Source organism: Botryllus schlosseri, chromosome 11, assembly GCF_051294905.1.
Source record: "Botryllus schlosseri isolate E-star chromosome 11, Bs_hap1, whole genome shotgun sequence".
NCBI lineage: Eukaryota > Metazoa > Chordata > Ascidiacea > Stolidobranchia > Styelidae > Botryllus > Botryllus schlosseri.
The window spans coordinates 21,091,115-21,222,655 of record NC_137246.1 but is presented as its reverse complement, the minus strand read 5'-3'; the positions used below and the strand labels follow the sequence as shown (position 1 = coordinate 21,222,655).

General features: G+C 40.6%; 2 protein-coding genes across 3 annotated transcripts; both read right to left on the bottom strand.

Annotated features, from left to right (window-relative positions):
- Positions 1-11,184: 11,184 nt before the first annotated feature.
- On the bottom strand, positions 11,185-74,733 carry LOC145450187 (ovochymase-like). 2 transcript variants are annotated; one of them, XM_080328691.1, is made up of 64 exons: positions 74,607-74,733; positions 74,371-74,445; positions 72,710-72,831; positions 71,174-71,263; positions 70,979-71,099; positions 70,391-70,527; positions 69,754-69,864; positions 69,538-69,670; positions 67,301-67,425; positions 67,125-67,241; positions 66,153-66,288; positions 65,977-66,087; positions 65,861-65,919; positions 56,337-56,500; positions 56,170-56,274; positions 55,956-56,110; positions 55,723-55,889; positions 52,433-52,577; positions 52,342-52,374; positions 52,157-52,275; positions 49,150-49,263; positions 48,957-49,089; positions 48,779-48,889; positions 48,604-48,665; positions 48,028-48,191; positions 47,855-47,959; positions 47,536-47,693; positions 47,307-47,467; positions 46,957-47,095; positions 46,874-46,888; positions 44,168-44,313; positions 41,978-42,070; positions 41,787-41,916; positions 35,495-35,605; positions 35,231-35,286; positions 34,943-35,112; positions 34,559-34,654; positions 34,227-34,396; positions 33,509-33,663; positions 33,286-33,427; positions 33,182-33,211; positions 32,992-33,110; positions 32,813-32,926; positions 32,618-32,750; positions 31,817-31,927; positions 31,678-31,739; positions 31,417-31,571; positions 31,251-31,355; positions 30,731-30,885; positions 30,526-30,677; positions 30,318-30,456; positions 30,236-30,250; positions 29,895-30,034; positions 29,722-29,820; positions 28,229-28,358; positions 21,755-21,865; positions 21,101-21,156; positions 20,848-21,023; positions 20,443-20,538; positions 15,923-16,083; positions 15,713-15,861; positions 15,509-15,650; positions 12,082-12,195; positions 11,185-11,805 (listed from the first exon to the last, which is right to left on the bottom strand). In XM_080328691.1, exons 1-64 carry the CDS (start codon positions 74,689-74,691, stop codon positions 11,720-11,722), a joined length of 7,491 nt encoding a protein of 2,496 aa, XP_080184817.1. In that variant the 5' UTR covers positions 74,692-74,733; the 3' UTR covers positions 11,185-11,719. The 2 variants fall into 2 exon arrangements, with proteins under 2 accessions (XP_080184817.1, XP_080184818.1); XM_080328692.1 differs by lacking the exons at positions 11,185-11,805; positions 12,082-12,195; positions 15,509-15,650; ... (5 more) ...; positions 21,755-21,865; positions 28,229-28,358 and adding an exon at positions 28,441-29,050 and having other exon boundaries at positions 29,632-29,820.
- An 8,685-nt stretch (positions 74,734-83,418) lies between these two features.
- LOC145450192 (ovochymase-2-like) lies at positions 83,419-128,815 on the bottom strand. Its single transcript, XM_080328697.1, has 34 exons — positions 128,637-128,815; positions 128,451-128,571; positions 124,047-124,183; positions 121,707-121,814; positions 121,491-121,626; positions 117,314-117,438; positions 117,136-117,252; positions 111,833-111,968; positions 111,658-111,768; positions 111,539-111,597; positions 110,715-110,884; positions 110,551-110,655; positions 110,337-110,491; positions 110,114-110,268; positions 105,964-106,108; positions 105,326-105,358; positions 102,842-102,963; positions 98,454-98,543; positions 98,275-98,398; positions 96,420-96,556; positions 96,071-96,181; positions 95,860-95,992; positions 92,808-92,932; positions 92,639-92,752; positions 87,721-87,856; positions 87,546-87,656; positions 87,428-87,486; positions 86,435-86,598; positions 86,265-86,369; positions 86,052-86,206; positions 85,820-85,983; positions 83,959-84,103; positions 83,876-83,899; positions 83,419-83,733 (listed from the first exon to the last, which is right to left on the bottom strand). Exons 3-34 carry the CDS (start codon positions 124,047-124,049, stop codon positions 83,642-83,644), a joined length of 3,669 nt encoding a protein of 1,222 aa, XP_080184823.1. The 5' UTR covers positions 124,050-124,183; positions 128,451-128,571; positions 128,637-128,815; the 3' UTR covers positions 83,419-83,641.
- Positions 128,816-131,541: the final 2,726 nt, after the last annotated feature.

Below are 131,541 nucleotides of genomic sequence, written 5' to 3'. Positions count from 1 at the left end.
CAGCACTAGGAATCCAGCCCGATGTAAACAACGACCAACTAACACCACAGATATTTCTAAAAAAATAAAGATGTTCCGTAATGAAATACCTCAACTCTCTATTTGAAGTACTCAAGTAAATTGAATCAACAATCTGCACCCCATTCACATAATTCTCTTCTCGTTTCCATTTGCCGGAATAGAAGTAGCCCTTGATCAGAAAACCCGAGTAATTTGGGCTGTCTTCACGAAGTGTCGAATTTTTCGTGGTTACTTCTACTCCCATTTGAGTAATTACTTGGACCATCTCTGAAAACAAACACACCTGGTCCCAGCCCTAATGGATAGGCAGGCGTCTTTATGAGTCCGCCAATATTGTGTTTCTTAGAGGGATAGAGTTGGAAATAACATCTTCACATGGAGATCGTTGTGATTACAATTAGATGTCAACGTTCGTCGCCCATCCGATTCGTACAAAACTGCCTCGGAAGTTTTGTCGTGATGAACCCCTCCTTTTTTTAATTTTTATTATTTATAACATTACGTTGTACAATTTAAATAATATTGCAGCCAATTATAGGTGGCGACATCGCCCGCATACAGCGATGTCTCGAGTGGGACATTCTTTTATTACTTTTTATCTTAATGATCTCGTGCGCTTTCTTGAAAAGTATGATTGACATAATAGCGCACCCCATTTAAATTCCTGAAATTCATGTTATTTATTATTTTTTATTTTTATCATAACGATCTTCGCGCGTTCTCTTCATCAGCTCCATATAGTACCATCATGCAGTGTGCACCGTAGTAAATGCCGTCATTTTTATCAGATACTGTTCCATTCGGTCAATCACAAACTTATCTACTATTAGTACCATCATGCAGTGTGCACCGTAGTAAATGCCGTCATTTTTATCAGATACTGTTCCATTCGGTCAATCACAAACTTATCTACTATTTTCATCAATATCCCGTCCATTATAAAATTCCTTCGTATCATCAAAATGTCTTCCGAGTGTTCCCTATAGACATATAATGACGTCACGGGCGTTTATTACACTTGAACCGAAAATTCAAAAACGTATTACAAAGTGACCTTTCCTCGCGCGCCTGGCACATTATCCTTCAGGTTCGCAGTTCTGCCTAGAGATTGGATGCTTTGTATTCGGCCATACGCGTTTTATCAGCGCGAATATCTCGGTTGTACCGTGATGTGGTGATGAAGAACATCATATGGGGCGTAACAACACATCAACGGGGCAGCGGCACATATGTACTTTCATACCATAGCATATATTTCCAATATCCGTCACATTGCGAAATGATAATAATTTGCGACCCGAATATGAGATTATCATCTCTCTGTAAAGATGTTCGACCAGTGGTTCTCAAACTGTGGTAGATGCGTACCACTATAGTGGTTTTTAATTGATCGGCGGTTTTTAATTATATTTAATTTAAAATGTGCCTTCCGTTGCATTACTTAAGTCCACTGTAAATGCAGAATGTGACAATTACGTCATTTGTGCAACGTTTACTCGTTGGTGTTATTATCGCAGCAACTTCACAACAAAGATCGCCAATGTAACTGTATGGTGGGATCGGCAAACTAGGCTACTGGGGGATAACCATGTTGAAAGGAGCCCAGAAGACATGTAAGTATGGAGAATGTTTTCCACAGTGTGCGTTTTGAATGATGCATTCCAGCGCGACCATAAAACCCAGCCTGTTAACATGGCATTATGAGCGCTGGTGCTCACTCGGTCTCAATGCCCAGTAAGTCCAAGAGCCCGAACTGTTTTATTGTGCCTGAGCATAATCTCGGATGTGCTGTGAGTAATGTTAAATCTTCGATATACAATTATACAAGCTTGTGCAGAAGAAGCAGTTACGTCAATCACATTACATTTTGTTTTTTTTACCACGCACTACTGAGATAACATAGTAATAATGCTATAATACCTTATAAATATCGAAACATTTGAGTAATATAAATCATTCAGGATCCAGGTAGTAAAAAACAAATAGGTTGTACGCGGATGGAAAAAGTTTGAGAAACACTGTGTTAGAGTTCAGTGGTTCTCCAACTGGGGAAAATGTAGTTTTGGGATATGTTTGGATCATTTATATGAGTGAAATTGTTCATGAACGCTGGACGAAAAAAACCCTGTGCCACGACGACTGAATGTATTTTTCGGCAAATTGCTCTATTTGGAGCGTAATTTACCTTAGTCGCGAAAACGTCGCGATCAAATATGCTTTGTAAAGTGCTACTGCGTATTCTACTTGAAAGATGGTCTAGATTTACCGCGTTTCTTCTGCTACCAAAGCTGACTGTTTTGACGATCTCTGATTTAATTTCGTGCTTTGTACTCGACAAAGGTTCAATATTTACAAGTACGCTAACTGATTATTTCGATTGACCGAAGGGCTATGTAAATATATAAATGAAACATTGCACTTTACAGATCAAGTACGGTATCTTAATGTTAAACTTTAACATCCTCCTCGGCCTAAGACCCGATGTAACAGTGTTCGATCGTGATCTCCTGGACGCAGTTTTATACGATTTTTCGTGATGTCATGTCGTTGCTGAATTTGTTTCACACTTGAATTTTCACCCGGTTATGTCCGTCCTAAACAACGGTAAACTTTCGTTTAGGTTGTAGTAAAACGTGGGGGTGGTGCGAACCCTTGAAAGGTTCCGGTTCGTGTGAACGCGAACCTTTTTGAAAGGTTCTGTGTAAACGCAAACGTGAACCTTATGACGTCACGTGACGTCAGATTGCTAATTCCAACCCTTCATGTCAGTTAAGTGATATATTAATGTACACATTGTACCTAGCGACGACTCAGACCACATTTGCCACAATACTGAAGTACATGCTTACTTTTTAAACGTCACAAAATGTATCAACTGGAGTCATCAAATGCTTCAATGATCCCATTAAACCAATATCTTCCGTCGCTTTGCCAACAATTTCGACGAGGAATTGCAAGGGAATGTAAGCTTACGCCGTAGCGGTCGTGGCCAGACCGGACAATGTATTCGGCGTCCGACTATTGAGCAGATCGATCCTGAAAGCCTGCTTGATTTTTTTACATTAGACACGACCTATTTTTTATATCAAATTCAATGATTGCTTGAATAAGCATCATTTGCGGACCACCTACATGTAGTGAATTTTGTTCTTGATGTTCTGTGATTGCGGGTCAAGCTCACACCAGGGAGTAATTAAATATTCACAACCGGTTTGTACGCTCGTTTAATGTTGATTTTTTATGCTGCCAGCGCCTCGCATAAAGTGGTCTGAAGTTGATATGCAAGGAATTTAAGATAGATGTAATAATGACGTGATAAATTGTAATACATTAAAAAGGTTCACAGAGCAGAACCTACCAAGGTTCGTTTGTGAACGTGAACCTTTCAATTTCTGATGTTCACGCACGGAACGCCAACGTGGACCTCACGTTCACACCATCCTTAGTAAAACTTATATTGGTCTCTAGTATCTTACGATTTACTACATTGGTGCCGTCATTCATCAATCATCATTTCATTATTATAACCAACACAGGGTCTTACGCTTTGCAACAAAGCTGAACAATTGTGTCAGCTCTCGGCTCACGTGGCGCTTTTGTTGGCGTGACCCCGCTGGTAAAGGGGTTTTCCAATAGCATTCATATCAGTTCTGTTTTTGTTTTACTCCTATGTGTGACAGATTGCCAGTTCATCCTGACCTCACCTACTTTTGTGTATCGAGCGCAACAATTATGAAGTACGTGTGCTCGATACAAGAGTCAACAATAAGCTTGGAAATTAGCAATGGACATCATGCATGGAAATGATATATATATCAACATCAGCCTAGAAATATAAGTTGTCAAGATTTGTCGCTGTGACGTGAGTGAACAGACTCGAGCGCCGCACACGAGAACCACAGTAACTGGTTGCATGCACAAATTTGGTTGAAGAACTGAAAACCATCATAAGACTGATGAAATATTCGCGAGGCTCATATAAGCCGTGTGTGCCACTCTATACATAGCGACTATAATAGCAGACTGTTTTGCTTTGATTCATTTATGAGTGGCATTATAGCAGTGAAAAGAAACGGAATGAACAAATGGGTGAAAAATAAAATGTAAATATCATTTATTATTTTAATATTTATTTGTCTGTCGTTTGATATAATAAGGGCGTGTGGCCCATAAATCGGATAAACGACTGACTATCTATATTGCGTGCGGGCAGAGTCACACGCGTTTGACTTCGTGGAAAGAGAGAGGTACGAAGACCAAGACCTACGTTTGTCTTCGTGGAAAGACGATACGTACGCCTACGTCCGACATCGTACACAATACAATACAAATCTAGCCGTAATAATTATTGTTGCGAAATCATCGCAATGTATACATGTCAACAAGAGTCAGCTTTAATTAGTTATTTTGACAAGGATACACAATCACGATTATGGAAAATTCAAAACCGTCGTGTAATATTCATTATGCGTAAATGAACTTACTTCGCGACTGTCTTATGAACATTCTCGTTTTGGATTCCTAAGCAGTTCCAGTTATAGTTGGTATGATTTTTTCACGGTCATACACGTCTATCAGTATACGAATATCTCGATGGTATTGGCACGTCGTGTAAAAACATCGCAAGGGGCATAATAACAACACATTATTATAAGCGGGACAGGGCCTATATACACTTTGGAACGATAGCATATATTTTCATGTTACATCTAAATGATACTTTGCGACCCAAATGCGAGGTTACCATCCTCTCTATAAAGATTTAGGACGTTTCGAACCAGGCAACCAACCCGCTGGCGTGGCCTTATCCGAACGCTGAATTCTCTGAATTGAACTGAACGATATTCAGAGACGTGATCTCAGACGCAAGGTGGGATGCAAGAGTTATACTATAAATGCACATTTGCACAAGCCTCGTTGTTAATCATGGCATGTCGTAATTGATAATGGATAGAAGTGAATGGAAAGGTGTAAATCAGTGAATATTAACTCCCGGTCCGGGGAAACTTTCCTATTGTTGCCCACCACGAAATATAATATAATTTTATGTCTCAATTCAATAATACAAAAAGAGAAATGCGAGTTGAAACATCAACTTTAGTTGATTTAGAACCTTGGAAGATATTTTTCTGCATGATGTTAATATTATGTTGTGCATGATTCATTTTGGACTTATAGCAATGGTAGCAATAATACACGTGTGGTTTGAAACTGCTGGATAGTGGCCTATAATTAGTTTAAGACCAGTTATATATGAAAGTTCAGTAGAGGAAATTCGTTAATTTTCGACAGTACAGTTTATCTATATTTGGCTGTGTAAAAGAACGAAGCAAGCAACAGTTGAATTTCTTCCAAAAGAAACCTAACAATCAGAATCAATAATATGTTTTAAGATGACTTCGACTGGCAGAAACTTCAATAGAGCCACGTAGAGCACGTCTAATATCAACAGGCAGAAATAAATGAAGTCTCCAAATGACTTTTGAGTTGCACATGCGTTTTGCATAATTACATTTTAGGGTGATTTTGATTTTTGAATTTACCCGAGTCCTCGAGGTCACAAAAGTTGAGAATCACTGGTGTAAATAATAGTGTAGGTTAATTAAAAGAATTTCAACAGCTGAATAATGATAAATAATTATTGACCACAAAGATTACTTCTCGTTGACTCATTGTAACATGGTAATGTGATTTACTTAGGCCTACTGTATTTGCGATGTCCAAACGTACCATACTTTGCGAATTGTTAGAAGATTACTTCCACCGCCTTTGGAAATCTCTATTTATACATGTAATCCTACTTGAATACGAAGGCTGACTGCATTGACTACCTCTCGCTCATCTGAATCAGCAAGTCTGTGGTGAATCACAATATGGGGTCTAAAGAAAACCGTTTTGCGAGGCCAGCAATGTGCTGTTACAGCCCTGATTCTAAGCATTGGAATCGCAAATCGTTGTTTTAAGTTAAACTGGCAACTTTTTTGAATGCCATTGTCGCATCTGATGATTAGCATCAATCGTGTCACGGAAAAATTCGATAACATTAAGAGGTCTGTATTCACCCAAGTGTTCAAATGTCATAAATTCCATCTTCCATTTTAATATTATCATCGATGTCGCCATTTGGCTGAAGTTCTCGCCGATTAGTTGCGACCACAACTTATACCCTGAAAGGAGGTCCGGGGGGCGAAGCCCCCCCCCCCATAAGTTTGGTTTATCATCCTATATGGGGGGACCACAACCAACGTTTTGGGGGTGGGCTGACGAAGTGCTGTTTCGGTCCTGCTTGTAGCAGTAAAAAGTGATCGTTCTTTTACAAATAAATCGATTAGATAACTGACATAATCGATTACGATTACGATTACATTCGATTTTTTTTCGAATGTAATCGATTGTGATTACGATTATTTGAAAATGTTGTAATCGATTACGATGACTAATCTCGATTACCCCGTGTCTGCCGGCGACACGTAATTCAATTAGTATGTGTTGGCGGCCGTCGACATGCAAATTGGATTTACAAAGTGACCCCCGAGATTTTGAGAGATTTTCATTATTCTTGAATTTATTTTCGCGCTACGTGTAATTCAATGCGACTTCATTATTCGATTTTGATATGTTAGCGCCCTTTCCAATCTGAGCCTCACAGTACAGATGCGAACAGCGAGGGAAATGATGCTTCCCATATCGATATACCAACTCGGAATCGTGTGCCCCTCGCGAAATAAAATTGTGCTTCTGGTGCGTTTGGACGATTCCAATATATTTCCACTATACCGAAAAGCCTGATGGAAGGCCAAGAAATAACAGCATGCAACAAAGTGACTAATAACAATTGGCCGACCCAGAGATGCATCATCATTTACAACTCGCCCCAAATTTTCGAAGGCACCCCTCCATCAACTCTACCATAGTGAATCTGATCACATGGGATGAGAAAGGATTGATGTTTAAAAGTAACATATGAAACAACTAAAATTCATTTAAAAAAATTCGTACTTCGCGCGACAATGACCATTCACATTACGAGACCACTCGCGATTTCGGTATGTATTATTGTTGTCTAATTTCACTAAATTAGAGCGAAATTCCAGTAATATAATTCTAATCCAATTTGTGAAATGTTCCTTCCTATGCTCTAATTGTAATTCTTATCTAATTTGGTAAATGTTTCTATACTTTAATTTTAATTCTAATATAATTTAATGTTTGTCTGAAAATGCCTCTTTGCCCGCGGTATTTTGCAGCGAGTTAACAAAAATATCCCTCTCGCGCGAGAGAAATCCAGTGCTAAGCCGCCATCGCATTGCGTGCAGGAGAACAATACCGTGACGGGGTGGCAAAATCAAAACGCGCCGCGGCGCACTTTTCAAATTTCGTAGAGGCCGCGGGCTGCAAGAATGCAATATCGAGACAAAATAGGCCACACAGTTGAGCAATCACGTTTTTGTAACATACAATAAATATCCTGATCATAAACTTCATTTTATTTTGAACTATGAGCTGCGCACGATACCTGACAACACTTTTCAGCGACTAATGAAGCGATATTGGGGTTCGCCAGACATGTTACTAGCTGAAAGATTATCTCATCTTTAAGATTGATCTTGTGGGGAAGCCCCAGGGCCTAGGCAGGACATTAACAGCACTTCGTCGGTCCCGCGCCAAAAAAACGTTGGTTTTGGGCCCCCACAGGGTGATAAACCTAACTTTTGGGGGGCTTCGCCCCCAGACCCCCTTCAGTCTGTACATTGTTGCCACTACTTATCCCCTACATTTGATGTACTGTTTAGAGCAGGGGTGGGCAAACTACGGCCCGCGAGCCGCAAAGGCATCGAGAAATGTAACAGAAATCTTGATAAAATGCGCAGTACAAAACTAATTACTAGAGAGACTTGGTTAAACTTTTTCCTAAGATATTTCATCACGATATTGATTGAGTTATGATCCTAATATTCCATTTTCAGATTTTAGTGTTGGCGCAATAGCCGGATCTGGGGTCGGGACCCACGCATTTTGAAACGTTTCGTTTGCTAAACATCCAAGAAACGCAAAACGGTAATCGATTAGCTCGGATTGAACAATTGTGATTTTGGGTTAGAACTCCAACTTTCATTGTTGTAATTGGAAAAACCATTTCGCGCGTGTGTTAGGTGGATTCGTCCCCTCTATGCGCAGTTAGGTGCAAATTGTTCGTAACGTCGGCCTCAATTCATTCATTACGAGTTGTTCAAATCAATACAAAAAGCGAAAAGTGTGAGATGAATGCTTTGCAATCAATAGCAACTGATAGGTACTTCTGTTTCGGCGTCCGAGGTAGGGCAATATGTAGCCTATTACTTGTCATAATATGACATTATTGTAATGAGTTCGTAACTGCAATTGAAACATCACTTGAATCCGAATATCCTAGTTATAGGCCTAACGTATCAAATTATACAACCGAATTAATCAAATGTTTGAGACAACCGTTAATTATGTTGATATCGTCCTCACAAAAGAACGCGAAGAAGGCGAGTTTAACACGGTAAGCCTTTTGCCAAAACGTATTCAACGGTAACATGCTGGTTTTGATGTGTCAGTATTGTGCGTTATGAAGCTTAACCAAACCCAAAATCAGCACATCTATTTGAAACGATCGCTGCTCACATATTCAAATTTCCATCCTGTTCTAAGAATCGGCACAAAATAATTCCGTCCCTAATTTTTACGAATTGATAGAAGATGGCCAGCTGATAAAATCTCGTTAATGTTTCTGAGGCATGTGCGTTATCAACAAATCAATGTTTGAATTGTTCTAATTCATATCTATGTATTACTGTATCTCCATGTCTCCTTAGATGCAATATAATCAAATAAAAGTTGGCTTATGATCGTCCTGGCACACTTCTCGGAGTCGCATGTTACATGGCCTATAACTTCATATGTCTTGGTGCGTCATGGCGCAGTAATGGCCGACGCCGAAGTGTTTATTTCTATAAATTAAACGTATTTCTGTTGAAAGAAGGGCACCCAATATTCAAGATATTTTGCAATATTAATTCGCGTTTCCACATTACCAACGTTAACTCAGAGGCACAAGACTCGTCGTGACAAGTGTAGCCTATACTGTCAAAACGATCACATCGTTGAGCAGTATACTTACAACATTCAACGTCGCCATCGGTAAATATCGTACACCTGCCGTTGCCCATCTATATATCCACAAGAGCAGTGCTTTTCAACCTTTTAGAGCTTCATTCGCACTTTTTTTGTAAAATAAATTTCATTCGCACAAGCTAACCGAAAATTATTATACAAAAAGAAGATGTAAATACAACATTTATTTTCTCAGATGTGCAACAAATTGGCTACTATCTATCTTACGCTATCAAGTGTGTCATTGAGAACCATGCTACTTTCGCTCGTTTTCATTTCGACCATTTCACTAAAACCCTTCTCGGCCAAACAAGTTGTTGGGTTTTGTACAAGAACGTCTAATAGTGCTTGGACGGCCATGTCTTAAAATCTGTTCTGCACTCCTATCCAAAATACAACGCGTTTTCACCAGTGAAAAATGCTTGCTGGAATAAATCGATTTTGAGAGCTGACAAAAAGGTCTGGGATGAGGCTCCAGTATGTCGAAAGGGTGAGAAACCCACTTTTTTTGTTGAGGATTTTCCCTTATGTCTTGGTAAATACGGTCGAAACGATCAAGGAGAGTCGGAACATTAGAGCTCGCTACATTATGATACGATGCTCCAATTTTTTTCGATTACCCATTTTCTGTCTCGCGAGTATGTGGGAAGAGCTCTTTAGCTCAATCTAACTTGAGAATTCATAACAGTTTAATAACGTTAAACCAGATTTTTAGACTACACCACCAAATTCTGAGTTTTTGTGGCATCTCATGACCCGAGCCTCACCACTGAAAATGAATTCATTTTTAAAATTAGAGTAGTATATGCTATGATTTTACGGACATGCATGGCATACAGAACGCGCACACCACAATTCTATCCAACACAGCTCTACAAAATATATCGGACGCGCGCGATTTCAAATTAGGGTGAATTAAATTCCTCTGCGTGTCGCAGATGTTCTGCTGCCTACTCAGTTTTCAAGAACGGGACTATTCCGTGCCGACAACGGAGCATATCCATATCGAATGGTTTTGCCAGCCCGCATCGGTCATTATTTCACCACGGCTTTGTCGACGTTTATGTTTTGACACCGCTTTTTATCAGCCGTCTGTTGGCCAAAACATTACTTCTTCATGTGGCCCGAAGCAGAAGTGGTTGGCCTCGAAATGAATGAGTCTCATAGACCTGAACTCGACCGTTGCGCATCCCTTGTTCCTACAGTAGTTCATCCCAACGGTCTTCGATCATGTTTTCCAGTAGAAAAAAATAGTCGGACAAATCTTATCATGAATTCTCATGATAAAGCCAGATTTTCTGCGTGTCTCGCTTATTGGCTACAGTAGGCCTACCCAACACCTTGATCTTAGATTTGTTAAAACTATCACAGAGTTCAATAAATTCAACAAATATTACATACATATTAACAGATAGCTCTGGCACCGTGTCGACCCAAAATTATACCCTTTGCGGTCAATACTTTAAAAACCCTTGAAGGGGTAAAATTTGCGTTACAGTAACTTGCAAATGGGAGTCTGTAATGATAGTATTCACTACTATCCTCAAGCCTCGCACTAATCGAACAGGTATTACGAAAGTATGATGAATATTTAGCGAAAGTGAGCAGAATATCAATTTAAAGTCATTTTTCCAGTCTGTGAAAGGCTCAGACGGGCTGATATACTGCATGTCTGCTAATACACAAGCTTCCAAACCAGGCTTTTGGTGACGTAATATTTATAGTGCGAAAATATTAGGTCACTATGGCTTGTGAGAGTGGTGGGTTGTAAGTTAAATAAGTTTTACTATTGTGTCGCAGCAACAAATGCTACACTGCCTTCGAATTTCGTATTAGTTTTTTTTTTAAATTATTCCAGGTCAGAAAAATTAACAATAACTGTTCACAATGTTCATTCGCATTCATCCGGGATTTTCATTCGCACCGTTCGCACCATGTTCGTCATCGCACAGCATCACACAGGTTGAAAAGCACTGCACAAGAGTATATAGATACTCTTTTATATTGGGAATGTCTAGATCAGACTTCACTTCTAGGAATATTTATTGAAGTATAGCAACAAATGGTCACACAGACACGATACTGTACTTCAATATTTCAATGTTGCGGTATTTGCGAATACATTTCACCATAAGTGCATTGAACTCATCGATGCTTACGTAAGGTGGATTCTGGGCATGGATGATGTATGAAGTGACTGTATTACACATTGTATATGTAGGTTTTCTATAAGGTAAAAATCCAATTATGCATATTCGTAGACATGGCGTAGTTTATCTGCCACCATCTTAGCGTATTATTTGGATTCAACTGAACAGATACCATGATATACAATTATACATATATGAAAGATTGGCTAATTCGCGGCGGGAAATATATACATAAAATACAAGACACAAATAATGTATATAAGTCATGATGATATTCTATAAACGTTTTAATACATTCGAGTGATTTTACAGTGGATAATTAAAGTACCGATAAATGTGCATAAACGACTCCAATAATTTGCTATAGTCCGAGTTCCAAAATAGTGATCATTTTCTGCATATAACTTGGTCTACAGCAGCACAATGATCAAACATGGTAGTAAAAGACATCCAATTTGCAATGTCGATCTGGAAGCATCGCTTGAGGTGGTAGTCTCTGAAAAAAAATAGTATTTGCGCGTATATTGGATAGCATAATATCATAAATACGTTTTCGACATATAAGTGACAGGGCAGAAAAGAAAATAATAGGATGGACCTGATCTCGAACCCTGCAATTGTTTCAAAATTGTATCGGGATGTTGACGTACACATGATTGCGCGCTGCTTTTCATTATTATGGCAGCATAATTCCCCAGCCCATGCAGTCACGTCGACAAACTTCTGGCAGATTGCTAGCAGTGCTGTGCGGACCGGATATCAAAATACTTACCGGTTTCAGGTACAGTAGACCACGGTGACGATGTAGAAGTCGCAGTAGTTCCCATTCCCAGTCCCGACAAATCGGTCGTGTTGAATTGTGGGGCGGGAAGCGCACTTCCAGTGACTAAAAGGGAATTGGACAAAATAGCGTTACGTATTGAAACGAAACATTTTATATAATAATGAACAACATTCTAGTTTGGAAATGAACGCGAAACTTTGCCCATACCCGTGAATTACCTATATCTTTTGTGGGCCTTGGAAATCATATTTCACGGATAGTTATGGGGTGGGATGCCCAAAAGTACAGCTGGCTAGAAATCATATATTACACACGAAAACTATGATGTCAGGCGCACGCGTTTCGTATCAATTGTTATTTTCAAGTTCAGCGGCTTCTACGCTCTTGTGGATGTAGTAATAGCCTAACACAGGGATTTTAGGTAAATTAATCCACACATACGTTGACAAATTGTCAATCTGGTATTTCTTCGTGTTTTTTAATAATTGGAAGACGCTAGTCTCATTGTCAATTTGTTATATTGGGTGATTTTATATTGATAAAACATAAAAAAAAACGATCACAGAACCTAATTTGGAGGTCCATGGTCATAGTTGTAGCTTGAGCAAGTCGAAAATCCACGAAAATGTCTAAATTTCCACTTCCGGATGATGATTCTTGAACATGTAATTGACGGACCTGCGGGGCTCGTGCACTTTCGGACGAAACTCACTACAACCTTACGGAGAAAAGGGGTTTTTGGTCCGAAAGTGCATGAGCCCCGTCCTGTTCCGGGTTCGTCACAGTCAGATTTGAGACTTGGGCTTCGGCCTTGATGCGTGATTCGCAAAATACCACTTTTAAAATGTTAGACACCTTAATAGCTGTCATATAAAATGCAAAGATACCTCAAATATGTGACTGGCGGTACTGAATTGAATAGTGCTTTCAGAACTACATTAATTGCAGTAGAATTTATCACTTCGAAGACTTTTCGCGTTCCCGTTATCAAGAGTAAACGTTACAGCAGGGGTGGGCAAACTTTCGGGCTCGCGGGCGCATTCAACAACTAAATCCATTCGCGGCCGCACTATATTAAATTGAGATTATTAGCAAAAAGGCAATATTGTTATTTATTCATATAGCAGTGGTTCTTAAACTTTATTAGGAACGCCCCCCTTTATGACAGTGAAAAACTTCCCGCCCCCTTTATCGTGATATCACGAAATATCCAAGAGATAAATCAGTATGCTAGCAATCCCAACGGATAGTTTGATGGCATTGAAGGTTATGGCTGTAGACGAGAGAATTATCAAATATGAAATATGGACAATAGACAGAGCAATAACCATGAACCGGGGGCAAATGGCGCCAAGCGAGAATATTTTTTCAGTCTACCGCGGCTTCGCGCCTCCTTTCAGATGCTTCCACGCCCCCCAGTTTGAGAACCACTGTCATATATTGACCGAAGAAATATGAAGATAATATATCAGTGGATCGTCCTCATCAGTAACCCGTTTGTAAAAAAAAAACACTCGTGGACCGAGCATTCAACATCTAAATCCATTTGCCTGCCGCACTATATAAAATTGGGGTTATGAACCAAAACGCAATATTGGTATTTTATTATATAGTGAGGATGTGGGAATTAAACATTTTTTTATTTAAAACCAACCAACAATTGATTTGAGGATATGGCACACGCGTCAGAAACATTGGCAAGATTTCATAAGCTGCTGGTCAACCTCAATATAATCAATTTTTAAAACTAGGGATGAAAGTCGGTTGTCCCGATCCTTACAACAGGATGGAGATTTGAATCCGTGAGCAGTGATCCGTTTACAGATTCGCTGATTCTACCTTTGATTCAATTCCAGGACACACAATGCTGACAGCGTCATAACCATTTTAACTTCAAATATGCTATATATAGATTGTATAAATATAAATACGTCTGCACATACAAAGAACGAATCCACCAACCATACGCGCGAATAGGTTTTTCCAAGTAAAATTACACTCGCGATCCGGAAGTCATTCCCATTTTGACTTTCTGCAATGTTTAGCAATTGAAATCTTTAAAAATGCCTGTGCCTCGGGTCGGGTTATCGCACCAGCAATGAAATAAAAATACACTAGTCAGAATATAACTTATGGTGAAATGAAATGAGAAAAAGTTTAAATGAGTCCCTGCAGAAATTAGATTTTTAATGCGCATTTTTTAAATATTTTAAATACGATTCTCGAGCCTTTCGCGGGCCGCACAAAACGGTGTCGTGGGCCGTAGTTTGCCCACCCTTGCGTTACAGTAAGAGGGAGATATAGTTTCTATACAATCTTTAAATATTCCATTGATATATACTGCCGTCTGTGTAACATCTTCCGTGTATTGTATAGTTTGGTTTTCTCTTGTCCCTTTATTATGACTACCGGAGTACCGGTACAGCTGACTTTGGCTACTATATAGCGTTCCTTTTTATTATTGCATTGGTATGTCATATTTTGCCAATTTGATTTTCGTCTGAAACTCTTTACATATGCTTCCTATTGTGCCGTTAACTCTTGATAAGGAGCATACGGAATGCCTTCAAGCTAATAAATTATACTGCAATTATACTGAAATTTTACGTCGAGTATTCACATACCGAATATGCCAGGTATAAACCCCTATGGCAGCTCTTCATACACACGTACGCTCACGTTTTCGGCGCGATATACGCTAAGTATTATTACAGTTATTGAGACTTATAGTTCACTTGTAGACGTTATTTGGATACTGATAAAACGTAGGGACATGTGCTCATCACAGAAACAATCTATAGTTTTCTATATCAGTAGAACTCGAGTTATGGACTGCATTACTGAACAGTTGCATGAATTGCAAAGCAGACGGATGTGGAAAGACAAGTTTAATAAGGCTTCTTTGACTCAATTTTAGGCAAATGTGCAGTCGATAGGGGATAGTCTTTCAGATCTTTACGAGCAAGCTGCAACAGCTCATTTGCCATTTCCAACCATATACCTGTGTGAATCTGGCTTTTCAACTCTGACGATGATCAGAAGAAGCAATAGACTTCAACTGTAAGATGACATCAGATGTAGGCCTTGACAACCATACGGTAATACCGGAATTCAATAAACTTGTCAAGCAAGTTCAAGGACAAGGCACTCATTGAGTGTGTGTTGAGTGAAAAACAGTGCTTGCTTTTTTCGTTGATACCGTATTAAACTCTCTTGGATAGAAATCAAAAAACCTATTTTTCATTAATATATAGCTTGAGTCAGCGGATATATGGAATGCATGGAATGCAGCATTTCTGATAAATATGCGATTTACAGTCGCACTCCCCAGCAATAGCACACTTAGAGATTATGTCAAAATGATGTATCGATATCGTAATCCCTGCAATGCCAGATCAGGAGCAAATTCACTTACCATTTGCGATCCAATCCGCATAAAACGACACTTTCGTGAACACATTCACAGTCGTGCTGTATCCGCAACCTTGAACTTGCGAGACAATACCGAATTGCACCCACACTTTATCCCGGTAGCACATCAACGGCCCGTGGTCATTCTGAAGACACGAGTATCAGCAGTCGCTCGCAAACCTTTCGCAATGCCACAAGACGTATTTACGTAGCATGGCCCGCTACCGCCAGAGTTTGGATCGCCACTGCATATCATCCTGTCCTCCTTGAAATGTCCGTAATACACGCCACCGCACAAAGAGCTGTTTGTTATCGGAACGACACCCTGTCTCAGCTCTGTAGACGTATAGCTTCCATCTGTACGTTTTTTTGTAATTATGCACACGGCGCGTTCAATATTGTCGAATTTATAGGGTACCTGACTCTCCCCACCCCAACAGAACACACTTTTCGTTAATTCTCGCAGGCTCAGTAGATTCGGGCTGAGCCAGGCAGGCTGGTTGCACGGACGAAGAAAACTGAATTGCAGTCTGCAACTCCAGTAGGGCGATGTCATTTTCCAAGCCGTAACTCGAAAAACTGAAATACGAATAGTCTATTGCACATATAGTATAGTATACGAATAATATATAATAGATAACACTGGTCAACACATATTTTTAGGCAGACAAAGTAAGAGTGGTTTTTGCGGTTCTGAAGGGCACTGATTCCGAATATGACCTTAGTTTTTTCAAATTGGCTCTTGTTGTGGAGATAACCCATGGGGCTATTTTGACCAAAATCTCCCATTTTCGCGGTAATGACTAGATATAAAATCGGCTTAGTCGTACTATAAAGTTTAGAAATTCAATCTACTTGTTATTTGTATACACAGAAGACTATTTTAAATCAAAATACAGCAACAGCACTATATTTAGGGGTAATAGATTTATCATAGTTACAGACTTTCACGGATATCATGTACGTAAATAAACTCCAGCCATGTATATAAGTAGCCTATTTACTTAGATACTCAAATAACGTGGCATTAATTCAATCAGTTTTACGTCAGCCACCTACTGTAAATTTGAAATAATCAGTTGGAATACAATATTATTGATATATTTTAAATCGAATTTTTTTTTTGTACGATTTTCGCCTGTAAGCTAGTTAGTGCAGTTTCTCGAAAGGTTTCGGCAATGATCTGACATAATATGTCCAATGGTTCATCTCATTTGCCCTGGTATCTTTCTTTTGTTGTTCTGATGTCTTGGTAGAACCTCTCCCCTTGCTAATCAACAAGATTATCGAGAAATATATCAAGATGGCTGAACAGGAAGTGAACTTTTATGCTCATGTTTGTTCCAAGTTTTCGATATACAGATACGAATTTTCGGACCGACTGTTTGTAGTTGGGTGCTTTGTGATCATCTAAAAAGTTTTATTTACTACATCTTAGGAGAAATTACACGCTGTGAACTCCTCCTAATGTGAAATTGGAATCTTTCATCGGTATTCGAATATATATAATACCAGATTTAAGCTTCTCGTTGGATAGGATTACTTGGCATACCCACTTTGTTGTCTCAGTCAAAAGAAATGAGACACATATGAGTATTGTAGTTAGGCCTTTCAAGGACGGATTTTATAGTTTTATACTCCTCTTTAATCTTGCTAGAATGACCAATTGATACAGGAGAATATGAATTTCCGTAGTGCAAAAGTACAATTTCTAGGCTTGACAAACTGCTTTTTTGACTAGCAAATATTTCGCATCATGCCATGTTAATATTGATGGAATGGCTGGGAATGACATGACGGTTCTTCATGGTCAATTAGCCATTTAAGCACAGCATAAAATTAGAAAAAAACTACGATTCTCTTCCTACCAAGTGAAATATTTAAGGGTAAATACAGTAATTTTGGGCATTTTTAGGGGTATAAATATATTCTGACAGAGAGCCAATCTGACAAAACTAATGTGATATTCGTGATCAGCAACCTCAAAAACCCCAGAAACGGCTCTCAGATGTTCTGCCTAAAATTTTTTTTTTCATTTTGTTGACCAGTATAATCCATAATGTCACTCACCACGATGTAAATATTAGTTATTTTATCGTTTCACAAAGAAGACACCCGAATCATGATATAATTGGAAATGTCCTCTTTTTTGAGATTTTGTCCTCTTTTTTGAGAATTTTGGTTAAATATAGGCAAAATTCGACTAAGATACAGTAAATTATTACGGAAGTAACGCTCTGGCGGCTATTTCGGGAGCTGATCCGGAAAGTATACATTTTTTGTGTTTTAGTCAACCGACCACGACGTGGGAAAAATTTACCATTTTTCCTCCGGAATTACAAGTCTGAAAATTTTGAAAAAGTGTCCTCGTTTCAGATTTCCAAAATATGGTAACCCTATGATATAATAAATAAACCACATCCCAACGGTGGCGTTTGTAGTTCAATATTTTGTATTCCTCGCAACGCATATACAGGGATAAAGCGTGATTACGACTAAAGCTAAAGGAGCATAGAAATATGCCGACTTATATTGTCGTTACCGACATTGTTTTACTGGTTCATAACTGTATTCGTTACTACTTGATAGAATAAATCCCCTATGAATATATAGTATTATATGCAGTATAATAGTATATATTACATTGCATCAGTGTATCACTGCTCATAATTATAATTCCTGTTTATAGTTATAATTATCTATATAGGTTGCCTAAAAAAGCGATGCACACCAAATTGTAATTCATTTCAAACAGTAATTGTGGAGTTCTCACAGTTTGAAAATTTTGAATTTACTAAAAAATACCAAAAAACTTTTTCTCCAAATTTTTCTGTCAACCCTATGAAATTGTTGGATTGTCTTCAAAAACGATGCAAAACAAATTTGGCTCAATTTCAACCCGAGGCATTTGAGTTTTTCTTTCATGATTCTGGGATTATCCTTGATCAGTGGATAATCCAAAAATTATCATCGTTAAACTGTGCATCGTTTTTTAGGCAACCTAACGATTTAATCACCTAGTCGGCAAGATTTAGGAAAAATAGTTTTTTTTTAACAGCCCTAATATATATACTTGATAATAAACTATTCATTAGAAAAAAAACGCATGAAGTAACATTTTAGAATCAGTTGACTGGTGCCGCCCGCGAATGATTTGAACGTTTGGATCCAGCCCGCAACGTAATTTGAGTTCGACACCCCTGTTTAAATAAGACTATATCCACTAAGACTACTTAGCCTGCGTCTTACACATCGGATTGTAGAAAATGATTTTGGGATAGGTTTTCCCGCTTGCATGAGTGACGTTATCATAACAGAGCGAAGAAGCAGCCCTGTATCGTGATCACTAGGGCGATTTTTGGCATGTCAGAAAAAGTAAAAATTATGTCAAAATTGTTTACAAGTCAACATTTTTTTGCAACCAGCATTTCGTTTGTATCGTAGATGTCTGCACTGTCGGTGAACTTATCATTTGACATTTGACTTCTTGTAGCCTACTAAATTGGACCGTCATAGGTCCATTGTCTGGTCATTGTGGTGAATCATAAACGGTCAAATGATACAAATAGGTTGCCATATGGTGTTATCATAGTGTCCTATATGGTGTCGACACAGGCAAATCTCACGCCATTGTATCACGTCACAATTTCCATTTGGCTACAGGCAATTTGACGGTCATATTTGACGGTCATTTTTGACCGACTTGCCGAGCATTAAATTTGGTAAAACAGGTATCAATCGAAAGCTGAGTAGCTGACTCTGCATTGATTACGAAAATATAAATTTTATTCCGCTCGTGGCCCTGGAACTCCCACAATCAGCCTCGAATTTTTCATCGTTATGGAGATTGGCATTGCGACGCAACAATGCTGTCTTGCAAAACAAGAGAGTAGCTCAAGAGAAAAAGAGCCAGACAGCATTGTTCAGCATTGTTGCGTGGTATTATGCTCAACGTACCGCAATATCCTAACTGAAGCAAGACTGCGTGGGCTTTTATTCTTATATCAAGGAGCGCATGATGAAAAATTGTGATGAAGACAGCATTGTCAGAATGAAGCAACACGGTGTGTCACCACCAGTCTACGCACAACGTCAAGTGTTTTCTGTCAACAACTGCTGCTGTTGAACGTTCTATCTCCATTCTTGACAAGCTACTTAGTAAGGACAGACACTTCATACCCGAGAATTTACGAAAGTATCTTTCGTTTTAATACAACAAATTTTAATTATTTCTACCATAATGCGTGATGTAACTACTGGAATTCTTCATAGGTCCAGATTTCGTTAAAATAAAGTTTTTTCGTGTAAATATTTGTCAGTTTTATAACAGAAAAGTTTTATTCAGGCCAAGCTACTTCGCAAGGACAGACAGTTCCAAGCAGAAATGAAGATAAGTCGTACAATTTTAACATTACGTGCGAAAACACCTAATTTACATACACGAGGCAAAAATATCGTCAAAATTAAGTTTTCTAAGGTAAAAATATATAACAATTTTGATTTTTAGGTCAAATTCTTTCGTTTTTTAGGCCAAAAAAATCGCCTTTGTGATAACTGAATGTATGACAATAATTGCACCTATACGCAGTGGCATTAGTTATTTGCATGAGTCGCGAGGTGAATTTTACAATTCCAAGAGTACCCGCCTCCTTTTGAGACTATACATTTAAGTACTTTCAGACTTTAAAATATGCAAACATTGTCATTTATTTCCTGTTACTAACAACGGCCTGGTGCTTGACTTCTCATTTTTTAGAATGCGCACGTGATGGATAAGCCGTCGTTAATATAGTTTAATAGCTTATTGGGTCTCACGAAACCATGAATATTCTTATAACCTTAATTACTCCGATATTTCAGTGAAGTGGGACATCCTAGCCTACATATGTGACGCTCGTTGTTGCAATGTTACCCCACTTTTCCAAGCTAACGACTTACTTATGATGGACATGAATATTCGATACGTCGTACCCCTCGATTCCGTTCAAATCATCGGCGATGCTGTGATTCCCCACAACCACCTTCAGAAACCGTCTGAAATAATTGCAGAACTCCTCAAAACATGCAGACCAGTGTTTCAATGCATCTATTCTAGTCTACAATTGCCGATTAAACAGTTGAAATAATCCATGAATTGAAAACTTTGACTGTATAGCATCATGCGACCGAAACAATAGTAAAAAGAGACTCAGGCCTTGTCAAAATAGTCATACAGTAGCAACCAGCGCACTGAGCCCCTCACCAGCAGCCAATAGTTTCAAGAATTCGCACGTAGAAAAATGTCGACTATTTAATATAAGGAAGCAGCTGCAAGTGCACTAACCATTAAATATATATACTCACGCTGAACTGTAATGCACGCATCGAGCAGCAGTTAACACCCATCTATCATTTATGATAGTAGCTTCGCATTGGTAGTAAGAATATGTATAGTTCGACCAGGTGTATTGTTCGATAACGTAACCTTGAAAGGGCCAGGAGCCACTTCTGGCGACTGATCCTCCTACGATTCGTGTGTTCTGAGTCGGAAGAGAGGGACATAAATCGAAAGTATCGCTATATGTTCCTTAATTTCGATTCCAATGAATTAACCTACCCAGATAATCTCGGGTGCGATGTCTTGCCGGCCGCATTCAATATCTTCCGCCCGAGCTACAAATCAAGTGGCGGGTAATATGGTTTTTGGATTTGAGCGTATATACATATAATTAAAGCCTGATCAATATCTGTCTCCGTTATCAGGATTCAAACGTGTAACGAAGACCTCTGGATGCCGACCCGAGAAACATACCAATGGGCTAACTTATCGAACCGCGAACCTGTTAATACTCGTGATGATAAAAATTATTATCTGAAAAGGTTGATGCATCCGGGATTTGAACCCGGCACCTCTCGCTCCCGATGGGGCAACGGTTAGGGTAAATATAAAACGGACGCACCAAATTTTGCCTGATTTCGCGAGTTTATGACGTGAGACTCGATGATGTCTGCCATTAAACTTTCCTATACACTACTGAGCCAACCTCGTTTACAACTGTTCCAAGTGAGTGGATTTTCAGTATACCGTTGGACTTTTTGATGAGGACATTCTTAGTACATTTTCAAATTCTAGAAATTTGAATAGCAAGATCTACCTGAAAGATATCACATTTCGATATCACACATCGACAAAAATATCTTTTATTAGCGACATCGGCTCAAAATTTTGCAATCCGACTGGCTTTACTTGAAGGACTGATGTTCGACTTACCGCACTCTTTCTCGTCGCTCTCGTCCGCACAATCCGAATCGCCATCGCATCTCAAGGTCGACTCTATGCAGGAGCCATCCCAGCAACGAAACTCGGAGGAATTGCACGCCTCTGAGATGACGATCAAAAGATTTTATGTTATATAGCCAGTTGTCCTAATGTATTCTGCAGTATGCCAGCAACAAGGCTACTTGCAATAAACATAAATGGTGTTAGCGCGTGCGTACGGCATTACCTTGTTTCGTGTGTAATTTGTGTACTTCTATTCAACTACTGCTCGGTGTAATCATCATTATCAGTCGCGTTTTCTTTCTCTATATATTCAATTGGTAGACCTCTTTTTGTTGGTTACTTTGCTGTAAGGACGGTTGAAGATTTGCGGTCAAGCATTGTTGTAAATCAGGGGTGGGCAATATTTTTCTCCGCGGACCAAATAAGGAGCAGAAATATGTTGGCGGGCCGAGTCAGAAATTTTAGAATATCCAGCGTATTGATTTTATTTCTAAATTGGAAACAGCGTATTACACGAATTGGGGCTCAGATGGATGTGTTGATATTGAAGAATGACAAGTGACGGTTAATTACCCCAAAAAATATCTATTTGCCGTCATATTTTGAAACAATGTCAAACATGATACATTTTGAACTCTCTTTAAACCCCTATCCGCGTATTTCGATCAATATCAGCCCCCATCGAGATGCACGATGCACGAGATGTCTAGTATGCCCTAATCTCGCGAAGCGCGGAATTTTTTCATGATTCATGATTCAATCGGTCAATAATATTGGTAATTGCAAATATATTGCCATATTTTTTAACCTCTCTCCGCCCACGTAGTGGCCTACTCAGTTTTACCGATAGAACTGAGTGAGGTACTGTCTTGGAAATATTCGGGAGGGCCCGCTGGTATAATTACTTCGTTACATGTTGTTATTTCGTGACCTCATGTCTGCTATGTGAAAAGATATTGAAATCACCGAAGCGTACCAAACTCGAAAGACGACCCCGATTCCCGATTGGTATTTCTTCAATGGCAAATATTGCCTATGGACACTTAGACTGTGGTTTTCGGTCAACATAATTGCAGTCCTTTTCGGCCAAGGTTTTCTCGCTGTCGATCTTTATTCCCTTTAGTTAATTTGATTAGCAGCTGCAATTGCAGTGCCTTCTCGGAATCCTGTGTTGGCCTGAATTTCATTTATCTTGGTGCGTCGTGGCGCGGTAATGGCTAAAGCCGAAACGTCCATTCTAGAAACCATTGAATGAAGTTGAATAAATTTTCAAAAAAATACCTTATAATTTATGTTCACTCATGAAATAATTTTGGGCGGCCGTCGAGCTCGCCACGCAATTGGGGGGTTTGAGGTGCGGTAGTTACGGTCCTAAGGATAATATATAGCATTTATCTTGGTAGCTAGTTTCTGAGAAGTGTGCAGCTTGCCGAAATGGCCTTGTTGATTAGCGAAGGTTGCAGTTATTAACCATCTTTGAATTTCCACTTTCGGCTTTCTTTTTTTGACATCCTTTATGGGTGGTGATATATTCATAGAAATCGTGGCCTTTGATTCCCTTGTTTCGTGAATTATGGATTTGGAAACACATCACGTAACAATTTGAAACACGGACCGTGTAATGCGTAATGTGACAATGGTACCAAAGGAGGTTTGGTGACTTCTTGTGACTTTAATTCTAACGGCATAACTTGCTACATTGACTTTAGTGTTAATCCAGATTAGGCATGTGAGGTACGTATAGGGTGCGTAATCACGGTATGTTAATGAACAGGCTTGATAGTAAACGAATTTACGTCCAGTTTATACATCGTATGGTTTTAGTACACGCAGCAACACTAAAAATTAGTTTTGATATTTTAAATTTCAATCAGCCTTTCGCGGGCCGCACAGAATCGCACGGCGGGCCGCACTTTGCACAGGCCTGTTGTAAATCCTACGTTTACTCTGGCCTTGCCTACTTTGTGTCATCACATATTCAATCACTGTAGTAATGGACTGTGTTTGATATATACCGGCGTTACCGACCGTCAAGATTAGACAGGCTTCTGCGCCTATAGTCGCCACACGCTCATTTCGCGTGCCGCGCAGAAACAAATGGTCACGGTCAGGTCAGTGACAAAGTACTTCGACTTTTTCGGAGTAAGCCAGTAGGGATAGTGGCAATGTTTTGAACCAGATCCACTTGTACTTTCCATGGCAAACTTGCTTACTTATTACACTTTACTGTTACTCGCCGGAGGTATAAGAAAGCATGGAAGATGCATCAAATTTGGAATAGAAAGATTTATTAATAGAGTCAAGTATGGAATATGGGGATTTCTCATTCGTGGCCATACCATACTATTCCATGGTTGCAGCACTACGCTACTCGCCACCAACACATTGATGGATTTGGTGACTTCGAAAGTTATAACATGCTAATTCACACAATCGCGTCTGGAGGAAGCACCATAGCAGGAAAATGATAGCATTTATTTAGTCTAGGGCAGGGGTGTCAAAGTGGGTGGAGTGAAAAATGGAAAATTTTGAATTTTAAAACGGACACTTGATATGTGGCGCCAAATTGAAAAAAAATAATTTCTATAATAATTTTGGGCTCGTGCACCCTCTAGTGGTCGTGCAATTGCACCGAACGAGCCAAAAATAGCTAATTTCGCTATATATTGATGACCGCTTCCTCTAGAAAGCTGATTTTGGGCTCAAAAGATGCGGAAGCAACAAGTTTCTATCTCACTTCCACAGAACTTTGTCTTAAAAATGAACAGAAAAAAAGTTACGAGCAAATTATTGATTTTTAGACCATTTTTCGGTAAAATTAGGCACTGAAGCAGGGTAGGGGAGAGGAGGCCAAGATGAGACACTTTTCTGATAATTCAAGGCCACTCAAAGAGTAATGCCTTCTGAGGATTAATTTTGGTACCAATGGAAAGCCTGTGATCTCTACTTTCCATGACGATGGCTTGAGTTATATTGAACAACATACTGATGGATTTCTTGGCCCTCAAAAATCCTTGCTCAAATGTCTCAACTTACCCCCAGGTGAGGGTAAGATGAGACACGCTGTGTTTAAGATGAGACACCAAGCAATTCATGCTCATTACACCACCAATTCATCCCAAATGATGAATCAACCAGCAACATCGTGAATAAAATATAATAATCATGAATTAAGTCATTTTTAAAAAGAATTGGTACATCATATACACATATAAATGACATCGAAAACCAATTATCCATGAGATCCAGCAACAATAAGAGTTTCGTTATTATTTTGTCTTGTAATGTCACATCTGGTAAACTACTAGATAAATAATACATTTTGTATGCCTTCAACAGTAAATTTTTAATCTTCCGAGGCCTTCAATAGAAAAGTCCTCTGATACTCATGTCTCATCTTACCCCGATGATTTTGTCTCATCTTACCCCCACACCTAAATTAACATATAAATTCGAATAAAAACATTTTTATCCGTTACTTTTCAGAGGTAAGCGCATGATTACACTGCTAATATTGCACTCAACCAGCTCCAGTATTCTTGTTTTATAATATTAAGTACTATGATAGGTATGCCCTTACAAACATGAATTCACATAACTGACATAGGCTATGAAAATATAGTTTTTGGCATTTTTCTGCCCAATCTCAAATCTGTTTGCCTTGTTAATATGGTAGGACTATGGAATGATATTATGGGAACAACGTAGTTGAAGGAATCTGTCCATCAGAAAAATTTTCTGTGAAAAAATTGCATGTCTCATCTTGCCCCGTGTCTCATCTTGGCCTCCTCTCCCCTACGTGGTACGTACGGCCAAAAGCGTGTTGTGATCGATCTTATGACTGACAACTCCATATTGGAAACACATAAATTGCTAATTCATATTGAAAACACAAAACCATCAATTCCATATTGAAAAAAGATATATTTCGAAGATGATTTCACAACCAGAGTATTAGTCTGCACAAACTTTGAAATCTTGTTTTGTATTAAAAGATTTCATCTGTTTTTGAGACTTCAGTTTTTCTCTGATTAAGTCATCTCTACGTTTAAATCCCGTCACATGGGCAGATGCTGTGGTCACAACTTCAACGTATCTTTCCACTGCCTGGTTGTGCCAAGGATGTTTGAGGAGATGACCTTAGATTTTCCATCTCGAGATATGCTGAGTTTTTGATTGCTGGTGGCTGTTCCATATCTTTTAGATTCAATTTGACAATTTAGTGGTATGATTTGGCCTTGATGTTTATAATTGGGATTTTAAACAATCTGATTCTAGTGTCAACGTTGTTTTTAGGTTTCGTTTCATTAACATATCCTCCTGCAAAGTCATTAATTGGAATCTGGTATTCTGTTTGATCTGCTCATAGTTGTAATCTTGCAAGTCTTCCGAGGCCTTCATCATCATCACCGAGCATTCCCAGAAGACATTATCCGGATGTGCAAAATAGGCTTTTCCTTGTAGCAAAGGTAGTGCAAGGTTGCGAATTTGTGTATCAGAAAGCTTTTGTAACATAGGAAACTGTTGCAGAAGTTTTTAGCACCATCAACAATGGAATTGTGCCTTTTTATTTCAAACCATGACGGAAAATAAACCTCAATGCAGAATTGAGCAAGATAGCTCAGATTGCTTGATGGGTGACTCTGTCGCACATGTATGCTATGTATAGAACCTCAAAAAATCAGGAAATCTAAACTATATTACTCAATTCTGCATGGAGGTTTATTTTCCGTCATGGTTTGAAATAAAAAGGTACAATTATGGATGACTCAGTCCCACATAGAACATGCCGAATTTTGAGTTTCTATGAGCGACAAAGTCATCCATCAAGCAATCTGAGCTATCTTGCTCAATTCTGCATTGAGGTTTATTTTCCGTCATGGTTTGAAATAAAAAGGCACAATTCCATTGTTGATGGTGCTAAAAACTTCTGCAACAGTTTCCCATGTTACAAAAGCTTTCTAATACACAATTCGTAACCTTGCACTATCTTTGCTGTAGCAAACAAAAGGCATGTTTTGCACATCTGGGAATGCTCGGTGATGATGATGAAGGCCTCAGAAGACTTGCAAGTCTATACCTATGAGCAGATCAAACAGAATATCAGATTCCAATCGGCGACTTAGAAGGAGGATATGTTAATGAACCGAAACCTAAAAACAGCGTTGACACTAGAATCAGATTGTTCAAAATCCCAATTTTAAACATCAAGGCCAAGTCATACCACCAAATTGTCAACTTGCATCTAAAAGATGCGGAACATCCACCAGCAATCAAAACCTCTTCATATCTTGAGCTGGAAAATCTAAGGTCATCACCATTAAGGATCAATCATCCTTGGCACAACCAGGCAGTGGAAAGAGACGTTAAAGTGGTGACCGAAGCATATGCCCATTGCTCATGTGTCGGGATTTGAACGTAGCGATGGCCTCATCACACAAAGACTGAAATCTCGAAAGCAGATGAAATCCTTTATTACGAAACAAGATTTTAAAGTTTGTGCATACTAATACTCTGGTAGTGAATCCATATTCGAAATATATCTTTTTTCAATATAGAATTGATGTTTTTGTGTTTTCAATATGGATTTGCAATTTATGTGCTTCTAATATGGAGTTGTCAGTCATAAGATCAATCACTACAAGCTTTTGGCATTATAGCCACTGCTTCGGTGCCTAATTTTACCTAAAACAGCCTAAAAATCAATAATTTGCTTGTAACTTTTTTTCTGTTCATTTTTAAGACAAAAGTTCTGTGGAAGTGAGATAGAAACTTGTTGCTTCCGCATCTTTTAAGCCCAAAACCAGCTTTCTAGCATAAGCGGTAATCAATATATAGCGAAAATAGCTATTTTTGGCTCGTTCGGTGCAATTGCACGACCACTAGAGGGTGCACGAGCCCAAAATTATTATAGAAGTTATTTTTTTTCAATTTGGCACCACATATCAAGTGTCCGTTTTGAAATTCAAAATTTTCCATTTTTCACTCCACCCTAGCTGTCAAACTCAAATTACCTCCAATTATATTACACAAAAATCCCCCTTCTCTATGACTCTGTGGTCGCAGCAGTGCGGCGAGATCGCTTCGTGACCGTTGCCGGCGTACCGCACCGTGCATGCGACCATGGTATCTGACCGTGCTCAGCGAACCATACACATAATAAAACAAACTAACGACATCGCTGTACGGTGCGGTGGCAAGTTGCCGTGTAGAGAGGCCGGTAATATCGCACCTCGCAATGGTATAGTTATATCAGTAATTCAGGTTGAGTAAATATGCCTCCGAAAATCTAATTTATATTAATTTACGAAAAATTTGGGGGATGGAGGGGTGCGATCGCCCCTTTCGCTCCCTGGCTACGCCAATGTTCCATCGCGAGAAACAGCAGGTGCTTATGCACACTGTACAATATACGCTTCCTATACGGTTGCCGAATAGATGTGATTTAGCGAGAATACGAACCAACAGCTTCCCATGAAATCTTGAAGGACGCATAGCCGTAATACGAAACGAAGTTGATCAAAACTTGGCTCGAAGTAGATTCGAAAGCACGTATCGGTCGGTTACTCAATTGTATAGTGTCGTCGAATACCTAATCATTACAATAGGACATGAAATGAATGTTTTGCCGGCAGTTTTACATCTGCGCGTCACAAAGTCGTATTAAGGCAATTGTGGTTGCATTTAAAATAAAATTCAAATTCAAAATTTAAAATTTAAAAATCAATTTAAAACAAAAATGTTTACAACAAGGCCCTTGTTTAAATCATGCTTTTTTATTGTGTTTTTTAGCCATTACGTCACGAATTATTAATTGTGACATCACAGTGGAATGGCGTTGACAATTGAAAATACAGGGTAAATATGGCTCCTTCGACGAAAGGGGCTTCAGATCACTGTCATAAACAGATCAGAAATATCCTTAACCAGGACTACATCGTTATGCAGCATTTTTACGGTCGGTGGTCATCATCATCAGAACACCCATTCCGTACCAAGGATCTATATCTACGTGCAAAAACTGGTGAGCCGACGACGATTTCGAAAGTTCCAGCCACCCCACATCGTATACGTCGACTATTTTGGGTGCAAATCGTCCGTAGGCTCATACTACATTGTTTTTCGAACGTATTTACACAATTATGGCATAATTAGACAACGTTTGAAAAAAATAATTTTTGCTTTTTTCAAATATGCATTTGTTTAAAACATGTATTAAACAAAGTGTTTCAAAACACCGTTTGTTTTAAATGCAACCCCAAAGGCAACGCAATCGCGTCGACACTCAATGCAGATTTGCAGGGTTGTAACCAAGTCACAAGACTCCGAGTCACAAGTCAATCTCACTTTTATATTTTTGACTCGAGTCAAGTCGAGTCATTTTCAATTCCCACCGAGTCAAGTCCGAGTCCAAGTCAGCGAACAGAGGATCGAGTCCGAGTCATGGTATTATGACTCGAGTCCAAGTCCAAGTCATTGTGTTGACTGCTCAGTTTCCAGTTAAAGTCTTCCTAAACCCACTTTTTTAACTCTGTTTGGTGATATTGAATGGTTCGCATTTGTAATATAACAATTTTCCTCACTTTTAGCAGTTTCTGGTCGCATTTTCAAGCACCAGTACCAACAAACGAAATCCCAACAGTCTATTGGCTTTGAAATTACAATGAAATGTCGGTCTTGGCCGTCTGAATCTCGAGTCAATGACTTGCTTCGAGTCATGCGCAATGACTCGAGTCCAAGTCGAGTCAATACACAGATTGACTCGAGTCGAGTCGAGTCATTTCCGTATTTTGAGAAAATGACTCGAGTCGAGTCGAGTCATCCGAAAATCGTGACTCGAGTCGAGTCATGACTCGAGTCATTACAACCCTGCAGATTTGTAACAGTTCATTCTTTGCGATATCAGCAATCTGTAACATGAACGCCGAAAAGTCGAAATGAAGCAGCATTCTTACTTTTCTGTCGGAAGTTGAATTGCCGTCATATATTGTCAAATATCTACCGCCGTAGTAGTAGCCACTTGAATCGAGAACCTCAACCCGTATAATTAGAAGCTGTACACAAGCGATTGCAAAATTATCATATATGAGAACTATAGTGCCGAATTTGATAGCCGTTGGTCACTTACCGTATTTTCCGGTCCCTTGAACAGCCAAGAACAATTGTGACCGTCGTAATTACCGAAAACTTCGAAGTCCGATGCATTTGTCGGAAAGGCAATTGATCCCGAGGTCCCCTCTAAAATCTCCAACTCTGCGCACGCTTCATCTTTAGGAAAGAAGGCATGTTGAAAGAAGAAGCACTGGCGAAGATCAAAATGGTTCCTTCTCTGCTGATTTGAAATTCACTAACGTACAGCGGATATGGGGTTCTGCCTAGAGTCACAATGAATGCGCTAAGTATTGTGCATCAACCGCGTAAAATTTCAAAATCTATAGACGGGGTAGCCTACAACCAAAAAATACTTACCCTGGAAATCCAGAGCTGTAAAAATTGAAAATAACGTTATGAATGTCACATTTCCATGAATGGACTGTTTCGCGAATCTCACCAGCATGAATGCTATCCAAGTACAGTGAGATATTGGAATAGAAAGTTCTTTCTCCACAGGTACCAGTTCCGTAAGATGTAATTCCCTGCTGCACCCATTTCTCGCCGTCAAAGCACGCAAGCGGTCCTCCCGAATCACCCTGATAAAGTAGGTAGCGGAATAAAGTGAGCACTGGGAAACGAGAATATGAAATCATAGAGAATCTTACAAAGCACGCGTTTTCCCGATCGTTATAATGCCCAGCACATATGAAGTGACTGCCGTTCGTACGGGTGTCGTCGTATATTTCGTCGCATTTTGCGTCGTTCAATATCTTCAGGTGCGCTTGTTGTAAGATATCCGGACTGTGCGAACTTCCATCTGAAGCACGGAAAGCGTGACCAACACTCCGAATTTACTATTAGGCCTTTTACCTATTGCCCCCCAGCCCGTAATGACGCAGGTGCTGTTATTCGGAGGGCCCGTGTCTCCAGCTTGTGGTAGACAAATGGATTTGTGCCACTTTGATGTAAGGTCCACGGATTCGCTTAGTTTGAGAATAGCAATGTCATATTCGTACGCGTAGTTTCTGTGAAAACATCGACATACTCTATATAGCGGACACAATTCTCCTGAATTGAATGTCATAATAACAAATCGTTGCACACCAGTATATTCGGGATTGATGATCACTTGATCAGTGGAAGAAAAAGTTAGTGAGATTAATATAGCTCGTAAATTCATAGATCTGTTTTGCCTGTTCGTCTTTGCTTGTTAAGGATTGCCTGTATAATTCCGACATTGTCGCTTGAATAACATTCTATCCATGCTTGAAGCTTGGGTCAAATTCACAATATTGAACAGCTACAATTAGCGACGCAGCAAATCGGGCGTAGACAGCTAGACACCACAATACACGATTGATAGCATCTCCATATAGCATGATATTCTTACCGGTAAAATTGATGTACCATAATTGTTTCGACACTGATGTTCTTTTCATTAGGCGATACACGCGATTTGTCATAGTCTCCGACGACAATCAGATAATCATTGTACCTATAAAGTAGCGTTTAGGGTGATTTGAAATACATAAACGCATTTGATGCAACACGCAAACCTAGATATACAATGCGCTGCCGTGAGTACGTGTCTGTCAGTAATCAGAGTTCCGCCGCAGGTGAACCACCTTGAGTACCCGTAATCCACATATAGTCCAATCTGCCAAGGCCATGAGCCTTCTACGGAGTGATGACCACCGACAATTAGCGGAGTCTGTAAAACGGAGCGAAATTCATAAAACGCAGCAGCGAAAACTAAGCACATATAGCACGATGTTATAATTAAATTCTGGCTAAAATCGCCAATCACTCCTACTCACAAAAGGAAAGTCAGGAGCAACTTCTGCTTTGCCACATTCCGACGACCCGACAATTGCAGTTGCTGAACAGATGAAAATTTTACCGTTAATTTCACCCGCTCTCAATTCGATAATGCATGAGATATAGAATAATGCTTACAACATTGGAACTCGTCTTCGCCATCCGAGCAGTCGACCGTACCGTCACATTTGGAAGCAGAGGGAACGCACGTCTTATCCCAACACCTCATCTCGCCAGTTGCACAGCCGTCTGAAATTGTAGTTACTACTGGGTCAAATAGCCAATTTATAAATATAACATATTTTCGAAAATTGCACCTGCAGTGCCATTACTTGTGACTCATTTTACGTCACGACAAAGCACCCTCCAATTTCGAGAGAAGACATCACCGATTTCTGCTAAACGTATGCGAATCCCTCCATCTACTCTACCTTTTTAACCTACTTATTTGAGAAATTTTTGTGTACCTTCCCTTCTACCTGCAATTGAACTATTTTTGACACATCTTGGTAATCTCAACTTGTGATTGGGAGGAGCCTCACGGCTTTGCGTCTACGTCTACTTGAGAACGCACTCTGACTGGTTTGATCACCTTTGGTGGGAAGAAATTTGGCATCTTCACAAGTCTTCCTTTGCTGCATGTATCATGCATGCATTGTTTCACAATACCGAAAAATATGAATGGCAGGAATAGTACTATTGTCTGTAAATACATGTTTGAATGCGATCAAGCTTGTGCACGGCTTGATGAACAAAGTAAATTATACGTGCGAGCTAGAGTAATGCTGCGATACTGTGATGTCGACCAAGCGTGCATCTGAGACAGATATCAATGGGAAAACGTTCATTGCAATTCATCATTACGGACTGAGCATTAAGGTATAGGCATTCGACTTTCGTATTCTGGCCTAGATGGACTTTTCGTAACACAAAACTCACCAACTGCTTTCCATGATAACGAAAAACCAATATATTCAATGGTGATATCACTTTTGAACTCCACGGTGAGCAAATTTCCTTGCGTTTCGAAGTCAGGTGGCGCGAGGCCACCACAGAACCTTTTGTTGCCATACTGGGTAATAATATGCGATGAAGCGTATTCGTGAAAGAAGAAGTATAGATTGCTTGACATACCATCACGGGCACTCCGTTTTGCACATCATACACAGTCAAATAATCGTAAGCGCATAACTCATTACCGTTGGATTCTTCGATGTAAAAGAGCGGATTGAACTTGACTGCTATCACCTGTTAGATGCACAGAACTTGAATGAGTTTTCGTATCGAAACCATCAGTAGGTTAAGTGCCTTACCGAGCTTTCCTGGACGGTGACGTGCCAGCTGATGCTTGTGGAAGCTGGATATCGTCCAGTTGGGCTATAATTCGGGGATGAAATGGTCCCAGACGTTTGGTTAGTGATGTTGTAAATCGCTATAAAATGTACACAACAATGTTGATACCATGTACTGTTCTAAAATTGCGATCATTATATTCGAATGTACCTTCCACTGATTCCGACGTTCCGTTCATCACTGGTAAAACAAGTTGATAACAGATATCAGATTTAATGCGAGTGATACTTTTGTACTACGACTTTCTCAAATACCTTCCATAATCCATTGGGAATAAAACGAAAGTTTGGTGAAGACATCGACTCCTTCAAATCTTCCGCAGCTGGTCTGTCTCGAAACGATTCCGAATTGCATCCATGTATTATTTCGAAAGCACATAAGGGGTCCAAAATCGTTCTGCAGTGATATGGATTAATCATTATTGTGTGATGTCAGGGATACGTAGAAGGTACGGTACAACGATAACGAATATATTACGGAGCAGGCTCCTATTCCCCCGTTTCGCGGATCACCGGCGCATATCATATTCTCTTCGTTGAATACGTGATAGCTTAATTGTTCTTCGCAAACGGAACTATTCAGGATTGGCACTCGGCCCTGTCGTAGGCTTGTGGATCGATCACTTCCATCATCTAACAAAGCAAAAGTTGTAAAATAAGCTCATTTTGTGGCGATGTCGAGTGAGGAGCTATGACGGTCTTTCGATTTCTGTAAGACCATGTCTTCTACGCAATAAAGTGTCTTCAACTTGAAATAGATTTTACGACGAAAGACTCAAAGGAAGAATTTCTAGTTTCCCCTGGTCTGTAACCTACTGGCTTACAGGTTCAAACATTAACCCAACGAATTATATATAGAGAAAATGTTAAGATCTGGCTGCTATTGGGCATCTGGCGTATTAACAAGTCTACGAGCTTGTACAATGTACATACTTAATTGCATGTCCAATGCATCAGGTCCATGTACAATGGACGGACATGCTCTTATGCTTGAACGTCCAATAAAATGGTAATGGTCATTGATTTCCACCGAAGGAAGGAAAATGCATCTGATATTACGCCCGCAAACAAGAGATAACGCAACCACAATTATTGATGTAAATTCGAGTCAAAGACTATCAACAATTTGTATATATACCTTTTATCGAATGCGTATCAAACTATTTGAAACCTCGGATTGATATCAGAGCGTATACCTGTTCGCCCCCAGCCCAGTACCACGCATTGCTCGCCCACTTCTGGTTCGGTGAAATCGTCGCTTTGTGCGACACATACAGGCTGTGCGTATGACGAAAACTCGATCGACTTTTGCAATTCCAATAGGGCGATGTCGAACTCGTATGTACTATAGGACGAGGACGAATATCTGCAACAGGAATTTACGAATATTTGTATTAAGGGCACATTTAACGTGAATGCTTTTCGAGCGATGACTACTAAAATTGTTGTATACATGTATACATTGGGCTTGTGCGTATATTTTCGTTTTAAAATATGTTTATTTAAATGTCAAACACGCAATATTTACCTGGAGTGAACGTGTTTACTAGCAACACGGTACATTTCGTCTTCATTGTAACGAGTTATTACGTTGTGATTTCCCACTACGACGATGATATAATTCCTGAAATGAGAAACCTTGAATCGATTTTCTCGAACAAAGCGTGATCACTGATCAATCTGATCATACTCTAAAAAAAACTTTCGGGATGCCACCCGCACGAAATTCGCGCCGAACTGTTTTGTGTGGAAAAGAAACAAGAAACGACCCACAGACCAATGGTCATAACAGGCACAGATTGTGACTGATCAGTTGTGTTTCTTGGGAAGTTTCGAGGTACCTCAATATTTCAATATTATACATTGTTTACCAGAACACGACTTGGATATTTCGCAGAACACTCGGACTCACTCCGTCATATACTGCACGCATCGAGCCGCAGTAAGCACCCAGCGGTGATTAAGTATCGTCGCCTCGCACTGGTACGATAAATACGATGATCCTTTGTAATGTCGTCCGATATAAGCTTGACCGGGCCAAGATCCATGCACGGCAATAGATCCTCCGATCACCCTGGCATTCTGAAAGATACGACGCAATCAAGAGTCAAGACGTGTCGCATAATCCGAGATCTAATTTCTCAGGGATATCTAAAGTTTTAGATATCTCTGCTAATTTCTTTGTAATAGCCGCTCTTACCCAGTTGAATTCCGGAGCAATATCTTGTCGCCCACATTCGACTGGTTCTGGTCGAGCTGCAATGAGATCAATACTGTTGTACATCCTTCGCCTAGTGCTATCATCGACATCGATTAGACATGCACTTTATGGATTATTCGCACTGCGTACAAGCATGTATACGTAGAAAATAGACATATATGTACGATTGTAAATTTTGCAATTATTCTATATGTTTAAGCAGTAATACGCGGGTCAAACAAGCATTTCCTCTCGTGTACTCACAGCATATCTTCTCGTCACTTCCGTCGTCACAATCGCCACGATTGTCGCATTTCAAGGTTCCGTCAATGCACGAGCCATCCCAGCAGCGGAACTCATCGGCAGAACAGGCAACTTGAACAGAATAACATTATATACATTTCCATATGCGATTTAATACCAAACAACTGCGCCAGCTAATTGGGAAATTAAGACGCTCAGTTGACTGAACTTTCTTTAAACTTGCATCAACTCATAGGGTACTATCGCAGTGATTCTCAATCTGTGGTCAATCACTCTCGAGTAAAATGGTAAAATGTAGAATTTCTTGGGGGTTATTTGATCAAATTCATTCAACACGTGACAAAAACATTGCGCGCTTATGTAACAAGTTGACTCTGGAGTTTCATGAGGGTTACAGCCGAGATGGCAATTCCACTCGGCATCTCCGAGCGGACGGCGGTTCCACCCAGTTGTTGACAAATGGTCCGCTCATGATGAAGTTTCTACTCCCCTGCATTCCAGTCTACTCTGTGTATGAACTAAGTCAATGAAAAAGTCCCAGAAGAAACCAAGACGCATAAAAGGTTTTCTGAGATATGATTCTGTAAGTTGGTTAAAAACCGACCGCTATGTATAATTTACAGCAGTGCTTTTCAACCTTTTTGAGTCCCATACGCACTTCTTTGACTAAAAATCCGCACAAACCAATCGGAAATTTTAGTACAAAAACTAAATGAAGATACTTATAAATATTTTGTTCGGATGTTCAACAAGCAGGTTTACCTTGTTTAGGCCATCAAGTGTCTCTTTAAAAAGACAATTATATTTTATCCCTTTGATTTCAACTATAGTGCACTAAAATCCTTTTCGGCCAAATAAGTTGTTGGGTTTTGTACATGAACTTCTAGACCGTGGATGGCCAGGTCTTTATAAGAACCATCCAACACTCCTATCCAAAATACACCGTATTTTCTACGATATTTTCCACGAATGGCAAATGCTTTTGGCCAGATACAAAGGTTTTAGTGGCATCTCGCGACCCAAGCCTGACATATCAAAAAGAATGGATTTTTAACATTAGTAGCCTATGCTACGGTTTATGGGCATTAGGGTTGTTCAGATTTGAAAAATTGTCAGGAAACTTTGATGCTTGTGAACAAAATGATGGTTTAATACATAAAAACACTTTTATGAGCAATTTTGGTCATCTTCATCGTGATCTTCTATCCCCAAAAACCCCCCAAAGATCCACGGAGCAATTTTCCCTACTACTGGATATGTAATGTTGACCACACCACCGGTTTATAGCTTTTGTGACGTTATCAGTTGAAAACGGCCGTGTAGAGATAATATATTGCAATAAAATAGCCATGTTTTCAAAATTGTACTTGAATGCAGTCCTAAAAAGGCCACATGCATATCGATTTCACTCTGCACAACCTGTCCATCATGCTCATGGGAATCATGTATTGGTTGCACCATTGACACCGGCTTGTTTTGGATCATACATTGAAGAAGCGTCATTGGGTTGTAAATTCGTGAACAAACACCGATATTCCCAGCTAGTTTTCAGCCATAAGATATTATTCAAAGGTATGTAATGTCAGTAATACTTTACTCAACTTCAAATCATCTGTAAAATACCGAGTTATCTTATTTTATGGTAGACTGCAATTTAGTTGAAGAAGAATGTCTGAAACAAAGCGGATATGGGTTTTGCAGACCAACCACGAGCAAGATTCAGGTCTGCCCACTATTTCATCTGATATTCTGGTCACTATTCGGTCGGATATTTTTCTGAGTGTATTAGTCACTCCAAGTTACCGACTCTAGATGAGGTTCTACTACATCCGCATTATCTAAAAGAAAATTGCCCCGAAACTACCACAACGCAAGACTGTGTCATTCTAACTGTTGAAGAGGTTGCCAGCGTATGGAATATGACAAGAATACCTATAAGGCAAGCGCTGAACATTGTGTTGATGCATTGTTTCAGGCATTCTTCTTCAACTAAATTGCAGTCTACCATAAAATAAGATAACTCGATATTTTACAGATGATTTGAAGTTGAGAAAAGTATTACTGACATTACATACCTTTGAATGATACCTTATGGCTAAAAACTAGCTGGGAATATCAGTATTTGTTCACGAATTGCAACCCAACGACGCTTCTTCAATGTGCGATCCAAAACAAGACGATGTCAATGATGCTACCAATACATGATTCCCATGAGCATAACAGACAGGTTTTGCTGAGCAAAACGGAGATGCATGTGGCCTTTACAGGACTGCATTTAAATAAAATTATGAAACTATATCTATATTATTGCAATATCTCGTTCCTACATGGCCTTTTTCGAATGATAACGCCACAAAAGCTATAAACCGGTGACATGGTCAACACTACGGATCAAGGTGTAAGGAGAATTGCCCCGTGGATCTTTGGGGGCTTTTCGGGGATAGAAGATCACGACGAAGTTGACCAAAATTGCTCATAAAAGTGTTTTTATGTACTAAACGATCATTTGGGTCACAAGCATCGAAGTTTCCAGACAATTTTTCAAATCTGAACAACCCTAAAGGGCATGTAGGACATAGAGAACGCGCAGACCACAATTGTACGCAACATAGTTCTACGAAGCATGTTTGACGCACGCGATTTCAAATTGGGACACTCATCTTCCTCTGAGCGACGCATTACTACTAGTACTGTCTACTCAGATTGCGAGGACGGGGCTATTCGGTGACGACTGCCAATCATTTCAACGACCGAGCATATCAATATAGAAAGTTTTGGCCAATCAGCGACGGTCATGGCCACGGTTTTGTCGCCACCCATCTCTTTGGCACAGTAATTTCCCAGCGGTATGTTGGCCAAAGCTTCACGTCTCCATGTGTCCCTACACTGAATGGTGGGGGGTTGGCTTCGAAATGAATGTGTCACATAGGCCAGCACCCGTTAGTTGCACACCTCTACACCAAAGCATCCCAATGCTCTTCGCCGGTGGTTTCCAGAGAAACCAGTCGGACAAATCTTATCATGAAGACAAACGAATTTGTGTAATACAAAAGTCGGGACATTTACATGATCAAGCCATATTCTGGAAGTCTCGCTTATCTTATTGGTTATAGTACCCAACATCGTGACTTTGGATATGTAAACCCATCCCTGGAAAATTGCGCGAAGCGCGAATTATACTTTATTGGAAATTCAAGAAATATTACATACATATTAACTGTTCGCTCTGGGACCGTGGCGACTCATACTTTAGGACAGGGGCTGGTAAAGTATCGCTCGCGACCCGGGTATAAATTCGGGTCACGACCGCACTAGAGCGATCTTTTAAAGTCGCACTGAACTCTAAAAATGATCTGGTCTCAAATTGAAGGGCAAAACGAAAAAAATATTGGCCGCAGCCATTTTCTTCAGAACGCCACCGTAATGGAGCTGCATTTTATTGAAATTCTCACAGGACCTTCACGCTCCAGCTGTCGTGGCTGCGCGTCATTTCTCGAACCGTTACATGGCAAGATGTCTTCACCGTCGCACTTGCTCGACGAGATTAGGCAGTCACGCAGAGAACGAACTTTAGATAGTTATCAGCCGATGTTATGAAGGAAATATGTCTTTGCGCCAAGGTGGTTTAGATACGGCGTTCAACGGACAATCTTAAGTCACGAGATTTATGTCTAAATAGGGCCTAGTGTCTTCTATTTCTTTAGGAGAGAAATAGATCAGGTCCTACTCTAAACATTGTGCACTGTGCAGTCAGTAATACTCTGTAAAATCACAGCAGAAAAATTACAGCTGTATGAATAGCTTTGCATCAATATACAACTGTAATAGCATCTCAGTATCAGTCAACTGGCAAACGTTATAGAGTCATGACAAGCTTCAGACACAAATCCTCCTGACTTAACATCGTACGTTGTGCGCCGGTAACTTACGCCTATACTTAACGTAACGAAACTGCTCTGGCGTGTAAGTCATAATTCCTTCTTAATATCGGCTGGCCTATATCTAAAGTTCGTTCTCTAAATGATTGCCTAATCGCGTCGAACAAGTGCGACGGTGAAGATACGCGCCTTAATTTTTTTAAACGGGTTAAGAGGCGATGACACGCAGCCGCGCCATTTACGGTGGCGTTCTGAAGAAAATGGCTGCGGCCAATTTTTTTTACGTTTTGCCATTCAATTTGAGACCACATCATTTTTAGAGTGCAGTGTACCTTTAATATCCATGTAATATTTGTTGCATTTCTTGGATAGTTAATACGTGTCCAAGTTCACTGTGTTGAGTATTATAGCAAAAAAAGCTAGAGAAAAGTGATTACGATGATATGGCGTGATCATGAAAATGTGCGAAACCTTGTAGTATACAAATTTGTTTGATGTTATGATAAAATTTGTCCGACATTGGTTTCTCCGGAAAGCTCTAACTGGCGCGGGTATTATTCGGACAGGGTAGCGGGAGGGAAAGAGCGGGTCCTTAACTACCGCAACCGATTTATTTTGAACGTGTCTAATTTTCAGAAATAAATCTAACTGTAATCGAAAAAGAACGGTATACTCCTAGTATCGTCTATCACCGTTGGAGATCGTTGGCATGCTTTAGTCTATAGGGGCGTGCAACGAGCTGGTGGTGCACACCAATTTGAAATCGTGTTCGTCACACGGCATGCTTCATGGAATTGCGTTGCAAGTTCTGGGTTGTCTGCGCGTCCTCTATGTCATACATGCCCGAACTATCGAAGCATACTAACTTCAAAGATGCTCACCTTTCGAATTGTGATGCTTGGGTCGCAAGAAAAAGTAGCATTATACAGTAAGTTGGCAGGGTCGTAACCAAGTCACAAGGTTCCGAGTCACAAGACAGCCTCAATTTTATAGTTTTAACTCGAGTCATGTCATTTTCAATTCACGATCGAGTCAAGTCCGAGTCCAAGTCAGCTAGTAGAGGGTCGAGTCCGAGTCATTGTGTTTTGAATCGAGTTCGAGTCCATAAGTTATTATGTTTACTGTTCAGTTTTCAGTTCAATCCGGTTCAACCCACTTTTTTCAACTCTGCTCGAGTGATAGAATGGCTGCATTCATAATGTAGTAATTTTACTCAGTCTTAACAGTTTCTGGCCCTCTTTTCCAAGTATCAGGACTGATAGACTAAATACCAATGATATGGTCACTTTGCTATTCTTCGAAGTTACAATGAAAAGTCTGTCTTGGCCGTCCTAGTCTCGAGTCATATAGCTTGCTTTGAGTCATGCACAATGACTTGAGTCTAAGTCGAGTCAATACGAAAATTGACTCGAATCGAGTCATTTTACCCATTTGAAGAAATGACTCGAGTCATTTCAACCATGTAAGTTGCCAATGTGAGATTAAAATGATGGTGTTTACTTACTATATTCGTGTATCGCACTAATCGAACCGTTACTAAAAATATGATCATTGTCCAGAGAAAGGAAGCTGAACGTCAATTTGACGTCATTTTTCGCGCGTGTCGCCGGCTCAAACGTACTGAGGCACTGTATAGGCCTACCGGCCACTACACCGGCTTTTGAACCAGACTTTTGCATATGTAATAATTATTGTGCGCAAATATTAATTCACTACGACTGGTTCGAGACAAAGTTATTGTAAAAGCTACGATTAGTGGTGCGGCGTAAGCTAAATATTTTTACAATTGCGTCGCAACGGAAAAAATTAGGGAGCCACTACACTTGAATTTCCTATTACATTTATTTGAATTATTTCACGTCAAAAAAGTAACAATTATTTCCGATTTTCACCCGCCTCATTCGCACCACGTTCGTCATCCACACTGCAAATTTTCCTTCGCACAAGTGCGTACCACCCCCCAGGTTGAATAGGACTGATTTACAAGTGTTCAGTGGTTAATAAAGAATACATGAAATCAGAACCTAAAATAGGCAAATTCGCGAAGGAAGACATTGTATAAATACATCTACAATTATTTTCAGAAAATTCTTGAGATTTAACTCAGTATCCTTCATTATATTGTGGTGAAGTGTAGAATTATTGGCAATGGGATCCATGAAGATGAAACACCGCCAAACACTGGCAATGGACAATGGGACGAGACAACGTCTATCCAGTAGTCTTCCTAGATTTGACATTGCGACGGATATTTTTTTCATTGCTTATAGTAACTATACTGAGATATTTTTGAGATGGGGGTGATTGTAAAATGTAATCTTTTTATCGAAGTAATGATATCAGGAAGGTAAAAAACCACTGTTTGTGATATATATAACATGAGCCCTAACAAATATCGAACATGTAGAACACACCCACTGCTTCCCACGATATATTCAATGATAGCAGACTGTCGCCGGAATCGAGAATCAAAAGTAGTTGATTTGAAGTTGATTCGAATGCGCGAATCGACCGATCCTGGATTGCCACCGTTTCGTCGAATACCTGTGCGGGAATCAACAATAGCAGCGATGCCTATCTTACCAGAAATGAACAGGAAACTAACCAGACGATCAGATGTCGAGTTGCCGTCATGAATCGTGAGGTAACTGCTGGAAAAACTCTTGTCGCTTGGCACTTCGATGCGTATTATAAGCAGCTATGGGTGGAAATGTTATTTGTATAATTGGAGACATGAGAGAACAAGTCACTGATTCCATACCATAGCGGAATCATTGTCAATTTTCAACAAAGTAAAATTGGACAAATTAGAAGAAGATGAATTTTAAGAGTATCTATTCAGACTAGAAACATGGTCACGTCATATCCGTTCGTTGTATCACAATACAATGTAAAGACTCGGTGCAATGGATTTTTGATATGATGTCAATTTTCATTATATTTTCATTCAGTTAATGGAAATGAATGTGAGGCTAGTAGGGGAAGGTGGGGCACAATGGTATATCGTGAATATTTCTAAAACCCGACATGAAGAATATACATCACTTCGATGATTTAGTAGTGCAATATCAGCCGTAATCCTGATGTGGTTTGATTTTTCCAGGGTTGCTGTCTTTGTTAGAAAATGACGAGTCTTTTAATTTTGCTCACCTGCGTAAATTTACATCGCTACCTTTCGATCGTGTTTAGGTGGGTATATCTCGTTTGGTGTGCTTGAAATTGGTACACAGCTTAGTCAGAGCAGTTAAAAGTGGCTCTGTATACTATTTTAGGTGCAGAATTGCGATTTTGAAGTTTTGGTATTTTTTTTTGTTACTATGAAGGGTCACATTGGGACAATTTGACTGGAGCACGATGTTCCAATGATATCCAAACGCAGATTTTACAAAATATATGAAAATCTACATATGTGGGCGTAGAAGCAAGATCGTCACCAACAATTCCTTAAAAAAACCATCCCTTGCCGTGTCACACAATAAACGCTAAGAACGTTAAGGCCCTAAGGTGCAGCTAGACTCGCAAAATTTTCAAATTGCGATATTTTAGAAACAGTCGATCCTAGATTTTTAAAAATTGGTGTGTAAGCTATTCATACCCAACTTCATATACTGTATAAATTTCAGCATTTCACAATAATTCCTTGGGCCCAAATTGGGGGGGAGATTAGTGAATCGGACGGTCAGTACGAGGAAACGCCTGTCTCATCGATGGATGCTGAGAGATTCTAACCAATGCTTCATAAAGTGTCCTGAGGCCTCTAAGCACCTGCTGAACTGCTTGAAACTAACGAATTTTCGAAAAAATTAACAAAATATTTGTTTGGTACCAGTACCGAATTTTCGATTTTTTTCCATAAAATTCAGATCATAAGTAGCATAGCAATTAGCAAGTACACTAAAACTCCTATAGCAAAAACAATAAGTTCAGCAGGTAGAACAGTCTTACTACTTGTACTGAGCCAAGTTTGATAAGGATTGAAGGTCTTCTGATATTAAAATTTCCTCTCCCCGTGACATCATATTACCAAAAACTAGAAATGGGAGAAAATCAACTTTGAAAATTGAAAAATATATTGGTGAAAAAGTAAAGCAGGTATTTGAAATTTGTTGCTTTTAAATGTTGCAGGCATGCTTTAATCTGTACATAGCCAAATTTGAAGACAATTGAATGCACCTAAATGCAAAATAAGTCGTATAGAGTATGAGTGATTTGATCATTTTTTACTCAAAATTGCTATACCAGACTTAAAAAATTTGCAAAAAACCTTGAATTGGACATCAGTTAGTTGTGAAAATGAAACAACATATCAAGAATACTGCGACATTGTCAAAATACCCATTTCAGTTGGTATGAATCAAGATACTACACCCATATTTCATCCCCGAGATGCATCCCCGCAAGTTTCACAATTCGCTCGGGCACAATGTGACAAAGGAGGTACGTTTTTTAAACGGCTGTCATTTGGTTGTTTCTTCGTAATTACAAATCATTTTGATTTGGAAATATCCGCTTTATGTTCATTCATCGTTTTGATAAAGTTCATTGGCATTTCTGGATTTTAAGTATAATTATGGCTGAAAATGTATTTTTGGGCCCATGTGCCCCATCTCGCCCTGCTACATCAATGTTCTGATGAATGCACCTTATATATCGAAGAGGCGCTATTTATAGATTAGTCGAGCGGACGTATATTGAGCAATCGAATCCATTCGACCAACAGAATTCGCAGTGCTTGGTCGGTGACAACTATATATTGCATCAGAGTTGGCTTTTTCAACGATCGTGAATCACATACCGTGTCAGGCGGGCCTCTCAGTAGCCACGAACAGTTATTTCTCACATAACTGACGGTTTCGGCAAAGTCTGACGTTCGAGTAGGATACAGCACGGATCCCGTTTCTCCTTCACATACGCGTAATGTGTCGCAACTCTGATCTGAATCTGAAGAGCAAAAGTGAGACCAACGCCGCATTGTCCACATTAACGCAGAACTGCTGTCATATCGAGTGTGTTATACAATTATACCGACCTCACAATATTCTACAATTAGTCGCTTAATTAGTTACCCTTAAAGCGGTTTCAATGTTGAACAGATAGCCGCTACTTTATTTGCTTTTCAAGATTTTTAACGACACTCATAGGCGTATACCCAGGATGGTAATTTGAGAAGAGAGTTGGGATGGGAGTACAAATTTTAACAATGCCGTAACTTCTTGCTTGTGACATCTCGAACACGGATGGTATCGCAATGGCCGAATCAAAACTTTTTCGATCCACTAGTACCTTGCGCATCTTACCCCAATTTAATCACGAGGCACTTACAGTTGTGATCAGTAACCTAGTACTCACTGAAGTGGGTTTTGTCAACGTCAGTGGTTCTCAACCTTTTTTTAGACACGCCCCCCTTTTTGATAGCGAAAAATTTCGCGCCCCCCTTATCGTCATATCACAAAATCCAACCAGGATGTTAGCAACCCCAACTGATTGTTTGATGGCATGGAAGGTTATGAGTGTTGATGAGAGAATTGAAAATATGAAATGAGGTCTGTATATAGAGAGGAGGCAAATCGCGCGGAGCGCAAAAATTTTTTCCAGTTGACCGCTTCTTCGCGCCCCCCAGGTTGAGAACCACTGGCCCACGTGGACTACTTAACAGTGTTGGGATGACTCGAGTCATGACTGGACTCGAGTCAGACTCGAGTCAACTTTTTCGAATGACTTGACTTGACTCGAGTCACTTTGCAAAAATGACTTGACTTGACTTGACTCGGCGCTTCAAAAATGTGGATTGACTCGTGACTCGGAGCAAAATTTACGAGTCAATTTCGAGTCATCAAGTAAACGGTGTCGACTAAATCAATGTATTTTGTGCATGTTCGGATTATTTACGAGACGCCGTTGTAACTTTTGAGAGCAACCAGTCATTCACTGATTGTACGTTTCACTAATACTACATTGTTACATCACAAATACACTGACCGCATATGAAATGATCACAGCTTGCGTTGTCGTAGTAGCAGATTAATTTAACAGCAACGTATCGCTGTTTATTGGACGGCTCTGTCCTTACATTGCACGGCGCTCACCTTTACCAACCCTCTTGTATGATTTAAATCTAACAAATATATTTTATGCATTTATATCCTCACGGATGTGTATAGATGGCTAGTGTATTGTACGATATCAATTTCGTTCATCTTCTCGAGGCTTCGTATTCGATCCTCTATTTTGGCTGATAATAAGATAATATAGTATGTAGCTCAGAGTTGTCAAACTCGACTGACGTCGCGGGTCGAATTCAAATATACAGATCACTCGCGGGCCGCACCAGTCAAATGATTCCAAATATTACTAACTATTAACTCAATATATGCACTTTTTCGCATTCTCGAAATTGGGTGTTAATGTCAGCGATTTTCTCCTGACAATAACTATACAATCACAACTCCGCTGTCGGGTTGTTATATGTGGCCTATATGAACATACTCGACATTTGCTATCTTGAAGGAATATATTTATTAGTAGTATTTCTTACTACAAATTCGAGAAATGTGTTGGATAAAATCACGCAATTTTCAACATATACTCAGAATTTCTTCGCGGGTCGAATGAAATCATTTAGCGGGTCGTATGTTTGACACCTCTGATGTAGCTATAGAGTTACTTACGTATTTTATTAGCAGTTTTACGTGTGCGTGAGCGATACCACACATTTTTGCATGTATATTTAACTTTATATTCGTTATTTGATTCAAGATCAATGACCAATTGATCTCTTTAACACAGCTAGTAAAATAAAATGAATTTGAATGATCACTCATACTTCGAAAATTCAATTTGACTTGAATTGTGACTTGACTCGTGACTTGACTTGACTTGACTTGACTCGAGTCACCTCCAATTGACGACTGACTTGACTTGACTCGAGTCACCTTTGAAAATCGATTGACTTGATTTGACTAGAGTCAAAATGTGCGATGACTCGAGATGACTCGTGACTCGAAGGTAGTGACTTGATCCCAACACTGCTACTTAATCAAGTGGTTCGCTTTAGTCATAAAGATACAATTGCAATTATAAAAGTAGTCACATCCGACTATTGCAGAAAGCTTTCGACCCTTCAACCGAATGTACTTTTCGAAACTGCTTATACTTGATTACTTTAATACTGTAGTTTTTGACATGTCTCGTAAATCTTTAAATCTACTTGCAACGGAGTAGCAATTTAGGGCGTTACTCCTACATCTACTTGAGTACAGTCTCCAAATAGTTTGACCACCCCTGGATATTTATGACCGAGTTTCAATTTCGTGATCAGAATCAACGTATTAACCGGACAATTATTGATAGGCCGCCGTATTGTGGGTATTTGCATCGATTTTCGTTGATTTAAAACTTCAGGCTTGCAGAATTACGTATGTTTATATGGATTTTACCAATATAAAGATGAATAAATACATTTATCGAAATGTATGTGTTCTTTATATTGATAATAACTCACTTGTACCGTCGATCACTGAAAAAAGCAGAGAAGGTCGTGTGATTTCAAAAGGCCTTCCCGAGTAGAAAGTTTCAAATCCCTACCAGCTTGAATACTGTCCAGATACAAGGAAACGTTGGTAAAAAATGTTCTTTCCCCGCATCGACCAGTCCCGTGCGATGTAACGCCGTACTGTACCCATCCACCATCCTCGAAACACGAGAGAGGTCCTCCAGAGTCGCCCTGAATAGCAACAACGTATGATGTCACCATTCAGTTCAGTTGAATATTGAAATCTCATGAACTGAATACACCACAACATTTTGAAATAATGAAAAGACATAGGACGGTGTCGAAACGACTTGAAGTAGTCTTTGAAATCAGACACCCATCTGTGCCTATACAGTAATAAGAGACTACGCACAAAAGTAAATTTACAAATACGAAATTTTACCCAACACGCATTTTGCCTGTCGTGTTCGTGGTGGCCGGTGCAAATGAAGTGATCGCCATTGTTCCCGTTGCTAGCGGCGATCTCTGCGCATTCCGCGTCATCTAAAATACGCACGTTAGCTTGCTCCAAAATATCCGGCGAGTCGGAATTCCAGTTTCCATCTGAACGTTTTGAAAGCGGAAGAATTTCAGTATCAATCTATCACCAAACGAATTCATCACAAATTTACCGTTTATTCCCCAACCCGTGATTATACAGGTGCTATTGACTGGCGGGCCGGTTGCCCCAGGTCTGGGAAGGCAAATCGACTTGTGCCATTTGGATGAGAGATCAACTGATTCGGAGAGTTTCAGCAAGGCGATATCGTTCTTGTATCCATCTTGAGGACTGTATAATGGGTGCTCATAATTTTAGCATCTCAACCACCAAGACAATGCGAGAAACTCGACGGCAGAGCAGATTTCAATAATAATAAATCATAGTTATCGCTTGAAATTTGTTATACCAACGTAGCCGTATGAGTTATTCGAAAAAAAGCTGTTTCAGACCTGTAAGATCTGTGAATCATAACGTTGGAAACACTGATCGTTTTCTCGTGTGATGAATTGATCGATTTGTCATAATCGCCCACGACGACCTCGTACGAATCTGAACTAAATGACGATTTGAAAGTTTACTGGTTGGTTACAAACTATTTTTATATTTATAATTGAGACCTTACCTCGAAATGCAATGGGCAGCGGTTAGGACATATTTGTCGGAGACAAGGGTACCACCACAAGTGAATGAGCTAGAGCTTGAATGATGTATATACTTTCTGTACAAGCCGACTTGCCATGGCCAGGATCCGTCCCGGGCATGGTGCCCACCTACTATGAGCGGTACCTGTCAAAATATGTATGGCCGTTAGAAGCGCATTTCGAAGATTAGTTTATGAGTAAAGGTATGTTGTCATATTAGAGAACATTCATTCTGGAATAGGTAATGGGAACATTTTCAAAATCACTGCTCGGGTACGAACGCTTCGAACAATCATGGTTTTGAATCTTGTGTTAATATCGGAAAACTCACAACCCTCTTCCTTTACTGATAAATTGTATTTGACATAAAACAACATTTTAGCTTCACACTGCTGTGTTGTTGTGTTGAAGTTCTACAATTACTTAATCGTCGTATATTTCCATTATATGACTATATTTTATCAATATATAAATAATAATTCACGCGTTTTGTCACTGCACCCCGACCACAAAATACATAGCTGGTTTAAAGCGGGTTTTATATTGAAGGCACTCACAAATGGAAATTCAGGAGCAACTTCTGGCTTTCCGCAGGCTGCTGATCCTTCCGATGCAAGTGCTGTGAATTGAAATTCGAAATTAATTTCGAATGTGAAAAAGCATTGCACGAATTTAACATAAATTTCGAATTTCTATGAACAAATCAATGGTATACCGAATAAAAAGACTGACCGCACTGGAATTCGTCTTCATTATCTGGACAGTCCATCGCCCCGTCACATCTTGCGGACTCGGGAATGCAAGACTTATTCCAGCATCGCATTTCATCAGGCTCGCAACCCTCTATATACAATACAGGAACGATCCATTCATAGATTACAGTAACAACATATGAAACAAAATGACTCACGGACAGCTTCCCATGATATTGAGAATCCTCTGGCACCGACAGAATAATCACTTTTAAACTTCACAATGAAAGAATTCCCTTTCGTCTCAAAGTCCGGCGGAGGTAGATGACCACAAAATTTCTTGTTTCCATACTGCGGCGAATAGCAATTTATCAGTTTGATATAATTCAGTGTTAGCTTTGAATTACGTACCTTGGAAGCGGAGCTCTCTTCCCCATCATAGAGAACGAGATAATCATAACTGCATTTTTCGTCCGTATCCGAGTACTCGATATAAAACTCCGAGGAAAACCTCACAGAAACCACCTTCCGAAAACATAAATATCAATGGTAACCATAGGCGCCGACTTTTAATTTTTTACGAGGTGGCGAATTCTTGTGACGTCATAATTGTTCCATATCAATGACTTCATCGTCGCACGAAAACGCACTTTACTGCATGACGCTGGTGCACGTGCAGAGTTAAACCATTCGCGTGACATTTTAATATCGGCCCTGCCCTCATTAATATCAAACCATGCAGTCGAGTTATTAAATGGAATCTTAAAACGGTACGATCATTTGAAGTGTAACTGCGGCCTGCGCTACCAGTCCGTCCGACGGAATCTGCAGTTGCATCAATGTTATTCACGCGCAATGCCCCGTGTGAGTAACGAAATACACTACGCACTGGCCTTGCAAGTAACACACGGCAACTATCGAATACTTCCAGCAGACAATAATGATGATTACAAACGCGAAATCGCGCAGCCAATTAGTAATTGTCTCTTGCGGTTTCTTGCTTCGCGTTGACCAACTCGCATCGCGGCAATTGTTTTATGATTAAAACATTGGTGCATTTCCCGATTTAAGTTCGCGAAGCATTTCGGGAGTACATCGGTCAATTCGTAAATTCAATTTGCATGTCGACGGCCGCCAACGCATATACTACTAATTGAATTACGTGTTGGAGGCCGCTCAAATTTCCTCCTACGGCCACGGATTGGCCACCTGGGCTAGAATTAATTCCACTTCCGGCCGCATGCCGCGATCTTACCAATAGAAATCCACTGTCTATTTAATGCCTAATAGTTTAATATTCGATAATGTTGTTCTGGATACGAGTACATCCAGCAATCAAGTTTATCGGAATGTAGAAGGTTCCCTGTTCAAACGAATTCGAATAAAATCAGAATTTGTGCCACCCACAATCTTGTGATGCATCACGTTAATAATGAAAGGAACACTGAAAAATGACTTCGTGCGAATTTCGGAGTACGACTGTATCAAGCAGATAACAAGAAATAAGGATGATGGCAAATGAGAAAGCGTGTGTTTTAATCAGTATCGCCACGATTCGGTTTTGAGTCTGACACCGTATTGAGTAGCTTTCGTGGCGACTTTCTCATTATATCTGTGTTTTCTCATTATATCGGTGCTGTATTGCTGCATTTCCCGATTAATGCCACTGGCAAAGCCTTGTTATAGAAACGAATCTGCGCAGAAACGAAGTCCAATTTGCAGGCACACACCAACAGACCCTCCAATTTCCCGCTCCGAAGCTCACGAAGCTAGCTGGCTCATGGATGGTTTTGTAAACGAATATGGGCGCACATAATTTAGATTTCAGAAAACCAGAACGTATATTTGGGCGCCTGATCGGGAGAGGAGATCTAGGATGGTGCTTCTCAGCACACGCTAGGCGCGTAGCCAGTCGAAATATTAGGGTAATTTGAATTTTTTTTTCAAATTTACCAATATATCATCAATTCAATTCGGGTCAAGTACATGTGTAAATGGCGATCATATAATCTCTTGGTATCGACGCTTTTAGGCGCATATCAAGCTTGCCAAAGAGTCATTAGCGAGTCGCTGATCTCTGGTGAACAATTAAATACGCGCGCGTATTACGCAGTCTCGGCTACAGTTTTCGCATATCAAAATGTCCGAACTTGATGGCACCGATTTCAAACCTTTGTCGTATTTCAGAACTTGAGACATGATACACATCTTCTGATCGTTACGTTCAAGTATGAGCGGGAATCAATTTCGCACGTTAAAGTCTGCTTGCAGCGATTCGATGTTATGCAGTTTCGCGAATTCGCTTTTTAATCAATATGACATAAAACAATCACTAATTAGCGTAAACTCGACCGCATTGTCGCCAAACCAGCGAGCCAAAGCATGCTAGGCCCGAGACGCGATAGTCAGATTAGTCACACCATAGGCCAGCACCAGCATTCAGCAATGATCTTTTCCACTCCAGGCCTATTGCAGATGCTATTGTGTGAGCCAGCGATGATATCGTGCACACCAGGCCGAAGCCGCCAATGCAGATGCGATTGCGCAGTTAAGCGATGATATAGTGTGAAGGGTCCGTGGACATATGAGCAATTGAGCATTGAGCATGCGACATTACAGCATGCGAGACTTCGGCATGCGACAATTTGGCATGCGGCACATGAGCAATGAGCATGTGGGTTAAATTACGGGTTAGGGGTATGTTAGGGTTGGATTTATGGTTGGGTTAGGGTTAGGGTTTACGTTAGGTTAGGTTAGGTTAGGCGATGTTTCGGGTTTGGGTAAGTTTTTGGGTTATACAGTCACATGCTGAAGTGACGCATGCTGATGTGTTCCATGCTGAACTGTCGTTTTCCATTGTGTCGCATGCTCATATGTCGGGCAACCAGTGTGAAGTGGGCCTATCGCAGATGCGATTGTTGAAGCCTTCGGAACCATCAGGCTTGATCGAGACGTGATAAATCAGGCTAGCGACGATTGCCACGCACACGGGAATGAATGACCTAATTTCGCGACCATCTCAGCGGGAGATAATCACAGATTCTTCTCACTAATTGACAACGCGTTTCTCGCAAACCCGCCGCGCGGAACACTGATTACGCAATTATTGAATTGCAACTGAATATTAGAGTTAGAATTATGATTTCAAAATGACGGGGTTTCGCGTTTCAAATAGGGAAGTTCGACCCTCGAAACCCCCGTGGCTACTGGCTACGCGCCTGGCACACGCGCGTATCGAAATCGAAGACGTCTCTAACGAGGTCGCATCGATTCGCCTGATTACTAATTACTGGTCACAAATCACTTTGGCGTTTGAGCATTTTGTATGAGGTGGCCGCCACCTCGTAACCTCGTAAGTCGGCGCCTATGATGGTAACATTCGGTGATGATAGGTGGAAGGATTGCATGCATAGTCTACCTGTCCTTCGTCGACGATCACGTGCCACGTTATATCAGCAAAGTTCGGATAGTTATGTCCCGCGTCATGATTAGGAGTAGAAATATTTCCAGACGTTTGATTTCTGATCGTATATTCGACTGAGGAGAATAAAATATACAATTAGAGATGCGTGCTGAGCTGTAGCAGAAAAATTTAATAATTACCTTGGCCTAGGCTGTGAATTCCGTTGCTCATTACTGTAAAATTTTTGGATTATGCTGTGTAATCTTAACTTTTATATTAATCCGTACATACCGTCAGATATGTACGGTAGCATCTTGAACACGTCTGTATATCCCGTTGGTTTTCCTGTGGTACCACACTCTATTGCAAATGATGACAGTCCAGCGACTTCCCACGTTCCGTTTCGGAGATTCATGGCGGGTCCTCCAGAATCCCCCTAAATATCAGTGAGTTATTATAAACAAATGGAAAGCATTTCGTTGGGATAGCAAATTCAAATTCTTCAACAAGACAATTTTGTCCAACTATCAGATGAGATCATATGATTATTTTTACCAATATGAATCATTATAATTGTTCTACTAAGGCTTGTAATAGTAATGTTTTACCAGCATTATAGAACTGCTCGATAAAATATAAAACCCTAATAACTGTTGAAATCGGGTTAGGCAAACTTATCGAACTGACATCGTGACCTACCAAGCAATCGACCAACCAATTGTGGTGAAAAACGATGTATAGTTTTGATGTTATTACCAGGGCGATTTTTTTACCTAAAAAATGGAAGATTTCGACCTGAAAAGTCAAACTTTTGATATTTTTTTACCTTAAAAAACTTAATTTTGACCAAATTTTGACCTTATGTATGTAAATTAGGTGTTTTCCCACATACTATTAAAATTGTACTACTTTTCTTCATTTCTGGTAGGAACTTGTCTGTCCTTACGAAATAGTTTGGCATGAAAAAACTTTTTTGACTTAAAAACTGGCAAATTTTTAGATGAGAAAACTTTATTTTAACGAAATCTGGACCCATGAAGAATTCCAGTAGTTACATCACGCCTTATGGTAGAAAGATTTTAAAATTCTTTGTAGTACAACGAAAGATACTTTCCTACATTCTCGGGTAAAAAGTGTCTGTCCTTACTAAGTAGCTTGCCAATAATGAAGAAAGAGCGTTCAACAGCAGCAGTTGTTGGCTGGCAGCACTGACGTTGTGCGTACACTGCTGGTGACACGCCGAGTTGCTTCATTCTGACAATATTGTCTACATCACAATTTTTCATCGTGCACTTCTTGATATTTGAATCAATGCCCACGCAGACTTGCCTCAGTTAGGATATTGCGGTACGATGAGCATAACACCATGTCAACCTATTCGTTCCATATGACCGTTTGATTCACAATGAGCTGACAATGGGCTGTCTAGAACGGTAGGCCTATAAACAGGGTTGCCATACCGTCCGTATTTCAAAGATTTGTCCTTATTTTGAAAGGCCAGGTCTTAGAAAATTCAACTGTCCTTATTTTTAAGAAATGTCCTTGTTTTCGACCTGCGTCCTTACTTTGTCTTATTTTCAACAACTACAGAACTTCGATCGTTTTCCTCTGGTATCCGTGTTGCATAATATTCTAAAATTAGGCTTTTGAGTCGTGATTTTATGACATAAAAGAAAGGAACTCCCGTGTTGTACATACCACAGGATTTGACTTCCAAGTGGTAAGATAGTTAGGGCGGCAATGAGAGCTATGGCAGTTTCGGCTGTACCAAGCTATCGCAGCGGAGGTCATTTTAGCAGTAAACAGCAGCACCAGGTTTCTGCTATTTAGTCTACCTCTACAGCAGGGGCGGGCAACTTCTCCAGTCGGCGGGCCGGATATGGGAAAATTAGGTACTTGGCGGGCCGGATTGCTGCATCGATAGATTGTTCGCCCATTTATTCAATTATACATGGAATAAATCGTATTTAAAGAATGTATTTTAACGACAGCAATGTCATTTCGAGCGATTTCTCGCCGATAATGACGATGACAATGTGGAGTTGAGAACCGCATTGTCATACAGCAGTAGTTCTCAAAGTTTTTAAACACGCGCCCTTTTTGCTGGTGAAAAATTCCGCGCCCCCCCCTCCTTCCTTATCATGATATCACAAAATATTAAAGAGATAATTCAGAATGCTAGCCATCCTAACGTATAGTTTGATGGCATTAAAGGTTATGGCTGTTGATGAGAGAGTTCTCAAATATGAAATTTGTACAATAAGCTGGAAGTAAATCGCGCCAAGCGCGAAAAATTTTCAGTTAACTGTGACTTCGCGCCACCTTCAGATACTTTCCCGTCCCCCAGCTTGAGAGCCGCTGTCATACATGCACCGCCATGTCTGCTTCTCTCTGATCAATCAACACAAGGTGCAATCCTAAATTATGATTTTAGGACGTTCGATAAGCCCGGTACCCCTAATTTTGTCGGTGGCGAGATAGCGCAGTTGTTTAATCCACAGCTACAAAACCAATGTGTTGTGGGTTCGAGTTCAACTCCAGAATTCCTATCTAATTGTTGGAGCTTTATCAAGGCTCCTCCTCGCCATCTCATCGGCATATAATTATTAAGCTGTATCTCACAAAAGCCTGGACGGAATGAAAAATAAGAAATATCGGCCAGGTGTAAATGACCATTGTGGACGACTAACACCATGATTACCACAAACAAGATTAGGGATGAGTACATAGTTAATGCTGACAATGCAAGTGTTTTCGCTTCGACGAACTTACCCGTAAGCTCCACTCTCGCACGCTGCACAGTGCGCACACCAGGATATCATAACACACAGTCACTAAAATTTGACGTAGTAAACAAGTAGTGGGGAATCTCAGCAGACTGATGGGCCGCGGGCCGCATTATCATGTAAGACTGAAATCTGTCCGCGGGCCGGACAAAATGCCGTCGCGGGCCGGATCCGGCCCGCGGGCCGTATGTTGCCCGCCCCTGCTCTACAGCATAAGCTGTGGGGAAGGCAGCATTTATTGTATAGTGAAAAAGGGAGCAGTGCGGTCAACTCTTGGGTTAAAAAGTAGTAAAGCTATATATAAATCATTGATAAATTTATCTAAATTATATTGCACATATAGTTTTAGCTACTAATAAGGCTAAATCTGATTAGTAAAATGAGCAAGCGTAAAAACGTTATTCGTGACGATTATGAAAGAGAATTCAAAAGTATCAAACGTAGCTTGAAGGGCGAGTGTTTCGCACATTGCAATATCTGCAATTGTGACATTAACCTGGATGCCATTGGAAAGACCGCTATTTCAACTCACACTGAGTATGTAAATAACGCTTTTTTAATGCTAATCTAATTTGACTGTCCTTATTTGTGGGTCCATGTCGATGGAAACCCAGCCTTTATATAGGCTATGGTTCATCGACAGTGCAAACATCCACGATACAAACAAAATGCAGGTTGCCAAAATTTTTTTGACCTTACACTACAATTTTGACAAAATTTTGACTTATTTTGACATGTCAAAAAAAATCGCCCTAGTTATTACTGTTAGACTACATCAACAAATTCAATACCTACCCAGCATGCACTCGCTGTTCCTCGAGGAAGACCAGCACACAAAATTATATCCGGCATTTCTTCACCATAATAATGGTATTCAGAATACGCCTTCGAGCAAATTTCTTGTGTCGTCACAGGCGCTCGAACTTGCTGCATGATATGAGGGCTCGTGCGGTCTGGAACATCTGTGACACACGGTTCATTTTCCAAAGCGGATTCATTATGCCTATGTAAGTGAGAATATTACTTACTCGTGACTCCCCATCCTGTTACCACAAGGACAGTTCCGGGCTCGGGAGAAGATTGTGGAAGGCATGAAGGTTTTACCCAGGTGGTGATGTTAACGGCTGGAAATAAGTGCATCATCGCTATATCGTACCCTTCGAAAATACCGTAGTACGAGTCACTGAAACACAAGTAGTCGTAACAAAACCGGTCGCGTAAATGCATTTTGTCATTTCATACTCGTATTCAGGATGGATGAAAATCCCGTTCGTTGATACTGCCTGTTCGCGTTCAGTGTCGATGTCGGACATGTCGTGATCGCCGAATGTCAGCAAAATCTCTTGTCTGAAAGCGTGTATGCCATATTGTATAGGTGTTCACGCGGTTATTAGAAACGTCATTTGTACTTTCCGGAGAGGCAATGTGCTGCCGTCAGCGCCCATTCCTCCGAAATCAGAACGACTCCGCATTGAAATCTCCATTCGTCGGACCCCGGAGAACGCACTTGCATGTTTCCCTGCCAAGGCCAAGACCCTTGTTCAGCCTTGTAGCCTCCAACGATACGTGCGTCCTGACAACGATGGTACAGGTTACTCGACGCTTTATTAACCATGAAGCCATGATATCGTTGGTAATTTAAGATTATTGGTCAACATAATCAGAGATGCCACTGGGATATTTCGGAAAAACCCAGATGTGGAGGCGAAATAAACCCAGAAAAACCCAGATCCTATATTTCACTCAAAAGACACGATATAGCTGTGAAAGTGGAGCCTGATAGTCGTCGAATACACTCATACAGTCATTGAAGCCTTTGATATTGAATTTACAACAGTTCATAATACACATTTTGCTTGGTTAACACTGCGAATCGCACAAAAAACATGTTGTTTTCCTCTCGACACATCGCAATGAAACAATTGGGGCGCAGCGTGAATACTTAACAGTGTACCGGTACTAATTATATCATCGCGTTGCGAAAGTCCAATGCAATGCCATCCATTCCCTATTTCTAAGGATATGATTTCATGTATTTTCAGCGACCTGAACAGATTGAAAGTAGCTTTCGATTGATTAATCCTACGACAATCACTTTTATTTGGAATAATCACAGACCAATGTATAGTGGAAATAAATAACTGCCAAATCATGAAATTCAGGGTTAGGGTTCAAATGTGCTGATAACCAATGCTTAACTTGCTAGGGGTGTCCAACTAACTAACTCTCTCTCTCTCTCTGAGTGTCCCTGTTGGAACTATAAATATACTCAGATAACAATAGGATTATATTAGTCGGTTCATCACCTGGTCTGTTCATGTGCTTGTGCATACCATATACAGTTACATGATATCTATCGATACATGCCGAATTGTTCACCAAGCTCACCAAGTGCCGAGTTCGCTACTGGCAATCGTCCTATATGAACATGACTTTCTGCGACCTGGAAGTTACCATTCAATGAAGCTCCATCGCATCAAGCCGAAGCCTCTCATTTTAGTAGTGAAATAGATTCTCAACACTCTGTCGTTACAATAATAGCAAAATCCATCGACAATGGCAAACTGAAGTGCGTGCATTTTACGATATCGCGACCATACTAATCTAATACGTAATATTCGAGCGTAAAACTGACCTGGCGAACTGGTTGTTGAAAAAAACCCAGATTTCAAGGATAAAAACCCAGAAACCCAGGTGATGCTAAAAAAAAACAGATCTGGGTGGAAAAACCCAGGAGTGGCATCTCTGAACATAATGTTACTGTGCAGTGTGCACAGAGGCGCCAACTTTTATATTTGTACGAGGTGGCGGAGTCTTCTGACCTCATAATAATTCCTTATCAGTGACGTCATAGTCGCACTAGGACGCACTTTACTACATGCCGCGGAGCTCATGTGGCGTTTTAGTACCTGCACTCGTTAACATCAAGCCATACATTCGAGTTATTAAACGGAATCTTAAAGCGGTAGACTACGATCATTCAAAATTGAAACTGCGTTACCAATCCGTCCGATGGCGATCGATTTATTGGAATATAGAAGGTTCCCGTTCAAATGCATCGAATAAAATTGGAATTTATGTCACTGAGAATTTTGTGTTGAATCAATGTAATTCACGCACAATGCGCCGTGTGAGTAACGAAATATACTACGCACTGGCAAGCTCGCAATATGCGACAACTCTGGGATATGTTTCAAGCAGACACGAATGATGATTACAAACACGAAAGCGCGCAACCAATCAGTAATTGTCCCTTACGGCCACCACGATGGGTTTCTGACTTCGCGTTGAGTAGCTCGCATCGTGGCAATTGTTTGCAAATTAAAACAGCGATTTTGGCGGCATTGCTGAAGGCCTGTTTCCCGATTTACGTTCGCAAAGCATTTTGGGAGTACATCGGTAAGTGTATGCTGCAAAAAGATCAAGGGCAAAAATATACCACGTCCTATTCAGTGGCGGCTCGTCCTATAGGGCAACTGGGGCATTGCCCCACCTAAAATTCTGTTCAATAACAATTTAACCATTTATAGACGCACAGCAATCAATATATACCGAGATCACAGCGAAACCCGCGTTCTTCTTGTGCTTTCGCTTGCAAACGCCCATACATAGCGAAGTCTCTGCGAAAATCGAATTCTCTTCTGTGTTTTCGCTTTGTGAATGCCTAGCCGGGGCTTGCCCCGGTAGCGCTCATAACAAGCTTTCACTATCTATTCTCTCAAAGCCGCGCACAATAAAGAAACGGTGATTTACTCTCTCCTATTCGTAAAATGGCCGAGCAACCGTGGCAAATATGCCTACTCGCCCCTATAAGGTGTGATGTAACAATCGTATCTATATCTGAACTCGGTTACCGTAATATGCGTTGAGTCGACCTTTGCTGGTATAGGTCGATTTTGACGGTGTTTCGCACCATGATAATTCTTGAAACTTGGTATGATATGTCGTGAAGGTAGTATTTAACACTGCTCCAAGTTTTAGGCTTGCTACTTAAAGATAATGGTAGTAATTCCGTTTCCGAAGTTCAGTGTGTGCTGATCTATCATGTACATAGTACAGCAAACGGATTTTACTCAAAAGCCGGTATTGGTCTCCATTGATTTTGACGATGTTCTATACCGAGATCGGTCATGACATTTGCAGGGCCGTAACAGCACTTCGTCAGGCCCCCCCCAAAACTTTGGTCTTGGGCCCCCCATAGGGTTATAGACCTAACTTCTGGGGGGCTTCGCCCCCCAGACCCCCCCTCCGGCGATACACTGTTTACCACTATTCATCATATTCATTGGGAGTATGTTTAGTGAATCAGCTGTTGCCGCCTGAGCGCGCGAAGCGCGGAAAATTTCTAGAATTCATGATTTCATCGGTCAGTATGATCGGGAATTGCATATATTGGTATCAATTTTTATCTTCTCACTGCTCACGTAACCAGATTTGCCGGTAGAGCTGATTGAGGTGTGTTTGAAAAGGTAGGACCACTCAATAATGATTAAACATCTTCGGGCGTATACCCGTTGGCAGGAACGAAACAGCACCTCGTCAGGCCCCCAAAAACGTGGGTCTTGGGCTCTCATAGGGTGATAAAATGACCCCCCCCCCATCACGTTGTTCGCGTTTGTCACGAAATTATCTGTACTGCATTGTGAGCCAGCGCGAAGCGCGAAAATTTTCGATAATTTATGATAAAATCGGTCAATCAGATCGGCGATTGCATATATATTATGCTATCAATTTATTGTCCTCTCTACTCACGTAATTAGATTTACCGGTAGAGCTGAGTGAAGTGTCTTGAAAACGGGAGGGCCAGTAAATAATGATTAAACATCTTCGGGCGTACGGACCCGTTGATATGACTTCGTTACATGATGTTATTTCGTGACTTCCAGTCTGGGAACGTAGGCTTCTAAACTAAGAGACGCACACGATTTCAAATTGGTATTTCTTCACTGGAATAAAATTTTTCCCAGCGGGATGGTATTTGTTTTGTGAGGTTCAGATTGCAAAGACAGGAACATTCGGTGCCAGTCATTTAGGCGCCTATGGACAATTAAACCTATATGCATTTTGTATAGCCTATATAACGAAGTCTTCGGTCTGCATAAGAGCATAGACCTTTTCGGCCAAGCTTTTCTCGCTGCCGATCGTTCTGGCACACTTCTTTGAGTCGCATGTTATATGGCCTAAAACTTGATTGTATGTCATGATTGGTCGTGGCGCGGTAATGGCCCAATACCCTATAATATAGAGAAACGGCTACATGAAATCGCGCGCAGCGCGAAAAATTTTGAAAAAATTGCATAAATTTTCAAAAAATACTCCATGATTTATGCTAATTCACGAAATAATTTTGGGCCCCCTTCGAGCTCGGGCCCCCCCCAATTGGGGGGTTTGGGGTGCGGCAGTTACGGTGCTGGACATTTGGCACGGTAAGTGTTAGTATCGACCGATGTAACAAGTTTTAAGTTTGTCACTGAACTATGTGGGTGGTAATTTCGTTTCCAAAGTCGAGTAATAGCTGACTCTTCATTTATCGCCAACAAATTTACGCAAAAGCCGTTATTGGTCTCTATTGATTTTAACGATGTTCCATACCTAGATCTGTCATGAGCTTTCACAGCACGGTATGTCTTGATTTTAGTATCGAACGCGGTGCCAAGTCTTAAAGTTGACACTCAATGATTGAGGCAGTTATTTCGTTTTCGAGGTCGAGTATGGTAGAGATGCGCGCTGATCTGATACTTAGCCTACCTACGTCATTGCGGATCTCACGCAAAAGCCGGTGTCGGTCTGTGCTAATCTATAGTCTGCGTTCCATAACGAGATCGGTGATGATATTTCCAATGGTATATCTCGATGATCGCATGAAACAGCTAACCAAGATTCTCGGTTTGCATTCAAGTATTCGCATAATTTTATGTTCGCCAATGTCCATTTCACTGTGAAATTGTGGCCTTCAAACCATTTGCTTACAATCCCCTGTCAATTGCGATAGCTATTTCATTTTCGATGTCGGCTAACAGTTGATCATTCGATCAGCCTATTCCTCGATCTATTTTACTCAAAGTTCGGCGTTCGTCTGTTTGCATTGATTTTGACAGTGTACCATACCGGAATGGGTTATGAGATTACGTATGCTACTTCTCGATGATTTCTTGTAACAGTATACTAAGTTACGGCTTTTATTCATGTATTTATATATTAATATATTTTCCAACGGCGATTTCGCAGCAGACTTATAGACAGTGAGCCGTATGTGTTGTGTCACAGTCTCCAGTTTCAAGGCCAAAATGTCCTACGTTGTTCCGAGACCGAAGTTCCGAGGCTGCTGTCCTTAGTTCTTCAAAGACCATTCAAATTGATGTTCTGGATTCAATATGACAGGCCCAATCTATGAGATAACAATTGCGTATGTGTCCGAACTCGTTGACCTTTCCAGTTAGGCTTACGCAATCTCTCGAGTTCTAGTCATTGGAATTAGTCAGGTCAAGTCAAGTGCGAACATGAATCGTATTGAATCTTTATTCCGTACGTAGTTTACGCAGTTGCCTTTAGAGCGAAAATGAGAGGTCTAGAAGTTGTCCAGTCTATTGATCCAATCGTACGCCGGGGGCCTCCGCTTTGGTTGCCTATTATCACCTGGTCGTAACCAGAGATGGCCACAGTCCGGTTCAGGAGCAGGAGCAGGATTTCAATGTTTTTTTACCTGGCCGGACTGGATCCGGATTTCGAATTTGGGGTGACGGTCGGATTTTAGGGTCTATCGATTTGCGTAATCTATAACTCTACCATGAAATCAAAACGCATGCTACTAAGGATGACCTGATACTTGATTCGTGGCATAGGGACGATTCTTATTTCACGTACATTTTGTAAAATAATCCTTTGATTAAAAATAAATGAATAAAACATTTGTTACCACACTTCAAGTCACGGCTCACCGGCAAACCTCTCGCGGCACCTACGTTAAAATCACTGTTGTCGGGAAATTCATGTGACCATCATAAAGTTACTTTTTTGCGTTGGAAAACGCCATTGTGACGTCATGTTGATAAAAGTCGCTCGCAGCCCTTGCTTGCCCCACCACCCGATATTGTCACGAGCCGCCACTGGTCCTATTTCTATTTGATGTAATGATTATCGGCTAGAAGTAATTCCAATTCCGGGCGCATGCCTGTCTATGAAATGCCCAATAGTTTGTAATTCGATATTGTTGCTCTCAATACGAGTCCGACCAGCAATCAAATTTATTGGAATATAGAAGGTTGCTCATTCAAACGAATCGAATAAATTCAGAATTGTGCCGTCTCGTTATGCATCAATATTTGACAACGAAATTCAATGCCGTGCACAATACGCCGTGCTCATATCGAATGGAACACTGACAAATGACATTGTGCGATACTTCGGGAATACGAGTGTATCAAGCAGACCACGAGAAATATTGACGATTGCAAACGAGAAAGCGTGCATCTAATTAAGGGGTCACCAACACGCGGTCCGCGCTCGTCATGCGTCCCGCAAGGTCATATTTTGCGGTCCGCGACCGGATTTGAAATTTCGGAAGAACGCTTAGTAAAGCATTTTAAAATGCTGAAATTGATTTCAGTTTAAACATATTATTGTTGTTGTTGTTCAAAGTAAGCTATTCTCCTGTGTCCAATATCACTATTCCTGAAATGGCTTCGGCGATGGTAATATCATTCCATGGACGAAGAATTTGCTGATATGAATGGGTATATTGTCTTGACGTGCAATGGCCCACCACTGCCAAGACCGAGACGCTTAGAAAACTTCGGGCTCTCCAAAGGACAAAGCTTTACGGTGAGATAGTTTTCCAGCAAGTACCGTGTCTAGCTAACCCCAATATCGATTCTCTAGTCCAGGGGTGGCCCAACTGCGGCAGTAGAAGGAACATTATGCGGCTGTCGACGCTTAATTCGATTAGGATGCGTTGGCGACCGTCAATATGCAAATGTAATTTACGAATTGACTAACTGATTAATGAGAGGATTGAATTATTCTTGAAATTTTCTTCGCGCTATGCGCGATTCAATGCGAGTCGCTTTTAGATTTTAATATAGTAGTGTCCTTTATGTAATCTGAGCCCCACAGTACAGATGCAGACAGCGGGGGAAAATGATGCGCCCCATAAAGAAATACCAATTTGTAGTCGTGTTCTACTCATCACGAAGGAAGCTTGTTAATGGTAGGCCTACGTTTGGGCGAATCCAATATCTTTCCACGATACCGTCAATCCTGATGGGAGGTCTAGAAATAACAGCATGCAGCAAACGGGGACTAATAATAATTGGCCCATCCAAAGATGTACCACAGCATTAAAAACTTCCCTAAATTTTCGAAGACACCCCCTCCATCAACTTTACCGGTGAATCTGATCACATGGGCTGAGAACAGATAGATATTTGATAGTAATATGTGAAACTATATACATGACGAAATTCACTCATGAATATGAAAACTTTTCCTGTGGCTATTCATAATATCGCGATTTCGGTGCGCGTAGTAAGCCGATATGAGTAAATAGATTAGTCCGGAGTTCACCGACAATGGACTTGGACAGTTTAGCGTAGTATTTGGCTTTCAGTTAGTTCATTACGACTATGCACTGGAATGCAGCTGTACGCTACATGAGCAATCGAAGTGCGGCCGTGAATAGCAAAAGGTTGGCCACCCCTGCTTTAGTAGCTGAGGAGTGTTGTCGGGTATCGTGCGCAGCTCATAGTTCAACATAGAATGTAAGTGATTATCATGATATTTTTGTTGTATTTGTATTTCTTCAATAAAATATTATTTCTTTAGTGGTGACTATGCCCGTCGCTCATGCTAGAGAGCACAACGTTGTACCGACGGAGAGTTATCAAAGCGTGGTTGTTAAACTGCGTTGCCTATTTTTATCTCGATATTGAAGTCATGCGGCCCGCGGCCCCTATACGCGGCCCGCGGGACATATAGTTTGCCCACCCCTGCTCTGAGCGCACGCGCGTATCAGAATCGACGGTCGCGTCGATTCGCCTGATTACTAATTTCTAGTTACAAATTACTGGGGCGTTTGAGCATTTTGTGCGAGGTGGCCGCCACTTTGTAAATATAGTGACGTAGTGACGTTGTGGGGCGTTTAGCATTACTGGGGCGTTTGAGTATATTGTGCGAGGTGGCCGCCACCTTGTATATATAGTGACGTATGTGGCGCCTATGACTGTGTACGCCAGTGCTAGATAGGAATCCCCCCGTTACGTCAAATACATAATTTCCAAGCCTGGCGTTTTAGCACACAACACAATAACGCAGATTCACCGATCAATTCAACATGCGACTGAAACGAGTTGGCGTAGTTGTACGATGCGCAGCTGGAACTCTAATGGATTACGTAGGCTACTCGGGTCTAACTGGGGTCAACTCTAGAAGAATTCCTACTCAATGCTTATCGAGGGCTATGTTCCTACTCGCGAACTAATCCGCGTGGCCATAAGCAGTGTGTGTCTTACGAAGAGCCAAGAAAGGAATGAGCCACCCTGAGGGTCATCAGTGCAAGAATCGCAGCAGCCGATATCGAAGAATATCGACCTATGTTGTAACATGATCAGATCAACCTATTCGATACTCCATAACTACTAGAAAGACACGTGACTTTACATGAACATTGCACAGCGGCATGGTTACCATATTTGGGAATCGGGAATGGAGAACACTTTTATCAAATCATACAAGTTAGTTTACGAAATTGAAAACAGCTGATTTTGAAATATTCACTGCAAATCTTGCTGTGTTGACTAAATAAAAAGGTCATCACTCCGACTCGACTCCCGAATGACCCGCTCGAACGCATGCATTACGTATTTCGCGTCATTTATGGTGATTTTCAGTTGACCCTGTCCGATAGCCTATCTGTCAAATATGTAAAACAGGACGAATTTCTAAAAATGAGGACATTTAGGCTTCCTCAGAGAACATTTTCGATTTCCTAAAAAAGGAGGACAAATCCTCGGAAGGAAGGACATATGTTAACCCTACACAACGGTAACAATGTTCAAAGTCACAGATATCGGCATAACCAGAAACCGTCGGTATTCTTCAAAATATGGCCTCGGTGGAATAGTTTATTAATAATAGTTATTTGGAGAAGACCATTTTCAGCAGGACGTTGTCGTTCACGACTGAGGACGAGGATGGCGATTTAACTGGATGATCAGGCACAGGGTTGTAACCAAGTCACAAGGCTCCGAGTCACAAGTCAACCTCAGTTTTATAGTTCTGACTCGAGTCAAGTCGAGTCATTTTCAATTCACCACCAAGTCAAGTCCGAGTTCGAGTCCGAGTCATGGTATTATGACTCGAGTCGATTCCAAGTCATTATGTTGACTTCCCAGTTTACAGTTAAAGACTTTTTAAATTCACTTTTTATAACTCTGTTTGGTGATATCGAATGGTTCGCATTTATAATATACTAATTTTCGTCATTTTTAGCAGTTTTTGGACGTATTTTCAAGTACCAGTACCAATAGACAAAATCCCAATAGTGTGATTACTGTACTATTCCTCGAAATTACAATGAAACGTCGGTCTTGGCCGTCTGAGTCTCGAGTCATATGACTTGGGTCGAGTCATGCACAATGACTCGAGTCCAAGTCGAGTCAATACACATATAGAATCGAGTCGAGTCATTTCCGTATTTTGAGAAAATGACTCGAGTCAAGTCGAGTCATCTCAAAAACGTGACTCGAGTCGGACTCGAGTCGAGTCATGACTCGAGTCATTACAACCCTGTCAGGCAGTTATAAGGTCACAGGCCAGAGTAGTGTAATGTGGTAGACGTATTGCCGCCTACATTTTTCAAATCCAGGCGGCGATTTCGGGATAAAAACTAGGATCAGAGATTTGCACACTGTTGGCAACAGTGCTTCGCGAAACATACCCATTTGAATACGGGAGCTATTTCTTGTTTTCCACACTGCGACATGTTTCTCGCGGCGCCTGTTCAAACATACGGTACCAGGAAAATGAACTTGGCGAGTTTCATCATGAACTTACACGACGCCTCGTCGGCAGCATCAAACGGACATTCAACGACACCGTTGCACAACATTGTCTCCTTGATGCATGTTCCATCCCAGCATCGAAACTCGTCCGACAGACATTTGTCTGTAAAATCGCATTCGCTTTCATGTATTTTCTGATTACGGATAGACGGCAATTTAAATACACACCTTCCGTCGTCCAATCAAAAGAAAATCCGACAGCGGTTGACGGCACTTGGGACGAGCTGACAAATCGCACTGTTACCGAATTGCTGGTTGATAGGAAGCCCCTTGGAGGTGTTTGTCCACAGAAATCGAAGAGGTACTGCAAGAATTAGCGTGTAAGATTTAGTAATCCTAAAACATATAGGCCTACATACAGTGTTTAGCAAATAAGGCAGGGGTCTCAATCACGCGGCCCGCGACGGAATTTTGGATTTTCAAGTATTCAACAATATATTCAATATACAATTCAAAGTATATGGTAAATATGGCTCCTTTGACGAACTAGGCTTCCGACCCATGTCTTAAACGGACCAAAATTAGCTTTAACCAGGACTACATCGTTATGCAGCATTTTCAAGGTCGGCGTTCATCATCATCAAAACACCCATTTCGTGCCAATGATCAATATTTACGAACTATACCTGTTGAACCGACGACTATTTCGAGGGTGTCAACCACTCCATGTCGAATTCGTCGATTATTTCGGGTGCAAATCGTCCGCAGGCTCACATTATACGTTTTTACTGAAGTATTTACGCTATTATGGCTTAATTACACGCTTTTTTTTTAAAAAAAGACATATTTTTAAAGCACTGTTTAAAACATGTTCCAACAAAGTGTTTTAAAACTCCATTTGCTTAAAATGCAACCCTACCTATAGCCAATCATTCCATTTTTACCATACCTGTATATATTTACTCATAGAGCGATCGAGTTTGAGTCATGACCAGAGTTCTAATTTCGAGCCCCTTATCTGCCAAACAGTCAATATGTTTGAATAATCCGGATTACAATAGCTTGAACTCAGCGGATTCCAGCATATAAAATGTGGCAATGCCATAAAATTTGATAATTTACCTAAAATATATTTAGCCGTTCTCAACGAGACTCAGGTATCGAGCGGAGTACACCGCCCAATCGTTCTAATACTGCTACCTGTTCGGAGTTTTCCGAAGGACCATCAAATATCTGAAGATGGTCGCCGTATCCGCACCCACCATAGAAATAGCTGTTTCCAATCGAAAATCTCTCATCGAACCGAATAGCGATATGCTGCGACCAAAAACGCATGGGACAGTGTATCACAAAAAATAATTTTTTCGTAACCCTACTTTGTTTTCTGGAGCAGTGATGATCCAGGTGCAGTGTTGATGTTCTGGATACGGTGCCGGAAAAAATGGCGTTGATACTGTCCCGCTTGTCCCGTTTATGTGGTTGTTTTCTTGACAGGAATAATCTGCGAAAATCAATGCGCATTGTTCATGTCATTTTCTAACGCCTTCAGCAGTAAGTGTAGAATTGTGGATGTATGCTTAAATCATATAAGATATAACGGTATAAGACCACCGAGCAATCGTCAGTAGACAAGCTTTTGATACAAGTGTGATAGCACCAAAGTCTCATAGTAATTAACCAATCCGGTTAATCAACGTAAGTAACGGGTGGTTGGATCGTTGACTTTGAAAGTAGTGTTTGTATAGTCTTACAAGCAAATAAGACCAAACCGACAAGCATAGGTCACCATAGTTTGCCGATTATTTTTAAAGTGCAGATTTAATATTGGGTACAATAATGGGTTTCAGTTTGCATCATTATTATGTAGATTTGCATATTATAAAAATGCGTTTGTGCCGAAATAGCTTTATCAAAATTTACATCATGGCTTTAGAGCAGTCGTAAATTTTAAACTGCTCCAGCTCCAGCTCCGGATCTTTCTTCTATCATAAATTAGCTCCAGCTCCAGCTTCGGAGCTCATTGATACCACTGCTTCGGCTCCATCTCCGGCTCCGGCTCCGAAAACTATGGTTCGATTGTAGCCGTCGCAAGGAACCGTCATTTTGTGGGGATGTCGTGGGGAACCGTCGTTTTGTGGGGGTATCCTGAGACGAGACAATTACTTCGTTTCGTCTACCGATGACGTCATATCTGCAGAAGGTACGTTACTCCATGCCATTGCAATGTGCATATTGCACAGCAATGAAACAGTGATGTGACGTTTTAATACCGGTACTGTGCTCGTTAATATCACGCCATACAGTTCAATTTAGTCCTTAAATGGTACGATTTGTTCAAGTGTGACTGCAGAAATGTGCGCATGACCAGAGGTGGTCAAAGTAGTCAAGAAAGCTACTCAAGTAGAAGTAGAAGTAGCGACGAAAAAATCTACTCAAGTACGAGTAGAAGTACTTCTTTCATACGCAACCTAAAACTACTTGAAGTAGAAATAGAATTGACTGACTTTAAATCTACTCAACTAATTAAGTAGTTGTGAAAACGATCGTAATTCGTTCGCATGGACCATCAAAAGCTGCAAATGGAGCTATGCGGAAGGTGTAGAGAGCTTGATTCATATTGATGTATCCCAGGAGGTGTCAAATTTTAAAAGAATAAGCCGTCGTCCACATCATGGGGGGTAAATGATGATATGGAAATGCAATACTCATTCTTTGTTTACTCGAACACCCCGTTTTAGAGAATATCATGGCGTGGCGCCCTCCCCCATACTATAAGGTCCCTAATTCAGTCGAAGAGCAATACAGAGACGTTGTGACGGATGCGGCTTTAACAATTTGCGCCATTAGTATACGTTAATTAAAAATATCGCAGATCGTAAAATTCCAATTCCGAACGGAGATGATGTTTCCCGGTATGCGGCATGCGCGCCTCCAAATCGGCGTGTGCAGCAATGTTACGTTTTTATCATCCCCGTCCCTTATTACTTCGTCTCATTACTAATTATAGTTAAATCTCTCAGCTCATGCATGGTGACCATTATTTTTCGAACCACACAATTGGCCATCGGTGTTGTGCTGATGACGAAATTGCGGGTATACCCATATACAGTATAATTGCGGAGTAAGCGTAGCATTTCCAGCCTATCCAGGTTTGGCGCCTATGTATGAGCATGAACATGTTTACTGGTTAGTTAGAATGGGTGGCGAATAGGCAAAAACCTTAATTTTGTGAACGATTATCGGAAAATTATATGAATTCAGTCATAGTAGGCACAGCATCTTATGAAATATATCGGAGCCGGAGCAACTTTTCAGACAACCGGCTCCAGCTCCAGATCCGGCTCCACTTGAATTTTATGTACAGCTCCAGCTCCGACTCCACTGAAAATGCACGGCTCCGGGGCTCCGGCTCCTGGCTCCGGCTCCAGCTCCAAAGCTCTGATTTACATCGCGTTGACGTTGAAATGTCACGTCGGGTTGAATGTGGTTTTGATTGGCATATATCAATCGAAACCAATTCATCCCGAGTTGCGCTCTTGTCGACGAGGGTTTGACGATGAAAAATTTCATGCTACAAAAAGAAATCAACTTACGTAAAACCAAGATAACTCACCTACAGAAGAGAAGTTGAAAGAAAATCCAAGTCCATTGATTGATTTATCAGTTTTAAAAGCAACGTACATTTCGCTATTTCGGATGAAGTGCGTTGAAGGTCTTGTTGTATTACATACTTGCAATTTTTCGTCCTGTAATGAAAATGTGATGCTCCTTGCAATTCATTGCAACAGGACCAATTCACCACTTTGCGTGTTGTGATAAAGATTCTTACATGTGCACTGGGCCGTGACGTTCCTTCTGAAATTGTCAACGAATCGTACGGGCACGAACTTCCCACACCGTCTTCGAGGTCGAACAGTTGATCGAATTCGATTGCTATCGCCTGATGATACAAAAGCTTAGTTCCGTCACATATGCACATTGCAAAGTATTTACGTGTTCTATAATTTGATTACCACTCATTTTCTTCTGTTATAACCTCCGCATACCTACCCAGGGGTACAGCTGACTTCGTATGGCGTTCTATTTTTATTACATTGCTCTAACATACTTTGCCGAATAGGTTTCATTGAAACCGCTATTTACGTGTATTCGAAGGAATAAATTATACTGCAATGAATGTAGTAATGAAAGCAGTAATCGGGTTCAGTACCGTCAGACACCTATTCAACTCATTGAATCAATACGTTCGTTCTTTTCGTTGTGACTTGTGAACATCCCCTTACTGATATTGGAAATCACCTTCTTGACTTATGGAAAGTTCCCAATACCCATAGTAAATGAGCACTTCGGAAAGAAGGCCTACTATGGAAATAGATCGCGACATCTTCCGCGTAAGTCATCCGTAAAAATACGATATACGTCAGTTGTTATAGCCAGGTAGAAATATCTCGCAAGGCCATCTTTACCATGTCCGGGTACGGTGATCGTACGATCCATACTTCTTCCAAAAAGCGACCGTACGTGGACGGGAAGTTTGCTGAGGAAATAGTTCCACTCTCTGCGTGAATGTGAGTCATGCGGTTCTCGGGAATGGAGTATTCGTCTGGGTAAAAATATCACAATGCATCTGGCACCATCAACGTAAATACAGAAATTTTATGACCCTGGATTTCCACGATCTGGGATATATCAGCGACAATAAAAATTTCGACTCTTTCTTCCAGCCATGGAAGTCTTAAAACTTCGGGTAATAAATATGAATATATCATTCCACTACTATGTACTTTATTTTATGATTTTGTTACGCAATAGTTCCATATGTTTCCTCCTGTACAGATCGCTTCGAATGCCGCTTCGATTGACCCCGCTGTGAATGTCCGTCAACAAAGTAAGATTAAAAAACAGGAATTCAATTTGATTCGAGCAAAAAAATCCGATCCGAACCAGTTATGATTCAATTTTATCCATCTACATTTCGGTTATGTTAATCCGTTAATGCAATATCTAAGCAGCGCAATATTCTACACTTCTAATATACTTTGAGCGTCTCTTACTAATAGCCGTCCAAGTGAATGAAAATCCACGATACGTAACCGATCCGTCGCTGGTGAAGGTGACTTGCAATTGACTGCCGTTCGTATGGAAGCTTGGAAACACTTCGAATCCGCAGAATACCTTCAAAACGCTCATCAGATTAATCAACTTTATTTGTCGCCGCTATTAAGATATCATCATCTTCAAATTCAAACCTTTTCGTTATCAAACGTGAGGGCATCATAATAACACGTTGATCCACTAAGCTCGACTCCAAAGTAGTCATTCGATTTGATTGCAATTACCTGGATAAAGAAAGAAAACATCGCTGGATCGAAAGTGAGAGGGGTCGCAACAAGCGGAGTAGTTTTGAGGTCAACCTTATCTCAATGTATAATGCAAATAGTATCATGGGAAAGTAGCCTCAATCTCATATAAACGATATTTTTACTTGGTCCAGTGGTTCTCAAACTGGGGGCGTGAAAGCACATGAAGGGGGAAGCTGCGGTCAACTGAAAAATTTACCTCCAGTTCATAGTTATTGCTGTATATAGTTCGAATTTCATATTGAGAATTCTCTCATCAACAGTTATAAGTTGGGCAAGTTTTTGTAACTTTTGCAACTTTTTTTACAGCTTCCGGCAGCTTCCTAAATACTCGTAAGATATCTAGAATGCTGTTTCAAGCTGTTTGGAGGAATTTTATAGTGCAACTTTTTGCAACTTTTGTCCATTCTTTTCATGCAACTTTTTGCAACATTCTGCAACTTTCTCGATTTTTCATGAAAGTATTTTCGATTCTGGTGAAATACACGGCCAAATTCGACTGAAACACCGTAAGTCAGCACCGAAGTAAGGCTTTCACGGGTAATTCGGGAGCTGAGCCAGAAAATTGACTTTTTTCAGTCAATCTGGGAAGTTGACCTTTTTTTAGTCAACCGAGCAAAATGTGATCAAAATGCAACTTCTGTAACTTTTTTCAAAAATAAATGTAACTTTCCACGGATTTAACTGCAACAAAAACTTGCCCTATAGTTATAACCTTCCATGCCATTAACATATCCGTTGGGATTGCTAGCACCCTGGTTGCAGCTTGTGATATGACGATACGGGTAGGGCGCAAAATTTTTCACTGTCATAAAGGGGAACGCGTCTAAAAAACGTGTGAGAACTCTGACTTGGTCATTTGCCGCCTTACGTCACAATGTCGCATTCCCATTATATCGTCATATATCGACTATATTGTTGGGAATTGGTGGATCTTGCAATTAGTGTATTTCGTATTGAGCCACGGTTTTATTTTACTTAGCAACTCGACTGGGTGGGAAGTCAGCATATAGACCCGCTGCCCTGATGAGTCGAAAGGGACGTCAAAATGTCAAAAATTTATTTCAGGCTTTAGATAGGAAGGTATACACGAAGCCACGTAGGATTTATGACCGCGATATAAATTCTGAGTTAGAACCTGTTTTCGTCTACCCCCTTTTCGGCCATTAGGGTGTGTGAATACACACTCTTTCGCTAATAGTGATAATGCACCGATTGAAATAGTCACAGGCAGGATCCAGGAAAGTTAATTATTTGAGTGTAGTTACATTTCTTTCTCATATTGTCAAGATTGCCAACAGGAACCAGAGGAAAAATGATTTATAATTGAAATCTCTCTTTTAGTAGCACGGTGTGGAGTCGCAGCATAACCATATTCAAATTAATACTGGTGTTATGGAGTGTAGTAGTAAAGAGGGTTCTCACCATTCCATCAGGTACAACAATATTCCATGAGCAGTCTGCATTATTCGGATAGTTGAAGGGGTGGTTCGGTGACGCTATGGCGCCCTGCATTCCGTTGACGATGATTCCGCCATTACATGCTTCTAAAATCGATTTTAATTTAACGACGGCCAATAGACTTGAGGATGATTCAGCAATACAAGTCTGTCGACTACAGAGATTGTCAGAAGTATTCAGCGTTGGTACTCAAGTAAATGTAGAAGCAACACCGACTATTTCTCCACACGTACAGGTAGCAGTAGTGATTTCCAAGATATGTCAAAAGTACTTCAAGTGGAAGTATAAAATGAAAGCTGTGAGGAGCACTCAAGTAATGCGTTGCGACAGATAGATTTGGTTGAGGGATCGCGTACTTTGAACAGTTAATCCAAGGTGGCTTCTTACGAAATTCGCAAACGAAATCACGAACAACGCTACAAATAGGCGCAGTTTTCCAAAACATATATTCAGGAGTTACTGCGATGGCTATTCCGCGCGGTTCTTACGCCGATTTCACACTTAAGATTGAGACAAGCTTATTGAGGAGAACAGGATACATCTTTATTTGATATGTTTATTGCATGATAAAAACCAAATCCGTGCGATTGGGTTGTTGGCTGCTGTACACAGTATTTATGAGGTAATATCGGTAGCATGTATATAGAAACCCGTTTTACACTCTCTTCAACATCAAAGTAGCAACAGTCAGACGCCAAGTACATTGTCTGGCCTAGCCTAGACCATTAGGGCGTAAGATAATATTCCATTGCAAATCCTCGTCGAAATTGTTGGCAAAGCGACTGAAGATATAGATTTTATGGGATTATTATAGCATTTGATTGTTCCAGTAACTTCTGGTGACGTTTAAAAGTCAGCATGTATTTCCGCGTTATGGCATAATGTGACCTGAATCGTCGCTATCGTCTACATTGATATATATCTCTTCACTGACATGTAGGGTTGGAATTAGCAATATGACGTCACGTGATGTCATATGTTCACATTCACACGAACCTGAAGCTTTCAGGGGTTCGCACCATCCCAACAATTCTTATAACGCTTTATGAAGCAAAACTACTTAATTTTTCACATATTGGATTTTTTTAAGTAGAAAGTATTTTCGGGATTGCATCACCATTGCGAGTGAAATTGTCATGGGATAGCCCCTGTATCATGGGAACTGCATTTTTGACGAAGAGTGAAGCTGTTTGCATTGTCATATATGTTTTGCATGTTGCGACGCGATGATGCATCTTTCAATTTCGAAAGCAGCGAACCCCGATCGACTACTGAATGTATATGCGACGACTGCACCAAATCTACTTTTTGAATCTGCTTAACTGAGTACTTTGAGACCAATCACTTTCTACTTACGCTTGAGTGTGAACGATCACTATTTTGTCACCTCTGTTTACATAAGATATTGGAAGACAGAATATATATGACTACAACGACTCTGTGTGACTATGTAAGCTCTATAGAACCATGAAAAAATTTGCAAAATTCATCACCATACAAGACGACTCTTGTGAAACACACGCACAAGGGACAATACAATATATGTATAGCATGACAAGTGTTCGAATACATTTGAATTCGAATTCGAGCCGACAGCCTTTTCGGAACAAGTGAAAGATATTAACCTGTCGAATTGTCACCAGGATGTGCTTCAGTGAAGTCATTCCAAACGGTTGTAGGAACCGTGGTGGAAGCGAATGCTGAAATTTGAAATTGATATTAACCAGTGCAGTCAGTACTGGTTACATAAATCATGAATTTCGTAGAAAAGCCGTATACCGTCTGATATCCGCCATTTGATTCTTATAAAACCTAAAACATAAATGTAATAATATTGATACAATCGTCGTATGTAACTCACTGGCGGTGATGAGTTGTAATAAGAATCCGGACAACACCGCGCGTCGTACGAAAAAAGTAGTACAGAGATTTAATGGTAAGTGCATCTGTCAAAAACCATAAATACACTGATATATACTTTCTTATTGTCATCGCAAACACAATACACATGTATATTAGCCTACTTATCATCACGGCAGTCACACAGAATTGCATTTCTTTAATATTTCTGGGAAGGTTTCCGTCAAATCCCCTTTGTATCTCTTGCGTCGTAACACATCATAAACAACGATTTGATGAAGCCTGTTGTTTTATAGCTCCGGCTCCGATGTATTTCACAAGATGTTGTGCTACTATTATGAAAGAAGTTTTGATGGATGCAATATTATTCCTTCGTACGTATGGTTTTTGTGCAGAAAAAATGCTTTGTGTAAATTTTTTTTTCTTCCTTATTTTGAAACGAAAAATATTCTAAATTGAGCGTCATCCCTAGACCGCAGTTTTTGATGTAACAGAGTCGAATCTGGAGCCGGAGCAATGGGATCTCGAGCTGGAGCTGGAGCTAATATATGATAAAAGACAGCTACAGAGCTGGAACTGGAGCTAGAGCAATTTAACATTAACGCCTCCTCAAAAGCCCTGATTCTATGTCAGACGAACCATAGGGCGGGGGAAAGTCGCTCTTCCCACCAATCTTTTAATTGAGCAGTGCATTGCCGATTGCATTATTAGTGCATGCGTAGCCAATGGCTATACCCCATCATGTCTGGATATCGTAAGTCTGACCTATTAGTAAAGGATGAAGTAGTTTGCATTGCTGGTTTGAAATGATCCCGTGACTAAGTGTTTAGCGAGACGAATAACTACAATTCTAACAAGCAGAACATAAGATGTGTCGCGAGCTGGAACAGAACTGCTGATTACCGGAGATTGCCGACCCCTAATCAATAGTATATAGCACCAGAGGCATAGCCGGTGCAGCAAACGCCAGTCTTGAATCGTTTAAGTCTGAAGTGAATGCCTAACAGCGTCCAATACCTCCAAGATGTTTCTTCATCGTTGAAAGTTGTTTTTGTCCTATACTAATCTTGTCATTGCGTTCGCAGCCCTGTCTATTCGCGAATACCCTGCAAGCTCCAAACCAACTACAAAGTCGGTCTGAATACTGCATATAGCAGTTAATATTCCTATATCGACACAATCTCTTGTAATTGAATAGTATATTAACATTGAAATGAACCCGAATATTTTCGGCTGACACTCGTCAGGGGTAATCGTCAGCAACTAGTAGAGAATTCAAAAGAACAGCGTATATCAACAATTGCTGACGATTACCCCTGACGAGTGTCAGCCGAAAATATTCGGGTTCATTTCAATATGAATATACTATTCAATTGTATATTGAAGTTCTGTACCTCCAAGAAGCTGTACAATCTCTTGTTTCGCGTAATTTTAAGTTGCAGGTACTACAAGTTATCTATGAAGCGAACTCTACCAAAATCAACTCTATTTATAACCTTGGCCATTCTTTAGTAACTTATTAGTTTAAATAAATATGCACGAAAAGTGATCGAACATCTTTTGCTTTTTTATGTAAGGAATCAGTGGTCATAACTTACACTGTTGCTCTCCTCTCGATTTCTCGCAGTGGAAATATTTCTCAATCTTCCTCAAAGCGAATTGTTAGCAATATTTTGAAACAGCACATCGCGACGCGCCAGAGTGCATGATAGTCGCCAAGTATTCAAGTGAATGCTTGCGATGGGTATAAGGAAAATTTCACCTTTGAAACTCGTCACCAGTGATAAATTGAAAGATGCGGGGAGACGTTTAATGTAACTTTCCATCGAAGCGAAATTATTTTTGTAGAAAGCCAATGTTGGCGGGTGCCCTTCCATGGATATTGCTGTAGGGAGCGATTTCCTGCATGACATCATGGCGACCTCGACACAATGACTCCGTGACGCCACGTCCTTGTGGATCAAAGTTTGTCATGGCCAAAAGTTATTTCGCAAACGCATATAAATTATGGAATATTTTTTGAAACTTTACCCAAAATATTCATTTTGTTTTCGCGCGTTGCGCGATTTAGTGTCACTAAATGTCTTGCTCATTGGGTGCTTTTCTCCAAGCAATACGCATGATTTATACTGTCAGTGGTCTGCGACGAACTTCCAGCCGGTCCGCCAGGTATAGTACAATTTTATACCTTAATTTAAATATGTTTAAGTCTTATCCATTTTGAACTGATTCAGAACTTGATGACGTAACATTAGGCCTGGAAACAAGTATGATTTGACTTGAATCCGTGTCATTTGACGACAGCATGCGCGCGACCAATACAAGCTGACTCACTGAACTGCGCAGTCTGTGCGATCATTCGTTTTCGATTAATTCATGTTGTGCTGGACAGTAACTGCCGCACCGAAACGTCCTATTGGAGCGGGGCGTAGCTTGAAGTGGGCCCAAAATTATTTCATGAATGAACATAACTTATGGAGTAATTTTTGAAACTCTACCCACCTTTTTTAAAATTGTTCTCGCGTCTTGCGCAATTTAGTGTCACAAAATGTCTTCATTATTGGGCGCCTTTCCTCCAAGAAATATGCATGATTTATAGAAATGGGCATTTAGGCATCAGCCATCACCGCGTCACGACGCACAAACACATACTGAATTTTAGGCTAACATGGGTCTCCAAAAAGTCTGCCAAAAATTCCCCAGCGAGAAAACCTTGACCGAAAACGACTGCCCTTTGTTATGAGCAAACACTTCGATAGATATATAGGCCTGTATATGTCTAATTGTCCATCGGCGCCTAAATGCTCGCTGGCAAGCCTGGCAATCTGTACCCCACAGGACAAATGCCATATCACAGAGTGAAATTATTTGCCTGCGAAGAAATATAAATTTAGAATCGTGTGCATCTTTCAGTCTAGGTTTGGGCGATATCAATATTTATTCACTATACAACAGACAGTATAGGGAACGAAATAATCACATGCAACGAAGTATTACTCCTACAGGCCCGCCCGAATATGTGTAATTATTAATTAGATGCCATTCATTTTTCAAGACGACACCTCACTCAGAAAATCTGATAATTCTGAGAGGATAAAAAGTGTGCTGTTTCGGTCCTGCGTATGGGGGTAGTGGGCAATGAGCAAGGTATGGGGGGCAAAGTGTTTGGTTCGACTCCGAAACACTTCTTCTCGCACTATTGTCGAAGAGAAGAATATTATTCGAGTAAGTGTGGTTGGTTAAATCCACGGCCTTCGGTGCGAAAGACTGGACACGACGCCCGGCGATAGCACGTTTATCAAGGCACGTCAATTTCACCTCAACTCAGCAGAATTACGACCGTTTTACCATATGGATACCATCATGAACATAATCAAGAACGATCAAAACCCTCAAATTGTCATCCTCCAACACCATATGCTGCAAAAACAGGCGTAGCCTATAGGTTACATTTTAGGTTGATTTCAATTTTTGAAACTCCGCCGGTCCGCCAACTATTTTTTGAAATTTTACCGGTCCGCGAGGTGAAAAAGGTTGATAACCACTGGTCTACGTAGAGTACGAACTATTGCGTATATACCACACCTCGCGTGTTCCGTATAATTTGCATGTTCGACTTTTGTTCCGCGATAAGTGTTAGTTCCGGCTCGCTAATGACATTATCTGAGCTACGCAGTCCTTGCAGGCGCGTTGCCAGGATTGGATAATGTGTTAATTCTTCAGTGACTTTTCGGAAATGTCTCAGAGATTCGTATACAATAATACATGCATAAGAATGGGACTGGATAACGAGACCAAGATGTCGCAAAGGGAAGTCTAAGAGCTCTGCGCTACAAAACTAATTTTCTAAATGGCACGTACTTTTAATACAAGATCACAACGATTTTATTCGCTTCACTAACGTAGTGCAATGTGCATGGCCGAGCTAGAATCGTAAATCAAGGGAGAAACCAGCGCAGCAAAAGGCGAACTCGGCCTCGACCTGTCATCACTTGGTCGGTGCTTGACATCATAGTAAAAATGCACAACCTAGCGCGTTCTACAGCGTGAGTCAACCTGCATGTTGACCTTCTGCAAGACCAATCTACCACGAGCACTCGAATACAGGCGTTTTATATGATACTCGACATTACTACCGAAGCGCATTGTTTTGCAATATAATATCGCAATACGCAGGAGCCTATTACCGCGAGTTCGCATGAACACTACGATGCGAACAATGCACGCGAATATGGAAAACTCCATGCCTTTGTGAGCCTGTAACGTTATATGCACTGGGATTTACGAGGAATGGTTATCAACCCATTGAAGGTAACAATTGTATTTTATGGAAAATATTTGTTTAGAATTTTCAACATCAGTGGTAGGCCTAGAGGCCTGCGTCGCGTTGGTGAGTTCATTTTAATGGCTCCCTGTTGAGAATATGTCATGACGTCATAGCAATCACCTTTATAGCCTACCTATACCTAAATATTACCATTGAAGTATGAATGGCCGAATCATCACAGTTGTCAAGGTAAATCCAATAAATGTCTCAAAACAAGCAGATCTGACTTGCCCTGAATAATTTATTCGCACGTCACATCATGTCTGATGAATTTCCTCTAGATTTACACCCTGCATACTAGGGTTGCATTGAAAACAAACAGTGTTTAAAACACTTTGTGTAAAACATGTTTTAAACAGTGCTTTAAAAAAGGTCTTTTAAAAAAACGATTTTGTGTTTTTTTAAGTTGTAAAATTATGCCATAATTGTGTAAATACTTTCCAAAAAACATGTTGTATGAGCCTACGGACAATTACCACCAGATATAGCCGACGTATATCGATATGGGAAGGTTGGAAACCTCAAAATAGTCGGTCCAACATTAATAGTACAGATATTTCGCCAAAGGAGCTATAATTACCCTATATTTTCAATTGTCAATGCCAATTCACTATGACGTTACAATTGAATATTCGTGACGTCATGGATTTAAAAAAATTTAAATTAGGACCTTGTTTTAAACATGTTTGTTTTAAATGCAACCCTGCTTCATACGCTTGCGCCAGCATGAGCTTCAACCCACCTATAGCGACCTGACCAAATATCAAAATGGCCATACCGACATGAATGCATTAGCCTACCGTACTTCTTTGGACCCAAAGACATATCACCCTTTGACTACCTTACTGTTCTTACGTTCCAGTGGATATTTATGATATAAACCTTGGTTTCTGAGATGAAACCAGATAAAATATGACACAATATCTTCCGTTTCTTGGTGAATACGGATCAAAAGTTGCAAATGAAACGGATATACATGAGTAGTTTCGCGTGTCGAAGATGTAGATGCGATCGCACTTTTATTATTCTTTAAACATTCCAAATTAGCATTAGTTAATTCACGCACATCAGCGATAGTCTGCGCAATAAAATTTTCCCCAGCAAGACTGCCGCGTGATTTTAACTAGGACTATACATTAGGTACTCGTTGATTTCGTAATTAAATATTTACCTCGGTAGTATCATTCCAAAGGTCTGGTCACCCTTATGGGTTAATGGTAGATAAATCCACGCTTGCGAAATATCCGTACACTATGGAGCCATCGCAAGGCGGACTTCCAGCATTCGACCACAATATTTGACCTGCCCTCTCTCATGGCCTAACAAAGAGGAATTTCGTGGCCAGCGATGGAAACTCGTATTGTTATTATTATCATCATAGTATTAGGCCTACACAACAGTGGCGTTTATCATATAGGCAGGTCATGTTCGCAGACAAGACTCGTATCCGCAGCCACGACTTTCCGTTTTCCAGTTTTGTTTGTTTGTTTTTTGGGGTATTCATGGTGTTTGTCGACTACTATGGTCATTTACAGCAGGCCGATATTCTTCTTATTTTCCGCAACTGCCGACTTATAGCACGGCCCACCTCTAGGCTTTTGTAAGACACTGCTGACGCGGATGAGGTGGCGAGGAGGAACCTAGGTAAACCTCCAACACTTAGGTATCGGAAATCGGAAGTCGGCCTCGGTCGTTTTCCAGTTCCTCTTCGTCTGGTTTAGGCATATATTGAAAATACCCACTGTTATTGGTAATTGAGTATAAATTTACGATATTATACTTCGACGTCCACTTGGGTAGACTATATATGATGCTTCATCCGGGGTTAGGACCGATTACTTAGCTGCTTTTTTTTCCTGTAATCCCCGCGCCGAAGACAGAAATTGTACAATTAAAATCACCAAATTCGTACATCTGATTGAGTTGTTTTACGAGTGAGGGATTTTGAAACGTATCACGTGACAATTTGAAGCACAGACCGTGTAATGCAGTGAATCTCAAACTTTTTCAGACATCACTCTTTTATTATGAAAGTGGAAAATAACGCACCCTTCTTATCGTCATATCACAAAATGAAACCAGAATGCTGGCAATCCCAACGGATAGTTTGGTGGTATGGAAGGTTATGGCTGTTGATGAGAGAATTCTCAAATACAAAATTCGGACTACACACAGAGCAACAACTATGGATTGAAAAAAAATCAGTTGACCGCAGCTTCGCGACCCCCTTCAGATGCTTTCACGCCCCCTAAGGAGGGTGCGCCCCAGTTTGAGAACCACTGGTATAATGCATAATGTAACAGTGCCAACAAAGGAGGTTTGGTGAATTCTTGTGACTGTGATTGTTGCGGCATAATTTGCCACATTGACTTCATTTTGAATCTGGATTACGCATGCGAGGTGCGTATGTCGCGTAATCGCGGTATATTAAGGAACAGGCTTGAAAGTTAACGAATTTTCAGTTCAGTTTTTACAGCCTACATGGTTTTAGTATACGCAGCAACATTAAAAAGTAGGGTTTATGTTTTGAATTCCAAGGAACTTTTCGCGGGCCGCACTTAGTAAAGGCCTGCTCTATACCCTGATTCAATAATAGTTCGGTGCGTGTGAACGGAGATCGTGTACTTCACCAATTTCCACCTATAGCACTGGGTGCAGATCAGGTTAACGGCACGTTTTGGTACAAAATTCTGCTGTCGCATCCATTCCAATGGTTGAAAAACAGCGATGCAGTCAAAGTATTCAATATGCCACCCAAATAGCAGCATATGTAGATACACGGCTTTCTACTCAAGTACGAGTAGAAGAAGTGTTTTCCGAACCACCTGAAAGTACTTCAAGTAGAATTTTGATGTGCTGGTTTTGAATACTACACAAGTAAGTTGTTCGACATGCAATTACAAATATGCTTTCGTATTAGACTGCAATTAAAAATATGAAGAAAGCTTTCTTATTAGACTGCAGGTAAAAGCCATCGCACGCAATACATCAGCGCGGTTCGTAAGTCATTGTTTAATCGTAATATCGGTTGATGACCTATCAAAAATTCCGAAGTGTCGAGGAAGTACAGCACTGAAGAAATGCGTGCCAGAAACTTCGGAATCGGTTAAGAAGGAGATAAGAACTGCTGAGTCGAAGCTGAACTGTCGAATAACATATCATGACTTATAGCCTCACTCTCGATTAATATAGCCTATCAAATGCAGCATCTTGGTTGATGACCAGGTCTTATCACGTATAGGTAAATTGTAGATTTAAACGCAAGCGCGATCGCGTGCGCGAGACTGAACGTCTCGATGAGAACATCTCTCTCTCTCTCTCTCCCTCAATCTCTCTCTCTCTCTCTCTCCCTCCCTCCCTCACTCTCTCTCGCTTTTTTTCTCTCTCTCTTATTGGAAGAACGTGAAATTGTAAACAGTGAAAGTTAAGTGAAGCCGGCTGCCCACTGGCTCTCGCGACACGACAAAACGAGAGAATCGCGCCTGTGTGTGACAAAGTCATGCACACCGCATCGCCAGACTTCGCAACACAGCGTCGGCGAGTGGGTTGCGCAACTCGCCGACAAGGTTGGAAATTTTCAACTCAGTCGCAATAGAAAATAAGCACGCGCTGTCGTTTCGACGCTGCCAATACGGCGAGCCGGCCGAGATGGGTAGGCACTAGGCATATTATTGCATATCTGATCGATGGACTTTGCCAGGGCGTTTCAATTATTAGACACCTTCTTGTTTATACTTTTTGTATCTTGAGTTGAAATAATAAACTGAGTTTCGAATTTAATAATATCTTACTGGCATTATGATATTCCTTACCAACATTTGGAGCATCAGCAAAATGCTGTCAGTAAACATATAAGTAAACATATATATAGGAACATATACTGTTACGAAATTATCAAGTTGGTACAGAACAGATACGTTACGGTTCGGTGTTCCAGTGTGCAGCAGAACGCAACTACCACGATTGAGAGCGCGACATGTTCGGGAAATTACCTGTTTTGGTCGTGTCGCAAAGCCAGTGTGCAGCGGACTTCAGTCACAAAATATGACCAAGTATAGCGAAGTAGAAGTAGAAAAAAAATAAGCTAACCCATTACATTACCAAATATTTAATAACTCATTAATGTACTATCGTGTTTATTGTGATGTATTTACTTCATTTTATCGTTCTGACTACCAGTTACGGTCTATGTTAGGCTACTACTTCGAACGCCATTTCCTAATTTTCGAAATTGTTTAGAAACAGGGGGACAATTTTCAAAGGGATCACAGTATAAAGATTAGAAACATCTGATTTATAGGGTGGTGTTGTTATTGATTGCTGTTGATAGTGATCGTTTTTGCAATTTTCATATATAGTCACGAAGATTGCGCGACCAATACTTCAGGATTATAATTTCAAACTCATGTATTTGACTAGTTGGTTTTAACTTCTAACCCTGGATCTCCAACATTTGCATGGAGCGGAATACATCCAACATGCTATATCTGTGTTTCTTTTCATATCAGTTGCTTCGGATTGAAAAATTAAGTGTATTATTACATACATACAGCATATCTATTAATGACAGCGTTCTAATGCGTACAAATAACAGTGAAGCAGTGAAGTAATTAACCAATATCAAATGTCGAATACAGTACTAGGCCTACCACAAAATATTGATAGTATGACTCTCCGAATAGTTATTATTCGTAGCATCACTAGCATTACTATAAAATATACGCTACGATGCACGAATATATTAGAAGCCATCCCATTTTTACTGTTGATCTGGAGGCATCGCTTGTGGTACTGTCAGTTCCTTAAAATGAAAGTAAAGAGTGTTACCAGGCTTGACAGGGAATATCTTGTATACAAAGGAAGTGGAGCACAAAACGGTAATTGAGATATACCAGTATAATTACAGTTGAACGGTGAGCTGTACAAATAACGCTTTTACGTACCTGGGTCATACCAGTTGTTCATTACTGTGAATTGGAAGTCATGTGTTATGTGCGTCGTCTAACTGATACACACCATTACATACCATCGGAAATGTATGGCAACATCTTGAACACATCCGTGTATACCGTCGGTATTCCCACTTCGCCGCATCCTACTCCAAACGACGACAGTCCAGCGACTTCCCATGATCCGTTTCGGAGGTACATGGCTGGTCCTCCAGAATCCCCCTGAACAATTCCAGCGAGGTACATTTTGCAGGAAATTTGAATACTTTTCACATGCCAATTCTCAATTATTCGGTCTCTCTAGTCTATAGTCTATTATAGGGCTACCATATTTTGGAATCGGGATAGCAGGACACTTTTACCAAATCAGAAAAGTTGGTGGATCATAACTTAAAACAGCCGATTTGACTATTTTTGCCGTAACATTTCGTGTGTTGACTGAAAAAAAATAAAAAAAGGAAGTCACATGCGATTGAACCACGAATTTCCTATTTAGCGTCATTTATGCCCATTTTCACTCGAATCTATCCGTTATGTTATCTGTAAAAGCAGTAAAGGAGGACGAATTGCCAAAAAGGAGCACATTTAGACGTCGGAGGAGGACATTTTCAAAAACCTGAAAAAAATAGGACAAATCCTCCTAAAGGAAGACGTATGGTTACCCTATCTATTATTTATAGATAGTTTAAGAAAGAAGTACACAAAGGCTGTCATATATTCGAGCTATAGCAGTTGTCGGCCGGTCCTTGGTACTAACGCAATTGCGAAATTGAACCACTGCTGCCAAAAGGTGTGACGAGTGGGTAGGTCGAATCGAATGTTCCGCTGTTGAGTTTATAGAGCGTTTGAGACCCTGACGCAAATCGCCTGATGTTTACCCACGTTCCTCAATGCCACCGACTACACGTAAACGCTATTTTATAAAAGTCCAGGAGGGAGTTGGCCGTAAATGGGTCGTGCGAAACGTCACCAGAGGTGGTCAGTAACGAAGTATTTCTACTTTTTGAAGTACTTCAAGTAGATTTTGCCTGCTTGCACTATACTTATTAAGTAGTTATGATTTTAGACTACTTATACTTATACTTGACAGTTAATACAATATTTTAGGCAAAGATAGGCGTAGAATGCCTACTTACTTACTTGTGAACCGCCACTCCTACTTCTACTAGAGTAGAAATTTCGGCGTTACTTCTACTTCTACTTGAGTAGCGACGGTGACTACTTTGACCACCTCTGAACGTCACCATCTCAGTAATATTGATATAAATACCAATGTCGACCCCCTGTGAAATGATCACGGATGTCCGAACATGCATGGAGATTACTAGAAAAAAATCAGCATGAAAGGGAATCTTCTAGCAAATCGAATAACTGAACCGCATTCTATCTGAATTTTTTCCGACATTTTTTCTAATGCCAACTTCAATTTTACGGAAAAAAATCCAAGCAGCATCAACCATCCCATTGAATCCGTTCATATTTCTCATTAATATAATTTCAAGATAACGCTTTATTTTTAACAGTTGTTAGTAAGTAACGACAGACCAATGCTGCATGCATAGCAGCACAACCGTGTAGTATAGACATGATAGAGAATTCTCCATTTTGATCAGCATTTCAGCAGACACTCGGCTCGCGTGACGCGCCGAATTGTGTTAATATGCAGACAGGTGCTAGCAGACCTGATCACAACTACTAACGGATGTCACCAAGGTTTGGAGGTTGGCGACACTTGAGCTCTGAAATAGTTTTTTTTTTATATTGAAGCATGTGTTAGTTTCATATGTATCGCAACTTTTCGTCGATTTCGTAAAAAATTCAAATTGACAGCGGAAGTAGAGTTCCGACCTACAACTGAATGCGTTGGATATTAACTTGGATTAATGCCCCATAGCTGAAATATTGCGTTATAAACTTATACACAGATTTGATACTGACCGAACATGCATTAGCCGTCGCCCGTGGAAGACCTGCACACAATACTAGATCCGGTACTGTCCGGCCAACCTGGGCCTCATATGCCTTTAAGCAAATTTCTGGGTTGATCACAGGTGCTCGAACCTGATGCAAAATAGTAGGACGCATCGTCCAATCTTGTAAATCTGACGAAAGTGTCAATTTTCAAAAATGATTCATTGCACACGAACAGAATGCCGATATTTTTACGTACTTGAGACTCCCCAGCCGGTTACGACAACAACTGAACCGGTTTCGGGACACGATCGTGGAAGGCATATCGGTTTTACCCAAGTGGTGATGTTAACGGCAGGGAATAAGTGTAGCACCGCTATATCATACCCACCGTAAAATCCATGAGGTGAGTAACTGAAAAAGGCTATTCGTTGTTAAACTGGTTGCGTAAATGCATTCTGTTATTTCGTACTCGTATTTGGGGTGGACAAAAATTCCGTTCGTTGATACTGACTGCTCGCGTTCCGTGTCAGAATCAGAGATATTGTGATCACCGAATGTCAGCAGAAGTTCTTCACTAGAACGCATTCATTGTGCAGGTTTTCGGGCGGTAAAATGGTTAGAAACATAGTTCATATATACTTTCCGGAGATGCAATGTGCCGCCGTTAGTGCCCATTCCTCCGAAATCAGAACAACCCCGCATCGTAATATCCATTCATCATTCCACACAGAACGCACTTTCATATTCCCTTGCCAAGGCCAGGACGCTTGTTCGGCCTCATAGCCGCCAACGATACGTGTGTCCTAGTAACAATTGAATGTGCAACGAATAGGTCAGTAAGCCATTCATTGTGTTGTCTAGTGAGGGATGCTTTATTCATCTTGAAGGTAGAAGGTACCTGGATATTATTTTGGGTACAAGTTAACATAATGGAGGGAACGGGTCTTCGATCGCAATTCCTTCATGTCACGTCAAACTGAATATTTACCATTGTGGTGTTAGTTTATGGTGGACGGAAAAACGACTCAAAAAATTTAGATCCACGTTAAATCGCTAAAGAGAGAAAGATTCTCAACGACATCATGAATAAAATGTTTTCTAGAGCAGTGCTCCTCAATCTTTTTTGGAGTGGTGTAGGCTACCCTTCAAAGTTGTAGCTCCGACGCTTGCGTACCGACTAAAGAAAAAGGCGTCTAATTCATCTGGCTGTCAAATATTGGTCCATTACGGAGAGTGATTGCTGAAATTGGGTCAACAAAATCATGAGTTTCACCTACAGGATATAAACCATTGGCTTCAAGTACAGTGTTTCTGGTGCGCCCCTGTGCACCACATGCAGATTTTCAAGCATCCCAGGGTGTACCATACACACCGGTTGAAGAAAGCTGTTCTGGAGTAGATATGTCTTACCTAAATGCTACTGAACATAGTATCGAAAGTCGTAATTACCTCATGATGACCATTCATTTCAATGAAAAAGTCAGGGCTTTTCAAAGGGGAGTGTTAGGCTATATGAATATATTATGAAGTTCACCAACGAGATAAAGTGGTCAACGTCACGGACTTGTCAAGGTATCATTGTGTCTCTGGAATAAGAAATGTACAATTCCACAAGACTGTAACAGTGCTTACCCATTTGAATACTGGTGCTATCTCTTGTTTTCCGCACTGCGACGTATTGCTCACGGCGCCTGTTTGAAAATACTTAGCCATGAAACGAAACTTTACCAGTGTTTCATCCTGAACTTACAGGACGCCTCGTCAGCAGCATCGAACGGGCATTCAACGACACCATTACACAACATCGCTTCCTTGATGCAGGTTCCGTCCCAACACCGAATCTCGTCCGACAAGCATTTGTCTGTAACATACGATACGTTTTTCTGTATTATCTCATACGGATTGGCGGCAATTTAGAAACACACCTTCCGTTGTCCAATCGATGGAAAATCCCTGCTCGAATGGCGGTAAAACACACCGGCTCACGAACCTAATTGTTATTGAATTGCTGGTGGATAGGAAGTCCCTAGGACGAACGCGTCCACAGAGATCATGGAGATACTGCAAATTATCGTGTAAAATTAGAGATGCAGTTAGACCAGGCAGACAGATAAATAGCCAACACAGTCCATTTTCCGTTGATGTAATTTAGGGCATTGTGCGCTGATAAATATTTGAAGATGAAATATAAGATACCGCCACATTACATTTACATTTACACTTCAATACCATCGCGTACAATCCTACGTAGCTTGCGAAGTTTGTTTCGGCGATGCAATATTTCATGTATGTTGTATGCTGGATGCCTGAATGAGAGGCGTGTTGCTGTGTTACAGTTGGAGACTATATAACGCCAAACAAAGGCAATCTAATCGCTGGCGGCGCGAGCGCAATTATATCAATTAGAAGGTACTCTTGCGCGACGATTACGGCGGGTTCTGCACTGTGAATCTTTTTCATGTATTACAAATTTTCACGTCATTATGATGTGTCTTTGGTTGAAATTCTCTGATTCTCAACGTCCAGCTTATCTCCGCAAGGCAATGGCAGCATGGAAAGAAACACAGCCCTAAACGAGCATGCAGATCGAAAGTTTTCTCGGAATATTCAGCTTTCTGTTTTGTGAATCTTTAGTGACGCAATCACATAATATCAAGAAGGAAACGCACTACATGTAGGAAGCCAGCGAGCTGTGCTTAGTCAACAAATCAATTATTTACATCAACGAAATTGATATAAAGAATGCATCGGTATCGAATGTAAAAAATCCACCAGGCGAACGGGATCTATCTTGATTTGATATCCTTATTGGATTCCCAATCGGGGTTGTTGGCTACTACGACGTGCGTGGAGCCACGGACGGCCATAATAATGTATTCAAGAGTTATACCGGCTAACAGAACCGTCACTTTCGCACCCCTAATAGGGGACCCAATGGGGGCCGCTCTGAGGGAGCTGATATATTCAACTTGAAAATGTTTTTCACGCGATTTCATGTCTTTACATTTTAATATGGACGGTAATAAAAAATGCGCATATTTTAGAGAAATATGCATATTGGCGCCGGGGATCAGCGCGCATTCAGCGGGAATGGGACTGTCGGCTAAGAGGTTGGCCACAGAATATTTTCAAACCAGAAAATGGGCCAAAAAGGTAGAGAACCCCTGGTCTACAGACTCTGGTTTCTCAGGCAACGCCAGAGCTCAAAAATTTTGAGGTGCGTCGATTTCGTGGGTGTGAGGAATAATTTCACGTTCAGCGCAGAATTCGCGAACGATTAATAAAGTGACGCTATTCGATCATAACTTGCAACAATAGAAAAGTACGTATGGAAGGTGTTCCGAAATTGTAATATTGCACAAATACGCAATGTGTGATGAAATGAATAACAGCGTTCGAGTATGGTACTCATCATCGGTTTGGTTCTATACTGCTTTGGGTTCGTGTCCGATACGCAAAAGATCAATAGCTATATAGGGTAAATCGTGATTGGAAATTCTTTATCATCGTAATGTCTAGTTTACTGATTTCCAACCTTTTTCATCTCGTGGACCCCTTAGGCCGAAATTTGAGACAAAATTCCCCCTTAGAGAAATCTTCTCGATTATTAAAAAAGGTTGTTTTTTTCCCGCACAAACACCTGTTGACTGAAGAATAACACGGGCGCTACATATTGCCGTAACAACACTTTGTCGACCTCCAAAAAACTATGGTCTTGGTTCCAGTCAACACAACTTCTGCAGGGCTTCGCTCCACAGACTCCCTACACTTCCATTGATAGATGCAATTCACAGTAATACAAACAAACGCACAAACACACACTTTCACCATACACTAGGTAACTGCTGTGAAAAATCAGTATGCATAGATGGAGAAAAACGGAAGTCATTTTTGAATACGGCGCCCAAAAGTTAGTCGTTATCAGTTGTCTGATCGAAGTCAGCAAAAATTGTGTGGACCGGTGATAATACGCGGAAGTACTTCGACAATGTCCGATGGCCCAGAAAGTATTCAGTGACTGTGACTTCATTCGGGTAATACCCTGCGTAAGCGGTGTCTTACAAAAAGCCTAGAGGTGGGCCGTACTATAAGTCGGCAGTTACGGGAAATAATGAACAATATCGGCCTGGTGTAAATGACCAAAGTAGCCGACACACACCATGAATACCACAAACAACGACCCTGTAGTTGCTTGTTTCTAATATTTATGGTGAATTTAAATGTGTCCTTGAGAATTTTCAATCGTGGCGTAATGTCAGATCTTAAGACATTCGGGTAGCACATCACAGCTCCGATATTGTACAACCGATCTTCGACCCGCACGGTAATTATACAATATACTTATACACAGTTAGGGCTGTTCAAAAATAACTTTTTTTCCGGATTGCAGCCATTCACCGATTACATTGTCAGGGGACCCTGAAAAATGCTGCACACCAAATTTGGTTCAATTTTAGCAAGTATGAGCCGCCGCGGAGCCAATTGAATATTTTTAATTTATTAAGAAAAATTATAAAAAGAAATTCAAATTTCTCTGACAACCCCATGAAATTATTGAGTTGTCTTCAAAAACAATGCAAAATAAATTTGGCTCAATTTCAACAAGTAGAAGCGGAGTTATTTGAGTTTTTCGTCGATATTTCTCGTATTGATGTTGCTTGTCGACCACTATTGTCATTTACACCAGGCCAAATTCTTCCGTTTTAATCCGTGGACCACTTTTCTTTGTTCTTATTCCGCAGCTGCCGACTTGTAGCATGACCAACTTCTAGGCTTTTATATGACACTGCTTACACGGATAATATGGCAAGGAGCAGCCTAGATGGACCTTCAACACTTCGGTACGAATTCTGGAGTCGACCTCGGTCGGAGTCAAACCCACAACCCATCGGTGTTGCAGCTGTGGATTATACCACTACGCTCTCTCGCCACACTGGGGTTTGAGTTAGGATTAGTCTTGAGTAATAGTCACATGCTCAACAGTCACTTTTCATTTTGACGCATTTATTACGCAACGCTGTGTATTCCTCCTGGGCGGACGGGGCGTCACTTCGGAGCGCCAAGTATCTAATGGAAAACAGGGCATTGATATTCACGTTTCCTCATTTTAATTGTACATGATTTGTTCCGACCTTGAAAAACGCCACTTGGATAGAAGAGCTTAATGTACACATTATATTGCTTATCAATCAACATCACGTCCGCCAGTATTTGGTATATTTCCCTAACAGGTTGAAAATATCATGCGTTTCAATGGTCAGCAGGTTCGGACAAAAGGAACAAAACCTAATTTCGGGAACAAGGTCCACATTACCAATAATACCGGTTGGGTACCACTTAATATAACTTTCGTTGTCTTTTTTCACAACTGCGGTGAATCAAGTTCAACAGCCGGTACAAAATGGAAATGTTCATAGATTCTTCAGGACAATTTACTGGACAAGTGCTTTTCAACCTGTGGGATGGTACGCACTTGTGCAAATGAAAAAATTTGCAGTGCGAATGATGAAGGTGATGCGAATGGTGCGGATTAAAATCGTAAATAATTGTTACTTTTTATGACGTTAAATAATTCAAATGAATCTGATAGGAAATTCAAGGGCAGTGTCTCTTGAACTTTTGTAGTAGCGACGCAATTGTCAAAACTAGTGTGACTTACGACGCACCACTAATCGTAGCTTTGGCAATAACTTTTTATCCAACCAGCCGTAGTGACTTGATGTTTTCGCACTATAATTATTACGTAACCAGAAGCCTAGTTTGAAAGCCGGTGTAGTGGCAGACATAGTATAAACCCATCTGAGCCAGCGAAAGGCTGGAAAATTACGTCAACTTGTCTTTCTGCTTTCTTTCGCTGAACAATCATCATGTTTTCGTAATAATATAGTTCGATGCTCGAGGATAGTAGTAAATACTAAATGCGATCATTACAGACTTACATTTGCAAGTTACTGTAATGCAAATTTTACCCCTTCAAGGGTTACTAAAGTATGGGCCGCAAAGGGTATAATTTTGGGTCGGCACTGTGCCAGAGGTATCTGTTAATATGCATGTAATATTTGTTGAATTTATTGCATGGAACGCGGAGTGATTGAAATTGTCCATTTATTTAAAAGAAACGAGCACTGAAAATCAATGTGTGTCTTCTTAAACTAACATTCAACGCAAGTCCGTAACTATCGCACCCAAACCACTCAATTGTGGGTGGGGGCCATATCGAAGGTGCCCAAAATTACATCGTAAATTAACATAAAGATGAGTCTTTAAAGACAGATTATATTAATCTCGAAATTCTTCTTCGCGCTGCGCGCGATTACTTGCATACATATATTGGAAAAAGATGCATTGCATAAACAGAAATGACTAAAACCGTATTAATAGCCTAATTATGAGAGAATGGGATACTCATATCGCAGGAGACCATTGGGATTTTTTAGTCTAGGCGTGTGCAACCATGACCAATGGTGCAACCTCTGGGAGCGGGACTACTAGGAACAATAATATTTTGCAAAAAAATAAAGCAAATATTACGTGCATTAAACGATAGCTCTGTAGCGGCCGCGAGCCAAATTTATACCTTTCGTGACCCATAATAGCTTATGAACGACTGGGATAACGTATTCCGTTTTCAGCATTCAGATAAGCAGTTGGTGGGTTTCCGTGCTTGAAACGATACTTAAGACAAAACTAAAAATATTTGGCATGCCAGTTGGTAATATTTTGACATTGAGATACTTTGGTTCGCTGTATCAGAAAGATTTCCGACCCCTCTAGTATCGTTTTTCATACCCGTTAATGGTTCTGCTGTTGGTTCAGCGAATAGAATTTCTGCATCAGACCTACCTGCGGCGAGTTTTCAGATGACCCATCAAATATTTGAAGGTAGTCGTTGTCGCAACCACTGTTATAAGATAAGCTGTATCCGACAGATATCTTATTGAATCTTATAGCAATACGCTGCAAAACACATTAGGGTGTTTACAGCAGAAAATTCATTTTTGCATTGGCCTACTTTTTCTTCTGGAGCAGTGATGAACCAAGTACAATCAAGATTTCTCGGGTAAGGTTCTGGAAAAAATGGGCTTGATATGGTCCCACTTGTTCCGTTTACATACCGGCTTCGTCGACATAGATAATCTGTAAAGTCGAAGCATACTGTGCGTGAATATCAAAGGTATGCATATACCAGTGGTCGGGAACCTATGGCTCGCGAGCCATATATGGCTCTTTTGGGGATAAGTTATGGCTCTTTGACGAAATTTTTATCTTGTACCTAATTTATCAATATTGCAGCAACTTGTTAGTAAATTTTCAAATCACCCAGAATAAATATTTTCATGTCAGCATAAACATGTTTTTGAGAGGTCAAGATATAGTGATATATCCAGGGTAAGGACTCGGACCCTCTTTTCGAAATCCTAAAATTTGAGTTGCTGCCGTGCCGGCGACCAATATCACTCACGAATTCGATGCACCCGACATCGCGTGCCTCGAAATCATGGATTGCACGATATGTTGATTGATCAAATATCCGACATTGCGACCCTTGTTTGACAATGCAGTTGTCAAATAAACATTGTATTCCTGATCTACGGGGAGAAATGAATTTGTATTGAAACTGACATTCACTTTCACAATAACAAATCGCAATTACAAACAACACCATAGACCTATCCATGTTCTTGATTGGTATGTATCCTTTTAGTACCGCTGTTAAAATGTCGATCAAAAAGTCGATCAATACTTAGATCTTCGGAGTCAATGCTACGATTACATTCGTTTATCATCAGTTATCAACTTAAGATAAATTCGAAGCTATATACGATAAATTGCGTCATCACAGGTCAGACTTGGCCATAGTCTGTGCCTCACCTGTGCCCTACCCCTCTTTTCGCGCCAATTGCTTGATTTTGGGAGCATGTTGAAATTTGACTTATTCATGAGCATCGATAAAAAAAGAGCAATCAACGAGACTACAAAGCCATCAGTAATACCATGCAGCACCAAAAGACGCATTAACTTTAAGAAGAATGTGAATAGTAGATTCACACTTCTACTGTTGTCTGCATCTGTTGGAAATCTGAATGTTAATTGTCTCAAGCTTCGAAAAATAACACAAAGCTCTCACTGAAATGCATTTAAAAAGATGCAACTTGCAAAAGATCCGGTTAACTCGTCAAGTTTTGCGTGCTCAAATGAGGAAACCAACATAATTAGTAGAAGATTCTACATGTCAAAAAAGGCGCACACAACGAATCCTATGTCTTGAAAAATTGTAAAGTGATCTGATTGGTGCTACAATGACGTCACGAATTTTCAATTGTGACGTATTAGTTGATTAACGTGTATGGCTCTTTGTGAGTTCCAATGGAAAATATAGGGCCAATATGGCTCTTACCATGAAAAAGGTTCCCGACCCCTGGCATATACTATACACCATCAGTGCGTTCATTACATGCGATTAATACATTGGTTCTTACCCTTGCCTCCCGCGCCCCCTGGGGGTGATTTGGAATTTGAAGGGAGCGAAAGCGTTCAGGGAAAGATATGAGGGCGCTGAAGATAACTGGCGTCGCAGTAGATGGTGTAGTTGTCCTAGCGCAGGGGTCTCAAACACGTGGCCCCGAGAACAGCTTATATTGCCCGCGCCGAAAGCAAGTACAACAATTTTAGTCGAATATATAAAATTTTGATTTTTTTTTTCGTGCAAGACGTGATTTGCTGGAGATTAAATCATATTTTTACGATGGATGTGGAATGCCACTCGGCAAGAATCCGTCAAACAAGGCCTACTTCGAAAGAGATTGAATACCCCTATTATTGATGCTGCGGCTCGCCGTGTCATCGAAATGTAGGAAATTGGACCACGACCAAATTTGAGTTGGAGACCCCTGCCCTAGCGAAATATGACTCTACAGTGGAACAACAGTTCTGCATATCCCCAAATTTTCGTAGCATATTTATGTGCGACAAAATTGATCGCATATCGCAATTTTTCGTTGCGCTTCGTGCGAAATATACTAACGATGTGTAGGCCTACAGCATGTATCGTAAATGCAATGATTGTTATTACAATTCATGCAAGATGAACGTTACGTGCATCATGCGCGTACTTTTAGATTGCAACTTCTCCCTGAACACACTTCCATCACGCTCGATGGTATTTTTTTTACAAAAAATGTTTCGAATTAGGTATTGTATCTTTACAGCGCACAGCGTAACGAAATCGGAGAAAGGCACCGTACCCCTATGACATTTAGAGCCATTCGTACACGAGAGAAAATTTGAAGTTTCTTGGCCAAAATCATTACTAAATATGCTTGTATTTGAGGGCTACAAAATAAAATCGTCTGAATATTTCTTTTATTTAGTATCGTGACCCACAACCTCACATGTACGTTAACTGGCTGCATTCCCTATATTTTAGATGGCTAAATGGAATGTGAGCAAAGGTCTCTACCACATTTTCAATTGATTTACTCGCCGCACAAAGCAATGACACAGAGCCAGGTAACATCCCTGTCTTGCCTATCACAGAGGTGGATTCGAGATGTTTATATTGGGCTCGAAGTCGACAGTTATGAGCACGTACCCAATGGTTGTCATAGCAACCTTGATTTGATTCTGAATATAGGACATACGATCATTTGATCCCAACCACCCAACTGTAGAGAATGAGCACGACACAGCACCGTCCACCGGAGGCGGTAGGAAAGTGAGCTCATACCGTAGATTAGGGCCTAAAGATCTCCTGATTGAGGATATATTATCGGATATATGTCAGAGTAAACTCTAGCTGTCTCGACGAATTACAATACTTTGCTAGATGTAGATTCCAAGATGGAGGAATGGATGCATAAGCGTAGCCAGGGGTGCCAAAGGCATCAAGTTCTACATATATGCGCGCTAATTCTTCATAACATTATGCCTGTGGTGGAAATGTGTGTAAATGTAAATGCCCATACATTGTGTTAGTCTCCCGATAGGGCCCTACTCTATTTCCCTATTTTTGAGGGGGGTCTTTTACCTCAATAAATCAATTTTTTAAACCAAGTCAAACTCACCGACAGTGGAGAAGTTGAAAGAGAATCCACGTCCGTTGATTGATCTATCAGTCTTGAATGAAACGTACATATCACTGTTTCTTATCAAATGCGTTGAAGGTCTACTCGTGTTACACAGTTCCAATACTTCATTCTGTTACGAAATCAGCGAGATATTTTTTACACTCCATTTGATCATGATAGCCTTCTGTGTGAATACTAATATTCCTACATGCATGCTGGGCAGTGAAGCTCCTTCTGAAATTGTCAACGAATCATATGGACACGAGTTTCCTATTCCTGCTTCCAGGTCGAACAAAGGATCGAATTCGATTGATATTGCCTGAACACAGAAAAAAAACATCTCACAACAACATATTTATTGAACTGAATAAATACATAAATCTTCGTCGTGAATTGGATTGTGCAAGTGTATACAGGCCTTGGAAATATCTTCTAATGAATGGAAAGTTACCAAGAGCACAAAGTTAGTGAGAAGCAAGGAGCTATCTGGTGAGAAATCCCATTCATGTCTCAACAATTTATGTCGTGAAAAATACAAATCATATTGTCAACCATACCATATCCGAAAAAGGTGTTTGAACAATCCATTCTTCTTCCAGAAAACTATCATACGTGGACGGAAAGTTTGGAGACGAAATAGTTCCACTCTCTGCGTAAATGTGGGTCACGCGGCTCTCGGGAATAACGGATTCGTCTGAGTAATACAATACATTTAGTAATAATGTGAATAAATCTTTATAAATTTAATGTGACTTCCTTCATCCCACCCTATCATGCTTATGAATATATTTTCATTTGATAGCATTTCGACTACTTTGTTGCTTCCAATCCACCGAGCGGCAAAAGTGCTTGCTAATCCTTGAGACGCATTATCGGAGATCAGAGTATCCTATACAATTCCCTACAAGATACATTCGAATAATACATTCATATATATTTTCGAAGCTTTTCGGCTGACACTCATCAGGCGATGCCGCCAGTAATAATGCGAGCATTCAAATACAATAACTTTATCTAACGGCAATCAACATAGCCAATTACTGTGTCACACAGAGTATATACTAAGTTCGAAAAACGAGAGAAATGTAGCACACGAGATGGCGAAACAAAGCCAGGTAATGCGCGATTTTCAAATGATACACAAATTCTTTCTGTTGGCATAGACTATAGGTTGACTCATAGTGATGGTGGACTCAAGAACTGCGAAATGAAATAAATTTCGCCAACGCAGCGGTGCCCACTGCACAGCTGAGTTACGATCTATGAATACGAATATCGGTTCAAGGTATAGCATATGCAATCTATTTTATGCTCATAGTTTTCTTTCGTGCTCGTACTGTTTCTGTGCCTCCGTGTAGGTCAGGGGTTCTCAACGAGGGGTCCATGGCCCACTGGACCAGAGGATTTGTCCTCTTTGTTGAGAATTTTGGTTTATTTATTTGACCTCAAAGTCCAATTTCCATAAAATAAAGTTCATCCTGTTTGGAATTAGCTCATATGTGCGTGTACCAAATTTCAGGAGATTTGAAGAGGTAGTGGTGTGAACATTGGTTGTCTGTGTAGGGAATGGCCCTTTGATGAGACGTAGTACCACGTATGGAGACAAAATATACAAAGTCGAACATGGAGGAGTGGTGCTGTGGTGGGGGAACGGCGGCTTTTGTCCCCCGTCCGTGAAAACCTGCGGCTAACAGCAAGGAAAATAAATTTGAATAATGCTGAAGTAACCAAGTATTCCGGTAGGGTCATACGTCGTATACCGTTGAAAATGTGTGCATTAAACTCGGAGGGAGTGTATTTGATCAGGATTTACGGTACTTCGGCAGGCCGTATCATTGTAAGATAAAAATACCTACAATTTATATTTATTGTCAATTATCAACTTCCTGTGGAATTATACGGCACCACCGCAAAGATTGCTAATGGATTGGGGATTTAACGCTGCACATTGATCTTTAAGGTTAGTTTGAAATGTCCGGCCTTGAAATCATTGTACATAGTATAAGAGTCACATGAATGGATTCTCCGAACATGAATGGAACAGCTGACGGCCATAATGTACGAGAGTTATACGAGCTACCAGGGCCGTAACTGCTCCACCCCAAACCCCAAATTCAGTGGAGCTCGAAAGGATCCAAAACTGATTTGTTTATTGTTGGAGGAAATCCTTATCAATTCGAAAATTTTAGTCGCGCTTCGCGTGATTTCATGTCCCTAGAAGTCTAGTTTAAATATGATTGGTAAGAGAAAAATGCGCATATTTTAGAGAAATAGGCATATCGGCACCGGCGATTCCCACGCATTTAACAGGAATATGATTCAATTCGGGAAAGGGGCCTCGGCCGAAAAATGGTTGAGAACCCCTGATCTAGGTGCGTTCTACGCATCAGAAATACTGTAAGCTTCACTTACTAATGGCTGTCCAGGTGAAAGTAAAACCACGAGAAATCACCGATTCATCAGAAGTGAAGGTGACTGTCAGCCGACTACTTTTCGTGTGAAAGCTCGGAAGCACTCTGTATCCGCAGAATACCTGCTACATGGATGTGTGATTGACCAATGGAGAGATTAAAGCAACTACAAATTCCAACCTTTATATTGTCGAAGGTAAGGGCATCATAATAGCAGTCGGATCCAGCAGATTCGATAGCCAAATAGTCATTGGATTTGATTGCAATTACCTGGATTACAAATTGTTACTGTGTACTCAAAGGTGGTGTGGACACTGAAAATAAAATTCTCTCCTTCGCGCTTCAATGAGGCAATCAACATTGTTATTTTCGATCCGTCTTCAGTACTGATTAAATGAAAAAGCAGGCATTGGTGTGTGTTGATTTTGACAGTGTTTCATATCGAGATTGGTGGCAACGATTTCGTATGGTATATCTTGATGATGTGATCTAATACTGTATCAAGTTTCAATGTCGTTAGTTAATGATTAGGGCAATAATTTCGTGATCGAAATCTAGTACGCTATTGTCGATCCGTCTGAAGCAGTGATTTAATGTACCAAGTTTCTAGTTTTTCACTCAATGATTAGGTTAGTAATTACCTTATTCAAATCGATGTGTATATGTGTGCGCAAGACTGAAACTAGACCAGGGGTCACCAATCTCTTTGCAACCAAGAGCTACTTCTTGGGTACTGATTGAAGCGACGGGCTACCATTTCCTCGTGCCGTTTACCCGTATCAGACTGAATTTCCGCTTTGATATTCATAGCACTGGACAGGAAAAGACTTTTAAGAGAGTCTTTCTTTTAAATGAAAACATCTCATTTCAACTAGCTAATAGCCACTAAGATTTTTTATGAAATCATGAATTACTTCGCACTATGTTTGTATAAATTATACAACAACAGTGAACTCAAATTTTGAAATAAATCATGTCACATTTTAGACTGGACTGTAGACATCATGTTATCTGTTTCTATATCAGTCCGTGGGAAGCCTGGCATTGCATGCGATCAACTAGTGCACTGGTATGTAACTTGACACTGCAACTTTGAGTGAGTGATTCAGATGTGCATCAGTGAGGCGTGTTCTGTGTTTGTTTTTGATGAAGTTCATATCCGAAAAGGCTGATTCACAACGACAAGTTGAACCAAACACGCTTGCAACCTTCATAGCCGCTGCACAATTGTCCTTTTCCATGTTAACAAGGCTCCAAAAGTTTGGTGCAGCCTGGTGGGCTTTGAGGTGGAGGTCATTTAGCAGTGTTACAATTTCAATCTCCAACTGTTTAGCATCCAGACATAACAGATTTCATTATACCGGACGGTAGCAACGATTACAGAAAGTTAGAAACATGGTACTAAACTGCGTTGAGTGTAAGAGAAACAAGCTGTGTGGAAATATGCAATTCGCAATGTGCATACAGATATTGAAAATCTGCTATTTCTTCACGGCTATCTACTACCAAATAGTAATGTTATCTACTACTTTGGCATCGTCCTGGACGTCGAGCTACCATAACGGAACCCCCGCTATGCCAAGAAGACCGCGGTATTCCATCATGTCACCTGTATAAGCAGTGTGCCGTATCCTACGTCTTAGATTTCTTGTGATACTATTACATGTTGGTTGGTATATTACTAATTGTGATTGAAGATATTTGATATCACTATATGTTTATTATATATGTATTGTCATTTGCAAGTTGCATGTTGATGTGATTCAAACAAGAATGGCCAAATCAATCAATCTATATGTTTATAAGCTCACTGGTAATAATCTGACGAATATTGGTAAATTCTTCTATTCGGTCCAATTTAAAACAGGCTCGCGGGCTACTCACCTGTCCGCGCAGGCTACCTGGGGCTCGCGGGCACCACGTTGGTGACGCCTGAACTATACGCATATACGCATAGCAGATTTTATGCAAAACTCGCTATTGATATGTTTTTATTTTTTGATGGTATTCTATGCTTGGTGGGGAGACAAGACTCCGTATGGTATATCTTGACTACATCGGCAAGCGATGTACCAAGTTTGTTGATTTTAACATCGTTATGTAGAGAGTTGGGAGACAAGATTTCGCATGGGTTTCGATAACGAAATTACTGCCATAATCATCAAGTGACGACCTTAAAACTTGGTACAGTATTAGATCTCATCATCAAGCAGTGGCGGCTCGTGACAATATCGGGTGGTGGGGCAAGGGCTGCAAGCGACTTTTTATCAAGATGACGTCACAATGGAGTTTTCCAACGTAAACAAGTAACTTGGTGGTACGAACTACGGTAACACGAACTTCCCGACAACAGTGATTTAACGTATGTGCCGCGAGAGATCTGCCGGTGAGCTGTGACTTGAAGTGTGGTAACTGCGTAAACGGCGTACGGAACAAAGATTTGACACGGCTCATGTTCGCACTATACCTGACTTGACTAATTATCTGCAGAAATGGAAATGACTATAACTCGAGAGATTGCGTAAGCCTAGCTGGAAAGGTCAACGCGTTCGGACACATACGCAATTGTTATCTCATAGATTGGACAATGTCATATTGAATCCAAAACATAATTCTGAAGAACTACGGATAGCAGCCTCGGAAATTCGGTCCCGATACAGCATAGGAGATATTTTGGCCTTGATGCTGGAGACTGTCACACGACACATACGGCTTACGGTCTATATGTCTGCTGCAAAATCGCCTTTGGAAAATATATTACCGAACAAATACGTGGATGAAAGCCGAAAACTTGGTACACTGTTACATGAAATCATCGAGAAGTAGCCTCATGACCGTTTTCGGTATGGTACACTGTCAAAATTAATACAAACAGACCAACACCGAATTTTGCGTAAAATTTACTGAGGAATAGGCTGATCAATGATCAAGCGATCAGCTGTTAGCCGCCATCGAAAACGAAACAGCTATCGCGCTTGACAGGGGTTGTAATTGTAAGCAAATGGTCTGAAGGCCACAATTTCACGGTCAAAATTGACATTGGAGAATATAAAAAAAAAGTAAATATTTGAATGCAAACCGAGGATGTTAGTAAACTGTTTCATGATATCATCATCTCATCACTTATCTCAGTATGGGACACAGTTAGCGTTAACACAGATACGCCGACTTTTGCGTGAAATCCGCAATGCGTTAGGTAGGCTAAGTGTCAGATCAGCGCACATCTTTACCATACTCGACCTTGATAACGAAATTGCTGCCCTAATCATTGAGTGCCAACCTTGAGACTCGGCACAGCGTTCGATACTAAAATCAAGACATACCATGCAAAAGCTCATGACGGATCTAGGTAAGGAGCATCGTTAAAATCAATGGAGACCAATACCGGCTTTGCGTAAAATATGTTTGCGATAAATGACGAGTCAGCTCTCACTCGACTTAGGAAACGAAATTACCACTAACACAGTACAGTGACAAACTTGAAACTTGGTACCGCGTTCAATACTAACATTAAGACTTACCGTACCAAATGTCATGACCGATCTCGGTATGGAACATCGTCAAAATCAATGGATACCAATACCGGCTTTTGAGTAAAATCTGTTTGCGATACATGACGAATCAGCACACACTCAACTTCGGAAACGGAATTACTACCCTAAACTTTAAGTAGAAACCCTGAAACTTGGGACAATGTTAAATACCACCATCACGACATGACATACCAAGTTTCAAGAATTATCATGGTGTGAAACACCATCAAAATCGACCTATACCAGCAAAGGTCGACTAAACGCATATGACGGTAACCGAGTTCAGATATAGATACGATTGTTACATCACACCTTAAGGGCGAGCAGGCTATGTTGCCCCGGTTGCTCGGTCATTTTATGAATAGGAGAGAGTAAATCACTGTTTCTTTATTGTGCGCAGGTTTGAGAGAATAGACAGTGAAAGCTTGTTATGAGCGCTACCGGGGCAAGCCCCGGCTAGGCATTTGCAAAGCGAAAACACGAAGAGAATTCGATTTTCGCAGAGACTTCGCTATATATATGGGCATTTACAAGCGAAAGGACAAGAAGAATACGATTTTTGCTGTGATTTCGGTATATATAGATTGCTGTGCGTCTATAAATGGTAAAGAACTGTTATTGAACAGAATTTTAGGTGGGGCAATGCCCCAGTTGCCCTATAGGACGAGCCGCCACTGTCATCAAGATATGCCATAGGAAATCTTGTCACCCATATCGATATGAAACATCGTCGAAATCAACACATGTCAATACCGGCTTTTGCATATAATCAGTTCTGAAGACGGATCGAAAATATTAATGTCGGCTACTTAATTGAAGCGTGAAGAGAATTTTTTCAGTGTCCACCCCAACTTTGAGGATACGCTGATTTCAGGAATCATGACAATATTATCGGCCTGGTGTAAAATGACCATCGATGTCAAAACATGAATACCACAGTAATGATGGCCCTTGTCGTTTCGTATAGTATATAAGCATGGGAACTAGGCTATTCGTTGGTAATAGATAGTTACGGGTATGAAGAGTGAATCTCACCATTCCGTCAGGTACAATAATCCACCATGAACAGTTTGCATAACTCGGGTAATAGGAAGGATAATTGGGTGATGTTATAACACCCTGCATGCCGGTGACGATGATCCCGCCATTACATGCATCTGCAGATATACGTAACCGTTAAGCGGATATCGATAACGTTGAAAATATTCCAGCGCTGCTATTCCTACTTGATAAAAGTCGAAGGAAAACTGATAACTTATCATGATATTCACCTGTACACGGACTTCAAGCACATAATTTATAAGACCAACCAATGAGAATAATCAAATTATCACAATAACCGGTGAATCGTGAACTAATATGTGAAGCCACCCCTCTGAAATTATGGGATACTATAGCTCCCGATAAAAGACGACATGCGGCCAATAAGCGGAAAAGAGATTCAAATGTATTGTCTGTGTAGCGCTTTGATGATCGACGATGAGCCAGTCGATAAAACAAAACGGAAGCCGTTTGCAACAAAATGCGCTAGTTGGTTTTAACTTCTACCTCGAACCACCAGCATATGGATTTAACTGAATAAATGCTATACGTCAGTGGTTCCCAATCCTTTCGTCTCCGCGGGCTCCCTTTGGACCGTCACGGACCCCGCGAAAATACCATAATACTATTTACGTAGAGATATGGAAGACTTCCATGATTTCGAAGCAAAATCTGAACTGTATTTCTTGAAATACGTAGTTCTGTATTTAAATCCGCGCCGTTGATTTGATATGAACGCGAACCGAAAATCCATTGCCACGAAGATATGTGGTGGCGAATGTAATAATACGCGTAACGATTCCAACGACACCTTTGAGAGTGATCGTAACATATATCGCGCCAAAATTGACAAACAGATTTTCAATAAACATGTGACGTCCAGCTTAATCTTTTCTATCTAGCAGCTCATCTTAGAATTATTCTGGAATAGCGCTAATGTATATGAAAATGGATCTTTGTAAACAAATATTTTCTTGAACCCCAACAAAACATCTTCAAACAGAAAAATGTTTGTATCGGTATATACTATTTGGAATTTGTCAATTAAAATGAGTTTGCACAGTAGAATATTTAATCTAAGACGACCCTTATGTTCATGTTAGTCCTGAAGTTTTAGCAGTTATGCATCGAAACTGCCACGTAATTTCTCTATAATTAAAAAAATATTCCATTCTGTAAATTTGAAGGTTTCACGGATCCCGGCTGAGAACCACTGTGCGACATGATATATATTGTTATAATACTAAACAAAAAAATTATGAATGACAGCAACAATATATCAACGTTCTAATGCAGGGGTGGCCAACCTTTTCGGCCAAAAGGACGTATAAAATTTACGAACCATTGCGTTGAACTTGAATGTTTGTGACTATTTTTAATCGTCCGATACGATCGAGCCGGACTAGGTAACGATGAAAACATTTTTTTCAAAACTGATAACATTTATATCATAAAAAAAGTCGCCATGCATCAATATCGAAGGTTTCGACCAGCGCCTATCAGATACCGTAGTGGTGAGCGTCGGCGCTATCCAAGCGGCGGCCCGGTCGGAGGTTTTTCTTTACTTATTTGTCACCGTAAGAACATTGACATGGGGGACGAGGGGCCCAGAATAACCTCCGACAGTGGAAATTGGGAAAGACCCTATGAAGAAAAAAGAGCGAGAAATAGCTCCTAGAAAGGACCGACGAAGAATGAATGACAATAGAGAAGACTGACAACGGGCACTACGAGGTGGAGGTGGATGACAGTTCAAGCTACTACTAACTAAGTTGGTCGTTCGGCATCCCCATATCTATTCATTACATCGCATTGTTTGTCTTGTATATCGCATTTTACATTGTGTGTGTGTCTTGGGCAGATGAAAATATATGACGGTTGATTAATTGATATGTTTCATCACCGACGACCTTCTTGCGAGCGCATGGAAGTCGCAAGTTCTATGACGCGTTCTCTCATAATTGAGAATATTGTTAAACTCAATTCTGTAAATTGGGTGTTCTTTAATTTTTTGTTTTCAGGAGGGTACCAATATTAGAAGCAAAAAATCAAGTAAGTCCACCGCTAAATATTTTACTTGATGGTAATATACGAAGATGTACGTAAAATGTGACTGGCCTCTGGCTCCACGGCACGCCAATGCATCGGAACTGATTTTTAGTCGCCAAGATCCCAAATTTCGCGGTCAGGCTAATTAAACTTTTCGTTGGCCTTGCAAGTCCATAATAACCTACCTGGGCAATATATTTCCCGATCATATACCGAATTTCGAACAACAATGTGGCCTCGAACCTCGGGTTGGTGACTCATGTTCTAATACATGCAAATATACAATATGTAAAATATGTAAAGAGTGTTACCAGGCGGGATTGGAGATATCTTGAAAAAGGAAGTAAAGGGAAAACATATATTGACGTATACAAATTTAATTGGAGCCGAACATGAACAGTCAACTATAAAAGGAAGCATTTTATATACCTGGAACTGTCTTGTTGATTCCGTTGTCCATTACTGCAAATTGAAAGTGATAATTTGGTTATATGATCTCACTGATCACATCGATCTAATCCAGTGGTTCTTGAACTTTTTTCTTCAAGCGCCCCTTTCCAAAATTTTTATGGTTTAACCCCCCCCCCCCATTTTAAGGACTGCGCTAACAAATGACGATGCGGTAGAGGTTCAAGTCCTGTCGATTTTTCCGGGTTTGGACTTAATTATTGGAAATATTTCGACTACTCGAATAACTAACTCTTTCGACGTTGAGCTAATTTCGATGATTGTCTTCAAAACGGCGCGATTTTTAACAGATAACCCCAACTTCAACCGATCGTAACTTCGTCGCTACCTTAGTTACCGAGACGTACGTATGAATTTTGCAACGATATCACAAGCATACATAGAACGCTAGAACTTTGTATACCAATGACAACCACGGCACCATCTGTATTGTCACGCCGTTTATCTTCGTCGCCCCCTGCTCATAACGCCCCCAGCGTCCCCCATATCGTCTCTTGAGTGTTACCGCCCACTTTAGATTCCGACACGCCCGCAGGGGGCGCTGGCGACATGGGGAAAAAGTGAAGAGCCACTGATCTAATCAACCAAACCTTACATACCATCGTAAATGTACGGCAACATCTTAAAGACATCTGTGTATCCCGTTGGTATTTCTGCGCTGAAACATCCCAAGCCCAACGATGCGAGTCCGGCGATTTCCCATGTACCATTTCGGAAGTACATTGCCGGTCCTCCACGATCGCCCTGAAATATTCCAAGGAATGGCTTTTTCAGTAAATTTGAATAGTTGACAGTTCAGTTCAGTTTACTAACAATTTTATCAAATCAATACACAACAAGATTGAGATAGACTACAATGAAAAAATAGGAAGGTGTCGAAACGACTTGGAGTAGTCTTTGAAATCAGACGCTCACCTGGGTATATAGGTGATATAAAGAGGAGGTATGCACATTGCACACTGAATGAAAGTAAAAGAAGAGAATACAAAAGAAAAGCAACAAAATGAGGTGGCATGCGACGGTGGCGAGATCGATATGTCAGGTCACGGTCTGGTAATGTTGAGGACTGACTAGTATCGATTCAGTGGAAATTGCTTGTATCTCGACTTGAATGCGGGCATGCTTAACGGTCAGTTTTGTCATGGTAGGTGTTTACTGTTTATGCATAGCTATCTCAAGAAATGAGTATACCTGCGTATGCTCAGATTTTATTCCAGCTATAGCGGGTGTAGGCAAGAAATTTTTGGAAGCGGTAATTTGAAAGGTATTTTTCTCGACCATGTCTAATTCAGATCCACGGCACCCACTCAGCAACTTTTGGTGATCGTTCATAATTTACGAAATGCTATTGGGCTATTCGAAAGAAATTGATTATTCGGAAATTACAGCAATACGAAGAGTAGATGGGTCCAACGTATGTTCGATGTTACTTGGATCAGGGGTAGAGAACGAACGAAAGAAGAGCCGTCGTGAACAGATGAAAGCCATATAGTGTATAACTGCATTTGCATATACTAAATATTAGGGATAGTGTGAACGTGATGTTCACGTTCTCGTTCTCCGCGTGAACCTCTGAAATTTTGAGGTTCGCGTTCACAAACGAACCTTGGTATGTTCTGCACTGTGAACCTTTTTATGTATTACAATTTTTCACATCATTATAGCGTCTTTGGTTGAAATTCATTGCTTTTCAACTTCGGACCACTCTCTGCATGGCTCTGGCAGCTCGAAATTGAGTACTAAATGAGCATTTCTTATGCCATTATTGCCCCTGGTGCAGAATATCAACAAGTGAGAAGTGCCAAATTTTTTTTTTCAATAAACGACAACTAAACGAGCATGCACCTTGCCAATTTCAAAAATTATTTACTCGAAAGTTTGTTCGGAATATTCAGCTTTCCGTTTGTGAATCTTTAGTGACTCTCTGCTGTGAGCTTTCCCCGCAATCACACAATAGCAAGAACATATGTCGGAACAAGGAGGTCGTCGCATTGTGCTTAGTCAACAACGAAATTGTTATAAAGAATGCATCGATGTCCAATGTAAAAAATCTATCAGGCGTACCGGATCTATCTTGTGACAGTAACCTTGCTGTATCATAAAAACCAAATCCGTCCGATTGAGGTGTTGGCTATTGCATAACTTGTTTTAGAGATTATATCTGGCGAAAGTACAGAAACCGTTGTTTCACTCTTAAGAATAAATCTGTCTGGTCTAGACGAGTCCTCGTCGAAATTGTTGGCAAAGCGAAGGAAAATATTGATTTTTTTATAGCATTTTATAGTTTCAGTTGATACATTAGGTAGCGTTTGCATGTACTTCAGCATTATGACATACGGCCTTAGTCGTCGCTAGTTATCATATACAATAATATATAACTTTACGGAAATGTAGGGTTGGAATTAACAATATTACGTCACGGGACGTCATAGGTTCACGTTCGCGTTCACACAGAACCTTTCCAAAAAGTTCGCATTCATGCGAACCAGAACCTTGCAGAGGTTCGCAGGACCAAAACAGCACTTCGCCAGGCCCCACCAAAACGTTTGTCTTGGGCCCCCCATCGGGTGATCAATCGATCCTGTGGGGGGCGAAGCCCCCAGACCTCCCATCAGCATGGACATTTTAGCGTTAGTTAAGTATTGTACTCTTTAGTTAGTCAGCTTACACCGCCAACCGCGCTAAGCGCGAAAATTTTCTTCAATTCAGTATTGAGTCGGTCAACATGATCGAAAATTCAATATATATTGCTATCAATTTTCTATACTTTCGATGCTCACGTAATCAGTTTTACCAATAGAGCTGAGTGAAATGTCTTGGAAAATGTAGGGCCCGTCAATAATAATTAAACATATTAGCGCGGACCCTTTGTTATAATGACTTCGTTACATGATGCTATTTCGTGACCTCCTGTCTACTATGTCAAAAGATACTGAAATCGCCCAAACGTACTAAACTAAGAGACGCACACAATTTCAAAGTTGTATTTCTGCACTGGCGAATAGTTTTTTTTTTGTTGTTGTGGGATTGAATTTGTCTTGTTGGGTTTAGATTTCCTGGACAGAACAGGCCTAAAGCTTCATGTCTTGGTACGTCGTGGCGCGGTAATGGCCGACGCCGAAATGAGCATTTCTCTAAATCATGCGCATTTTTTTTTTATTTGTAGAAGGGTACCCAATAACAAGATATTTGACACCATTAAATCGGGCGAATAGCGAAAAAAACTTGAAGATTTTGCATAAATTTTCCAAAAAATACTCTCTAATTTATGTTAATTCACGAAATAATTGTGGGCCTCCGTCGAGCTGGCCCCGCATGCTGACCTCCGTCATGCTCACTCCTATGAAGGCCGATATCGCGGCCGATATCTTAGGTATAAAAAAATTAAAAATATTCGAAATTCAATGTTCCGTGTTCTCAATCTCGAGAAATCAAGGACGCAAAGGGCGATACGCGACAGATTTACCCTTGCAGGACGAGTTTAACTGGGTAAGCAACTGACCACGTAGAGAAACTATGCTTCCTGCATTACAATCTACCTCTACTTGACTGATCTGCAATGCTGAATCACGTTTTGATTTTTGGGTTAACCCAAATTTCAATGAACATGCACAATTAAGCAATAATTATTTTAAATATCAGTTCTCTCATTTGTTGTTCAGCTTTCTGTGGCATGACTTTTTCATACCTGCTAAAAATGTCCACTCCCATTACACGAGATCCTCGTCAAAGGGAAATATCTACTTACCCCAGCCAATAGCAAACTAACTAAGAGATCTATCGACTGACTACTCAAGACCTGTCATCTGGAATGCATTACCACCATATATCCGTGATTGTCTTATAATAGATTAGAAAAAGACCTACTTAATCACCTCTTGTCGTTATACTAACACTCTTGCCCTACCGTGCCCAGACATGGCTTCACTTATCATTCGCTACCGACTCTCTCTGACTCTCTCTCTCTCTCTCTTTCTCTCTCTCTCTCTCTCTCTGTAGATTTTCAGAGAAGTGGTTCTCTGCTTCTTCCATATTAATATCTGCCTACGATATCGGTAATCGACCTTGCGAGTAGCCTATGTCATGTCGTGTCATGTGAAACTAGTGTGTGAATGCACATCTAGCAGAAATATGGAGATACCATAGGCATAATTACATTACGCAAAGGCATTGTTGATTTCGAATATATCTCAAAACATACTTTATCGCTACAATCATTAGCGATCCTGCGATAACACATCGAATGTCCGATTTCCCACCCATTTTCTATTTCTTAAAAAAGGAGGACAAATCCTCCTAAAAGAGGACTGATTGTAATCCGACCCAACTATGTTCAATATTAACTTGAGCTGATTACTTATAGTGGCGAGATAGCGTAGTTGTATAATCCGCAGCTACATCACTGATGGGTTGTGGGTTCAAGTCCGACCGAGCTCGACTCCAGAATTCCTACCTATAAGTCTTGGAGGTTTATCTAGGCTCCTCCTCGCCATATCATCCGCGTAAGCGGTGTCATACGAAAAGCCTAGAAGTGGGCCGTGCTACAAGTCGGCATTTACGGAATGAAAAATAATGAATATCGGCCTGGTGTAAATGACCATAGTAGGCTAGTCGATATACTCCATGAATACCTTAAACAACAACTACCTCAAACAACAACTACCTCTAACAACAACTACCTCAAACAAAAACTACTTATAGCTGAAATATAAGCTGCGTCACAGACTTAACCACGGATATGATACCGACCCAGCATGCATTCGCCGTCCCAAGTGGAAGACCTGCACACAAAACTGTGTTTGGTATCTCTCGGCCAAGATGGTCATCATACGACATTGAGCAAGTTTCTTGTGTCGTCACAGGTGCTCTAACCTGATTCAAGATATCGGGATCGTCCTGTACATCTTAGGGAAGAAAGGATTTTTTAAATCAATTAATTTTAGAAGCCCACAATGACAATAATATTACGTACTTGAGATTCCCCAACCGGTTGCAACAACAACTTCCCCAGGTTCGGGAGACGATTGTGGCAGGCATATAGGTTTTACCCAGGTGGTGATGTTTAAGGCAGGGGATAAGTGCAGCATCGCTATATCATACCCACCGTAAACGCCGGAGGACGAGTAACTGAAACACAGCTAATCCTGGCCAAGCTGGCCGCGTAAATACATTCAGTAATTTTATACCCGTATTCAGGATGGATGAAAATGCCGTTGGTTGATACTGCCTGCTCACGTTGCGCGTCGTAGTCAGATATATTGTGATCACCGAATGTCAGCAGGATCTCTTTTCTGAAAGCTTTGTCATTGTACAGGTGTTTCAGCATTAAAATGGGTAGATAGGAACGTACTTATCCTTTCCGGCGAAGCAATGTGCCGCCGTTAGCGCCCATTCGTCCGAAACCAGAACAGCCCCGCATCGTAATCTCCATTCATCATACCCCGAGGAACGCACTTGTATGTTCCCTTGCCAAGGCCAGGATCCTTGTTCAGCCTCATAGCCTCCAACGATACGTGCGTCCTGGAAAAATGTGGGATATTTCAAGTAGACGTTGCACGAACAGCTATTCCATATTAATTACTTTGCTTCTCACCAAGTTGAATGCTTTCATAGTAGCGCTATTTAGAGAGTTACAAAGTCTATATAGCCTATACATCACACCAAAATGCTGGGGAAGCGAGTGCGCAGTTAAACACTGCAGTCACGACACCAATGGGTGCTGGTTCGAGTCTCGGCTCTGCCATGTTTCTATGTGTCGGAGGTTTATCTGGGCTCCTCATCGCCAATCCCGCTGTATACACAGCGCATTGAAAGGCCAGAGGAAGAGAGAGCCGAACTCATGAAAGAAGGCAGCACATGACCAGTAAAATACCGCAAAAGATACTGATGTTAATGCAATTTCCGTTCTGGGAGCAAATGACCCAAGTTGTTAAAAGCGCCAATTACCTGAATAAAATAAACAAACACCGAAATGCTACTAAGCGTGTTCTCAGAAGTTGGAATAGTTCATGACCACTCAATTCAATACAGAGAAGGGCTTTTTAACGGGAAGTGGATGAATGATATCAAGTTTGTACAGGGGCTTCAGTTGCCAAGGCCATCATGTACCTGCCAGTCGATGAGGGCGCTTCGGGAATTTGAAACTTCCAACAGTTGTGCATTTCAAGTGCTTACCCATTTGAATAATGGTGCTATTTCTTGTTTTCCACACTGCGGCGTATTGCTCGCGGCGCCTGCTCGAACACAAATAGTTAAATACGAAACTTAAGCAGAGTTTATCAAGAGCTGCTTACAGGACACCTCGTCAGCAGCGTCAAACGGACATTCAACAACGCCGTTGCACCACATCGACTCCTTGATGCAGGTTCCGTCCCAGCATCGAATCTCGCCCGACGGACATACGTCTGCAACATCGCATTCGAGTTTTATGTTGTCCGATTATGGATATACGTCAATTTAAAAACACACCTTCCGCAGTCCAATCAAAAGAAAATCCGACAGCAGAGTTAGAAACGCGGGACGAGCTGACAAACCGTACTGTTATTGAATTGTGAGTAGAAAGAAAGCCCCTTGGTGGAGTTTGTCCACAGAAATCGGAGAGATACTGCAAATGTATGGCGTAAAACTCCTCTATCGTATATAATATGCACGCCATCATGAATCTTGGTCGGACGCGAGGGCAATGGGAGGATTTTAGAGCCGAAGCAGCTCAGGTCTGGCTGGACCAACAAACGCGTCTCATATGACTCATAACGGTAATGTTTCAATTTGTGTTTTTCAACTCTTGTGACATCTTGTATCGACTTTCGTTCGCTATCAATGTAGTACGTCTAAGGCTACAAGCCAGTGCTTCAAATTGCCGGTCCATGAACTGACATATCGATTTCGCCTCTCAACACAGACCACTTCATTTTCATGGCTGGTTCTTTTGGTGTTATATTCCATTACTTTCCATTCGTTATACGTCTATCTTATTTACACGTGTTGAACCAGTGGTTCCCAAAATGAGCGACATCGCCTCCTAGGGGGGTGGGGGGGGGCTTTGAGAGACGGGGGCGAAAAACTGTTGAAGGAAAAATTGTATACACATATAAAACTACTGGAGCAAGTGGATACAACCTACTTAAATACTACGGAAAAGCATAACGATAAGGTTACTGATGACATCTAGTCTTTAGGGGAAGCTATAAAGATGTTGATCTTGATGGTGGGTGTCTTATTCAAAAGACTTATACTCCTACTCGTCTCGACACCTTTTCATCTATTGCGGCGATTTTGAATGGATGTATATTGTATATAGTAATGACTGAATAGCTGATATCCCTATACGTTCGCTAATTTGACGGAGCTCAGTCTTTCTCGACAATCTCACAACACCTTTTACGTTGATGCTATGTGGGTATGGTGTGCTAATCAGCCGAAAATTGGCTGCGATGGACCAATTAAAAAAAGATTACTGACAAAGAACATAAGGGTCCAAGTGGTATCATCACTCGAGTAAAAGTATTTTCAGTAGATCGAGATCATTGTTTGACATCCTTAATTGGGTTTGACTTATTGCAACGACATACCGTGAAGAATGGGCGCGTACTCAGGGAATACTCTGGGGGGTTTGGGGTGCGGCAGTGGCAAATTTAGTTATGCAGCGAATTAGGAAGTATCCCGTGTTTCCCAACACGGCTGTGTGACGTCGGAATCCGCGCAATTGGTATATTAAAAGCGTAACGTTGGTTGCCGACGAAGGTTGCCCACCACTTTTATAAACCATGGAACAGGGGTTTTCAATCATTGGGCCATGGCCATTGGCCATGGTGGGTCACAGGAGCATTTCGAGGTGGGCCGCAGAGATATTTGGAAAATTGTAGAGTTAGTGAAAGCTTACCTACATTTGTCATATTATTCCTACAAAATATATTCAAATATTGTCGAATTAGACGTAGGCTACATCAAGTTTTTCAGTAAACACTGATAATATCCTGTCACCAATGCTCCCTCTAATTTTTGACGAGTCTGCGCACACTCACCAACTCACTGTGCAGACCCTTGGACAATAGTGCGTAACGACAAAGAAAAAGGTCATCACTTCGGATTTTTGTGCGCAACTTAGATTTCTGTGCGCAGAAACCATGTCAGCACTGCGCATTTGCGCACATGCGCAGCTTAGAGGGAACATTGCCTATCACTAGGTTTTATTATAATGAGACGTGGTGACACGTATAACAGTACAGGCGTATAATGTACAAGTCGAAAATTGGAGGGAACGAATGCCTGCTTTATATCCCGATGACGCCTATGATCAGGACCTATATACAGATACACATATACCGAAGGTCTCGGTCAACACACGGCGGTCATTTTCGGTCAAGAGTTTCTAGCCGCCAATGTTTTTAGCATCACACTTCGAAGCGTCGCATGATGGTCGAAACTTCATATGTCTTGTTACTCCGTGGCGCGGTAATGACCGGTGCCGAAATGCCTATCACTATAAATTATGAGTATTTTTGGTGAGGGGTACCCTTCCCATATTAAAATCAAGACATGTCGCGACAATAAATTGTGCGAAGCGCGAAGAAAATTTTCAAGTTCAAAGAATCTCTGACAAATACGCTATATAATTTAGAAATTGTTACGATATGGCCCATAATCGTTTTGGTATCACAGCTTTATTAATTGACTGATTCTCCACTATGGTGGAGCTAAAACTCCAGTTGCACGGACTGAGTCAGCGGATGCCGGGATTAGATTGTTGTGCTTCGCGACTAGCGTGGAAAAGCGGACGGTTATAGTGTATGCAACTATGGTATAAGGCAGTGGTCGGGAACCTACTGCTCGCGAGCCATCAGGGTTGTAACCAAGTCACAAGGCACCGAGTCATAAGTCAATCTCAGTTTTATAGTTTTGACTCGAGTCAAGTCGAGTCATTTTCAATTCACCACCGAGTCAAGACAGAGTCCATGTCAGCGAAAGTAGGCTCGAGTCCGAGTCACGGTATTATGACTCGAGTCGAGTCCAAGTCATTCTGTTGACTGCTCAGATTACTGTCAATGACTTGTTAAACCCACCCTTTATAACTCTGTTTGATGATATCGAATGGTTCGCATTTATAATATACTAATTTTCCTCACTTTTAGCAGTTCGAGGTCGCCATTTACAAGTACCAGTAACTATAGTCGAGATCCCAATTGCGTGGTAACTTAACTATTCTTTGAAATTACAATGAATTGTCGGTCTTCGAAGTCTGAGTGTCGAGTCATATGACTTGGTTCGAGTCATGCGCAATGACTCGAGTCCAAGTCGAGTCAATACACAAATTGACTCGAGTCGAGTCGAGTCATTTCTGAATTTTGCGAAAATGACTCGAGTCAAGTCGAGTCATCAGAAAATCGTGACTCGAGTCGAGTCATGACTCGAGTCATTACAACCCTGCGAGCCATATATGACTCTTTTGAGCATTAGATATGGCTATTTAACAAATTTTTAATTTTGTAATAAATTTATCAATATTGCAGCAACTTGTTAGTAAATTTTCATAACGGCCAGAATAATTATTCTCGTAGTAGCCTAAACATGTCTTTGCGAGGTCAATACAGTGGGGAATCTGGAGTTAGGGTATTGTATCCCCTTTTCAAAATCCTCACATTTTCAAGTTGCTGTCGCGCCTGTAACTATAACATCACTCGCGAATTCTACCCACCCGACACCGCGCGCCTCGAAATTATGGATTGCACGATACCTTGAATGATCATAGAGAATAGCAGACATGGCGACGCTTGTATGAAATGCCGTTATCAAATATACATCTTTTCCTGATCTACGCCGAGGAATGAACTGCCTTGAAAGTTGAAAGTGACATTCACAATTAGAAATTCAAATTAAAAACAACGCCATAGCTATCCATGTTCTTGGTTGGTAAGTAGCCTACCTTTCTAGTACCGTCCTTAAAATGTAGGTGTACGTACTGGAGAAGTCGATCAGTGCGACAATTGCATTCGATTAATATCAGAGATTAAAATTCTAAGCCATTTACGATGAGTTGCGCTATCACAGATAAGGCTTGGCCCGTCTGTGCCTCACATGTGCCTCAACTCTCCTTTCGCGCTTCATTTTCGAACAATAAATTTGGAAATTGCTTGATTTTCGTAGCAAAAATGTTCAAAATCTAGTTATTCATAAACGTCAATAGAAAATACCGGTAATCATGGAAGGTTTCAGTGTATGTACTGCTGTAGTGACCATGTTTGGCTCCACCTATACGCATGTGAGCAGAGAAAATATGCTGCACACTTTTAATTCCATGTATTAGTGCTGTGCTACCAATACGTCACAAATTTTCAAATGTGACGTAACAGTTGATTGACATTTATGGCTCTTTGGGTGGAACATTTGAAAATATTGGGTCAATATGGCTCTTCAGTCGAAAAAGGGTCCCTACCACTTGTATACGGGATACATGAATGGTATCTTAGAAATGACGCATGCAGATTGCAGACACTTAAAGGAATGCTGAGAGAACGCTTCATGTGTTTTGCTACTACCTGATACCAACTAATGAATTATATTATGAAAGTATTACGATGCATGCATGGACATTGGACAGTTTCACTTTTTTGTCATGCGATATGAATGAAGAGTCTCAAACCTCTGGATTGGTGATGATTCTATCCCTGTCAAACTACACGTTGAAATAACTGATTGCCATGTAAATAAGTACAGTAAACACTTTAACCATGGTCAAGTCGATAGGATAGCTATTTGTTCGATTTATCCTCGTCACAGTTGGGTGACAATTTTCAGAAGCAGGATAACGTACGATTATTAGGTATTAGCGTACATTGTATGTTCCGAATCCCGCTCCTATTGTGAACTGAACTAAGACTCTACCCAAGAGGCAGGGATGAGCGGATTTGGAATTTCTATGTCCTAATTCAATCCAAATCCAAAGCTCCAAATTCGAATCCGAATTCTTATCCAGGACGTTTGTATATTCAAATTCGTGTCCAATACTAATTCGATTCTAGCTTGAAATTCAGAAAAAATGCTCATTTATGCAAGAGAAAAATTGGAATTTTTTTCTTTCAGAACCAACAATCGTCTTGATTTAAGATGACTTAGCGTAGGGCTGCAGATCTCATGTTCATTGACACCGAGGTAAAATCTTCGCAAGCCATAAGTACACTAAAATAACTGATCTGAATGAAGTTTGTCGCCATTCGCCATACGACATATCAATCTCCCAGAGGCTCGGTGAATCCAATCCAAATCCTAATCCATTCAGAAAAAAATTTCGAAATCCTAATTCTATACTAATCCGTCAAAATTTCACAAATCCGTTTTTTTTTTCAAATCCTAATCCATGCTCATCCATGCTCATCCATGCTCATCCATGCTACGAGGTGGGCAACAGGACATTTTCAAGCCGAAAAATGGGTTACGAGCGAAAAAAAGGTTGAAAACCTCTGCCATAGAAATACATCCACATAAAATAGCATGTCGGGAAAAAAGTAAAGACAATACCGTACAAAGTTCTCAGCTTCAACACACATGTACTCACACTAAACAGCCCATAACATCTACCGAGAATAAGCCCCTCACCCAATCCCTGGTATTTTCTTCCCCCTTCAAAATCAAGCTCACCCACGGGGGCGGTTGCGCGAAGGTTGAGAAACACTTAGTCAGATACTCGATACCGACTGCTATAGTGCTTGTATAATGTTATAGTTCGTTTTACGACAACGAACTACAGAGGGAATTGAGATTCCGCATGGACATACCTGCTCAGAATTTTCAGAGGACCCGTCGAATATCTGAAGATAGTTTTTGTCGCATTCACGGCGGCCAAAATAGATGTCTCCAATAGAAAAATTTTCATCGAATCTAATAGCGATACGCTGTTAACAATATACATGAGAGGCGGTGTACAGCCAAAGCTACGTTTTCTCATTGACCTACTTTTTCTTCTGGAGCAGTGATGAACCAAGTACAATTTAGATCATCTGGGTAATGTTCAGGAAAACATGGGCTTGATATGGTCCCACTTGTGCCGTTTATGTAATTGCTTCCTTGACAGACATAATCTGCAAAATCGATGCATAATTGCATATACTCTGCGTTAGTTTCGTAACGTCTTCGAGGAACGTTGGGTCGAGCAAGAGTATATACTATATCAGGGGTCGGCAACCCCAGGCACGCGTGCCACATGTGGCATGCGGGAGGATTTTCATGGCACACAAAATGATTTCCGCGCACTACATTATAACGATGTTTGTTTCAAAATGTTAAACCGAAGTTTTTATAATGGAAAATCATGACTCCCCCGCACCCATCAGCTATGATATGCTACACTACGACCGAATGAGGTCTATGGTTAATTCTAAATCAATATGTTCCTAAATGTTTAACAGCAAGACCCAAATCTGAGCTTTATTAATATCTCGCGATCTAAGCCTCCCACGCGGAGAGAAATACACTTCCAATATGACTATGCTAACACATTGTTACGTGTGACGTGCATGTATGAAATATAAAACGGTGTAGACAACCAGTTCAACGCTTTGCAATTTTATGAAGGTTTATTCATTCAACAAAATTAATGATTTGATGAGGATGATATCATTGAAATTTCTTCTTCATATTATATTTTTATGGCAATACTATTTTATTCTGGACAACGCGTACATAGATGACTTCAGCCTATCCCTATACCTTACGAGCTCCTTGCAGGAAATTTTAAAGCTCACGGATCCCTGAATCATTGGAGTTTGCGATTGATTTCACAAACACAAGCACTGAAAATCATTGTGCGCCCGCATACTAATATGTAGGATAACTGCCTCACAGGGTTGCAACCTAGTCACAAGCAGTGGTGGTCAGTAACGAAGTACTTCTACTTTTTGGAAGTACTCAAGTAGTTTCCCTCTACTTCTGGTACTTACTCAAGTAGATCTGATTTTCCCTACTTCTACTTCTACTTCGAAATATTTTGTGATCTACTTACTTACTTTTCGCTATTTACAAATTGTCAAATAGAAGTAGTTTGATCCCCAATACGAAAGATAGCCCGTGGAATGTCTGGGATGTTTTCACGGAGTACCAACATTTATTATTCATAAAAGTCAAGTAAAGCCCAGAAATTTTGTTGTGCTTCGCGCACAGTAGTTATGGAGTGGCAAATATGTTTTCATTAAAGTATCAGTGAATATAATTTAGGTACCGGATTGCTTGGTGTCGCTCACACCGCATTGTCGCTCGTATCAAACATTTCATCACAGTAAATATGGCCCATCATAACGTTTGAAACTACCGTTTCACAATCTAGCAATTACCTATCATATCGTAATCTAGCAGCCCATGACGTGTCCTGCTAGTCTGAAAATCCGGCTTTTTGAACGTTACACCTGTTCTAGCAGATCACCTTAGAAGCTTTATGGACAAAAAACATGAAATATATTTTCTTTTTTTTATAAGTGATATTTGTATTTCACTTTCAATTCTGAGTATCATACTTTGAGTTCTAATTACTTTCAGTTCTTTTGTCTGCAGAACATACATGTTGAAGCATGAAAGCAAGTGTAGTAATGCCTTTTTCGAAAATAAAGCTTCACTAAATATAACTTTTACGATTCACAATATTTGCTATTAACGTATACTAATCGCTCAAAGCGATGAAACCGTATCCGATACAACTTCTACGTATTGCTTTTTGCCTGAACTTGTGGCCTTATAATATGGGGTAGGGCGCCATGCCGTAATATTCTCTAAAACGGGGTCTTCTAGTAAACAAAGGGTTTTAGTATCGCATTTTCATATCAATACTATAATTTGCATCCCATGATGCGAAAGAATAGTTATTCATCTGTCGAAAATTGATGCCTCCTGGGATGCATCAATACGAATCAAGCTCTCTACACCTTCTGCATAGCTCAATTCGCAGCTTTTGACAGTCGATGCGGACGAATTAAGACTGTTTTCAAAACTACTTACTTACTTGAGTAGATTTAGAGTCATTCAATTCTACTTCAAGTAGTTTTAGGTTGAATATGGAAGAAGTACTTCTACTCGTACTTGAGTAGATTTTTTCGACGCTACTTCTACTTCTACTTGAGTAGCTTTCTTGACTTCTTTGACCACCTTTTTTTAGTTTTGATTCGAGTCAAGTCGAGTCATTTTCAATTCATCACCGAGTCAAGCCCGAGTCCAAGTCACGGAGTAAAGTGTCGAGTCCGAGTCAAGTCATTGTGTTGACTGCTCAGTTCCGAGTTAATATCATGTGAAACCCACTTTTTATAAATCTGATCGGTGATTTTCCTCACTTTTAACAGTTTGTGGTAGCATTTATATGTATCAGTACTGATAGACGAAATAATAATAGTGTGATAACTTTACTATTGTTCGAAATTACAATGAAATGCCTGTCTTGGTAGACACAGTTTCGAGTCATATGACTTGACGTTTGGCACGCCAGTCGATAATATTTTGACATTTACGTATTTTACCACGCTGGATACGACAGGTTGCCGACCCCAAAACTATAGCATATTGGTATAGCGTATCTTAAGATGCTATTGGCCTTGGAAGTGTAGCAATCCTGATACGGCGCGATATACTTAACAGAGAAGTCGTTGTGTTTCAGTTCAGAATCTCTCTCGTCGGCGACCGGCTGTGAGCATGCCAGCAAGTACGACCACGTATACAAGTTACGAATTTAATTACAAGCCACACTTGACTTGATACAAACAAATGGCCTGTCACGGTGGCTTTCTCACAGAATGAGTGACTCTGGCATGCTCTACTTAACTCATAACTCGAGAGAAGTGACGACCACGTTTTCGGCCTATTCAGAGACAGACGTCGTACGGTAAACAGGGATTTTGTGTCGCCTTTCGTGTAGCATTGCATTAACGTAATACCTTCCATTTAGAGGAATTTACCAGCGTATATTTAACGATACGTTATAGACTAGTTAGTTAATCCTACTCGCAATACAAGCTACGGAAACCCACTGTGTCTGGACTTTAACGGTCAGTTAGATATCGGTCGTTACTCGCAACAGATATTCCAGTCCAGTTCTATCGAGAACTGATCCTACGCGACATGGCCCAATCAATACCTTGCAAAGATATACAGCTACTTCTCTACACTACACAGGAACAAGTACGCAGTACGCAAGCATTCCCAAGCTGGAATCTGCGGCTCTATCCCGCTCGGTGCTCAGCATTCAGGGATATCATGAAGGAGGAAAATCATGGTGGTGCAGACAAGATAACCTTACCTAAAGGTTGTATCGCATCTCCATCGTCGTATCGAAATTCAACAGTAGGCTAACAATTAAGCTACATTCGACATCTGACGTGAATCAGATTGTAGGCAACGTATGGAAACTCCTGGTACGAGCTACAAATCATTGGTTTCAGACCCTATTCGCGTAGAGGATGTCAGATAAATTTGATAGGAATAGAGGTCCAGCGCTGGTGGGCAGTGGTGGCTTTTGGGGTGGGCGAGGTGGGCGGTCGCCCGCCCCCCCCCCCCCCCCCCTATTTGGATTTTGCGATTTTTTTCAAGGAGAATGACGAATAAACATGGAAATCCGTCCACCAAGCAAGAATATGATTCCGTACAGATGTGTCAATCATCATCAAATCACTGCATTTGTTGGAAAAGTCCCGTATCCCGATAACCATCACGTCCCTGCATGCGGTATAATTACTTAGTTTTGATGTAGTCTATCCTTGCACAAATGCAAAATAGACATGGGCGAATCCAGCACCTAGGCAAACCTTTGTGGTGGTGAAAGATAGATAATAATAACCGATGCGGAAGGGGGGTCTGGGGGGCGGGGGTCTGGATAGATACTTATAGCCCCCCCCCCCCCCCCCGGTAAGTCTCGCCCAGCCCCCCGTTCGTAGGGCCACTGCCACTGCTGGTGGGCCTACATTTCGGATGGTGTCAAAAGTTGTGTTATAGCTCTCCTGGCTGGATTATATTAGTGCAGAATAGCCGAGCTGTTAGGCCGACTGGCTTGCCGAGAACCACGGTTTTTTTGTTGTCGGCGCATGGTTGACATGCGAGAATAGAGAGAGAAAAGCCACAACACAATAAATCAACATTTATGAAATCTAAATAAACTCACCGACGGCAGTAAAGTTGAAAGAAAATCCACGTCCATTAGTTGATTGATCAGTTTTAAATAAAACGTACATATCACTGTTTCGTATAAAATGCGTTGAAGGTCTAGATGTATTGCACAGTTCCAATTTTCCGTCCTGCTATGAAATTAACACGCGCTTTGTTCCACTCATTTGTCAAGCATGCTAGCAGATTTGTGTATGAATACAAATATTCCTACATGCATGCTGGGCGGTGAAGATCCTTCTGAAATTGTCAAAGAGTCATATGGACACGACCATCTTCCTCCTTCAACGTCGAACGAATGATCAAATCTGATCGATATTGCCTGAACACACAAAACGACGTCGTATAAATAATTTGATCACTATTCATAGTACAATTACTTTTACTCGAAATGGAAAGATCCCAGGAGCACGGTAAGTTGGAAACGTTATCCACGGCTTTAAGATAAATGCTTATTCAAATCACGGCATATTTCGCGGGAGTATGGCGTATATCTACGCTGTGCTAGTGATCTTCAACGTTTTTTTGGTGTGGTGCTGGTGAACCCCAAAAGTTGTTCGTACGAACTCACGCACCCGTTTCATAGAAAGCATTCAACAAGAGTTATTCTGCTTGTTAACTTATCTGAGCAGTAAAATGTTCACAAACTGCAATTATTTGACACCGACGGAGAGATAATTCCCTTGAGACAAAATGACGGACTGCTGCCGCAATATCACAACTGAAAACTCGATTCGCTACGGGTACAATACTGCCCATCATATAACAGTTGAAAACAGTTGCTGACACTTTTGGCTCACGGCATGCACTACCGAGTAATGAGTGGCTTCCATCGTCAACGTGTTATCTAAAAGGATCTAGGCCAGTGTTTCTCAACCGGGGGTCCGCGCAGCATTTTCAAGGGGTCCGCGAAGCCTCCAAATTTACAAAATGGCCTATAAACTAATTTGTACTTTTTTAATTTGAGAAATAACGTGGCAGTTTCGCTGCATAACTTCTAAAACTACAGATCTAACATAAACAGGACGGCTTTCTAAGATGAAATACTCTACTATACAAACTCATTTTTATTGTCAGATTTTCAATAGCTTACTGATACAAACCTATCGCTGTTTAGTGTTTATAGATGTTTTGTTCTCGATTTGGAAAAAAATGTTTGCAAAAATGTATTTCTCCTGTGATAAGCCGCTATGGCAGAAAATCATCAAAATGAGTTGCTAGCTAGAAATGGACAAGCTGAACGTTAAATGGTCATCAAGGATCTGTTTCTCAATTTTGGTCCCATATATGTTGCGATCATATACCCAAAGGTATCGTCAGACTCGTTGCGCGTTATTACTACATTTGCCACCACCTATCTTTGTGGAAAGGCATTTTCGGTACTCCTCCATATCAAATCGACAGCGAGGATATTCAAAATACGACCGCGTATTTCACAAATTGGAGCTACAGAATTCGCTTTGAAATACTAAACTAAGTCTTCCTAATTTCTATATAAATTATGTTATGTTATTTTCAAGAAAAGTCATTTTGTTGCTGTTTATCAGCACTCAGCAGCCTATACGGTTAATATTTACACGAGATAAATGACGGCTGCACGAATATTGAGCTAAATTTGATCTAAAACTGTGGGCGTCCGCAGGGGTCCGTGGCGACCAAAAGGGGGTCCGCGAAGACAGAAAGGTTGAGAACCACTGATATAGGCCTACTAGACCAGTTTTTCCCAAACTTTTTTTACTCGACGCCCCCTGGACCGCAAACCAGGTAGCTAACGTCCCCAACCCCCTCTTACTCCTGAAAATTGTTGTTTGGTTTATGTCACAGTCCCTACGTGGTCACGTAGACTTTATTGGCAGTCCGATATACGTTGTTTACGCTATGCCAGGGTCGCATTTTGTACAAATTCTAGAACAGACACGCTCAGTGAAAATAATCATACAAGGCAATTTCTCTTCCAAATCACCGTACTTCGTTTTGGCGCAATATGCGCTTCACACTTCATCGTCCTCGTTGTACATACGCTTGTGTATGTGCTTAGAACTTGCACTCAATAAGTGTCAGTGAAAAATTAGTCTATTATTTGTCTGTTTGATTGATTGCTTGGTTACCTGGAATTTCCATGTTGCACAACAATGAAAATATGCGGATAGCGCTATTAACTATTTTGGGTTGAATGCACCCTGTACGACCGCGGACGACGTCATCACATATTCTCGAATCTGCCTTTGGTTCACAGAAGGAGAGAGAAATTTACGGATTTCACATAGTCTAAAACCGCCAACGTTTACTCTCAGCTCCCTTTACTTCTCTCAGATTCCCCCAAATCGCCCAATTTGGCCAAGTTGGCACCAACCATTTTGAGTTGATGACCCATGCTTGAAGTGTGACAAGCTTGCAATGGGCCTTTGTATACCTTTTCGTACCATAATGCACCCCATTCATATTTTGATACGCCTGAAAGTGTACGGTGACTGCACACCGGTTGAAGGGCAGTGCTGCGCTATACTTCAGTCAAAATCAGTCATAATACTATAACTCGTGCGGCTATCCTTACCATTCCCGCCAGAGGTGTTTGAACAATCCATACTTCTTCCAGAAAGCTATCATACGTGGACGGGAAGTTTGGAGACGAAATAGTCCCTGTCGATGCGTAAATGTGGTTCACGCGGCTCTCGGGGATAACGGATTGGTCTGAGTAAAATAATAAATCTGGTAATAAGGACGTAAATAAATCTTCAGTCGTAATGTGACTTCCTTCACCGCTCGCGGTGGGCTTTTGTTTGGATTTCTTTCCATTTCGAGTATACTTGATCGCTTAAGATATATAGTAGTATGGCTAGGATGGCAACATGTTACAACTGAACAACACGGTTGCTTAATTGCTTAACTGCAAATGAGCTGACACATTTTGAAAATGGAATCAGCATTTCAGAATGGCGGGGTTTCGATTTACAACCCTAACCTGCCCTGGATGCGACACTGCACGTGACGTATAGCACCACAACAGTCACGATTCGACTACTGATAGAGCTCAACAGAGACAGCCTGCGTGTAGCGTGTAGCCTTTAAACCTTCACAACCTGTTCTCTGTAAGAGAACAGCAGAAGCCACACAGTTTTAACCAGAATTATAGAAAAGCACTGCGATTTTAAATTTTTGTGCGATATTTACCTACATAAATTTTTCACAGGTCAAAATTTTGTCAAAATTAACCAACGTAAAAATGTCAAAATTAATGATATTTAGATCAAAATCTTTCTTTCTTAGGTTACAAAATAATCGCCTTAGTCATTATAACCCCCATTTCCATGGTTAGAGGGATCACGTATTCACCCAAAATAATATAGGGTTTCTCGATTTTAAATTGAAAGTTCAGGATCCACTGCTTATTTATATGACGCCTTGTATTGCTTTTGCCGTATTTTATTCAATACTGCCGGCACCGCAGGTAATGCATGCGTGACTCTAGTTTGAACACAACTGAGTGTCGGGACAGGAAGCATTTGCCCGAGCGTGTTGTTGTTGTTGTTGATTATTATTTTTTGGTTGGCGATTACGACGCAAGTGGTTTTGATCGTCATATCCAAAAACCCTTTTATGTCTAGCTGGGGTGCGTGCATTACATTACAAAAGTTAAACTCAAATGTATGGCTTCGTGGCGAGAACAGTTTCCACGACGTATGGAAAAATCAGCGGGTCAGTCAACAATTTCATTACGGTGGGAACGATATTCTTCCTCCGACACGTGCCCACAAGAACTCTTCTCTGGTGTCTATAATTACGACATGTCAGTAAATAATGGCAGACACCCTCTTCTTCACGGCACCACAAATTTTCAGGTTCACTCTACATAAAGTTCACAATGAACATAGATAGTTTCAGTTGTTAAGCGGAGTGAATGTCATGTCCATGCTCAATGAAGATTATTCCTACATCTCTGCCGGTACCACGGGCTTATAGATTAGAATAACCATATTATTTATCGGGTGATTGATGCCATGAAATATATTTGATTTCACGGATTGTACCTTATTCGCGACCACAATGAGTATCATAAGGTTCTTTAAATACGCGTTAATTTTCGATTAAATTGATTATATGGCTTCGATGGATAGCATTTTTCGTAGCGCAGAGTTGGTGAAAGCAGTCAATGAAGTTACTCAAGTAGAAGTAGAAGTAGCTATGCAAAAATCTATGTAAGTACGAGTAGAAGTAGTCCTTTTAATATCAATCTGAAACTGGTTCAAGTGGAAGTAGAATGGGCTGGCAATAAATCTACTCAAATAATTAAGTACTGTCGTGACAAGCAGTAATGAATACGTTCTCGCGCGGTCTGTCAAATGCTGCAAACTGAACTATGCGGAGGATGCAGAGAGATGGGTTCGTGCTACTACGTCCCAGCGATATAGGTCTTCCGCAGCAAAAACATTCGACCTCATTATAGGATGAAAACAATAGTTTTGCTATGGAACAGAACAGCGTTCCGTTTTGAAAAATGTCATGGAATAGCGACCTTTCATTTTAAGGACCGCAGTCAAGTCGAAGAGCGATACGGAGAAGTTGCTGGAATAGGGGAGATGTGGTACCGATGGATCAAAAATTGCAAAATAATATCTGGCCCTCAAATCTTCAGCCGAGAATAGCAGATCTTTTCCTGTCTCAACACTTCGATACAAGCTCTACCTATCGCGGACATTTACATGAATATCCGCCTTTTCTAAAAATATTTATGAACGTTTAAAATTTGTTGCTCGAACGTGTCATCGGTCCCCACCCAGTGGGTCCAAAGGCACACGAGCATGGGACCTATGAGACATACGCTCAAAAACTCAAATTGTGTACTATAAGCTATAAGCTACAGCAAGCCAATGAAGAATGTTTTGTCGCGACCTTCAAGAATAAAATAGATTATATCAACTCAAATGTTGGCCTAAAATCATGTTTCGATTTACGCCTAAACTTACAAAATTAATGTCACATACATATTACCCGCAAATCGACATTTTGACTTTCAAATACCTCGTAATAGCAATAAAACCCCACAGGCAACGATGATTTATAGCCTATATATATATGCAGGCGAGTTTCTGTTGTTAAGTGATTAGTTGGTCGATCTATTTTGCTTGATTTGGCTATGGTACCATAGGTCCCCCACCCCATAAATATTGTAATTGACTTGAAAATAGTCCACTCGAGGATGGTATGGTTTCAAAAAATATGCGCCATTATATACCCTGATACAAGCCCTATACTCTACATCAAAAATTATGGCGGGTTTGTTAGTCTGAAAGGTGATATAGAAATATGCAAATGTCGATACAAATTGACTTTACACCCCCTAAAACGTAAATCATTCGTCACAGACCCCATAAATTACGCAGGTCGAATTTTTTTGCACGTGAGGAAAGATTCTGTCAGCTTGTAATTGTAAACAAATTCACGGAGTGTAATCACGGAATTATCATGGAAAATTTTTCAAGTATTTTCGGTCCCAGTGATCCATCGGTACCACATCTCCCCTACTATACGTATTGTTACAACCGTTTTGCTAGGCGAAAACTGTAATGAAGCATGCCTTATGGGCTTCAACCTATAGTACTGTATGAAAGGAATCACGCAATCTGCTAGAATGGCTAGATCAATTATATTGACCGATACTTTTGTGAATACTCAATTTTCACTCCATATCTATTTCGCGAAACACGACGAAAATTTTGAACTTTACTCGACTTGTAAAAATTCTTTCTATATACTGTATAGTGTATATACTGTGAAAACCTAAAGCCCCTAAATTTCTTCTCCTAAGTCGCTCTCTCTTTCTCTTTCTCTTTCTCTCTCTCTCTCTCTCTCTCTCTCTCTCTAATTGGAAGTAAATAATACTTCTACTTGAGAAACTGTAAATATAGAATAGTGAGTAAGTAAATCTTGAAATATTACGAAGTAGAAGTAATAGTACAAGAAAACTACTTGTGTACTTTAAAAAAGTAGAAGTACTTCGTTACTGAACACCTCTGTGCGTAAGCATGTTGACACCACTCAGTACCAAAGGTCACTCTTGATGCACCTCTCGCACGACACGCAGGTTGAAAGGGACTCATGTAACCGCCATGAAATCACATTTACATGTTACAATACGTATTTGTGATGTCATCATGACAAAACATTCCGCTGGCGTTTCGGCGTCAAGTTATTAGTTCTCAGCCTTTTTCCGAGTTCCACAATTATTAATATTATGAGAAAATGTATCGATTCAAAATATCGCATGAACTTGTATAAAATGAAAAGAAATTTTAAAAAAGTCGAAACGATTTGGCGAAGTCCATCACTCAAACACCCTGGCGGACCAGCAAAATTTCACTTAAATTCTATCCATTCAAGAATTGAAATTGAGCGTTCCTTCATAATTGTGAAGTGGTGTGGCAGTGGCGTATAGTAGAGCTGGCATGGACCGGAGCCGGATTTTCTCATTTTAGGCCTGAGCCGGTTCGGAGCCGGATCAGTACTTTTTCTGATACGGCCGGAGTCGGATCGCAGCTAGATCAGTACTTTTCACTAAGAAGAGGACAGCCTTGCCCTCTTCTATACTCGAATCAATAGTTTAAGTGAAACCGTTTATGGAAATAAACCTTATGCTAAGTCAAAGTTGACATAATTACTTCAGATAAGGCTTAGGCTTGAGTTTTTAATTTCCTATTTGCATTGTTTCAATCAACATTCAATACTATCCTGTCACAGGAGTTTTTTCGGACCGGATCATGGTCATTTCGAGAATCCGGCCTAGGAGTCCCACTGGAGTCGGACCAGAGCTTTACAAAACAGGATCGGATAAGGACCAGATAATTTGTCGATCCGCCCTGCATTAGCGTATATCTTGGTTCACAACATATTCGATGAATATACGTATTAATTATGCATCCTAAACGTCTGCAGTCCAAAGTATACTGTAATTGCCTCGTACTAATAGCCGTCCAGGTGAAAGAAAATCCCCAAAAATTGTGCGATACATCAGTGGTAAAGTTGACTTGCAGCTGACTGCTGTACGTTCGAAAGCTTGGAAACACTTCTGATCCGCAGAATACCTTTAATATATGTATATGCATGTTGACTGACCAATACAGAAATTGAAACAACTACAAATTCTAACCTTTGTGTTGTCGAAAACGAGGACATCATAATCGCAGTCACCAGATCGACCAGTTTCGATAAAAAAAGGGTCATTTGATTTGATTGCAATTACCTGGATAAAAAATAAAAAATAAACATGGTCAAAACAACGGTTGGCGTCGCCCCAAGGTCGACTGGGGTTTGAAGTCAGCCAAGTCTTAACTTAATTTACTATTCAAGATATCTATCGATCACGAAGACGTCATTTTGGCTCTGATTTTTTTCGCTCCAAGATTTTCCCTCTGGATATTATCTTGAAACGGAGTCAGTATATAATTCAGGGGCGGGCAATTATTTTTCCCTCAGACCAAATGAAAAGCAGAAAATACTTTGGCGGGCCGAGTCAAGAATTTTAACTGCATTCCACAACGTAGGCTTACTAATTGTATTTCTAGGTTGAAAGCAGTGAATTACATTTGTAATACATGCTGCTCTGTGGATGTATTGATATTCGGCAATGAGAAAGAGACGGTTAATTAACAAATAATAGTATTCATTCGCCGTCATAATTCAAACAATGGTATGCAATAGGGGTTCTCAACACGCGGCCCGCAGACGCTTATTCTGTGGCCCGCAACATCGTCGATTATGAAAGCAATTACTATATCGATATATGGTATTGTTACATATTAATTTAGCTACTTAGCTCTCTCATCGTACCGTATCTGTTTTGCTCGCTACAAACTAGTGCTAAAAGGACGGGTTCACCGCTGACTCAAGTAAACAAATAGTGCTCGGAATCTTCTTGGAATTCCGGCTGTCCGCCCTCAACTGTCCTTTTTGACATGCCCGCCTGCTCATCGTTTAATCACGAGCGCCGATTGACTTGTTTTACAAATCAGGGATTTGGAAACGTATCACGTAACAATTTGAAGCACGGAGTGTGTAAATGAGACAATGGCAACAAAGAAGAAAAGAGCGACTTTTTGTGACTTAAATTGTTACGGCACACTTTGCTACATCGGCGTTTTTTTTAACCTTGATTACTCGTATGACGTATGTAGGTTTCGTAATTGCGGCCCCGTTGCGGCACATTAATAAACAGGCTTCATAGTTAACGAATGTCCGGTTCAGTTTATACAGTCGATGATTTTAGTCCACGGATTAACATTTAAAAGTCGGCTTTATGGTCTAAATTCCAAGTAACTTTTCGCGGGCCGCTCAAAATCGCGACACGGACCGAATTTGACACGCAGGCCGCACTTTGCCCATGTCTAGTACATATAGTGTTGTCTGTATGCCAAATAAGTCGTAACAATGAAAAGACCGTGAATCTGGATGTGGCGAGCATTTAATGAGATCGGTGACTGTTTGGCTCGAAAGCGACCTCAATACCTTAAAAGAGAGTTATTTTGTTTTCGCTTTGAGTGAAAATTATTATTTATCGGTTTTGTACTTTTAAAACTCTGTCGATCCACAGTACATTTCCTGCGCCGTTAATCTGTGTTATCGTTAATCAGGTGTTCTCAAACCTTTTTCAATTATACGTGGGCCTGTACCCTTTTGAATCGACATGTATCGCTTACCCCTTATAACCAATGTTGTTAGCTCCATATTCGTTCCTTGCCTCAAAATAAATGACGACTCAATCTGTGTTAAAACAGCTAGCGTAGTGGTTTTCAACCAGAGTGGATTGAACTGCTGAGGGGTGGCGCAAGCAAACGTGGTAAACAAGGTTGACGTATAATATAAATTAGGAAATCCAAATTTGGAGTGTGGCATAGCCTGTGGTTTGATTATTTTTACCTGGAGTATGATGGTAACTCTCATCACTGCGACAGTGTATAGAAATAGAAATTCACCACAGTGAATGTAAATGCTAGGCGAGTAAAGTTACATGACAACGTAAAAGCATAGTACTTTAAGGGGGCACTTCTCTTTAGAAATCAATTTTACAGTACAGGTGTTCATGTTTGTGGTCATAACGCCCGAAAAGTAGGTGCAAGCCCTATGTTTAATATATTGGTGGAAAAGGAAGGAAATTTCCTTTCCGAATATGACCTTTATTATTGAACCATCGGTATACCCCAAATTAACACCAACTCAAAAATCTACGAAAATCCTAATAAGTCAACAGGCTCTTGATATATTCCTTGCTAAATTGGTGGAATGATAGTACAGACATATGTCTACACACCTACGGAAGAATTTTCAAAAAATGGTTTTATGAAATTTCTGTTAGCGAACCCTAAATTTTGACTTTTTTCAATATTTTTCCCTGTAAAAATCTCTCTGGACAAAATTTTGAGAAACTGCTCCATAGGATTATTATATATACCCTAACCATCATCAGTGCAAAATTTCAGATGAATTGGATAAGCAGGTGCCGAGCAGACACAATTTTTGAGCAGAAAAAGTATATTTTGAGAAAAACGCGTTTAAAAAAATAAAACCAACACAACTTCGAAAAACAGGGATATGTACACTGCTCATGACATTAATGGCCACATTAGTTGATTTGCATCACACAGTGAACCATATATAACACAACCTGACTAAGGACTCTTGAACTCTTAAATTTCTCACAGCAAAAGAGCGTCGAGATGCAGTCTTTCTATTTTCGTCCTTCAAACCAGTTCCATTTTTGTGAACGTGTTCACTGGTCAGGGCTGTCCAAAAATAACCTTTTTTCCTGAATCTTGCTGGCTACGTGATTAAATCGTTAGGTTGCCTTAAAAAAAACGACGCACACCAAATTTGAATTCATTCCAACCAATATTTGCCGATTTCGTACAGTTTGAAAATTTTGAATTTGCCAAAAAATGCAAATTCAAATTTTTCTGCTAACCCCATGAAATTGTTGCGCTGTCTTCAAAAACGATGCAAAACAAATTTGACTCAATTCCCAGCCGTAGAATTGGAGTTATTGCATTTTTTTTTTGATA

Bases quoted from the DNA above. Each gene is read 5' to 3' on its own strand.
- LOC145450187 (XM_080328691.1), bottom strand. From the start codon at position 74,691: ATGCACTTACCATTAAATCTCTGTACTACTTTTTTCGTACGACGCGCG. The intron at 48,192-48,603 runs GTGAGTGCCTTC...ATATTTTGACAG, and splicing joins TTGCTCCTGAATTTCCATTT to GTACCGCTCATAGTAGGTGG. The intron at 41,917-41,977 runs GTTAGTTTCCTG...ATTCCCGCACAG, and splicing joins ACTCGACATCTGATCGTCTG to GTATTCGACGAAACGGTGGC.
- LOC145450192 (XM_080328697.1), bottom strand. The intron at 110,656-110,714 runs GTACGTTCCTAT...CAAAGCTTTCAG, and splicing joins TGCTTCGCCGGAAAGGATAA to AAAAGAGATCCTGCTGACAT. The intron at 86,370-86,434 runs GTATATATGAAC...AATGCGTTCTAG, and splicing joins GCACATTGCATCTCCGGAAA to TGAAGAACTTCTGCTGACAT.